Source organism: Acinonyx jubatus, chromosome E4 (assembly GCF_027475565.1).
Source record: "Acinonyx jubatus isolate Ajub_Pintada_27869175 chromosome E4, VMU_Ajub_asm_v1.0, whole genome shotgun sequence".
Taxonomy (NCBI): domain Eukaryota; kingdom Metazoa; phylum Chordata; class Mammalia; order Carnivora; family Felidae; genus Acinonyx; species Acinonyx jubatus.
Genome location: NC_069395.1, coordinates 7,222,019 through 7,366,197, shown reverse-complemented (window position 1 = coordinate 7,366,197; position 144,179 = coordinate 7,222,019). Strand labels below are relative to the sequence as shown.

Here is a 144,179-nt window from a genome sequence, read left to right as displayed (position 1 = left end):
AATTGGGTTGAGAAGACCGACATTCTCCCATTTCTTCATCACACACACACGTGCATGCACACACACACGGTCTTCTCTGGAAACTGTAAAGACAGTTGACAAAATATATTTGTCTAATGTAATCGCGTGGCCTAAGAAACTGATTTGCAATTTAAAAAAAAAAACAATTCTTGTAACCTTAAATCATCATGATGGCTCGTTTTTTTCTTCTATCTCCTTTCTTCTCTGTCTTCCCCCCTCCCTCGTTCTGTCTTTAATTCTTTTTTAAATATTTCTAAATGCTTATTTATTTATTTTGAGAGAGACCGAGTGTGAACAGGGGAGGGGCAGAGAGAGAGGGAGACACAGAATCTGAAGCAGGCTCCAGGCTGTGAACTGTCATGTCAGTTCAGATGCGGGGCTCAAACTCGCATCCCGCGAGATCATGACCTGAGCCGAAGTCGGAAACTCAACCGACTGAGCCACCCAGGTGCCCCTGTCTTTAATTCTCTAGGAAACCATTCTGTAAATGTGCATGTGCACACGTATGTATATTCTTAATTTAGCAGCGGGCTTTAATAAGAATTATTGAAGCATAATAAAAAATGTATGTTCTTGAATCAACTGGCATTTGGGGGTTTTGTTTTTCACACAATGTATTTAGTTAAAAATTTGAGCGAGAAAACTGTGTCGCAGTTGTTAAGATAAAGTCCCTAATATGAAGCATTCCGAGGTTACTATCCAAAGGCACTCCAGTAATCCAATGGATACGCATTCTTGGCATGACCTTTTTAAGAGCTACTGATCATGGAAGCAGACTGAATGTATGCAACTATTAAAACATAAAACACTGGAAATGAAGCCACTTCAATGATGCAATGTCCTTCTTTCTTATTTTTCAGACTTAACTAAGTGCTTCCAAAATTTTCACGGAAGCCGCTCTTGAAATCAATATTGTAGGATTCTAATCATAAGACTCAATTAATATGATGCAGGCAAAAGCTGGGTATTGATCTTGCTGACGTGAAATAAAAGTCAATGAGTGCACCTGTGGCCAAAACACACCTGAAGGAAAAATAACAAGGGTCCTATTTTTATTTGCATGCATGGGTTATGCTTCCCTATTTGTACCCCTGGCCCCAGGGATCCAGTCCAGCTTGGGGACAACAGATCCCGGTTCAAAAAGTTGTAGGAATTACTGTGCTGTTTTTTTCAATCATGGGCCATACTTTGGATTCAGTATGGTGGATATAGATCACGGGTTTGGAAATACAGTAAGATTCGCCAAAACTATGAAAAAGAATGAATTGTTCTTTTACAATGTTCCATAGTTGAAAACTATTCTGTGCTCCCTTTTCATTTGAAAGAAATCCTTCTGAGGGGAAGCTGAGTAAAAAAGATGACACACGTTTCTGTTGAAAACATATTTACAGGATGATTCCTATACACAGATATGAATATAAGAAGGTCTAGAAAGGAAGACGCCAAAATATTCACACTGATAGGTTATCTCCTATTAGAAAGATTATAGGTGACTGGTACCTTCTTTGTGTTTATAATATGTAATTTCTGCAATTGCTACGTATTGCTTATCGAAAAATGAAAACAGATACACAACTATCCAGAAATGTGGTTTTTTAATTATTTTATTATTTTTTTGGAGAAAGAGAGAATGCAGGAGAAGGGCAGAGGGACAGAGAGAGAGAGAGAGAGAGAGAGAGAGAGGGAGAGGGAGAAGGAGAATCTCAAGTAGGCTCCACACCCAGGCTCGATCCCACAAGTGTGGGATCGTGACCTGAGCCAAAGTCAAGAGGTGGTCACTCAACCGACAGAGCCAGCCAGGCATCCCCAGAAATGTTTTTAATACCACGAGACAGACCAAGAGGAAGAACCTGGGACAACACAAAGGAAGAGACCCAGGGGGACGCAGCAAAAAGTGCAAAGCTGAGGTCAAGAGACAGCAGCCACAAAAGGCGCCTGACCACCCTAGAATGGCTGAAACATCCTGGTCACTGAGGGGACGGGGTAGAGCAGCCGCTTTGGACACAACAGGAAAGCTGAAACCATTCAACCCTGAAGGCTTTGGTCGGTTGTCACCTCCTCCCTTCCTGTGGACTCTTGATCAGAACAGTCTCGCCCAAGAGCCAGAATACACGTTTGGGTGTATGAATTGCACACTGCACAAGAGCCTCCAGCCGAGTGTGTGGGAGCTGAAATCCTGTCCCGTCTCCATTTGCCACATCTCATGTCTGGTCATGGGTAGAACTTCCCCCAGGAAGAGGCACTTTTTCCCATTACCCAATAGCACTGCTCAGACCAGCACAATGTGAACGCGGGAATAGCTCTATTTTAAGATTAGATATTTTACAATGCAGACATGGCTTTCTATCACCATTCTTAATATTTAAATGCTGCTGAATGCAGGCATGAGAATATTTTCATGTGTGCATCTCAAAGCCCCATCTCTTCCTCTGCCAAATCCACCTTTGGGCAATTGAGCACAGTAGTTAAGCAGTCCCAGGGGGCAAATTTGCAGATTGTTAAAGGCAATTGAAATAAGAGTTTATAATGGGATACAATTGTGAAGCAACAATTCTATTATTTGCCACTAAGAACGTTCCCTCCTTTATATGAACTGAAGAAGGAATTATCACCTTAAAAGATGGTTTTTTAAAAAGAGCAGATTTGACATTAACTGGAGAACATGACAATTAAGAAAGAAAACCGGTTGAGTATATTTAACCATTTGGCAAATCTTATTGCATGAATACCTGTGATGAGTACATCTCATCTTGCTCTTAAAAGGGATTTACAGGGGCACCTGGGTGGCTCAGTTCGGTAAGTGTCCAACTCTTGATTGCAGCTCAGGTCATGATCTCATGGCTTGTGGGTTCAAGCCCCACTTAGGGCTCCATGCTGGCAGTGTGAAGTCTGCTTGGGATTCTTTCTCTCTCTCTCTCTCTGTCTCTCTCTGTCCTCCCCTGCTTGTGCTCTCTCTCTCTCTCTCTCTCTCTCTCAAAATAAATAAATAAACTTAAAAAAAAAAAAAAGGATTTACAGAGGTTATCATATGGGTTTAGCCAGCAGCTAAACATAGTCTTAAAATGGAGTCCAGCCACCCAACTCATTGACTGATATCCTATAGGCCCTATCTATGGTTATAGTTACCTTGGAGAGACCCAGAAAGAGGAAAAATGTGGAAAAGGAGGGAAAGAGAGCATTCCTGATTATCTACTATGGGAAAGTAGCATGCTAAGTCCTCCTCATATACTACATCACCTATTTGCAATCTCATTAATTGATCATTGATGATTCTTCAACATGTAATGCCAACATTAGATCTTGGCCAGGCCCAGCATTCAGGGATACAGGAAAGAAGTTATCACATTCCCCTGCTTCTGGAGCCTTGACCAATTGCCTACAGGAAGCAGGGTCTGGGTCACCTAGGAACTTCCAGGCTGTTCACCAAGGATGGGAAATCTAGAGTGGGAAGCAGAGTTTGAGTAGGGCAGTAAAGGAAGAAGAGTTTTGTCAATTTTGTCAAACTCAGAATAATGAATAGTGGCCTCAGAGAAGTCTGGGGTCACAAGTCCCATGCAGAGCTTTGAACATCAAAAGCAGAAATGGAATGAGAGAGGAGGGATGGGGTGCAGAAGGCTCTCGATTCAGGTACCCAGCGTCTTTCTTGTTCTCTTTTCTTCTGTTCACTAAGTCCATCCCCATGGGTATTTTTTCATATCCTTGAATAAAATACAAAAGGGGCACTAGATTTTGAAGTGTAGGGTAGGGACGTATTACCATCAGAATCATGGAATTTTATAGCTGGAAAGACACATGGGGAGTCCCTAGGCATTTTTACAGTATGTTCTGTGGAATTCTGTGTTCTGTGGCACCTTGGGGCTTAAGTGGGGCTTGGGGGTGGCCAGCGAGGGGTTTGGCTGTACAGAGGAGAGGGAGTAGGCAAAGGCTAATTTTACTGTCTTTTCTATACTAAGATTCTTTACAAGATTTCCTTTAGAGGAAAAATAAAAAAACAGAGGAATTCTATTACTTTTTTTTTAATTAATTTATTTATTTTGAAAGAGAGAAAGAGCAGAGAAGGGGCAGAGAGAAGGGGAGAGATAGAGAATCCCAAGCAGGCTCTATGCTCAGTGCAGAGCCCGATGCAGGGCTCGATCTCACCAACAGTGAGATCACGACCTGAGCCGAAATCAAGAGGCAGACGCTCAACCAACTGAGCCACGCAGGCGCCCCTATGTTATGCCTTTTTTTTGTTTTGTTTTTTTAAGTAGGAGAGGGTTGTCAACCACCTCTGTTTACTGATGAAGTCCTTGGTGTTGGTCTGTGGAGACAGTGACTTGCCCGAGGACCCACAGGTTGGTGGCAGTACCTCCAGTCCCATCCTGGAGTCTCACTGCTACCCCGATATGCCTCTCATCATGCAGCCTCATTCCCTGCCAGGTGGTTTAATTCAAACTGTGGCCATTGACTTCCATCTTAAGATTCTAATTATTTTCTGTTAAATATCTCAGCAGCTAATAAAAGTGAATTAAATGCATAAACACAACATTAAGTTTAAATAATATTTTTTTTCGTTTATTTATTTTTGAGACAGAGACAGACAGAGCATGAACGGGGGAGGGTCAGAGAGAAAGAGACACAGAATCCGAAACAGGCTCCAGGCTCCGAGCTGTCGGCACAGAGCCCGATGCGGGGCTCAAACTCACGGACCGCGAGATCATGACCTGAGCCGAAGTCGGCCGCTGAACCGACTGAGCCACCCAGGCGCCCCAAGTTTAAATAATATTTTAAACACTGGACCTTCTATCTCTCGATCCGAATGGCCTTTAGTACTTTAATCTGTTACCGCCTGTGAAGATAAAATTGGTCACCATTTCGGAGGGTAAACGTCTAGTAACTTCTTTCTTCAGGGCCGGGGTATTACCTTGTTATGAGGAAAATTGTTCTCTCAAACCAACCAAGTATAATTTCCAAGCATTTTTTATCTCACAAGAATTTACAGAGAAGTGATAAACGATAAGTGACAATAGAGTTCTCTAATATCTCCCCAACCAGCTCTGGCATGGCCATAAACCTCCAGGAAAAAAGTCTGAAACCACAGGAGGCCAACACTGCATTTATCACCTCAATTTTTATGATCTTCATCACAGACACAGGGACTAAGATCTGGAGCCATGAGACCCACAGGGTCCTAGCATCTCTCCTGGCTTACCAATATCTCCCACAGGGGCGATGAATGATAACAATGAGCAAGCGTGTTTGTGGCCACCATTGTTCAAGTGCTTCATGCATATTATCTCATTGAATCCTCGTGAGGACACTCTACAGTGGGTGCTATTATTCTATTTTAATTAAAGAAAATTTCTTTTTAGAGAGACAGCGTGTGAGCAGGGGAGAAGGACAGAATGAAAGAATCTTAAAGAATTCTTAAGAATCTGCAGCACTTAAGAATCAGTGCTCAATCCCATACCCCTGAGATCATGACGTGAGCCGAAAGCAAGTGTCAACGCTCAACCGACTGAGCCACCCAGGCGCCCCTCTATTTTAAAGAAGAAATCAGGGCACAAAGATAAAAGATCTTATCCCAAGTCATGCCGGATTCAACCCAGGCAGCCTGACTCCAGAGCCCAGAGGGAATGAGACCCCTAGAAAAGCAACGCAGATATAATTTAGTCGAGTGACTCAGGAATCAGATCTAAAAAAAACAAAAGTACCATTGTGAGAATTACCAGAGTTAGTAAGAGCACAAAAATGGAAGAATGTGGACCTCTCACCTGGGAAGGTTCGCCATTCTCAAAAGCAATCAAGAAGGAGAGATGGGGACAGAAGAGGTGGGGGCCGGATGCCATACGTTGAGACGCTCCAATCTGTAGATCCATACTCCAATCTAAAAACACAAGAGTAGGGAGGAACGAGTAGGGAGGGGCACAGCTGCAATGGGGAAAACCTGGGAAAGAGGAAAAGCCGAGGCACTGAGAACTGAAAGGAGCATCCTTGGGGGAGATGAGAGCCAGTGGAGCTGGCCAAGACAAAGCCCAGGGAGGCCAGACGAGAAGCAGAACAGGAGGCAGAGGAGACAGATGAGCCTGGGGTGGGTGGCGCTTCTAGTCACCTTCCTGTCCCACTCGGGCAGGCACCACCTCATTCACAACCTCTGCCCCTTGACAGACTTCTTAAAAGCAACAACTGTTTCTAGTTCATCTTGAATCCTTCACATATACCACATTTTTCAAGACCCAAACCGGGCAGAAAGGAAACTGCACCGTGTATGTAAAATTAGTGCCCCCTCAGCTGGATGCAAAATGGTCGATCCAACAATGCTTGGCACACCCACCACAGACACTCAGCATTTTGAATCAAAATGGGTTGAAGTGGAATGGATTGGCGATTCTCTTGCTGGAAGTTTCTAGTCGAAGGTAGAGAGACGTCGGTGAGTGAGCAGATTCTCTCCCTTCTAAAATCACCTTTGGTTTGGACAAAGACAGAGACACGTCTAAGAGGGCAGGTTTTAAAACTCATGTGACCTTCCCTCAACATTCTCGCATAGACAAAGCCATTCTCAAATAAAAGCAAGAAGAGCCTGGGCGGTGAGGAGGGAGAGACCTACAGTGGAGGAGAGCAGGCTCTCTGCTCATCATATGGGAGAATAACTGGGGGAAGGCTGGTCTCACAGAAAATTTGCAGAGAGTGAGGGAACCCCAGAAACTAAAACCACCATCCCCACTGTTCTACGTCTGGCTGGCTCTGCTCGTATGCATCTGTTTCCATTTGAAACAAATGAAAACCTTCCTTTTCTCTTGTTGACATCAAAGCCAGAGACCTGGCCTCGGTTCCTTGTCATAGCTGCTTTCATTAATAACACTTTTGACCGTGATTACAATGCCATCTACTCGGGGAGTTGTGGAGAGAGAAGGGTAGGCAACAGGCAGTAGGAACCCGTCCCCACGGGGTGCAGGGGATGATCCCAGCCTCACATCGATGTCAGGCCGAGCCCCGGTGAGGTGGTACCTCAGCCACAGTGGGAGGACTGGGGCACCAGCTGGGGCAGGACCAGCGGTTACCAACAGCTTCTGCTTCAGAGCTTCCTTTGGGTCTACGTTCAGTTCTTCCGGTGTGAATGCAATGCCAGGCCTATCTGTCTCCTTCCCTCTTCCCTTTTCCTATCACCCTGCCACAATCTGAGTGACAAACCATGGTCTTCACCAATTTGAACAATACCTAGATTTGCAGGGATTTAACTGACCCCAACACAACATACAAACCATACAAATTAGCACAGCCCTGGGAGGCCCCCAAAAGAAAAATCAGACCCAGAACTTAACTGAAAAGAGTCAACGCCACCTTCCCGTTCTTGATCTTTCTGGTGGTTCATAACAACTCATGGGGGTGGAGAGGATTTCTGATGGCAGAGAGCAGCCTCCATCCATTTTGGCTCTGCTTGAAACAGCCGGCAGAATGACACGGAGTTAAACTTAGCTCAGGGTGGAAAAAATGACAACGGCATTGCAAATGTGTAAAGCTTATAAAAATAGACGCAAGGCTAGAGTTGTTCCCTTGCCCCAGGCTTGACACACACTTGGCATTCAAATTTTTGTGGAATGAATAAAGACGATATGCAAAATGGCACTAGAGCACATCTCGTGTGTTTTTCTGGCCCTTGGAGGTCTATGCCCCCTTCTCTTTTCCACCCATCCCGGGCACTTCACGCTGCTGCCTGTTACCCCCCAAAGCCACCACGCATCACTCACTCAGTGCCTTCATCCACATGCCTTTCCTCATTGTCGATCTGCAAAACTGGGCTCGTCTTTGCCGACCCTGCCCTGGTACCGTGAGGTCCAGGTAGGTTGCTGGGGAGTTTACTTCTCTTTCTGCCTTGTCTCTGCTTCTCCACACTTCCATTACATTCCTCACAGGGTATTGCCACTCATCTGTTGACATTTCTGTTGTCTCTACTAACCGTTCTGAGTTCCAGGCTGGCAGGGACTGAGATGTCAGTGATTAGCAGAGTGAGGGGCGTGAAACCTGTTCTTGAAAAGTTGAGCGAATGAATAAATCAATTCGAACCAATTGATTCCAATCAAACTGGAGGCAAAAGGTCTTTCCAGGACCCAAAGTGCACCGAAACCCTACCAATTAGTTCCACAAATGCGCGCAGTTGATTGAAAAAAAAAAAAAAGCAAAGCAAAGCAAAGGAAAGACGATCATAAACCCATTCTCACCCGAAAAAAAATAATTGGAGACACAAGAACTACTCATGAAATATTAACAGGGAAGCAGTTCCAAAGGGGCAGGAAAGAGACCATGCTGATTTGTGGTTTAGTACTTTAAGGTGCACACACTTCCTGGGGGCTACACCTTCCACTGTTTTTCCCTGGCGTGCAGGCGTGGCTGAATTCTGGGAGGCTATTTGGCATAAAAATTATTTCACTGAACCATGACTCCATATAATAGCCTCGAAATCATCACGGCATCTTCCACAAAAACAACATTTATCTACTTTGCACTCAAGGCTCTTGGTATTAGAATCTATACAATAGATTCTATCCAGAATTCGGTGCTGTCCCTAAAAATGAATATTCATTGTCTCTAAAGACAGTGAGCTTACATTCCGCTCTTGCCTTGGATTTCCAGAAGCTCAAAATTATATGAAGTGTTCAGTTTATTAATATCTTACCCCTAGTTATCAATTTTAAATAGAATATCCTTTTTCCATACGTTTTTCTGACCATTTCCTATTATTTCTTTTAGCTACCATCTACACACACGTGTGGAAGTGTATGTATGCGTTTTATTGTAAGCTACCTGAAATCCATTCGGGGTTTGGACAGACTATAAATCAGACATTAGATAAAAAGAAATAAGGAAAAACAATTGGGCAGGACTGGGAACCAAGTGCCAGCTTTCAGGGACCTTGTTAGACTGAAGGGTCTCACAACATTTATCTATTGGTTTGAATCGTATGAGATTGCCCAAATCCTTCCATTTTAGACCTACAAAAATGGCAATGTGTTTTAGCCCAGTTTCCACTTCCCATGAATTAATTTCAAAGCCTTTGGGATTTCAAGGATGTCTTGATTCTGTTCACTCTGAGCTAATTTTGATCCTGCCAGTGTGGTTTTCAAGCTTGGCTGCATGTTGGAATCATCTCTGGGGGTTTAAACATCCGAACCCTGGGGCTTACCCCCAAACAATTAAGCCACTATCTTAAAAAACAAATATCCCTTAGGACTGAACACAATTATCAATATTTCTGAAAGCTTCCCACGTGACTCTAAACCCTACACGACGTAGCTGAGAACCACAGTTCTATGGGAACTACCAGCTACCCTCTATGTTTCAAATCTGCTTTCACCTAAAGATCTGCAAATAGATCCTGCTGAGTCCCACCACGATCGTTCAGTTATCGAGAAGGCTGGAGAGACACGCGTATAGACCCAGCTATCCTTCTAGACCAAGAGCTGGACCTGCAACCTGACCCTCCTGTTTAGACTCCCCCGCTTTGGTCATTTCCAGTCTGTAACCCTGTTGTCCCAAGGTTGCCTGAGGGCAAAGAACAGCGTTTCCTGTGTCTCCATCTCTTCGTCATTATCCAATGAGATCTTTTCCCTCTACTAATTGGCCAGACACAAAACTAGTCTAATACCGGGCACACGATGGCTAAGCGGTCCCATGTCCCCCTCTGGTTAGGAAACATATATTGGTATACTCATGAAGTCTCTTCCAGAAAACACCTGTTTTCCAAACACAGAAAGGCTAGTTGCTCAGGCTCTCTGTTCCCATTCTAAACATTCGGCGATGGCTTGCCTTGCCTTTGGAGGCCTCGACATCATCCACGTTGGCTCAGCACCCCGAAGAGCCAGTGATGTAAGCCAGATGCCGAGAGCTTCGGGCTGAGTCTGACATCACCCCCTCGTCAGGGACGCCGCCTTCTCCCGCCATTGGCCGCTGCTGTGTGTGCTGAAGTTAAAGGTGGGCACTTAGCACACTTATTACATACGGGGCTTATTAGCTAACTGGGCTCTGTTGTGATAAATTGGCTGTGTGCTTCATTGGGACTCTCAATGCTCTGCAGGTTTTTCTAATTTAGTTTTGCCATGGCTCAGCCAAAATGGGATTGAGAGGAAGAAGAAGAAGGGGAAGGGGAAGGGGGGGGTGGGGAAGGAAAGAGAAAAAAGCTTGTGTTGTATATCAAATCCTTGCTTCCCCTCTCGCTGGCTCTGAAATGAAGGGCCCTTTAAGCTGCCATCCTCAGCAGCATCCACAGAGTTGTCTTCCTCCGGGAGGTTTGTTTTTCTCAAAGTGCCCCGGCTCTTTCATGAGACCTCCTCCATTCGTTATGAATAGCTGCTGCTTTGGTCCAAAGCTGTCACTTTTTTTTTTTCTTTCTTTCTTGCTTTCTTCCCTTCCTTTTAAGTTTGGATTTAAATGTGCACACATGCACACTCGCACACACCTCCTCGGCACCACCACTGAACACGGGCGGTGGGGAGGGAGGGAGGGAGCCACAGAGAGGAGGGGGGGAGGGGGGAGGGCTGCCGGCTGTGTCCTGTGTGAATTGCTCTGTACCTGCAGCCTTTGAGGGGCTTCAGATCTCTCTCCCTCCGAGCGAACACCAGGGCATTGAAGGCTGCTTTGAAACGTGGCAGGCTTTGAGTGCATATGTGCGTGCTTGTGCAATGAAACACGAAAATCTATTTCCCTATCAGAGTGACTGACATTTCTTTCCTCCTTAATGCAGGCCTTGATCTTTCCCCGACTGAGTTTTCTGATTCCCTCCAGCTTGCCGTATCAGTAGGTGGACCCTCATCAAAGGACACGGAAATCATAGGGTCCTAGATGCCAGCCCTGCGTTAGCCTATTAAGGCCACTGACCACATCCCAAGGGCAACACCTGGGGAGCAGATGCCAGCTCGGTGGCCTTGAACGAGGAAACCTTAAGACGCCACCTGCCCCGCGCTTGGAAGGCTAAGAGGAGGGGCGTACCTGCTTCTTCTACCTTTCTATAATGTCACGGGGGTCATTTCCCTCCGAGAGAACTCAGCTCTGTTCACATCAGCTGCGTGATGTTAACTCCAGCTACTCTAAAGAAGAGAGTTTAGAGAGTAGCGGCATAGGTCAGTGAATTCACCCCGGACTTTGGATTCAGGTAGACATGGGGACTTCCAGCCCCACTTGTCAGCTGTATTTATGTAGGTTATTTCACCTTTCCAACTTCCCCATCAGGAGAGTGATAGCCCACCTCGTGGGACTGGAGTATTATGCACGTAAAGCTCCTGCCTCACGGGAGCTCAGTAACTGTGACCATGATCATTATGACGACTTCTTAGACATTTTGAAAGTATCAAAGCAGCGGCCTGCCCCTTTTGCATCGCTCAACTCCTTCTCTCTGAGAAGGGATTCCAGGCCCTACTGCAAAAACGAAGGGCAGAGACACGACAGGGGGGAAGGCGGGAGGGATAGGGCTGGGCAGGGAGGGAGGAGTGGAGCACCCCCACGCTTCCAGCACGACAAGAACCCAAGGACTCCGGATAAATGGCTCCTAGCACTCAACTCTCTTCATTCTAAGCTGCCCATCTTTTCTCCAGTCTACCGTTTCTGAAATCAAGATGCATTTTCCACAAAAGTCTATGTCTAATAGAGAAGCATTTTTTTTTCTCAAGAGGGAAATCCTCTATTGATGGTACACACATCCCAGAATTGATGAAACGTGTAGAATCCAGAAGATAAGGTATTGCGGTAGACAATATGGCTTTTCAGCCCCGCTCTGTGGACCGAGTGCCAGTCTGGTTTAGAAAAGCCAAGCCAACAGCTGGCCTTTTGTCAGGTAGGCCTGAGTATTTAGACATCGTGCTGTGAAGAAGTGGAGGGAAAGAGTGGAGACGTCCTGGAAAGCTCCCTAGCCACCTGATGGCCTCATGGGAATTTCCCATTTAGGTCTGACTCTGACCATAGTTCAAAACCACAATGTGGTGACGACTGGACTAATATCTAACCTTGCAGAGAGGGAACCGTATTCGTAAAGACCCATGCTCTGAACCTCGGAGACTTGAAGAGTAAGCTGCCCCTCAAGTATATTCCTTCCTCAGTATCTGATACTCGGTTGACTCAACGGTTGCTATTTGCTGAGGGTCCAGCCGGTGCCTGGTACTGTTAAGAGCTTGAGGCACAAAAGCAAATATGCCCTCAAGTGACTTATAGGCTGAGAGAGGAGACAGAGAAGCAAAATGTTTTTCTTAGTTGCATTATAAAGCCTGGTATTACATCCTCTGTAAGCCTCACCATTCTGCCGGTTGGGATTTTTTTATTCTCAGTTTACAGATGGGAAACTGATATTTTAAGTGGTTAAGAGGCTTGCTCAAGGACAAATAAAACCTTCAGGAGGTACAATTAATATTTAAATTGTCTTTAATCCTGCAACCCGCCCCCCACCTCGGCATTCCTGATCTTACCCTGCTCCGCTTTTTTGCTTTGTACTTCCTTTTTCCAAGGCTCTTACCACTTTCTAGCATATGGTTTACTTATTATTTTAGCTTTAAAAGAAAAAATGTTCTCTCTCAGTCCACTGGAATGTAAAGTCCACAATGATGCTGTTTTGATCACTGACTGCACATAGTTTCAAAAATAGTTGTTGAATAAACAAGTTAATAGACGGTTGTGAAGTCTTGATCCTTTCTTCTGATCCCTAACTTAAAGCCAAAGAGTCCAAAATAAGTCCTGTTTAGAGGCTTATATAAAACGCCATGGGAGCCCAGAGATAGACTTAAAAATACTGACTAAATGTGGGTGCAGAAATCTGGAAAAGGGTGAAAGCAGAGTTTATCAGAGTATAGCCCACGAATGACCTGTTTCAGAATTGTACCAGGACAGCTGCTAAAAGTGCGGGTTCCTGGATCCTACCCCACATGGGCTGCATTTCATTTTCTGAGTCCAAAAATGTGCATTTTAACACACCTCCCAGGTGATTGGTATGTACCTCCCAAAGTCTGAGGATCCCCGAAGGGTTATAGATGGGAGACAAGGCTTGGAGAGGGTGGAGGAGGAGGGAGAGTCACGTTGAATGCTTTTATAGATGAAGACTTGGCCACCAGATGAGTTAAGTCACCTGTCCCAAAGCCGGTAAGTCAGAAGTTGGTGTCAGCGCTCCTTCTGGGACATTTGATTGGCTTTAGGGCTCATCTTTTACTTCTTTGCATCCCTGCCACATGGTATATTAATAGTCCCCAACGGGGCGCCAGGGTGGCTCAGTCGGTTGAGCGTCCGACTTCAGCTCAGGTCATGATCTCACAGCTTGTGAGTTCGAGCCCCGCGTCAGGCTCTGTTTTGACAACTCGGAGCCTGGAGCCCGCTTCAGATTCTGTGCCTCCCTCTCTCTCTGCCCCAACCCACTCGCATTCTGTCTCTGTCTCTCTCAAAAGTAAATAAACATTAGAAATTTTTTTTTAAAAAGTCACTCAAAAAATATTTACTGAGCAAGCTAAAACCTTACACTATGGAACCAGATGGAGAAATTGTTCTTATTCCCCCAACGCCAGGCAGTGGAGACTCTCGTTTTTATGAACCTCCCAGCCAACCCCTCCAATCCCAGACTTGACGACCCAGGGCCCCGAGCGGGCCAGAGGCAGACTGGCCAGGACTGCTCTGCTCATGGCGGCCTCTATCCTCTGTCTTGCAAGGAGGGGGTCGGTGGCAGGCGGGCAGCCGGGGGTGCGGGAGGCAGGGAGGAAAACATGGAAGAGAGTACAGCATCCGAGTCTGGCTGGACTGCTTTGTGCTTTCAAAATGTGTCACTGTTCTCAGCCATCCCACGGTTGATGATACACACACAGACTCTAACAAAGGGTTTCCATGAGCAGAAGCCTCAAGGTTAGTTTGGCTTTCTGCCACATCCCTACACATCTTCTCCAAGGCTGGGGGGGTCCATCGGCCCTTCACTTTGCCAACCAAGGGCTTAATTCAAAAACAACAATAAAAACAGAAAGATTGTCATTAAGTCTTATTTTTACTACAAGTTTCCAGGAGAAAAAAAAAAAACGAGAAAAAGAAAAACACACCCTGACAACATCCCGTGTCCCGTCACATCCCATTTTTACAGGATAGCTGTGGGGTGTGTGATCCACAGCCAGAAATAAAACAGGACTGGAAGAGTCAGCCATCTGTCTGGAAGGCAACGGTCCCAGATGGCGCTTCCTTTCTGGCTTTCTGGTAACAATCTCCTCTGTCTAACGAAATGAGGCAGAAATTGCCCAGTGAGTTAGTGGGGGTGATGAACTCACCCTCTCAGCTCTGACATTAGGTTTTGAAATCCCCCAGCAATGCTCAATTTATCTCTACATATTCTCTTGCCCTTGCTATTGTGATACAGCAGACTTGCTTCTCTGTGTTTTCAAAAATAAGTGTGTGTACCTGTGTGTGTGTGTGTGTGTGTGTGTGTGTGTGTGTGTGTGTGAATTTTTCAAGGGCAGGAACTGTTTCCTCCTCATGCACTGGGCACGTGGACAGAGGGAGAGAGAGTGCACGTGGTAGTGACAAACGCTGCCGGACTGACTTCCCGACCGTCCAAGTGCCTTGGGAGAGGAAGGAAAGGATTCTTTACAAGTCCTTGGAACCACCAGGTGCCTTTGCTTCCTATGGGTTGCCCAGAGTCCGTTCTTTGAAGTCAATTCTACATCGACCCAGTAGAGACAAGTTTTTTTAAGTTAGGCGCTAGGGTAAAAAGAGGCCAAGAGATGGCTAATGATGTAGTGTTCTATAAAGACCCCTGGAAGGGCCTTCGGAAGACTGTCTTGACTCTCCTAATTACTGGTGACACCGTGGGCAAGTCAGATATTTCATCTACAGGAACTTGAGATTCCTCATTTCACATAATAAATTCTGAGCTCTGTGGACCCAAGATCTGTAGATTGTATCTCACTCATCACCGACTCTACTCCACAAGCCAGAGCTGCATCAGAATCACCGGGAAGGCTGGCGAAAACAGAAGGCTGGCCCCACCCCCAGGGGCTCTGATTCTGTAGGTCCAGGGTGAGGCCCCCAAATGTTCTTTCGAACAAGTTCCCAAGCGACGCGAACACTGCAGGGCAGGAAGCACGCTCTGAGCACCTTGGGTTAGCACACACCAGACACAAAGCAAGATGGCAGGAAACATTTGTTTACATGAATGAATGCATAAGGGAATCTAAAAGAATGACTTGAGAAATAAGTCATATTTGACATGAATCTAAGAACTGCAAACAGTATGACCACCTCCTTTGTTGAGTTCCATGGTGATGGATTAGTGACGGGATATAGGGCTCAACGTGGCCCCTCAGTACTCTGGCTCTGCTAATTCTCCTTCACCCCGGAAGCCTCTCCAGTTTGTGAAGTTTTAGCAAGCTGAGAAGACTACCTAAACGTTTGCATGGGAAGGTAACCCCAAAAGTGTTTGGAATGAAACCATTGTTTTTCTAGTAGCAAGGACAGTTTAACCCCAGGAAGACAGAAAATTGAGCAAAGAAAGACAAAGAAAGTCAAACGTATTATGAATCTAATCATTTATGGATCTGTGCATGTATATATATCATATATAATATAAATAACATATGTGTATATGTGTGTGTATACACACACTCACAGACACATCTTTTCTCTGGGGGAAAAAAAACGCCCTTAAAGATGAAAAACATTCACGTACAAACAGGAAAGCAAGAATCTTCAGTTTCATCCTCCAGCTTTATAAAACGTGTTTGGCAATCACGGGGGTCAACCTCATCTACCCCTAAAACACTAAATAAATAAATTGGTTTTACTTTTAACTATAGGTTGACGTTGCTAAACTGGTGACGAACTCATTAACCAAGCATAGCCTTTCTCTTGAGTGAGGAGACCCATAATTAGGTAAATCAGAAGTGGAGGGGCGCCTGGGTGGCTCAGTCAGTGAAGCATCTGACTTCGACTCAGGTCATGATCTTGTGGTTCACGAGTTCGAGCCCCGCTTCTGGCTCTCTGCTGTTAGGACAGAGCTCACTTCGGATCTTCTGTCCTCTCTCTCTCTCTCTCTCTCTGCCCCTCCCCGGCTTACACACACATGCTCTCTCTCAAATGTAAACAAACATTAAAGAAAGAAAATTGAGAAGGAGTGCCTGCCGCCTGGACTGAAGAACTTCCTGTGTCCTTTCCTGGACCCAAAATAAGGACGCGACACTAGCAGTGAAATAGCGATGGTCTCATGGTTTGCAAACCCCCGACCCAAACCTTTCTCATGAACAGGTCGCAGGAAGCCTGTTCTGTGTCTCCTTAGCAAAAACTAACTGCATGAACGAGGAGGAGGGACCCAAATCTCCAATTACAATAGACCCTTTGTAACGCTTCTTTCTCCGTAATCGATGGAAAAGCATAGACCAAAAACAAGGGCGTATATCCAAATTCTGTGACATCAAATAACATTTAGTAAAGAGCCCACATCATTGTTGTCTGGCCCCAGACAAGACCCCCCCCACCCCGCCCCATACACCCTGGGAATCTCAACTTTTTTTTAAGTTTTAATTTATTTATTTTTGAGAGACAGAGGAGGGGAGGGGCAGAGAGACTGGGACAGAGAGAGAGTCCCAAGCAGGCTCTGAACTGTCAGTGCAGAGCCCGATGTGGGGCTCGAACTCACTGTTCAATCTGTGAGATCGTGACCTGAGCCGAAACCAAGGGTCAGGCACTTGACCTACTGAGCTGCCCAGGTGTCCCCCCCCCCATTTTTTAAGTTTTTCTTTATTTATTTTTGAGAGAGAGACAGAGTGGGGGAGGGGCAGAGAGAGAGGGACAGACAGAATTTTTTTTAAAGGGGAATCTCATCTTTTTATGGACGCCCAAAGCTTGTTGGAATTAGAGCTCTAACTTATAAAAGATAGGACAGACCTAATAATGCCCCTCAGACTTGTATAAAGTGTGAATCACTTCTTCCGCCGTGAGGATTTAGGTGAGATTAATCTGGAGCCCAAGGAGAGGCAGTCCCATATGAAGGTGTGCTTTGCTGGTAACAACTGATGTGAAACATCACAACGGCGTCTCCTCAGGGCTCTGCCTCCAGTTCTGCAGATGCCCTTTCCCCTTCACTGAGAAGGTTCTGGTTGCAGATAACAATAACTGACCAGAATATCTGGACGGGTATAAAAATTATAGCCACTTAGGTCCCTCCTCCTCCTTCAGCTGATCCTGTGGCTAAAGAGGGTTTTGTCCAGATCTCCATACGTTCATCCTGGTGAGTGTAGAACGAAGGTCTTTTTCCTTTCCCTCCCTTCTTCCCTCCTACCTACTCCATCCATAGATTGGCACTTTCTTTTTATACCTATAAAAGTCTCTTATCGTTTGCTGAATAAAATCCAAGTTATTTTTGTGGTACATCCACAAACCCGTCCTACTGACGAAACTAACCTCATCTACCAACTCTGTACCCAACCAAACCATGCCCTGTGCAAACCAAAACTACCCTCAGCCTTCTGGGTCTTCACCTAACCAGCTTCTCCTCGTGCACTAGACCTTGGCTCATGTTACCTCCTCCATGAAGCGATCCGGGACTGCCTCTTGCAGAGGCAGCTGTAGAGTTGTGTACTTGTATATCAGTATCCCGAGGGCACAAACAGTATCTTATGGCGCAGGTTATGTGTGTTTTCAAGTTTCTCGAAGAACCACACTAACCCTGGTGGAAGAAAACCCTTAACTTACTAATGTAGGATCTCAGCTGGACTACCCCGTCCACTGAGTTATACCCCTGGCCCCCTGTGCTCTTCTGGTCACTATACATTCTGTGGCAGCTACGTGAAGGGAAGCAGAACGCAAGCTCTCAGGATCTTGGAATCCCAACCACGAGTGACTTTATCTTTGTCACTTTATGGCTCCTTGGGTGTCACTCAAACGGGGAAAATCTCCTGTCCCATTTACATGAGGTGCAAATGTGTTTTCACACTTCTGTCTGGTGACATTCTTTCTGTAACGATGCCGGTTAATTACCTGACAATGAATCCCCTCTCCTGAGGGAAAGCTGAGGAACAGGAGGAGAAGGACAGAGAGGATTATTTGGATCACACCCCCTCACAGAGCAAGCCAAGCAGACGTGGGCTATTACTTGGGAAATGTTTTCTCCAGAGCTACCCGTTCCAACCTCCCCCCTTTCCTACCTTCACCTCTAATTCGTTTTCTTCCTCTGTTTCCTCTGTCAAATCACAGAGAACACCAAGTAACCTTCTGGGTTTTTAGGAGATTTCATTGTACTTGGTAATGTATGATTTATAGACATAAATAAAATAAATAGGATTCTGAGGGAATAAATTCTAAGTGGAATATCAATAAATCTCCTCCCTCCGATCAGGTCTCTATGATTTTTCTCCTTCTTCCCTTCTCCCCACCTCCTTTCCCAGACTGGGAGGGCAGGTCCGTTCTTTCCATCAGAAGAAATTGGGGGAGGTGTGTGGACTATGCGAGAAATGGAGCACAAGACTGCATTGAAATGTAAATTCCTTCAAATTATTAAGCACCAGAGAGCAGCTCCTGCCAGTCCTTTGTTCCTCAGAGTCAGAATGTGTAATCTAGAAGAATAAATATCCACTCAGATATCAGCCACACAAAGAAATCTGGGCCATACATATTCGGGGCCCTACGTCCCACAGATACCCCTTTTCCTTTTCAAGAAGTTTCTGGTCACAGCCACCAACCACTGACCTGAACGCCTCTAAATTGGGGTCCGGGTCATAGCCATTTCTGCCCACCCCATCTCCCAGCCCTCACCCCTATCGGCTGTCTGCAAACCCACCTCCTTGTAGGGATCTCACCAGAAGACCATCTGGTTCATGCTTCCCGTCAGCCTCGCACTGGAGACGCGTTGGCCGGGGACTTCCTTTTCAATGGGACTTCTTTCTCCACGTTTTTGCCCAGAGTGGCACTCCCCACAGCTTGGGATGAATGGCTCTGTAGTCTAATGTGCATTTTTCATTCCCTCTTAGCTTCAGGAACCCACAGATCTTCCAAGTAGGAGAGCAGACTATTTACCAGTCCTCTCTCTTTGCCAAAGAGAGACGGGGGGCTGAAGATGGGGTTCAGTCGCCGCCGGCCAATGATTTAATCAATCACGCCTGTGTAAGGAGGCCTCCATAAAAACCCAAAAGGGCCGGGTTTGGAGAGCTTCCGGGTTAGGGAACCAGAACGCTCCCACGTGCCACCGTGTGAGGCCCCAAACTCCACAGGAACATAAGTTCTTTTGTTCTGGACTTCACCCTGTGTCTTTCTTCATCTGGCTGTTGGTTCCGATCCTTTTAATATCCTTTGGAATCACCTGGCACTCTGGTACATAATGGGGTTTCCTCAGTCCTGTGAGCCGCTCTAGCCAATCAGTCAAACCCAAGGAGGGAGCCATAGGAACCTCTGATTTATAGCTGGTCCACTAGAAATACAGGGTACAACTTGCACTTGTGATGCATCCCGGGCTAAAGGAGGTCGTTGGAATGAGCACTTTGGATGCAGAGCTTTGGGGAGCCCTGTCTGGGTGGCCGGCGAGGCCTACAGAACACTGGTAGGGACAGCTGGGAAGGCAAGGGGTGTGGCGATCAAGAATAAGGAGGGATGCGTGGGTGGCTCAGTCAGTCGACCATCAGACTCTTGATTTCAGCTAACGTCATGATCCCAGAGTCGTGGGATCGAGCCTCGCATCAGGCTCTGCACTGAGTGTGGAACCTGCTTGGAATTCTCTCTCTCCCTCTCTCTCTGCCCCTCCCCTGCTCACACGCTCTACACACATACACAAAGAATAATTGGGATGACGTTGCTACGAGCGGAAAGAGATGTAAACCCAGAAGTAAAGGTCTCAGAAAAGAAAAAGGAGAAAACCAAGAGAAAGAAAAACAGGAAAAAACAAAGAGTTAAAACCTAAAGTGCTAGCACCAGAGGGGCGTGGCTGGCTCAGTCGGTTAAGCTTCTGGATCTCGGTTTTGTCTCAGGTCGTGATCTCACTGTTTGTGAGTTCAAGCCCCATGTTGGTTTCTGTGCTGACAGCACGGAGCCTGCTTGGGATTTTCTCTCTCTGTGTCTCTTTCTCTCTCTGCACCTTTCCCTGCTCGTTCTCTCTCTCTCTCCCCCTCTCTCTCTCTCTCCCTGTCTCTCAAAATAAATAAACTTAAAAAAATAAAAAAATAATAAAGGGCTAATGCCAGAGAACAATTACCAGACAAGCCAATGAGGGGCTAAAGAAATTACAGCCAGAGTCAGATTTCAAATTAGCCAAAGAAACGTTTGGTGTTAATAACAGAGCTCATGGGCTCAACGCTCTGAATCCATTTTCAAGACATGACTTCATGGATTTTGAAAAGTTAGCAAAAGATACAATAGACACAATATGAAAAGTCACCCTATTGTGCAAGTTTGGGGAATCGCTGGATTGAGATGCATGCTTCTCTTTGGAAATCGATGTCTTGAAAAAGATTACCGCTTCATTGACTGTGCTTTGCGGCGAGAGAGGCAAGCAGAAGAAAGGTGAGGTTCCCGGGGCAGGACTAAAGGCCACCAGGACAGACAGCTGGGTCCCAGGGTGACGGTACGACGGAGAATACATGCAACACCTTGTGATGACCTCACATGATTTCTTTTCCTCTTCCTCTGGCCTCTCCCCTCTGTGTGGTGCACAGTCCCTTCAGTCCTCGTCCTGATTTCTTGCAGCCGTGCCAAATGCTGTGATCGGAAATGCTGGTTATTTAACCCCTTGCCAGTGGAGGAAGGGGGGAATTGGATCTAGCCGCCAAGGAGTTAGGATCTGGAAGCTCAGTTGCTACTAAATCATAGTACAAAAAAGAAATAAAATCCTAAGGATGCCATCCGAATCCATAACAGCAGGTGCCACTCCATTGGAAACAAAGGTTGCCATCTGACCAAAGATAGTGTAGTGCCTGCCGAGCCACCACTGGGCTTAACCACACCTCCTTGAACTGCTTTATAACTTGTCAAGAGAAGCAGTGTGTACATAATGTTAAAAGTGAGCTTGAGCATTTAAACACACACACACACACACACACACACACACACATGATAAAGAACAGTGCTTGTTCTAGAGCGGAGACACTGCTCTCGAAAAGCCACTAGTTTGATCCTTAAACACTAAATAACCCAAACCCGCCAACTTTGAGGTTGAACAAGGTCACCCGGGATTGCATTACAAATTGTAGATTCTTCCCGTCACTGGGTCTTGACTGTCTAGTTTTTTGTTAAAACAAAACAAAACAAAATTCAACTGAGTAAATTCGAAGATCTAACTGGCTTTATTATAGGATTCATGAAGCAAGCAGCAGGGAGAGGGGGGCTCCCAGGAGCTGTATATGATTGGAGGTTATTGTAGGAAGGGGGGGTGGGGCAAGGAAGTTATTAGCAAGGAAGAGAGAGGGGTGTCGGCACATCTTCCTTTGGGGGAAGGGACCTGGAGGGTTCTAATGATGTGGCTGCCCTCACCTGTGCTGATGGGACATTTCAGACGGCCTGATAGAGGGTCACACTTCTGGGAGACGTTGACACTGTCCTCGGGGGCAAATGACTCCATTTGGGGCCTTCTTGCTTCTTTTATCAGGAAAATGTTACTGATGGATGCTTTAAGACGGGGTAGAGAAAGTCTGTATCTCTTTCATTTGCCCGATTGAAGTTTCTGGAAAACAAAATCCCCTTTGTTCCCCGCGCTCTGATGGGATGACTTGACCAGGGTTTTGGCATTTCCTTTCCTTTAAAAGATGTGCTCAGCAAACTGGACCAGTTAACAATAGTTTGGTGAATTGTTATGTTAACAATTATGACATCTGCAATGTTTTATAAGGCAACTAATTTAATAAAATCGCTATTGTGAGGACTTAAAAAGAAGACTTTGAAACAAGGAGTTTGAAATATATATATTTGATTTTTTTCCTAGAAAAAAAATAGATACGTGGTAATGAAACCAGAGATTTGTGGTTTTGAACCGAGGGAAATGATTTATTTCAGTGCAGAAAACCAAATAAAGATCGCCACCTCCTACCAGTCCTAACACAGTGCCACGTAATGAGAGTAATGATAATATTATTAAAAGGACCTTGGGGTGCCCGGGTGCCTCAGTCGGCTGAGCATCCGACTTCGGCTCAGGTCATGACCTTGAGGTTTGTGGGTTCGAGCCCCGCGTCGGGCTCTGTGCTGACAGCTCGGAGCCTGGAGTCTGCTTCAGATTCTGTGTCTCCCTCTCTCTGCCCCTTCCCCGCTCATTCTCTGTCTCTCTCTGTCTCTCAAAGATGAATAAACGCTAAAAAAAAAAAAAAAATGTAAAAGGATCTTGAAAAGCCGTGATCTTAAGGCTCGTAAAGAAGCCCCAAAGGGACAGTTACACTGGACGCTTATCAACCAGCATCCTGAAGCTTCTCTTTGCTTATCTTTGTCCTTCCATGTTCCCAGCATGCTGTTCCAGCGCAACCTATTCTGCCATTATTACCCACCCTCTAATGTTTTTCTCTCAAATTTCTTCCAAAATATTCCAGCTCTCCCTTACTAATTCTATTTTCTTCGCTGCTTCCCCCCCCCACCCCAATTCAGTGTTTTATGAGGTAAAGAAATGTAACCTCCAGGCTTTAAAAAATTCTTCCTTTGACCCACTACCCAGATCAGCACAATCGACTGTAGCCCGTAACATTAGTCCACATGGAGTTCGTTATAAAAGACCGTGAATCCAGAGCGGCCCCGCATGTTACCCCACACCACGAGCTGGACTCGAACTTCTCACTGGAGTGTGTGAGTCGTTTCTTTTTTCGCTACAGGAACGCAGGCTCCCCCTCTTCCTCTGCCTCCTGACAATCCTCAAGCCTCTTGGTTTCCTCTGTATCTTTGTTTGGATCCTCTGGTCATCTCGCCTCGGAACTGACGCATCGCGCCTCTGCGTGGACGTCCGCTGTCCAAGTAGCTGGCCTACAAGTACCCAATCCACCCCGTATCCTTGTCATGGCAATTTCACTTAGTAGAGGCCATTTAAGAGGAAACATGGGAGGACAGGTGACGATATGGTCCCAATGAAAAGAAAACGATTGTTGCACATTTGCCCTTAGGCTCAAGGCTGTTTTATCTGGGGGTTCCAACGTCCTCTCCAAATTGCCCTACAATTCTCCTCGGTTTAGAGAGTGGCAAGGCACAGGCAGGCCACCTCCTGCGGGTCATATTGTGGGGTGGGGGGCGGTGTGCTGGGGCAGGAGAAGAGTGGAATGGCTCTCCTTGCCCAGAAGCTTGGAGTCCCTCCTCGATGGCCACCCCAGGGCAGAGAGATTTCGGAGGAGGGGAAGGGCAGAGTCAGGGAGGGAGTCAAGGTGGGGGTGAGAAGGTTACTACCACAGTGACAGGCGCCCAGCCATCCCAAGAGCAAAGAAGGGGACACAGCGTGGCGCTGCATATCAGGAACCGGAAGGTGAGGTCTCTGCTTGGAAAACCCAACCACGTTCTCAGTTTCTAGGTCTCGGTTTTCCTTCCAGAGCGACCGGTGGCTCCCAGGGCTGTAAGGGTTCTCCCAGCCACACACGAGCTGCCCGTCCCCTCCCCTGACATCCACACAGCAATAACTTGGGCATCTGGGACTTGCAGAGACACTGGTAGTAAAAGGGTCAGAGCCGGTCCGCGTAGACAGAATGTTTAAAAGACTTATGAATTGAAAACTAAACAGAGAAGCCACATGGCATACGATCTCTGAAACTTTAAGTCCAAGTTGCAAACCTCATTTCCCCCCACTTCCCAGTTGGGCCACCGGTGCAACTAGTCGGAGGCTTAGTTTCTTCATTCGTAACATGAAGAAACTAATGTGCTCGAGGCAAGGCGTATCATCCCACCCCCTTCATACCTTCTCCCCTCTCCCCTCGAGTAGCGAGTAATGCCATCAGAGGTTCCAACACGGGTCCTTCTTTCCAAAGGGAGAACCTTCCTAGGAAGACTTTTGGAGGCCGAAATAGCATAAAGCAAAGAGGCAATTGGCATTAATTTAGATGTTAAAAAATTTTTGAGCGTTCCAAAACCCTTAAGCTTTTCCGACACCTCAGGATACACCTCGCTAAGGGATGCACAAAATAAATGGAGACCAAGCACAGGTGGTCACAGACACACTTGGAAACTCTGGCTGAGCTGCTGGGCTGGAGTCCCAGGGAAGGAGGCGGGCGGTCCCGCTCACTGCTGGGGGTGAAGGCCTTGTGGCCAAACCCTGTTTTCACTTCCGGCATAAAAAGCTAAAGGCCTCTTCCTATATCTCTCAGTTACTGACCACAGCTACTCACATAGGTCTTCTGTAAAAACAAAGTGGAGTGACGCAAACTTTTGAAAAGGAGCGGGAGGAACACAATTTCTGTTTTGGTGTTTGTTTTGGCCTCTTGGTTCGGGTTTTGCAAGCGCTCCATTCTGAGGACTGTGAAGTCCCAACCTCCATCCTCCAGAGAAGAATCCAACGGTTACAAGTCCCTAAGTGCCACCCTTCGGGAAGAGGTCGGAAACGATGGCCCCCTAGATCTGACCTCGAGAGCTCAGAAGTGATGACCTTGTAGGATGGGTGCTTAAAATAGCTGAAGGGCCACGGCGTCTCGGCGGCTCAGTCCGTTGGGGGGCTGACTCGTGATTTCAGTTCAGGGCGGGATCTCACGGTTCGTGGGTTCGAGCCCCACGTCAGGCTCTGCGCTGACATTGCGGAGCCTGCTTGGGATTCTCTCTGCTCCTCCCCCGCTGCTCATGTGCTCTCTCTCTCTCTCTCTCTCAAAAGAAATAAATAAACATTAAAAAATAAGATAAAATATCTGAAGAGGGAAAAAAGAAGGAAGGGGAACTGAGAGAGGAAACCAGGAATGCTGCAGGGAAAATGGAGGTGTCACTGACAGCTGTCTCGTAGGCTCTGAAAAAATTATCAACGTGTACTTGGGAGTATACGCTATATGCCTGATAGAGCGCCTAACAAGGAGGAGCTCTAAATAAATGGTTATTATTATCCTGTCAGTAGTATCACAAGGGCAGTTCATATTTACAAGTGACAGGGGTTCTTGGAGATGGTCCGGTCCGTAGTCCCACACAGGTAGCCATCATTGTCTTACCCCTCCGTCCTGCCTGTCCTCCTTCCCTCATGGTTCAGTCTGCAATAGGGAAAATGTGGTCTTTATCTCATATCCTCTGAACCCGAAGCAAGACAGGCAGCCAAGCAACAGGGCTTTATGCATCTGCCTCTGGGACCTTTCGTACATGAAGCCTTTTTTCTCGGGATGTCTTACCTGAGGTGCCAATATGACATTTTTCAGTCGAGACAGATAGTTAACGCTTATCAATGCTCTATTTACCTTTTAGTTTGGGGTTTTCGTGATTGAAACACAATCAAGCCCACAGTGAGTCCTTCGTCCATCAAACTGTCAACAATGCCTCCACAAGAGCTGGGAACGTAGAGAATATTGCGCCAACGCTCGTATGTAAAAAGAAGGGCTCTCGTTTATTGGTTACATCTGGCAGAGTTTGTTAGAACATTCTAGCCATGTGGCCATGCGAGTATTCACTCTGATAAATGAGAACCAGCACGGATGTGGGTACACGGCGGCTCCCCACTCCCCACAAAAATCATTCCAGCCTTCCACCCAGTAGCCTTCCTCACAGTTCTGTCTTTTTTCTCTAATTTCAACCACATGTCTCTCTAGGTTTGAAGCTGCCTACCTCCCTACGAAACCAAATTTTGGCAAAACCCCGTAGGCCCTGGAAGGTAAGGGATTTCTGTAAGCTTCTCTCTTACAAGCGTTGTTCTCCGCACCCTTGTGCGTGTTTTTACCTCAGCCACAACCCAAAGCCCATGAACCTGAGGCTACCTCCTTCCACTGCCCTTCACTCCGATTAGCCCAGGCCGAGAGAGAAACAGGACAGGATCTGTATTTTCTGTGCCCAACACACCATAAACTGGAGTGCCAAGCAAGATACCCCCATAAAAGCTCAAGATTTGTTAACATAACGTACAAATAAATAATACTTGTTTTATTTTTTTTATTTATTTTTTTTTAATTTTTTTTTTCAACGTTTATTTATTTTTGGGACAGAGAGAGACAGAGGATGAACGGGGGAGGGGCAGAGAGAGAGGGAGACACAGAATCGGAAACAGGCTCCAGACTCTGAGCCATCAGCCCAGAGCCCGACGCGGGGCTCAAACTCACGGACTGCGAGATCGTGACCTGGCTGAAGTCGGACGCTTAACCGACTGCGCCACCCAGGCACCCCAATAGTACTTGTTTTAATGTCTAATTGTACGTATCGTCTTCTCTTAAGAAAACAAGTTGGTCCCCACTCATTCCCAAATCCCATACGCTGGCTGAACTGTATCATTTTGAGGGCAAAGACGGGTCCCCAGTATGAGGAATATTGAGCGTACAGGGAACCCATGAGCAGCGAGATACCAAGTCGAGAAAAAAGAACACTTTATATTACTTGAATACCATGCCTGCTGGTTCTTTTTTGGAATTTTACTTATCTCATCTTTGTCCCAGGTCATTTTCGACTTTTAAAAACCACTTTCCCTTCATCACCACTGCCACCCACACCCCTAAAGCAGATCAGAGTCTTAAAGGTTACAGCCATCACTTAATGTTGTTGTTTTATTTATTGAACAACAATAACTATTTACTGAGTGCCGTCCTTGTGGCAGATGCTGAACCTAGGCACTAAGGATTCAGCAGTGAAAAAAAAGCACACAACAATTTCACCCTTATGAGTTTTAAATTCTAGGGATAGGCAAACACACAATAAACACTGGATGTATCAAATATATAGTATGTCGGATGGCGACGTATGTTGGTGGAGAAAAAGAAACAGGAGGTGGGGAAGAGGAAATGCTTTTAAATAAGAATAGCATTCTTAATAAAATGACATTTGAAGAGAGAATTTTCCACATGGAAAGCCAGAGGAAGGACATTCCAGGCAGAGGGAACAGCACGTACAAAGGTCCTGAGGCAAGACCACACTGGCCTTCTGGAGAAACCATAAGAAGGGCCAGTGTGGCTGGCCACATGCTACACTATTTTAAGAACTTTGACTTTGATTCTGAGATGAAAGCCATTGACAAAGGAGTCACGTGATCTGATTGGTACTATTAAAAGGATTTTTGTGGGGCGCCTGGGTGGCTCAGTCAGTTGAGCATCTGATTCTTGATTTCAGCTTAGGCCACGATCCCAGGGTCGTGGGATGGAGCCCCACGTTGGGTTCTGGGCTGAGCGTGGAGCTTTGCCTGGGATTCTCTCTCTCTCTCCCGCTGCCCCTCTCCCAACTCACACTCTTTCTCTAAAATTAAAAATTAAAATGGGGCGCTCGGGTGGCTCAGTCAGTTAAGCGTTCAACTTCAGCTCAGGTCATGATCTCGCGGTTCGTGCATTCGAGCTCCGCGTCGGGCTCTGTGCTGACAGCTCGGAGCCTGGAGCCTGCTTCGATATCTGTGTCTCCCTCTCTCTCTCTGTTCTTCCCCTGCTCATGCTCTGTCTCTCAAAAATAAATAAAAGATTAAAAAAAATGTTTTTAAATAAATGAAATAAAATGAATTTTTTTAAATAAATGAAATAAAATAAAATAAAATGTTCTGGTGGACAGCTTGAGTCTAGAGTATGGGAGACAAAGCGAGAACAGGGAAGCCATAGGTGATGGCCATCTCAGACTGGAAGAGATGGTAAGCACAGGTTGGCAGGTGGGTGTGCTTTACCAGTAGAGCAGATAGGATGGGAAGGTGAGTTGGTTATGGATTATGAAAAAAAAAAAAAAAGAAGAAGAAACACCAAGGTTCTTGTCTGAGGAAATGTAAGAGTGGAATTGCTGTTTGCCAAGGTGAGAAGAAGTGAAGTCGGGGAACAAGTGTAAAGGGATGACCAGGCATGAGGTTTGAAACATGTCAAGTTTGGGATGCGCTGCCGATGTCCCCGATTAAGTGCTGGATGGGGAGCCAGACATGGTCGCAAGGTCAGGACTACAGTTATACAGTTGGTAATCCATAGTTACGGAGTGTGTTGAAAGCGATGAGGCTGGATGGCTTCATGTGACAAGTGAACAGAGATAGAAAAGAGGAGAGGTTTGAGCATTATGCTGTGGGTTACCCTAGAGTTTAGAGGACCGTGGGGCGCCTGGGTGGCTCAGTCGGTTGAGCGTCCAGCTTCGGCTCAGGTCATGATCTCGCGGTCTGTGAGTTCGAGCCCCGCGTCGGGCTCTGTGCTGACAGCTCGGCGCCTGCAGCCTGGTTCAGATTCTGTGTCTCTCCTTCTCTCTGCCCCTCCCTTGCTCACACTCTGTCTCTCAATAATAAATAAACATTAAAAATTAAAAAAAATATATATATATATATATTTAGAATTTAGAGGACCATGAGGAAGAAGCAGCAAATGGGATGAGACAAGGAAACGCCAATGAATCAGGAAGTGAACCAGGAGCGTGTGGCATCTGGAAGCCGAGTCAACTCAGGAGTGCTCACTGATGTCACATGCTGCTGGCAGGAAAGACAGAGAAGGACCTCAGAGCAGGGGGCCATGAGCGATCTCAGAGCAGCCTGGTAGAGAAGCGGAGGGGAAGGCTGACCGGAGTAGGTCCCCAAGGAACGTGGATATTGGTGATGGGGGGGGACACGAATTCCAAGAAGTTTTATTATAATGGGCAACAGAGATGTGAGACCATAACTGGACAAGGATGTGGGATCTGGAGACATTTTTGGTTTTCTTTAAAAAAAAAAAAAAACATGGGGAAATTACAGCATGTAGACACATGAATGAGACTCCTCCGATGGTAAACAGGAAGGTTTGATGATGTGGCAGAGAAAGGGGAGAGCGGATGGAGCGATGTCCTCCAGTAGCAAGCTGGGTACCGTCCACGTGGAAATTCCACCTCTTCTACTAAGTAGCTGGAGATAGCATCCAGCTTCCACTCTGCCTGGGGCTCAGCTAAGCGTGCAATCTTGACTTCACTGATCAGAAAGAAGACTGTTCGTGTGTATACGCCACCTGATTTCGCATCCTTACTCTTTTGCTGATTTATTTACTCAACAGGGGTTATTTGAGCAGCTCCAGCGTGTGAAGTACAAAATGAGGGTAGAGAAAAACAAAATGTTTTCTATTTGGGGCAGTGTGTTTAGTTCCCCCCAAGAAAATTACAATCTGCCAGGAGACCACAAACACTAAACTTCATTGAAAAAGGCACAACTGAATGCAGCAAGAGTTTATGGAGAAGAAAAGCTGTAGAGTGCAGTCAATTACTTGCCAAAGGTAACGTACAAGACGATTTCACTTAACAAAGAACGAGGGAATCCCTGGCAGGTGAGCAAAAGCGTTTAAGTGAGGAAACGTAGGGAGTCTATGGCTGTCCTCTGTGGAATCTTCAGTCCTCCATCGCGTGCATCATTTTTTTGCTTTGTTTTGCTTTTTCATCCTTATAAGGATCAAGAGAGACAGGTTTGTTGGAGCACCTGGGTGGCTCAGTCGGTTAAGCGTCCAACTTCAGCTCAGGTCATGATCTCACGGTTCATGAGTTGGAGCCCCGCATCAGGCTGTGTGCTGACAGCCCAGAGCCTGGAGCCTGCTTCAGATTCTGGGTCTCCCTCTTTCTCCCCTTCCCCTGCTTGTGCTCTGTCTCTCTCTCTCTCTCTCAAAAATAAATAAACATTTAAAATTTTTTTAAAAAAGAGACAGATTTGCTAAGGAAAGATCTGAGACTAAATCTAACTAGTCATGATAAGAGGTACTCATATTCAATGTCCCTCTTCAAATTCAAGTCTAGTTAATAAAAAAAAAAAAAATCAAGAGATGTGATCTCTGTTCTTTCTAAAGATGGAAACACCTTTAAGTGTTGCCAAAGACATAGCACAAATCCAAGATAGAGATTGGCTTAGGGCCAGGGAATATGTCTGCCTTATCTACACACACACACACACACACACACACACGGAATGTGTAATGGCTGAGTGAAACCACTTTTCTTAGTTATTATTTCCTGATGTCACCGTAAATGGTACAGGGAAGAGAAGGCTCCTTTTTCTGTGTTGTATTTAAGAAAAAGGTGAGAAGAAACTTTCCAAGAGTACATGCGTTTTGCAAACTTTAATAGCCTCCTAGATAATGGACACCATGCTGGGCTCCACAATGTGGTGGCCATGGATAGGGACACAGGGCACCAAAACATCCCTGGATGGAACAGACTCACAGTTAGGCAAAGGTTTGGGTCTACCAGCCTTACCCCAAATCCAGTAGTTTCTGGGTTTTAATAGCAGTATTAGGGATTTACAATTTTCAGAGCACGTCCACACATATCCCTGTATTTGCCCCCGTATGTATTCAGCTTAGTTCCAGCTTCATTACCTGGCCCACTCCACACAGGTGTATCATGAGCGAGCACTTGCCAGCGGGATACCCCCTCCAGGGGTGTGTTAGAGACCCTTCCACAAGCAAGCAACGAGCTTTATGAAAAATTTCAGGTTAACATTTTTCAGCGGGTTATTCATTTACAAATAATACAGCAGTGCGGCAATGACCCAATGAGCGTATCTTCATCCGCTGAATTGCAATGAAGAGATTTTTGTTGGTTTTACTTATAGCTTGATTGGAAAAAAATGTACTTTTTGGACCCTTACAGAATAAAAATTGCTACTTGGGTGTTACAATACATAGAGCAACCTTGATACATCTCCTCTCTGAGGAATATGTTCTGTTTTTGAGAAGGTGGAGGGCGTCCCAACCAAAGTCTTCTATCATCACCCTAAATGGGCCATTTTCTCCTCATTCGTCCTTGTCCAGAGACAAAATGGACTTCAAAGCAACAATCCCTGCCCCTTCTGTCCTGAATCAAGAGGGGTGTGGTTTGGGGTCCCTGGGGGGCTCAGTCCGGACTCTTGACTTTGGTTCAGGTCATGATCTCACAGTTTGTGAGTTCAAACCCCGCACTGGGCTCTGAGCTGACAGTGCAGAGCCTACTTGGGATTCTCTCTCTCCTTCTCTCTCTGCCCCTCCCCTGCTCATGCTCTCTCTCTCTCTCTCTCTCTCTCTCTCTCAAATAAATAAATAAATAAACTTAAAAAAAAAAAGAGGGGTGTGATTGCATGGCAGTAGGTGTTCATATCAACTAGCTCACCTGTAAAGACTGAGCCCATTGAGTCCCCATGGGGGTCTACAAAGGGTTCTCCCCACTCCCCTCACTCTCACCCTGGCCACCACGTCAGGTCGAGAGAGTACTACCCTCTTATGGGATATGGGGCTCAACCCCCAAATCACAAGAAATAACGATAAACAACGTGTATTCGTTCTGTGATTTACACCATGTGGGGGGGGAGGAGGTGTAGGGGGATAGCTGGTCCTGTCCTGTCCGTGTTACAGTCGAGGAGGCTCAGGATGGCAGGGGTTACTAAGTGACTCACACAGTGGCCCACAACCAGCAGGCGAGGAGCCCCGTCTTGAACCGGGCTTCTCTGCTTCTTCGTCTCAGGTGCTCTCCAATACTCTGTGCTGCCTTCACGAAGCAGAGCTGAGGGACACTTGTCTGAGGAGAAGGTCGAATGTTTTACAGAGGACTGGACGGGTCGTGTTCCCTTACCCCTCTCTGGCTGATCTCTGCAACTCCCCCAACCAAGCGTGAGTTTCTGGTTAAGTGCAGTCTTTTGCTCCTGGCTTGCTTCGAAGAGGCAAATCCCCCTGGGGTAGAGTTACTGGAAGTCACTTGAGGGGATCAAGTAACAAATGGAACCGTCCCCAGCTTTGGAACCTGACACACCCAGTTCAAATCCCAGCGTGACCACGTTTGTACGGGCTCGGTGGCTCATGGCGTCATTTTATCGTTCTGGGAATTAAACTCCTTACCTATATAATAGGAGGGTCATATATACAGCACAGTTAAGGCAGAGATTTTAGACAATGCATAGTACACAGTCGGCAAACAGTGGTCAAGTCTAGAGTCCGACAGCTTAGGCTGGACCCTGCCACTCACTCCCTGTGTTATCTCAGAGAAGGTAGCTTGGTTTCACGTTTATAAAACGGTACCATAATATTACCAAGGTTACTTAATATTACCAATATTACTTAAGGATCAAATGCATTGACGTGTTTATAAAATGGTGCCCAGTGCATAAAAAAACCATAGATAAATGGTAACTGTAATTATTGCCATTGCACCCTCAGGGAGGAGGAACCCCGGTTCCTCCGCTACAAAGTGGGGATAGTAAAACAAAGCCATCTCTCAGTTCTTCAGATCACTGGCATCCTGTGATCACAGGGTGTCCTCTTGGCAAAATGGGCTGGAGGAACAGAGAGGAGAGGGTGTGGAGGAAAGGAAGAACCAGGGGAACACAGAGAAGAGCCACAGAGACCAAGTCTGCCCCTTCCACAAAGCTGTGGTCCCAAGATGCCCCCTCGGAGGGCGAGCATCAGGAAAGGTTAACCCCCAGCCCCTCCTCAAGACGCCGCACAGGTGCCCTCTGCCTCCCCCACAGAATGGCCAGTCCTGTTACCCAGAACCCCCTCACCCATCTAGCTCCGTAGTTCCTGTGTCCCTCCCTTCCCAAGATGCACAGACATTAATTTCCCTGCCTGAGACCCAGGCTTCCTCCCTCGTGCGTGTGTGTGTGTGTGTGTGTGTGTGTATCTTAGGCAGAGGCAAGGGGAAGCAGTATTTATCCACCTACCTTCTCAACATGAAGGGGGCACCCAGGTGCCCTTCGTGTCCACAGAACAGAGGTCAACACAAGAGTGAGGGAGGTCACAGTCGAAATGGGCTCGGGGGCCAAATTACCGTCCCTTGCAGACGTTGGTTTGCAGTGCAGAACCAATTTGAAAATGTGGCGTGATCAGCAGTCTCGCCCGAGGAGAGACCAGGCCGGAGTAAAAGGATGCAATAAATCAAGGCTCAGTCGCCCTGAGTGGGGAGCCCTGGCTGCATCAGCCCGGCAGCTGTGAGGCAGGATTGAGACGCATTGGCAGAGCTGTGACGGTGACCCCCAGACTGAAATCATTGGGGTTGGGGGGAGGTGCACGGGGGGTCAGACTGAGGGGCACTGGAAGAATACAGAGCCGGGGTGGGGGGCGGTGGGATGGTGGAGAGCTTTCAAAAGACCTGCCTAGACAATGACAGGCTTTGGTCAGAGCAATTATCTGCCACGTTCGCACGTGCTAAATTCACGGTTAAAGGAGAAACACGCGCTCACACAAACGCGCAGGCACAAAAGGCAAAGAAAACCCGCTCTGGAGGAAAACCAAGTGCTGTCTGGCAAAAACAATAGACCCCAGAGGGAAAGGGGAATGGAAACTTAACCCAACTTCATTTCCAGGCGAACAGTGCCCTCTAGAGGTGGGAGTGCGCCATGCCCGCGAACTTGAACAAAAGAAGTTCGCAGGAAACCCGCGCTGGAGGTGGGGGGCCCTTCGGCCTCGGATTTCGCGTCTAGGTGAAGCGAGTGGTGAGGCCAGTCCCAGCCATTGCCCGCTGCCGGACGGGCGCCCGAGCGCCTGCAGTCCTCGCTCTTTCCTCGGAAGCCCGACGTGTGGCCAGGCACTGCCGCAAGGAGACGCTCTGACAGTCACACGGGGCGTGTTGTTGGAGCCCATGTCAGGGTCCGCGTGTGGCAGGAGAAATCTCACGAAGGATGGCAGGAAGAGCAACAGTCCCTGCGTCTGGCGGTGGGTGGGAGGGGGCAACGGTCATAAAATACGTATTTGGCAGCCCGTGTCCTGGGGAATTAGACCTTGCCTCTCTCAATCAACCTCTTCCAGAAGACCTTGTCTTCAAAATTGACAGCGTGCCCCCCCCAACCCGCGCTGGGTCCCCTCATGAACCCACGAGCCACCCTACGCCCTTTTGTGAGCCCTGGTGACAGCCCCTGATTCCCTGGGCGCTGTCTTCGCGGCCCTCCTTCCCCTCGCCTCTCCCTTGCCGTCTTCGTTCCCCGCAGATCCCCTTGCCGGAAGCAGCTACCAAGCAAATCGGATGTGGATTCGGAGTCCCGAACCATGCACGGCCTTCGGACCACGTGTGTAGTGATCCGAGCCTCGCCGTGTAGCTCATCACAGCCTGTGTGGGTGGGAAGAGCAGGTGACAGAGCGCAGGTGGCGTCCCTAGCAGTGTAGGGGGCAGAGACGGTGCTCAACAAACATTAATCGCCTGCTCCTTCCCCTCCCACTCCCCACTGGTAACACTTCCCTGTCTCTACTCTCGTCTTCTCTAGTCCACACCGCACACCGAATGCCACCAGACGACATCCTGGATCACGATTCCTCCCCTGTCTTCTGCGGGGTCCATCCAGGGCCTCCGCAGGCATTCTGCGCCCTCCCCCGCCTCTAATGTCTCATTGATGCCCAGCACCAAGGAACACAGCCCGCCTCTCTCTTTGCAACCCTCAGAGACACTACCTACGCCTTTCCCTCGTTGTGGTCATTAGGCAAACCAGGGCGCCCACACCCTCCCTGCTCCCCTCTACTATCCAAATCTTGCCCATCCTTCGGGGCCAAACGGGAGTCGGCTTCCTTTACTGAGCCTTCTTCTTCTCCACCCATGGTGACCTCTGGCTCTTTAAGCACAGTGTATCTACCCTTTGACCCTTACTGATATTAAAATAAATACTATAAACCTAGTAAGAATGACGCACAGCTATAAATATGGACACGGAAGGATGTCCCTGATATACTGATGACTTAAGCAGATAAAAATAGTATGCATTTTCTGAGCCCTTCTATAACCAGCAACAACAAATATTGGCGTGCCTGTATATACCCCTCCTTACATATACGTGCACCTACGTAAATGCATGGGGATCACGGGAAACTTTTTACTTTTTAGTTTGTACATTCTGTGTTTGAATTTTCCCCACTAGGCAGTGCATGCATTTTTTAAAAAATTTGAAGACAAAACAAAAAAACATTTTTTAATAATTCAACAAACATTCCGGGAGCACCCACTGTGTGCCAAGTACTGGGAATTCTCAAAGGTGGCCTTTGCTTCCTTTAGAGTTCAGCGTCCACGGGGGAGAGAGAGCAGCAGGATCCCGGGGGTAGGGGGGATGCGCTGAGTGTGGTCGAATCGAGAGAAGCAGAGTCCCCAGGGGACTGATAGCGGCGGGATGCCATCAGGGAGACCAGTGGCGGTTGGGCCTGGGCGCCATGATGGGAAGGATGAGTGGGCGTCTACCAAGTAGGGAAGAAAGATTGGACGTTCTCAATGGAGGGTGAGGCACGCACAACAGTCCTAGTCGAACGCTTGCCTTCTGTGGGCGTGGCCAGAGACTAGCACACCGTGTGCAGAAGCAGAAGAGAAGACTACAAAGGAGGCCTGGGGTCTCGCCGTGACCATCTCCGTGTGGTGAGGTTGGAAATTCAGTCTTTAGGCAACAGGGAGCCACAGGCAGTCTTAGGTGTGGGCAGAGTCTGATCCTACACTTCCTGCTAGCTCGTGGTCTCATTACCTCGGTCATCATTTCTGTATCTATTACGCATCTGTTGCCCCCCCCCACCACCACCCCCTTACGGAGTTCAGGGTTCTCCAGGGGAACAACGGAGGCAGCTGGGACCTTGTTCCCAGACGGAGCAGCATCACTGACTCGAACACGTTATCCGTAATTCTTGTGAGCGGAAACCGTGTCCATCCAGGGTCCGGGGTTCTGGGCTCAGTCCCGGCCCAAGAACAGAGCCTCTCATTTCTTGGAATGGCTGTGTGAGTGATCACAGAACAGACTTCGCTGTGTCCACTCTTCCCCCCCACCCCGCATCCCCCCACCCCACCCACCCCGTCCCAGCCTTCACATCCAGCTTCCCACTGGGCCTCTCTGGCCCGCCGGCCGCAGCTGCTTTTGTGCCTGTGCCGGAGAGATGGCGGCTTGGCCCCGACAGCATCCGCGTGGCTCCCGGTGATAACACCTCAAGCAGGAGAAAAGAAAGACGGTTTTCCGCGGATGGCAGTGCGTGCAGCCAGCTGAGCTGTCTGGCACAGGCCCGGTAGCTGTGTATTCATGATGCTACACGTAAGCCAAAAAAAGAAAGAAAAAAAAAAACCAACAAAAACAAAGAAACAACCTCTGAACGATGCAACCCATACAGGCTGAGGCTTGGTGGCCCGTGTGGGTGTCTGCGTGCCTCTCCCCGCCAGGCGCAGCTCTGTGAGCGAGGAAGCTGGGCTACGGGCAGGAGCCCCCCCCCCCCCCCAAAAGAGTTCAAACCCCCGCCGTGCAGAAGAAACAGGGACAGATTCTGTCACATGTGGTACCGCTTGGCTGAGCTTCCCGGCAGCTCAGATGAATTCCACGGCAGATCTTCTCGGTGGATGGAAGGGAGACAGAGGCGCTGTCTCCCGGTCCAGGCGGGGAGCAGGTGTCGGGGCAGGCGGCTGGGGTGAGGAGGCTGGACGGGTGGAGCTAGTCCAGGCAAGACAGATTTCAACGCAAAATAGAACCGCCAGGCTGACGCGGCCAGAGGAAGACACCTGCCCGACCCAGAGCACCTCCTGCTCCTCCAAAGGCAGGGGCCTCTAATAGCTTCGTTCTGAGCCACGCAGCAAGTGTGGCTGCCTTCCCCCCCCCTCTTCCGTGGGGCCCCGGCTCTCCACGGATGACACACTTACGGCCCAAGCCTTCAGACTGTCCAGCACAGGGGGAGGGACACTGACTAGGCTCTCTTCCTTGCTGAGTTTTTATTCTACTTTAAGAAATCAGTTAATTTTTTTTTAAAGGTTTGCTTATTTCTTTTGAGAGAGGCAGAGCAGCCTGGGGGGGGGGGGGGGGAGGCAGAGAGAGAGGGAGACACAGAATCCCAAGCAGGCTCCGAGCTGCCAGCACAGAGCCCGATGCGGGGCTCGAACTCAGGAAGCCGTGCGATGGTGACCTGAGCGGAAACCGAGAGCCGGAGGCTTAACCGACTGAGCCAGTGGGCACCCCTCCGTGCTTAGGTTTTAGAGAAACTAGAGATGGAACCCCCAGCTCGCAGAGATTGTCAGTCTGGCTGCTTATATATATTATTCACTCTGAAAAGGTCAGGGCAAGGCCGCGGAGAAATAAGACGGTTCTAGGTCAGAAAACCCAAGAAGGTGTCACGGCTCTCCAGAACCAGACGCGCCACAGCCCGAGGTCCCGAGTGAGAGAGACGGCGCGATGAAGCAGGAGGCTGGCCTCCCCACACCAAGGCTGTGATTGCTGGAGAGCCGAACAGCCCTCCTCCCTGATTCCAACTGCCGCCAGGAGCTTTGGGTGGAAACAGGCTGTGAGGGCTGATGTTTCTTTGACTCCTAATTGCCAAGTCCCGGTGTCTGATTTCCCCACCCTCTGGGCCCCGAAAGAAGAATGCAACGAGCAGCAGAGCCAGCCATAGGAGCCGCTCTTGTCCGTGTGAAAGGAGTGAGCGAGCGAGACAGGGAGAAACGGGAGTGTGGCACCCGCAGGGTGACTCCGCGTGCACTAGTCAGGGCCCCGGGTGCTGACCCGGCAGATCAGGCCCCCGGCCTCTCCGCAAATACATCGTTGCTTTGTCTTGTCGTTAAGCTTTCCAGAAAACTTCAGAGGCTGGGGTGAGAAAAGACCCCCCCAAGATCACTTGGTGGGACCAATCACTTTTACAAATGGAAAGACAATCTCGGGGCGCCTGGGTGGCTCGGCCAGTTAAGCGTCTGACGCCTGATCTCAGCTCAGGTCGTGATCTCACGGTTGGTGGGATCGAGCCCCGCATCAGGCTCTGTGCTGACAGCACCGGGCCTGCTTGGCATTCTTCTCTCCTCTCTCTGCCCCTTCCCTGCTCGTGCTCTCTGTGTCTCTGTCGCTCTCTCAAAATAAAGAAAGAGAGAAACATTAACAAAAAAAAAGCAAAGACAATCCCAAATACTGTGGGACTTGCCCAGGGTGGCACAAAGGCAGCTTCCGTCTGGGCGTTCTCCCCGTGTCTCGTGCTTTTCACAACATGGTCCCGCCACCTGTGAGGTCGTGTGGCAGTTCTTTGGTGAATTTGGTTGCTTTCATTTCTCCCTAATCATAAGGCATCTACTTCCTATCTTAGGAAGAAAGCATCTTAAATATCCATGAGTGTCAAGCAGCTTTACACAGCTCTGAAACTGGGGGGCCACTCTGGACGGATTCTGGAATAAATTATTAAATTTTCGTTAAATGACTTGTCTCCAGACTAAATATACAAATCCTCTGCTGGGGCTCAAATTGGGACATGTGTTAATTAGAGAATGATGCAGTTTTTATCATGGATGTGCTCCCAGGCTCCCCGAACACTTCTGCAAACAATAATTCATGTTGCTATGATTATACTATGCTTTGAAGTTTAAAAAAAAAAATTAGGCCACTGATTCCAAATAGACCTTATGGGGGGTCTGATCTCTCAGCAGGTGTGTGTGTTAGCAGCACTTAGCAGGAAGGGCGGAGGGGGCAGAGCCTGATGGGAAACATGGGTCCCCCAAGCCTAGAGTTCTAGAATGTTTCACTCAGCCTGTTAATTGTAAAACAAACAAATCCTCATCTTGTTCCAATTGAGGGGCTAAGTGGGTAAATTTTACATGTAAGGACAGAACAAAAGGGGGCCGCCCAGCGGGGAGTCCCTTCCCCTGCTCTGGAGCAAGATCACAGTTTGTGATTTTATGCCATTTCCGGTACAAATCAAAGCCTCACAGAATCCAGCCGCTGCAAGCGTATTTGGTATCACACAAATCTTTGAGACTCAGAGATTTGGATGCAGTTGGGGGAGCGGCTAGGCAAATAAAATGGTGCAGAGAGGTGCGAAGTTCCTCTGGGGAAAAAACCTTTGAACTTACAGCCTTTCTTATTGTTAATTTTTTAATTGCTAATTGAAGTGTAGCTGACATACAATATCATATCAGTTTCACGTGCACAACATAGTGATTCGACGTTTCTATATACTATGGCGTGCTCACCATGATAAACGTGGTTACCACCTGTCACCATGTTATTGACTCTAGTCCCTATGCTGTACTTCCCATCCCTGTGGCTTATTTGTTTTATAACCGGAAGTTTGGACCTCTTGATTCTCTTCACCTATTTCGCCCACTCCCCCACTCTCTTCCCCTCTTGCAGCCGCCCATTTGTTCTCTATATTGAAGAGTTTGTTCGTCTGTTTTATTGTTTTCAATTCAACATATAAGGGAAATCACACGGCATCTGTCTTTCTCTGCGTGACTTATTTCACTTAGCATAATGCCCTCTAGGTCCATCCTGTTTTCGTGAATGGCAAGATTTCATTTCCTATGGCTTTCTTCTTTTTTTTTTTTTTTTGTGGCTGAGCAGCATTCCATTGTGTGTGTGTGTGCGTGCGTGTGTGTGTATACACATATAAATACCACATCTCTTTACCCATTCATCTCTGGATGGACACTCAGGTCGCTTCCATGTATATTGTGGTTGGAAATAATGCTGCAATATAGATAGGGGTACATATATCTTTTCAAAGTAGTGTTTTCATTTTCTTTGGGTAAATACCCAGAACAGGAATTACTAGATGGTATCGTACTTCTGTTTCTGATTTTTTGAGAAACCTCCGCACCATTTTCCATAGCAGCTGCACCATCTGCATTCCCGCCAACAGAGCACCAGGGTCCCCTGTTCTCCACATCCTTGTAAACACTTGTTATTTCTTATCTTTTTGATACTAGCCAATGTGACAGGTGTGAGGTGCTGTCTAATTGTGGTTTTGACTTGCAACCCCCTGGTGACTCGTGAACTTGCAGTCTTTAAATGGATAAGGGGCAGTACCAGTGTAGGCTCCACTGTGACTTTTCGGTTGACTTGTTTGGTTCTTTCGGCAGGGATGTCCCCAGGGGAGGATAGACCCCAGGATGATCGCCCAGAGGGAAAAGGGCAAAGAGAAAATAACTAACGCTTTCCACTCTTTTCCCAACCTTCTCAAACATTCATGTAACTCCAGGAAAAACTGAGATCAAGACAACCTCGAAGAATCCAAAAACACTATGCTTTTGAAGAGTGGAAAACTAAGATGAACATATCATGCCAGCTTGATCTCAGTGATTGATATAATGATTCATTTATTCATTCAGCAAATATTTATGAGTACCTACTGTGTATTAAACAATCATTGGGAATATACTGGTAAACAAACCTAGTGGGGGAAACAAACAGTACAGAATCAACACAAAGATAAATGTATTAGGGTAAGCTATACCTGGCTATGATAACCAACAAACACCAAACTTCCAGTAGCTCAGCATGAATGGTTGTGTCACCCATTAGATAGCTCTCCTCCATCTGGCAGCTATACCTTCTGGACATGTGGCTTCCAAATCATTGAAGGAGGACAAGAGAGTTGAGGGAGGTACGGGATGCTTGTAAGGGCCAGGCCCAGAAGTAAGGATGCCTTACATCCTTTCTGCCTGCATCCCATTGGACAAAACGCTAGCCCGGGCCACCTCCCAGCTCCCAGAGGAGCTAGGAAATGGGGGCGAGCACACGGATGTTTGTTGAGCACCTGTAGTCTCTGGCGCATATAAATATGACTTCGGAAACATCTCAGGTGGTAGAACTGTACCTCATCCAAGAAGATACCTAGGAAGTCATTGGTTTCTAGAACTCTTACCATCTTAGCAGTGTGGGAGCAGAAGGTGACTTTTATTGACCTACCTCCCAGTCTGCCCACTCTCCTGGGCATAGACACAACTATTGGGCACTGCCCCCTGACTTACACACACCTGCTTTCAGGCTGCACCCCGTTGGCCCATTGGATCATGGTCTTTCTCTAGTTGTTTAGACTCTCTTCAAGTTTCCCTCTGACCCTTTGCAACCTCTCCCCTACCCCCTGCCAGGTCTGCAGATTCCCTGCAGGTGTGTGAACTCAGTGTGCGTTCACTCAGCCTGGGGTGAGAGCAGACTGTTCACTTTTGCCTCCTGCACCCCAACAGGTGCATTCCCGCCTGTGCTCATGCTGTAGCCCCGGCCTACAATCACCCCCTATGCCCTTGCCCTTCTGAAGCCTCTCTTGTACAGCCCCTGCTAAAATCCTACCACTTCCATAAAGTTCCTGAACATCAAACACTCTAAATGATATACTCACTTTTTTTTTTAATTTCCAGCTTCTTTCCCTCAAAAAAAATGATGAGGTCCTTGAAGAAACGGAGCAAGCAGGGCCCGTTTCTCTCTCGGTTGCTCGTTCTTGTTCTTCATGCGAACAGGCATGAGGAAGAGGCTCTCCTGAGCCTCTTTGCAGAAAGCAAGGCTTTCTCTTTACTTGGCTCTGGAGGGTGTGCATAACTTTGTCCTTGAAATAAGGTGGCCCCAGAAGAACCCAGGGAAGGACTGGGACAAAAGCACAGGCAGTAAGCTCAAGGAAGATAACATGAAAAGACTGGCACACCTGGGCTTGAAGCCCATTAGAACCGGCTTCAAATTCTGACTTTACTAGCCTATAGTGGGGTGAGCACACGTATACCGCTCCCTTTTGCTAAACCCTAGATTGCTCTGTATGCAAAAATACAGTGGGGCGCCTGCATGGCTCAGTACGTGAAATGTCTGACTCTTGACTTCAGCTTAGGTCATGATCTCATGGTTCATGAGTTTGTGCCCCACATCGGGCTCCATGCTGACAGTGGAGAGCCTGCTTGGGATTTGCTCTCCCCCTTTCTCTCTGCCCCTCCCTGGCTCCTGTGCACACACACTCTCTCTCTCAAAATAAGTAAACTTTAAAAAACAAAAATAAATAAAAATACAGCAACAACTTTTGCCTTTCTGTGGTGCACTAAGGGTGAGAGGTAATATATGTGAAGGTTCCAAGACTTTTCTAAGTAAACCCTTAAAAATGGTGGCATCGCCCTGTACTTTTCTCGCCTATTCTGTATCTACACAATGATTTCCGCTTGCTTATTTCTGTGTGTCTCTCCAGTTCTACCTTTCGTAAACATCAGTTCTATCTAGTTTTTTTTTTTTTAAGTTTATTTATTGTATTTTGAGAGAGAGAGAAAAAGTGCAAGGAAGGGAGAGGCAGAGAGCAAGGGAGAGAGAGAGAATCCCAAGCAGGCTCTTTGCTCTCAGCACAGAACCCAAAGTGGGGCACGAGCTCACCAACTGTGAGATCGTGACCTGAGCCCAAGAGTCAAATACTTAACCAACTGAGCCACCCAGGCGCCCCAGTTCTATCTAGTTTTTTAGTTCACTACGGAAATGGCCCTGACCGGGTTAGCTATCCAGTATAACGCAACCCTTTTGCAGAGACTTTCCTTGCCTGGATATGGCAAAGTTTACTGGCTGGTCAACAACCGTTTTTGATCCTTATGCAACGAGTGGTGACCTTCATGTCAGAGTGACAAAGCCCAAAACTCCGTGGCTTACGTGTAAGGAACTGCCTACACCTCCTTTTTGTATCAAGTGACGATGTAACTAGCGGGTAGTGAGTTGGTGCTCAGTAGATGTTTCTTAACAGAATAAATGCGGTGATCCCTCATTGAGCCCACTCTCACGGTTGAGATACCCGAGGGACAAATAAGTAGCAAAGCCGTGCTTCTCAAACTTTCATGGACACATGATTTTAATCTTATTAAAGCTGCAGATTTGAATCCATCAATTCTACAGTAGGACTTGCATTTCCAACGACCTCCAGGAGATGCTATCACTGCTGGTTCGTGGCCCACCCTTTGAGTAGCGAGGTGTAAGAGAACCAAATCATTGCTTCTTCCCTACATGCTTCCCTAATGATCTCCTTCCGTGATAGCAGCCCCCAGAGGTGATGTATTACTTCTATTGCCAACCTCTCTTTTGGGGAGATCGAGAGGATAGCGTACCAAGTGAAATTTTGTTTATGGTTCGAGTAGTAAAAACGAGAGAGGGTGACACCGAGCACTGGGTCACCTTGCCTCTCACGTCAACAACTCACTGGGCAACTGGACTGTTCACCTCTCTACAAGAGCTCTACTATGAGCTCTTTAAAGGCAAGCACCTCACCTTAGCGATTTTATATGCCCATGATCTGCATAGTGTTTGGTACACGCATAGTACATTCTCAACGAATATTTGTTGAACAGAAAGGGATGTCCCTAAAATGTCTAGTGCACACAGCAGGCACTCAATAAAAGCTTGTTGGGTGAATTAATAAGGATGAGGAGAAGTAATGACTGTGGTCCCGTGTAGAGGAAAGTATTATCTCTCATCAAAAGCATCTCAGCAAGACCACCTCTTAGGGCTAGATGGGTACTAAGGGAAATAACACTGAATGTTAGACCAGATCCTTGGAAATGAGGAGGTCTCAGCTGACGATCCAAATTGGTTTGGGTACCATCTGGTGCTATGACTGAAGCATTTTTCATGCTCACTAATAAAGAACTCAGGCTGGCTTTCAGGAGGACTGGGTCAGCCCCGTGACTTCTCGGGGTTGAGCGCTAAACCAACCTGCAGGGGTTGCAGAGGGAGCCTATGTGGGTTGCCGTGGCCTCCTCCCACCCCACCCCCCTACCAAGGAAACCAGCACACACTCCAGGGAAGAGCCGGAGGGTCTATGCTTTGCGAGGAACCACCAGGGAGTACCTGACCATGAGGCTGGAGCTATGAAAGGCTCCTTTCTCTGCACTTGGCTCACGAAAGGAGCCCTGTGGCTTGAATCCACCAGCTCCACGCAATCTCCAAGAGCAGAGCAGCTCTGAGACCTGCAAATGGGCAAGGGGACAAACGAAACAGAACAAAAGCTCACTCACATTGTTGGAGTTGCAGGGGACGTAGCCTGGGAGTTTTGCTTTCACGGAAAAAAAAGGGTGGGGGGGGGGCAGCATTTGGAGTCTGCGATGGAGAGGCCAGGAAAGAATTCTTATTCCTCATGAGGAAACTCAGGGAGCCTGAAGGGATGACACCAGAAATGTATTCATGGAGCCCGCGAATTTCATCTGACAAGATGGTCAACATGCACATTCCCTGTTCTTCGAGCTACCTTCACGTGCCCTTCTCTATGGTTAGATCCCGAAATAAATTCTCAGAAAAGGGCTGTGGGAGTGTCTTTTAGTCCTTGCTGCTTCTCTTGGCTTTGTTTCCTCTCTTTTCTACTCTTCGGCTGTCTGTCTGGAATGAGCCAAGGCAGGGCAGTGCCTGGTGACAGAGCTTGGTAAAGAATATATTTGAAAATTATTCTCCAACTTTTCTTGGTATTTCAAACTATATGTAGAGAGGTGGCCTACATAGGTATTCCTACATTCTAGGAATACCTAAGAGTAACTAACATTTTTGTATCACTTGCCATGTGACAGGAAGCACTCTTAGTACTTTATCTATGTTAATCCAATCAATCATGCAATAGATTCCTCAGGTGGGTACCATAATCATCATTGACACTTTCAAGACGAGGCAATTGTAAAACGGGAAGATCAAGGAACTGTCAGGAGGTCACTCAGAATAAGTCATGAAGCCAGGATTCAAAGCCAGTAAGTCTGGCTCCAGAGCCCAGCTTAAACACAGAGAAGGGACATCACCACTGGCCCATCACCATTGATGACTCCTTCCGTACAACCCTCTCTAACTGCTTGCCTTCTGACTTTGGTCTCGTCTCCAGATACCACCTCTTGATCATTCACCTCTGTTTCATGCGTGGAAGACAGTTCTCAGGTAAATTTCCACTGAGACTCCAGGGACACCCCACAAGACAGCCCTGGTTCTGGTGCCCAAGTTCCTGTGCTCTGGGAGAGCAGACTCCATTTTCAGTTCTTCTCTGTACTCTTACAGTTCCCCCCTTTGCCTCTCATTTGGCCCCTGTCCTCTTCCCTTCCTGATAATCCCCAACACCTATTTTCTGCACTGTATTTAGATGCTTCATCACGTTGAGCCCACAGCCTTAAACCTGCACTCTTATTGCCTAATTTCAGGTCAGCATCTCCTACAAACCCAAAAGCAGAGACCACGCCTAAGCTTCATCTGTGTTCCCCTTGCTCCCGCAGTGTAGTAGAGCTGTTGAATGAGTAAATGAGCAACCTACCTTTTCCTTTCCTTTCCTCTTACTTCTCTGACTCCTGAAAGTCAAAAGGACATAAGTTAAACTTCTGGCAGCTGAGTGCTGAGACTGGTGGTGGCAAATACATTAGGAAAACATCATAACCCAAGGGATGGGGGCCCAGTGCTGACTCCACTCCTTATTTTCTCCTTAGATGTCTCCCCATCACCTCTTTGTCTGAAAACACTGACCTCAGTGGCCCATGTAGGGTGGATGGGCCACTTTAGATTTTCTGAAGTGAAAATGTCATGTTTAGTGGGAAGGGCGGGGAGGAAAAAGGAGAGCACTTTGAAACAACACTTTTGGAACAAGATACCTACTTAGATGCTCATGAAAGCCAAAGAAAATGGAAACAGAGAAGCCTATCATTTTTTGTTTTTGTTTTTGTTTTTTGTTTTGTTAGAGAGAGAGAAAGAGAGGGGTGGAGAGAGAGCGAGAGAGAGAGGGAGAGAGAGAGAGAGAGAGGGAGAGAGAATCTTAAGCAGCCTCCACACTCAGTGTGGGGACCGACATGGGGCTCAAACTCACAAACCTTGAGATCGTGACCTGAGCAAAAATCAAGAGTCGGACACAACAGACTGAGCCACCCAGGTGCCCCACAGCCTATCATCTTAAATTGAATTCTTTAAAGACTCACAGGTTGTCTGTCTCCAGGTGTCCAGCACAGAAGCTGGACTTTGGAAGATGCCATAACGTTCTTCCAGCTCAGCTGCTCTGTTTTAACTCCAAGAACCGGGATACAGACCTGTCTCTCTCCCCCTGCCTTCCAACCAGCCCCTACGTGATCCATATCCAGCATTTCTTTGTACCACCCACCATTCCCCCCAGCAATGTGTGGTACAAAGGACATAGGTTCTGAAGTCAAACTGTGTTTGATCCAAAGCCTGTTTCCATAATTTATTAACTGTGGGATCTTGGGCACATTGTTTACTTTTTCTGAGTTGTCATGACAATGAAGTGAGGCACCATGGAGGAGTACTTAGTAGGGCTTCTGGCCTCTGCAATTTTGAGAAGCATTGACTGTGGTCTCCACCTTTCTTCTAGCTCCTTCCATTTTCTTCTTCCCTCGGGTTTTTGCCTTTTTAGACCTTCAGTTTGTTAAGTCTTCACAATTTCTCCTCAACTACTTACAGCTATTTTTTACAGCTTCTTTTTTCTAACTTCTAGATCTAAGTTGAAAAAGAAAAAAAAAACAGAGAAGTTATAACAGTATTCAACTTGGAAATGATAAATAGGAAAGCACTACAAATGAGCCATGGCCTGAGAAGGAATAACATGTCATTGAGATTCTGTAAGTCTGGAGGCACCAGCTGGGAGTGACACTTATGAAGAAACAAACCAGTGTCTCCTTCATTCAGAAGATACTTTAGCCTCAGGGATCAGAGCAGAGCCCTGAGCAGTGTTCGGGACTGGACCATGAAGCAGTGCCCTGTATCAGAGAAGAAGGGAAAACAACCTCCTGAGCTATAAGTCAAGAGACAGGACTTGGAGTCTCTAACTGGGTGTGTGTGTGTGTGTCACTGAGCCTTTGTTTCTTAGGACAACCATCCAGGCTCCTGTATTACCCCTTTTGTTACCTGAAACTGGGTTCGCTGCTTGGTGGGTATTGAGCCAAAGGCACAAAGCCAAAGAATGGGGAAAGGGAGAGTTTTGCTTTCAATAAGTAAGGAGAACACTGAGGATCTTTCCCAAAGCAGTGTCTCCCCGAATGAGAAAACTGGGCAAGTTTTAAGCGCAGGGTGCACACATATTCATGAAGGGGCTTGAGCAATGGGGAGTATAGCATGGAATTGGGGAAAAGTCATCTTAAAGTGACAGAGTCCAGGTGAAAGTCATGAGGCCCGGCAAGGGTCAACATCACCAATTCTCTGGCTTCAATTGGTCTGGTGTCTGAGTTGCTCAGAGGGATTTAGATCCTGCAAAGATAACTCAAGAGTGAACATCAGGTCAGTCTTCCTGTTGACTCAGCACTGGGAGTTTTATCACAGACTTATTGTCTCTGATATGATTAGGCCATCTCCTGGCCTGATAGTGGATGTTTGTTCTCACATTCTTTCACAAGATGGTCAGGGGCCTGAAATGACTTTTCTTATGTCAAGAAAGCTATGTTTTGCTTTCTTTTTCTGGGGACCCCTCACTCTGCTTACACTATGAAGGTTCATGGCTACGTTCATAGCTTCGGCTCTCTGGAATCTTATAACCATGAACATTCTTCAGGAAGACCTCCTGAGAATGTACTTAAGCTACCAGAAACTACATTTTTACTTTTGCTGCATTGTAGCAACAGGAAAAAGACTTACAAGAAGACCAGGTGGTATTAGGCCAAGAAGCTAATATGAGTTGTCCTTCAGGCCTGGATTCAGGAGCCACTCAGTTCAATTTTCTACATCTCTCTGTTTGCAGCCTGAAGAATGGAAAATGCACACATAACATACAAGGTAGAGGAAGATCTGTCCTCACAGAAGGCTAGCTCAGAAGGCAGTTTCCAAAGAGGAACAGGTCGGTCCCATCTGGGTGGAGAAAAGAACCAGCACGGAGAAGGTAGTCTTTGACTTAGACCCTAAAAGATGACCAGGACTTGCCAGATGAACATGGAAAGTAGAGTGAGCCGGATATGACTATCACAGAAGCCAAGCACAGGTGAGTAAGTGTAGGATAAATTTGTAAGAGTGGACGGTTCAACGTGGAAGGGGTGTAGAGAATATTTAAGGACATAATGAATGTGACATTGGAAAAAGCCAGAGGAAGGGGACAGAGGGGGATGCATTTCAGTTTAAGGAATTTCAACAGTGGCAAGCCAAAGCCCTGCCAATGTGCTGAAGACAAGCCAGTGTCTGCTTTCACGTGGGAACTGGTCATCCGAGTATATATAGATCCTACTAGTATATATAATTACTACCGTCCTTACATGGACATTCAGCATTCAGCCTTCCCCACTGAGCTCTCTCACTTCCCCCTTCCATGTATCCTTGACTGCGTGAACCCTCGATAGCAAAATGGCAAGGGAACTCAGAGACCATCTGGCTCTTGCTCCCATTTTATTGATAAGAAAGCTGACTCCGTTCCCAAGGCCAAGCCATCAGAGGAGGTCACATATCTCAACCCGCCTCCAGGGCCTTTTCCACCTCAAGAGGCTGCTTCCTGTGGTGAAATGACTCCCTCATTTTCTCTCTCTGCACTCCAGGGCTAGCTTCCTCATTAGCATTGTTAATGTACTTTGGAAACAAGCCTGTTCTGCAGTAGAGTAATGGCTTTGCTAAGCAGCAGCTTCCTTTAAACCACTTTCCTCTTAAAGAGCAAAGACTGCTTGGCTCTCCTCCAAAAAGTCTTGGAATATTTAACCCAGTGGGCTACCCAGAGAAAATGTTAAGTCAGCACAATATGGACACTAAAGCAAGGAAGAGTGGAGAAGGAGTGACCTCCTAATAAAACACCAATAAGTGGGTGGAGCCGTTCTCTGTAGAAGTCTTTGAAAACAGACTTGGTGATGTCAACCTTCGCTTCCTTGAGGAAGGTCAGTTGTTAATTGGCTCAAGGGAAGGAAAATGCAAGTCATGGCATTGGTGACCACAAATACTTTTGTTCGATGGGGGATTTTATATTGTGATTAATCCAAATCTTAAAAATAGAATGTATAGAATCTCAAAATCATTAAGCTCATATATACAACTGTATTTCACAGTAACTAAATAACATAATGTAGGAAATGTGAGTATTAATTTTCAGTTGCTGTGTAACAAATTACCACAAACTTCGTGGCCTAAAACAACACATATTTATTATCTTATGGTTCCCGTGGGTCAGACCTGGGTCTGGCACAATTGGGTTCTCTGCTCAGCATTTCATAGGCTAAAATCAAGGTGTCAGCAGAGTTCCATTCTTATCTGGAGTTCAGGATTTTGTTCCAAGCACATTGAGATGGTTAGCTGAATTCAGTTACTTATAGTTGTTGGACTGAGGTCCCCACTTGCCTGTTGACTGTCAGCTGGGGACCTCTCTCTGCTCTTAGACACTGACCTCAGGTCAGAGCCATGTGGCCCCCTCCACAGCTCGTTTACAATGAGGTTCTTCCTGTATCTTTTAAGGACTCACCTGACTAGGTCAGGACCATGCAGATAATCTTCAATTTGATTAACTCAAAGTCACCTAATTAGGGACTTTTAATTAGATCCATACAATTCTTTTGCCATGTAATATAAAATAATTATGGAAGTGGTATGCCATCATATTTACAGATCCCACTGACACTCACAGGGAGGGGATTACAGAGACAGCATGTACATGGGGTGGGAGTGAGGGCGGGGGTCAGGAGTCTTGGGGGTCATTTTAGAATTCTGCCTCCCACAACGTGTATGTATTTTCTCTTCCCTTCTAGTCTATGAGCTTCTTGGGTACAGGGATCAGAATTTAAATTGTTCATTGAATTGATGAAGGAAAGAATTAATTGAAATTAGTGTTCCCAATCTTCTAAATGTCTTTAGTTTATATCTGGTTATGTTGAGACTTTGTCACCAATTGCAATTAAGCATAGATTTCCATAAATAGCCGGCAGTTTGTAACAAAGATTTGCCAATACAAGTGGCACTTTTAGGGATCCAAATTTCAATAAAATCATTATAATGACTAATTCCCTCTCAGGGTTAGCTACTCATCAACAAGTATTTATTGGAAGCCAATCTTGTACGTACTGAGCAACACGCTGGACTACACGGGAGACAAAATGGAAGTGTACCGGACATCCTCTTTTTTTCTCAAGAAGCTTACAGCGTCGTAGGGAAGACAGCTCAATAATATTCAACAACTCAAAACAGCACAGCTTATGCTGCTAAATCGAGTGGTACAGAAGTACACTGCAGAAAGTTACAGAAGTAGGTGATCAAGATGGACTGATGCAGGTAGAGAAGTTTCTAAATTATATCAGTTCTCAAAAGCCAGGCAGAGGGATGGGCTAGACAAGCCAGCTGTTGAAGATTTTGAGTGAGGACAGAAAGCAACGAAAGCTGTACGGAAGGAGCACGAGGATGAAAAGTGTTGGCAGTGTGGATTGAGGGGAACAGAGCAGCTGTGGAGATCACCTCAGAGTCTAAGGTAGTGATCCAGAGGTAAGGCGGTAAGAGCCTGGACGGTGTGGCAGAGCGAGGAGTAGAAGGATGAGGTAATGAGGTAGCCTTTAAATGAGAACATAGCAGAATTTGGTTTGACCTGGTTTAGTAGATAAAATAGAGACTTCCGGCTGCACCTCAAAACCCATTTCCTTTTTTCTTCCTCTGCAAATAGCTGGACTACACTTCCCAGCTTCCCTGGCAGAAGGGTGTGGCCATGATGCTGAGCCCTGGCCAAACCAGAGGGCAGAGGTTATACAGTACTCCCCCATCCTCAACTCCCCCAGCAGACAATCTTCCATTCCCTTTTTCCTTTGTGCCTGGCTGGACTGGAGACAACCCTGGGGTCCCCAAAATGACAATGTGGAGAAGGACCACACTGCAAACCCGTTCTCCCACCCTGTGCTGTTATGTAATGAGAAAATTTCAACAGAACTTGAATCATTTTACACTTTTTTTGTCTATTTATTTCAGAAATCAGACTATCTAACCATCGTCCTAGGAATAGTGACACTACCAACGGAAGTAGTGAGTTGGGCAGGGGATGTTCATTTGGGGGCTTGAGAAAACACCAGAACAAAGAAGAAAGTCTATTAGGCAGTTGGTGGTCCCGCAGAATCAAAGCTTAAGAGCAAGGACTCAGTAGGAAATGGATTTGTCATTTGAAAACAAAGTTTGATGACACCACAGAACAGAAGAATTCTTAGATGCAGGGAGTGTAAGGAAACAAGAGTGGGGACTGAGAACTATTAAATATATGCTCATAGTTAAGCAGTGGAAGGAGGAGGAAGAGCCAGTGGAGACCTGGGAAGGGAGGGTTAGGGATATAGGAAAATAATAAAGACAGCTCAAATTTGAAATCTAATTTTGCCCCAAGTTTGTTCCTGATGCACCTTCTGACCAGGAGCCGAGCAAGCCCAGATAACATCACCATCCTCCTCCTGGGGCCATGTTGCCATGTAATTAGCCACCACTGGCGTCTTGACTGACTCCTTCATAGCCATAGAATGCCCCTTAACTCTCAAATGAAGTTGTTGAGAACAATGAACTGGCCAGAAAAAAAGGCAGCCTTGGGGATGAAGAAGAAGCACAAAATCAGACTTATGAAAACATTATTATGTCTGTCTTTGCAAACCAAAAACTGGTTTATGCATATTTGGATCTCAACTTTTAACTGCAAAATATTCATTAACTGTTGTCGATGTGAAATCAAATAGTCTCTGATTTCTTTCCATGAAAGTGTTTGAATTCTCTGGTTCTTTTTGGTATTGTGTGGGCACAGCCTCAGAGGCAGCCCCACAAACCAAAAGAAATATCTAAAGTCTAATTTTGAACTTGAGGTTTGTTCTATAGCTATCATTCTATGAAAGGAATAGTACATTTTGATGTATTCAATTTTTCAAAGTACATTTGATTTATTTCCTTAGCTCGGAACCAAACCATCCCCATTTTTAGGGTTTACTATAGTTTAATAGTTTTATAGTTTTAATAGTAACACCCTAAAAGTAGGGATGGTTTGGTTCCAAGCTAAGGAAATAAATACAAGTTATTTTGTGTTGTTGTTGTTGTTGTTGCTGTTAACAATAAGTACATTTGGGGCTAGTCCTTACAGGAAAAAAATGAGTTTAAAGTAACAAAACTATCTTTAAATTAAATGTCAATTGTACGAAATTTCAAAACAGGGATAATTTTGGGTGGAGGGTAAACATATGATTATTTCTATGTCTAACTAGCAGGAAGATCTTTTGTTAATAATTCTCACAAGTACTTAAAGGAGTAAAGCCTCAGGCAGAAAGGGAAAATATGCCCATCAGTCAGCCAGCTCACAAAAAAATTGAACACATCTTGCAGACACTAAACAAATACACCTTGACCTTGCCCATCAGATCTTCTTGTTCATTCCCCATTGAGACCGTGCGTTCCAGACCAGGGGGTCAGCACTACATTTAACTCAACTGTGTAGGGAATGAAACTGTCTAATGAAACTGGGATCTACCTAAGGTCACATGTACATGATCCCAAAGCAATAGATCACTGCAATCAATCCAGTCAAAACAATCGGTCAAGTTGGAAAAAACAAGTAAGCCAGATTTATTATTTAACAATGTTAACAACTCTAGGGAATTATCTGAGCTATTCAGTCTCCTTTGGTGATTTTTCCACACCGTATAAAGGCAGAGGTCCTTGACACAAGATGACTTCACTTATTCTTTCTATCATGCAAAGCACCACTGTTCTGTCCTCCTTTTTTTATACAGTGTGACTTTTCCCAACTTCCAGGTAGACAAAATAACTGTGATGGAAATGACTCAATGATCTTCTTAATTTCTCAGGCTCTTTCAACCTCTATAGACCGACTTTAATGCAAATCAAACTTGGGTGGATTATACATTACCTACTGAAAAATAGTTTCAATTAGAAATTTAATTACACTGTCTTGAGGAAATGGAAACGACAGTTTCTTTGAATTTTATACATTATGGAAACCTCCAAAGTGCTATAAATCTGCTAATTGATTTCTGTACCTGTAATGTTTGATTAGGTGTATTTTATTGTCTTCTTGGTTTTAATTAACCCTGGGCTTGTCAAAATGCTTCCAGCGACAAAGGATATATGATGAAGTGTGATAAACTCTATTAACAGAGGCTGACTTTTGTCAGTAATTGCTCTCATGCACAAGAGTTATTAGAAATTAGCACACAGGAAAAAAGAAACTGTACTTTTGGTAACAACTTTTATTGGCAGCCATAAATCCGGGGATGGCCCCCTATGTGCTAGTGATAAGCAAATGTGAGTGACCATAGGGTCTTATAGAAGATCAATCACTCACTAGATGTCATATAAATATTAAGAGTGACAAAATAGAAAGAATTATGAAGTCTGAGTGATAAGAGCCAAAATTATACCAACATCCCTAACTGCTCAGATTAAGGAACTGGATCCAGAAGGTGGACATAAATGTTAAGTCTAAGCTATTACACAGCAGCAGGCCCAAAGCACGTATTCACTAGGTGCTCATGCAGCTGAAGACGGAATAAAGTAATCAATCGGTCAATGAATTTTCCCAGGTAACTAGGACTGCGTCACATTTCCAAATCATTCTAACCATAACTTCTATCAAGGTGGTCAATACAGACCTGTCTGTTGAAAATAGAAAGAGGAACTTTTATGTTCCACCAGCTACTATTTCAGAAACAGAAAAGAGGGGAACAAGTTGATTTGTTTGCCCAAATATTACAATTGACTCGTGTTTTCCTTACAGTATGGCATGGCAGTCTCATACCAACAAAGGTTTTTGACTGTAATGTCTAAGATACTGAGAGAAGCACTCCTCCATAAGAGTATCTCGTGAAAACTCTTGCTTTACACAGATATATTGTCAGAACCCTGAACACCTGGGTGTGTAATATACTTTAATGTAACCAGACAACTTTCCCAATCAGATTAGACAATTGCCCATGATGCCTGGGTCTTGGAAGCAATCTCTGGGTTGGTGATCATTGTAGTGAGTCCGCTGGTGTTGGTGATACTCTGGAGGTGAAAGATCATAGCAGCATGGCAGCCAGATTATTCTCTTTATTGAATCAAACTTTAATCTGGTGAAATGTGCAATAAGACTTCAAAATTTTCAACTAGTGGAAATATTAGTATAGACTTAATCAACATTATTGTTGTTGTTATTCATTCTTTCAAAGTATGTTTATGAGTGTATTCACTGTGGGCAGAGCACCATGCTAGGCAATCAAGAAGTCCCAAAGATGAATTAAAACATGAATTACACTCATGAACATTATGGATCGTTTTTACTAGAAGGGATAAAACGGACTAGGCAAGAGATAAGTGAATTAATATGCGTGAAGTTTTTAGAATAGTGTCTGATAGATTAAAATTCAGTAGAAGTACTAACAAGTGTCAAGTATTAGGTATTATTAGGAAGTGATACAAATGAGGGATTATTTTCATATGAAGATATAAGGAAAGTTTTGTGGGGAAAATGGCATTGCAGTAAGGCTTTGAAGTATGTTTTCAGTTTTAATAAATAGACATGGTCAGAAAGTGTAATCCAGGGAGAAACCCAAAACCTTCTCTTTGGGATGTGCAGAAAAGAGTAAATTTCCTGGGTGCTTGTGAGAAAATGGAGGGGAGGAGCTCATATTAGAAAGGAAAGAGGAGAAAGCCCTTTAATGCCAGGCTGAATGAAGGGTCTGGACTTTCTCAGAAGTGACACACCTGGCAAGTTCCTATTTGTTATGCATCCACAATGTACTCTGCATCAAATTCAAGGTGGCTCTACCCCAAGAAGCCTCCTAGACAAAGCTTGGTCTTCATGTAGAATGAACCCACAAGAGAAAGAGGAGAACAAACATTAGAAAATGGTGTTGGGAGGACCAATTGGTCTTCCCAGGTTCTGAAAAGCTGCAGAAGCATCTGGCATCTAAGTTTAAAGAGTTGAGAGATGGGGAGGGGATGACATGTTGGCCATTGTGCCACTGGCCCATAACTATAGACATCCCTAATTCAGATTCATCATGGACACTGAAGCCACAGAGAGCACATGGCAGTTGAGCCTGAGCCCTTAGAGCTAATGGAGCAGTGTCCTGAGGAAGGAACAACGCAAACAGCCAAAGAGAGGAATAACAAGGCAAGCACCAAGCACAAAGTCCCTCCTAGTGAAGAAGTCTTGGAGAAAATGGCAATGTGAACAAAATAATGATGACAATATTATTATGAGCACTTAAGGAAAGTGAATTAAAGCACAGACGCATTCATGAACTTGAAATGTAAGTTTCAAATTGTGAACTTCAGTAGATGCAACCCAAGAATTCTATATCCAGCCAAGATAGCACTCATCTATCTATTAAGAGAATGATATACAACTACTTAGAAAATATGCCATTCATGTACTCTGAGAAAAAAAAATTAATGGGAAGGACCTTAAACAGAAAACTAATCCCAAGGAAGATTTAAGTTAGGGGAATGTGCAAAGGAGAGGAAAAAGAAGCAAGGGATAAACCTGGCAATATGTATAACTGAGTCTAAAAGAATAATGACAGAATGATGGATAAGGAGAAACATTGCTGTGAGACTAGAATTCCTAGAATAGAAAACACATCCTGTGAGGGAAAGCCTAAATACAGTTTAACATTTAAGGTATAAAACTACTTCAGTAATACCCAGAGGTTGACAATCTCGGGAATGGGTGAATGAATTATGAAGATACTATCTCATCAGGAAAGAGAGGAAAGGAAAAAATAGTCCAGAGATCTCAATTTTCTGGGGTGAGGGAATCAGCAGATGAACAGTGCCTTGTAAGGAGGAAATGCTGGCATTTTGTTTTCAAAGAATAGCAAAGAAATGCACTCAACAAATAATTGTAGGCACTTATTAGATATTTGTTGAAGCAATAAATTGTAGGTGTTGAGAAAGAGAAAAGCACCATGAGTTGAATGGAAAATGATTTAAGATCTTCCACATAAGAGGAAAAGTGAATAGTAATTTGATTCAGTTATCATAGAAAATGAAATGCCAAATTAAATATAAAGTAGAATGGAAAGATTAAAGTCAAGTATACACACTTTTCATTAAATGTGAATATGCTGAATTCTCTTATTAAATTACAGAGACTAAGACTTTCTTGGTGAAAAAAATAAAGCTAAAAACAAACAAACAAAGCTCAGCTATTTATTTATTTATTTATTTATTTATGTATGTATGTATTTATTTTAACATTTAGAGAGACAGAGCAGAGCAGGGGAGGGGCAGAGACAGAGGGAGACACAGAATCCAAAGCAGGCTCCATGCTCTGAGCCGTCAGCACAGAGCCCGACACGGGGCTCAAACCCACGAACCGTGAGATCATGACCTGAGCCAAAGTCGGACGCTCAACCAACTGAGCCACCCAGGCGCCCCTCAGCTATCTGCTATTCATGACCTTGTTACTCAAAGGGCATGCAGACAACAGCAACAGCCTCACCTAGACCCTGTTAGAAATGCAGAATCCAAGGTTCCACACTAGACCCACTGAACAAAAACTGTGGCCTCATAAAATCCGCCCATAATTCATCTGCACATTAAAGGTGGAGGAACATCCTTTTACAAGACTCATATTTAAAACAAACTTTAAAAAGAACACTGAAAATAAAGAGGTGGCAGGCAAATACAAACAAATAAAACAAAATCAGTGTCAATATTAATATCAAACAAGGTGATGTTTAAAGTTAATTAGCAAATAGATCCAAGAGAGACATTGTATGTTGATCATGTGTGGATTAAAGCCCAATTATTAAATTGTTGATGTAATACTATTATTAAAATTATTTTTGTTTGACCTCGGGCTCACAAGAGTGATTCGTAAGACCTAGTTTTCATCATTGTTCCATTCATAGCCTACTTTTTTTTGGCTAGTTGGATATTTTATTCATTATTTTTAATTCTATTACAAACACTTGAGAAAATTATTAGGAATACACCAGAACTAGGAAGAGATAACATTTATGTACCAATTCCAAAAATACTTTAATGCATGTGCTTTTAATTGAGGAATGAATTAACATAAAATGATAAAGAAGGAAATGCTGTATTACTGATCCAAATGATTATTGAAAACACATTTTAAAAAAGGAACAAGAAGAGAAAACTTTCTCACAAAATAAAAAAAAAAGTCTAGGAGACATGGAAGAAAGCTTTTCATGTCAATTCCATTTTCTTATACAGTAAAACCTTGGTTTGCGAGCATAATTCATTCCAGAAACATGCTTGGAATCCAAAGCAAATTTCCTCATAAGAAATACTGGAAACTCACATGATTTGCCCTACAACCCAAATATATTCATATAAAAATGATTACAATACTGTAATATAATACAAAATACTAAAGAAAATACAAAGAAAATACAAAATATAAAGAAAAATAAACAAATTAACCTGCACTTACCTTTGAAAACCTTCATGGCTGGTGGGAGGGAGACAACAGAGAGGAGGGTTACTGTGCAGGACGACTTTCACTGTCACTAACGGATGTTGACTACACTACAGTATTAATAAACTCTTGTCATAGACCGTATTGAATGTAACTGGCAATAAGGCAGCAGAGGAAAGGGTCTATATCTACAGGCTGACCTGGAATGAAGCAAAGCATTCCTAAACTTACTCTTGGACGGAAAAGCAAAGGACTGTCCAGAGGTGCTTTGAAGTGACAAAAATTACATTAGGGCCAGTTGTGGGCACCTTCCAACGTTCTGAAAAATCACTGATTTCTGCCAAACACCACAGCCTGAGACCGAGCATCTGAGCATGGGAGATGATTACCCACAATCCCGCAGAAAGAGAGAGAGAAGAGCCATTGGCTCAGTTGTGATCATGTGATATTCGGCATCACGTACTACTCCGATTGCAAGACATCGCTCGTTTATCAAGTTAAAATGTATTAGAAATGTTTGCTCTTCTGGCAGAACATTTGCAGAACACGTGACTCATGATCCAAGGTTTTATTGTATAGCGATCTTGTTAATTTGAACTACTGTGGGCGAGATAACATTAAAGGACCAAAGATTTAGTCTTTAAGTTTTTTTAATTTTCATTTTCTTTTTAGAGAGAGAGAGAGCACGTGCGATTGGAGGCGAGGGGCAGAGAGAGAGAGAGAGAGAGAGAGAGAGAATCTTCAGCAGACTCCAGGCTCAGTGTGGAGCCCGACCCGGGCCCGATCCCACAACCCTGGGACCATGACCTGAGCTGAAATCAAGAGTCAGACGCTTACTCTACTGAGCCACCGAGACTTACCCGGGAAGGTTTAGTCTTTAGACTCATTTTTTGATCTATGCTTACTTACTTCTTTGATAATCTCATCCAGTCCAGTAGTTTTAACAGCAATACACTGTTGACCTCCAAATTTGGGCCCCTCGCCCTGACCTCCCTCCTGAGTAGCATGACCTGATCTCCACGTCCACGTGCATCTCTAACAGGGATCTCAGACTCAGCGAAATCAACACAAACTCAGCTTCCCTCATCCAGTCTACATTCTCCATCTTCCTCCCCCTCAGCAAGTGACACCACGGATGCTGCAGCTCAAGCCAAAACCCCCCCAAAGCGATGCTTGACTCCTCTCTTCCTCTGACCCCCCACACCTAGTCCCTCAGCCAATCCCGGTGTCTCTGCATCGCAGGTCTAGAGAATCCTGCCCTCTCCCGCCGCGTCCTGTGCCCTTACCACCCTGGCTGCCTCCTTCATCTATCTCTTTCAAGAGGCTCCTAACCATTTTCCTTCCTCCTACTGATATTTTCGACAGAAGAGCCAGCGACCTTTCTCGAATATGTCACATCACATCCCTGCTCTGCTCCATACGGTTGCCTCTCCCCCAGAGTTATCAGCAGCGCCTTCATGGTCCTGCACCACCTCATCCCCCGCCCCCTTCTGTGACCCCATATCCACCACTCCTCCGCGGTCACAGCCCTTTTGTTAGAGCTGTACTCAACTCCTTGCCAAAGGAGTCCCCAGCTCAAGCACTTAGCCCTCGCTGTTCCCTCTGTCGGGAATGCTTTTCCCCGGAGAGCAGCACACTTACTCGCCTTTGGGTCTTCTTTCAAATGTCACCTTCTGAACGTGTCTTTTCTGACCACGTATAGAAATCAAAGCACAATCCCCACTTCCTGTGTTTGTATCCTGCTCTGTTCTTTTTCTTCAACAGCATTCGTTATCACTGGACATACTTACTTGCAGACATTTGTTGGCTGACCATCTGCACTACATGGGCACAAAAACACGGTGCTTCTAAGCACCGAGGTGCCTAGCACATAAGAGCACTCAATAAATACTTGTTAAGTCAGTGAATAAGATGATTACTAGCAACACACACACACACACACACACACACACACACACACCACAGAATCGCATTCCTAATAGCATTATTGACCGAATATGAACTCTACAGAATATTAGCAAGACATATATCAAATAAGCTTAGGGAATGTAGGGTTAAGTAAAGTTACTTGGATTCTTGATCCACCCAATACATATGTACGGAGTGCCTGCTATTTGTATGTAACAGGCCAATGGTGAGGCTCTGTTAATGAATAAGACAGACAACTTCCTGCTTTTACAGAGTTTATAATTCATCTAGGAAAACAGCCATTAATCAAATTATTATACAAATAACTATTTAATTATTTGTTGTTGTAAGCAGTGGTACAGAGGAAAAGCACAAGATGCTTTAAGAATATATAATGTGGGAGTGTCCGGGTGACTCAGTCCGTTAAGCCTCCGACTTCTGCTCAGGTCATGATCTCATGCCTGGTGGGTTTGAGCCCCACATCAGGCTCTGTGCTGACAGCTCAGAGCCTGGAGCCTACTTCGGATTCTATGTCTCCCTCTCTCTCTCTCTCTCTCTGCCCCTTCCCCACTCACACTCTGTCTCTGTCTCTCTTAAAAATAAACATTAAACAAATTTTTTTAAAAAAGAATAGATAATGTGGACTGATCCCTAGTCTAGAAGCTTTCCCCAGTAACATGGTATTTGACTTGCAAACTGGAAGAATGAGTTATCTAGGTGCAGAAATAAGGAAAAGAACCCTGGGCAGAAGGAACAGTTTGTGTGAAGGTCTGAGGCAGGAAGGAACTTGGCATATTCACAGAACTAGTCAAATCAGACAGTGGCATTGAAGCTGGTAGGGACCAGATTGTAGGAGCTCACAGGCTGTGCAAAGGGTCTGGGATTTGATCTAAAAGCAATGGGAAACCATTAGAGAGCTCTCAGTGGAACTTCTCACAGCCCTTAAAATATTACTACAAATTGTAATTCTCTAAGAAGAAGCATCTCTTCAATTTATTTGACTATGAAAACTACTTTTTGTACAGCCTCTCAATAGGGCCATTATTCTATAGAACACAGTCTGGGAAATGCTACAACAGGGGGAAAAGCTATTAAGGAAAACATCTAAGTTGAAAAATAAGAGGAAAGTGTATAAAAATAAAATGAGGCTTTATAGATCAATTGGGTCCATAAATATTATATGGATTAAATTGTATCGTTAAAGGGAAAAATTCATATATTGGTTCCAAACCCCAAATCCAACTTTGTGCTGTGTATAAAGGTTAATTTAGTATAGCTACCACAGGACTCAGCCTTTTCACTCCTAATTCTTTCCCCAGAAGGGATGAGAACATAGGTCCACATAACCACCCGTACACAAAAGTTCATAGCAACTTTCTTTGTAACGGCAAAAGCTGGAAGTAATGCAAATGTCCACTAAGAGGTGAATCAATAAGCAAATGATGATGCAGTCATACACATCACAATATCAATGGCAATAAATAGGAATGAACTCCTGACATATGCAGGAATTTGGATGAATCTCAAAAATCATTGTGCTGAATGAAAGAAGCCAAACACAAAACAGCCTATACTATATGGTTTCAGAAAACTCTAGAAGATGCAAAATAATTTATAGTGTCAAAATAGAGATCAGTGGTTGCCTGAGGCCAGGGCAGAGAAAGAGATGAATTGCAAAGAGGCACAGAGAGCTCTAGGGAAGGATAAAGTGTCCTGTATTGTGACCCGGAGGGTGGTTTCGTGAATACACGCATCTGTCAAAACTCGTCTAATCGTGTGCTTTGAGCGGGAGCAGTTTATTTAAAATTTACCTCATTAAAATTATTAAAAATTGAAGAGAAAAATAAGGTAATTCTAAAGCAGGGAGCATACCTGGTTGCCACTGTGAGCCTGGCACTTCGTATATGCCCAGCACATGGTAGATGTTCAATAAATAAGGAAATAATTTGGTTAATGCAAACAATGCATCTGTTTTAATGGATATATAGAAATTTTTATCTTGCTAAAAGAGAACACATATTTGTGCGGTTGGCCACAGAGAAAGTAGGCTCCAAAACTCTTAAGAACAATGTAATAAAACTAGGAAATAACAAAAAGACAATGGCAAAGGTGTAATAATTTGAAAAAAAAATGTAAAAACTTACTTCAAAGAGGAAATAAATGAGACGAAGGAAGGGAACAAAAATATATAAAGTCAGAAGTGATAAAGGTGTTATAATTACAGTTAAAATGAAAATATTTTGGGGGTGTTGGGTGGCTCAGTCGGTTTAGCGTCAAGACTTCAGCTTAGATTATGATCTCATGGTCCATGACATCAAGCCCCGCGTCAGGCTGTCTGCTGTCACCACAGAGCCCTCTTCGGATCCTCCGTCACTCTCTCTCTGCCTCCCTCCCCTCCTCCGCCCCTCAGAAATAAATAAACATTTTAAAAGGTAACATATTTTTTAAATATATAAATTATGTAATATAGCAATTTAGAAAATGTACCTGAATTGGACATATTTCTAGAAAAACTAAATTGTCAAAACTTAGTCCAAATCAGACAGAAAATTTGAATAGACCAATATTAAGAGAGGATATTGTATATGTTGTCAAAGATCAGAAAAGGTACAAGCAAGCACGCAACAGAAATTATAGCCCAAAATCATTTGTGAATTTAGATACAAAAATTCCAAATAAAACACTAACAAAAAGTCATAGAATGCATCAAAAATTATTCATGATCGAGTTGACTTTATTCTAAGAAGGTTAAGTTGGAGAAAAAGCAGCAATAAATGATATTGGTTGTGCCATTTTTGTTAAGTGCCTTATTTATTTATTTTTTTAAGTTTATTTATTTATTTTTGAGAGAGAGAAAGAGAGAGAGAGAGAGAGAGAGAGAGAGAGAGAGAGAGAATCCAAAGCAGGCTCCAGGCTCTGAGCTGTCAGTCCGATGAGGGGCTCGAACCCACGAACAGTGAGATCCTGACCTGAGCTACAGTCTGACACAACTGACTGAGCCACCCAGGTGCCTCATTTAAGTACATTTAAAGAGAAGCTATTGTTCACTGGTTTTTCACCTTAAATATGGCCATGTCATTTAAAAGGGAGAAAAAAAAACATTGCAAAATGATTGTAGAAAAAGGATCCAGTAAAAGTAAGCATCAATTCAAGTCAAAAATTCTAATTAAAGTAGGAATAGAACAAAAATTTCTAAAAACAATAAAAGTCATGAAATAGATATCAATAACAAACGTAAAAATCATGTGATGAGACAATGGATGTATTTCCCTAAAGCCAGAAATGGCAACAATGGCTGCAGCCATCAGCGGTTAAACCATGTTCTGGAATTAATAGCTAATGAAATAAAAGAAACAAAAAGACGTACATATATTCCAAGAGACTGGACCAAAATAAAAACAACTATTAGAACTACTAAGAGAATTCAGGAAGTGGCTGGATACAAGATTAATATTAAAGAGCTTTCCTTGATAGTAACGAATCAGACGGAAACCGTTAATTAAAAAAGGTAACCCATTCTTACACATCATCAGAGAAAGTATAAAGGGTCCAGAAGCAGGTAAGGAAATGTGTAGGTTTGATGAAGACCAGAACACAAGACTGTGTAATATTTTTGTAATTCTGACATCTACGCTTAGTTCTTTTGCCATTTACTTTTACCCAAGGTACAAGGTAGGAATTTAGCTTCTGTCTCCTCAAAATAGGAAAGTAGCCTCTCGTAGCCACCCTGTCCATTCCCCATCATTTTGAAATATCACATTGATCTTCTAATAAATTCATACATATTTGACCTTTTCCTCCAGGCTACTTACGCTACACCACTGTGTTGATTTTTTTTTTTTTTTTTGCATATTTCTGAGCTGATAGTATAATCATTTTTTTTAATTTTTTTTCAACGTTTTTTATTTATTTTGGGGACAGAGAGAGACAGAGCATGAACGGGGGAGGGGCAGAGAGAGAGGGAGACACAGAATCGGAAACAGGCTCCAGGCTCTGAGCCATCAGCCCAGAGCCCGACGCGGGGCTCGAACTCACGGACCGCGAGATCGCGACCTGGCTGAAGTCGGACGCTTAACCGACTGAGCCACCCAGGCGCCCCATCATTTTTAAGAGAAAATAATAGTTGCTAGTTGATTCCAATCTACTGGTTACTGACCTGTCCTGTAAAGCATAAAAGAAAAAATACTGGCGTATCATTAAGCAGACTTCACAACTTGGGAGTCAGGTGGTCTTTTCCATGGGAGCAATCCTGTGTGCATTAGCCTGAGAGTGTCGATTTCTTCACTGTCAGCATGCCCCCCCCCAACCTTATTTTTGAAACTGTTATTAAATACAGTGAGAAGTTGATCTTAACAGAAAGTTCCCACCTTCCACGTTCACTGACCTAGTTTGGAGCACAGCAAGTTGTTGCTCAGCTTTTAAAAAACTGGTGACTCTCTCCAGGGGGTTTTAAAAAACTAATGCCAGGTGCTGCACATTCATACAAAGGCACAGCTCAGCATTTCCAGGCTCTTTCAACTCTTCCCTAGGCTGAAGCTAGCAGTTCAGTCGGTCTGTCCCCAAGGTAGCTAAGGGTCCCACCAGGAAAGAAAAGAGTCTTGCTTATTTAATTTTGATTTGCTTTGGAAAGCAAATACACACAAATTTTCGTAAGCGCCTGTGAGGACTCATTTGTTCACCTAGTAACTATTCAAATTTTCGTAAGCGCCTGTGAGGACTCATTTGTTCACCTAGTAACTATTTCATTGCGTAAATATATGTGGGCATCATCCTTCCTGTTTCCAAGGAGATTTAACTGTAGCCACAGGAAAAAAAAAAAAAAGTATGCAGATCAGAGAGCTCTCTTTTATGCATCTGATCACAACTTTTTCTATTTTGACCAAGGATTTCAAAAACCTTTTCATAGAAATAACAGGTGTTAATAATCTGGCATTCTGAAAAGTTACAAAGGTCAAAACTGGACCAGTTTGGGGTGAATTTAAAAACCGGGGAATCACGCACAGTTTTTAAATGGGTACTGTAACCAGTTCAGTGTATCATTGTGTTAGCTTAACGTTCTCTTAAACATAGCTTTCGACCTTATTTTCAAGGTGACCAATAGATTAAGAAACTCGTGCACAGGTCTTGTCTTCAGTAATTAAATTTAGTTTTTTTCCAGAACAGTTTTTCAAGCCATGGTTGGATCGATCATTAACAGTTTAAAAAAAATTTTTTTAATGTTTATTTATTTTTGAGAGAGAGAGAAAGAGTGAGAGAAAGAGCATGGGACAGGGGTAGAGAGAGAGGGAGACACAGAATCCAAAGCAGGCTCCAGGCTCTGAGCTGTCAGCACAGAGCCCGACGCGGGGCTCAAACCTAGGAACCATGAGATCACGATCTGAGCCAAAGTTTGAGGGAAGGGGGGGGAAGAACCATCAATGTACTTTTGACCAAATTCCTGTCATATGGAAGAAGGTTCAAGGGTATTGTGAATGACTTTCTACTTCAGGTGGTTCAAGATCATAGGCTTTTGGGGAGGATGAAACCCAGTGACATTGGTTTTTCAATCATGATTACAGACCGTGGATCTGGCATCAGTTGCTTACCTCATACTGGGAAAACAAATTGACAAAGTAACATAACTAGTATAATTAGCCTGCTTATTTTATAACATCTGGTTAGGGAAGGGGGGATTCTGACATATGTACTAATCTATCAGGCAAAAACTTTGACCATCAAGATACCAGTGTTAATGTGAGAGCAAAGAATTCAGTTTGACAAGTATTTACAGGATGCATATCATGTCCAGGAACCATGTTAGGGTCTCCTAGGTATAACCTTGAATTTCTCCCGGCCTCGGTTTTCCCATCTGTAAAAAGGGGAGTACTACAATTTGCCTTGCAAAATTTTTTTGTAAGGACTTAGATGAAGTACTTTATGATGTTAGCTTCCTAGCAGTCACTAAATAAATAATAGCTACTGGCAATATATGTTATTCACACAGGGAACATGGAAATCGATGCACAGTTAACGAAAAAAGGAAAAATGAACAATGTGTATGAAAAGCCTATTCACAAAAGAATAAACTCAAACAGCTACTAAAAAAAGAACATCAGCCCAACTTCACATACAAAAATATTAAAAAAAAAAAAAGAGTGAGATGCATTTCTTGACCATCAAATTGACAACTTATTTGAAAGTAATACTTACCTGTGGCAAGATTGTGGTAAAATGAGCTGTTTGGGGCCACACTAGTGACTTTGCAGAGTTGTAATCTTTCTGAAAAGGAATTAATCAATATGTACCCAAGGCCTTCAAAATGTTCATGTGGCCTTCAGCCTGATAGCTCTCCTTCTACTTAAAGATGTCTATTACACTGCTTTCTATTACAAAGATTTTTAAAAACAATCTAGATATAAAAAATAGAATGGTAAGATTTCATTCTACATCCACATAGTAGACTGTCATGTAGTGATAAACATAATGTTTGGCCAGAAATTTTTTACTATGATTATGATTAAAATGTTACGGGCAAAGAAAGATACAAATCTGTTGTACTTGGTGTTGTCTCTAGCATGTAAAAATATGTATGTATCAGTAAGTTGTTGCTGTATAACAAACCGCCCCTCAAAATTCAGTGACTTAAAATAGCCATTTATTTAGTTTATAATTCTGCAGTCCGTTCAGGCTAGGATCACCTGACCAATTCTTGTCATCTATGTATACCCCTCCTGGGTTTGTTTGGGTGTCTTTGATTAGCTGGTCAGTTGGAAGCTGGCTGATACAGGACAACTTCAGCTGGAATATTAACACTGTATTTCTAGAGTGGCGGAATTACCAGTGATTTTCAGTGTTTTACGTTTTCCCACTTTTAATTTTTATTTATTTTTTAGAGAGAAAGAGTGTGCGAGCAGGGGAGAGGAGCAGAGGGAGAGAGAGAGAGAATCTTGAGCAGGTTCCCTGCTCAGTGTGGAGCCTAATGTGGGGCTCAATCCCCCGCCCCCGAGATCATGACCTGAGCCCAAGTCAAAAGCCGGATGCTCAACCAACTGAGCCACTGAGGCGGCCTCGATTGTCCATTTTCTAAAAGCAAACCTTACCTTTAGAAGCAGATAGAAATTAAGATTCAAGGTGTATATCTGCTGTGTGTGCATCGAATGCCAAGGACATGTGGAAGCAGGGGTCGGATCACAGAGGAAGAGCACGGGGCACAGCCTGGGATGGAAGTCGGAGCTTCTCGAGCGGGTGGCACTTGGGCTGGAGGTTGACGGATGAGTAAAGAGGATTTGGCAAAGCAGTGGAGGGCGGGACTTTGAAGGCAGGCGAATGGGTCAGCCAGAAAGCCCTGTGCAGGTGGGGGGAAGGGTGCTGAGGCGAGGAGGGGAGTCAAGTGGGAAGGCGGTGCTGGGAGGGGAGGGCTTGTGTTTTACTGACTGGAAGCGAGCTAGGAGCGTTTAAACCCAGCCCTTACAAACTCAGAGCTGGGTCACCTTGAAAGGCAGTTCTCTTTTAAGGTTTTAAAAATACTAGTGGGGGGGGGGGGGGCCTGGGCGGCTCAGTCAGGTAAGCGTCCACTCTTGGTTTTGGCTCAGGTCATGATCTCATGGTTCGTGAGTTCAAGGCCCACATTGGGCTCTGTGCTGACAGCATGGAGCTTGTTTGGGATTCTCCCTCCCCACCCCCCACCCCCACCTCTCTCTCTCTCTCTCTGCCCCTTCCCTGCTCTCTCATTCTCTCTCAAAATAAATAAATACACTTAAAAGAATTTTAAAATATTAAATGATAGTCATGTGGACACTGGTACTAAAGAGGAGAATTCGCCTTCAGCTGAGATCAAAACTCCCAAAGAACAAGGGCACAAGTAAACGTACCACCGTCTATTTTCGGCCGACGTCCCTTTCCCCTTTGGAAGTGCAGAAAATCCGGCAACTGCCTGCTAAGGAAGCGGTTTAGGACAGGATTAATCAGTACCTGCTGATTAAATTTTGGGCTATAAAATGATAATCTAGCTGTCATGGTTCTACTGACAGTAGTCTATGTTACGTGTCTTCCAATGAAGTGCTTAATTAAAGTGAATGCCTAGATATTTAAATTCCGAGAGCCCACCAATCAGCTAGTTGTTTATGACTTTTCAGAGGACCCCTCCTGGTCCCAGTGGATGGTGGTCTGAGGTCCCTCTATGAAGAGCGTTCTCCTGTTCTGAGGGGCACTTGGGCGGCTCAGTCAGTTGAGCGTCCTACTTCAGCTCAGGTCACGATCTCACGGTTCACAGGTTCAAGCCCCGTGTCGGGCTCTGTGCTGACAGCTCAGAGCCTGGAGCCTGCTTTGGATTCTGTGTCTCCCTCTCTCTCTGTTCCTCCCCTGCTCATGCTCTGTCTCTCCCTGTCTCTCAAAAATGAATAAACGTTAAAAAAAATTTTTTTAATTAAAAAAAGAGCATTCACCTGTTCTGAAAATCAAGTTCAAGACCTCATCAGTGCCCGACTTAACTGCCGTAAGAAGATACAACAGAACACAGCAAACTGCTCCCCCCCACCCCCCCACCCCGGTTGACTAATGAATGGAAGTTCGCCTGTGGAATCCAGTCACCAGAGCCACAAATGCCACCTCACTCAGCAGGCTGTCAGCTCTTGTCCCTTCTTAGAAAGTCCAAGTAAATATAACATCAGTCTGTTGTCTGTGACAGCGGTAGGCACTTAGGAAAAGCTCAGGGAATCTTCTTTTACTCCCTTCTCTGTCTTTCCATGGCTTTCTGTGATCCCGAGCGGAGACCACGGAGACAAGGGCACTCTTTCCGTAATGATGAATGCCAGTTAATGAGGATTGCGACACTTAGCAAATAAAAATTAAGGGGTGCCCAATTCAGTTTGAATTTCAGATACACAACAGGTATAAATGGCAGACATACTTATCCTACAAGATTATTCGTCATGTATCTGACATTCAGAATGAACTGGGCATCCTATGTTTTATGTGCCAATCCCCACTTTAGGGGTTTGCCAGGATGGCACAGGTCCTTTGGCAGAAAAAGGGCAGGGCTGTGAACGGGGGTCGGAGAAGCCAGAGGGGGTGTCTGAGTCAGCATCGCTATGAGGAGCTCCTGTTTTCCGGACCCCCCGCCGGATTCTCTTTCATCATGACATCCCGGTGTGATTTTGTTGGGCAAGTCATTTCATGGGTTTCACTATCCTCCCAATGATTCCGTCGAATTTTATGTAGCTTACCCGGAGAGAAACGAGCTTGTTTAAGCAAGACTAGCTAATTTGCTCATTTGAGAGCCAAAAGTTTGTTAGATCACAGTAGCAGCTACCCAGCCCAAATGTGCAAGGATATTGGAGTTTAAAAAAAAGAAAAAATGAAGACTTTATGAAAACCCTAAAGTATGAACTGCAAATGAGAATATTCACTTTCAGGAACCTGCCTGAGAACTCCATGGACATCAGCTAGAGCAACTATACAATACAACTTGGACACTGCTCTTGGATTAGAAATTAGAAACTAGAAAAAAATATCCTTCAGCTTCAAGTGGCCAAGAGGGGAAAAAAAAGATAGAAAAAAAAAAAAAAAAACCACAAAACGGCTCTGTTCTAGAGACAGCCAGATTCCTCTTCTATCTAGTCCTAACTTTGAAGCTTCCACCTTATATTACGCTCTGTCCTCACTGCACACTGGTCCCTCTGGCGCGAGGCTTCCAAATGGCAAGGTCCTCATTAATCTGCGAAGAGTATGCTTAGAATCTGTCTGTGGTTGGGCATTGTTTGTTCTCAGCTTTACGTCCTGAATGTTTTCCAGGAGTCCCGCAAAGGATGTTTGCTCCTTCCAATACACTCTGCCAAATGTGTGCTAATTACTTCCCGCCCCAGGAATCGCTTCTCGGTCTGTTTGGTGCTGCAGCTCCACGTTCTGGCGCCTTGGGTTGTCTGCATGCCGCGGCGACAGAGGATGTCTGTCCCCACTCTTGGGACAAAGTGCCGTTTCCTATTTGGGGTCTGATCTGAAAATCAATTCCCCACAGAGCAGAAACACTGATTTCACTCATGCATTCTTCCACGAATTATTACTGAGCACCTATTATGTGCCAGGCACTGTATGAGGCTGTGGAAACTGACGTGAAAAAAGCAATATGCCCCCTATAGCCTAATGCAGGAGGCAGATATTTATCTAAGAGCTTCCACAGCGTTGAGTGTTTTTGATAGGAAAAGCGTAATATACGTGAGGATGCCACAGGGGGCTTAACCTGGGTTGGGAAAGGCTTCCTGGAGGAAGTGGTGTTTAAGCTGAATAGCAGTTAGTAAATGTAAAAGAAAAATGCGTGTGTGTTGGGGGAGGGTGGGCAGTGAAACAGAAACAACATATGTCAACGCCCCTCAGGAGAAGCAAGGAGTATGATGGGTCATAAAGACAACCAGAATATGAAGGAGGCTTCAGGAGGTCCACAAATATTTAGGAAGTGTCTACTGTGTACCAGGCACTGTTCTAGAATCTGGAGGTACAGTTTGGAGCCCGACAGACATGGAGGAGGTCCTTAAATCCTAGCAGAGGAAGACGGACGACAAACAAGAAGCCAGTGAAGAGATGACCTCACGCATGGATAAGTTCACGGAAACAATAAAATAATGACTTTGGGTTTGAGTGGGCTAGGAGTAGAGCTGCCTCAGCCAAGGGGGTCCGGGAGAGGGTCTTTGAGGAGATGACACTTGCAATGAGGGCTGCATGTGGGGAGGAAGCAGCCATTTTAAGGGCCAGGGTAGGCAAGAATGCCATGAGACAAAGACCCGCAGGGACCCTTAGAGCCACGTTTAGGAATTTCAGCTTTATCCCAAGGGTAACGAGAAAACAGCTGAGTCTGTTCCAGAGATAAGTAGTGTGATTTGAAATAATGATTATTTTGGCTTTGCTGTAGAGTCTAGATTGGAGAGGAACAAGACGGAATGTAGCAGGTGGTCCAAGGGATGGGAAAAGGGATTGTGTCCAGAAACATTTAGAAATGAGAGTTGGTTATCTTGTTGACTGGCTTGTACTGAGGATAAGGGAGGGAGAGGAGGGGAGAAGGCCTTTTTTTATTTTTTTGTCTTGTGCAACTGGATAGCTTGTAGTAGCATTTGCTAAGAAGGGGAGATGAAAATAATGGGTTATATCTTGGATGTGTTGGAAGGGGGTCCCCGTGGTACATCTAAGTGGGGGTGCTCGAAAGAAAGGCACATGCCTGGGTCTAGGCTCAGAAGAAAGGTCTGGGTTGGACATGTAGAACTGGGAGCTATTAGAAGAGGAGATAACAAAGCCGAGGGGAAGCGTGGACCAAGAAAAGAGAGCCTCAGGCACAGCTCAGGATGACTTTCATTTTGCAAAATTTATTATATATCTAGCATGAAAACGTTCTTCGGTAGGCACTGTGTAACACGTGTAACGTGTCTCTTGATAAGAATTGTGTATAAGGAGGCCAAGGGCATGAAGAGGATGCCACCAAGGCCAAGGATATGGGTGACCCCCAACCATATTGGTAATAAGCACAGTAACGAGTGATGCAGTGTCTCTATGCCAGGCACTGTGCTGGTTGTTGGAGATCAGCGAATGAGCCCAAAAGCTCACAGATGGAAGGGAAGTTACGCATGTAGGGAAATAACAACGGACCATCGTGGGACAAAGGACATTGTGGGACACAGAAGAGGGAGGTGGTTGTAATGGTCTGGACCACTAAGGAGAGGAAGTGATGCGCTTGACCTGTGGGTGCAGCCAAATGACCAACGCTAGGGCAGAGACAGATTGTACCAAGCCTCATTGGGGCTTGCAAAGATAAAGCCCTTAAAACTCTTTACAGTTCATAAAATACTTGTGGGCTGGTGGGTATTTTGAAGCTATTTTCAAACATTACAAAAATGAAAGCCTTCTATGGCAAAGTAACTTGATGAAACATCAGCTCACTCTTCCCTGGTCCACATCAGGTAACTGAATGGGGTCTGAAGTAGGAAAGCCAGAGACCGCCATCAGGAACTGCTGGGAATTTGCTTCTTGTACTTGGGCTACCCATGGGCTGTTCAACTTCTCTGACCCTAAGTTCCTTCATCTGTAATCTAGGTGGGCAGCCTATGAAACACTCTCCACATGATGAGGATGAACGTCATGATGTCCCCAAATCAGACCAATGCACTCAGGAGATGGCCCAGGATATCCCAAGTATTCTAGTTACATTCGGTAACACTGATAAATACTTGCAGATGTATCTTCAGGACAGGCATCACATTTGATGGGCCTGGGACCGGGTGTCGCATCTTGGGATACCCCTCGGTATACTCGAGTTAATTAGCAACATTATCTGTGCCACCCATGAGTAAACTTACTGAACAGAAAGTATACCTACTGAATAGAAAATAGAATGACCAAAGCCACAGTATTGGGGGAGCAAGTCAGAATCTCCATCCGATTGATGTGGATTAAGAAAACCAAAATGTACAACAGGATCCAAGTTGCCTAAAGTTGGGATTAACTAGCAGAGACTATCCAGCATCAGGTAATAAGGTTGAAACCACCCAAGGGTAAGAGTTGTTTCTAATCCTAACAATGTAATGTCCTTTCGAGTCCATAGCAATTTTGGCTGAAGCCACGATTTTAACACTAAATATGTCCTCCACCATTAATTTTTCAGTCTAGACTTTGCAAATAAAGGAGACCATCTGTTGGTTAACCTCACATTACTTTTTAGTTACTTTTGCTGCATTAACGGCCTGCTCAAGTCACCGGTTTTAGACACAAAGACTAGGCATACGGAAGGAGGTGACGCCAGCTTTGAATACACTGAAAGGGTGACAAGGGACCGGCCAGTTGGTCATGATGCCAAGCAGTGAGCAAAGAGAGGGAATTTGACACTGAAAGTTGTGGCATTAGGTGAAAGGTCTAGCAGGCATTTGGGAATCTAAGGGCTGGACCCTGTTCTAGCAGCTGGATCCAGATGTCCCTCATAGCAACCACCTTGGTGGAGATGGGAACCTTCTGTGACTTTTTAAGCAGAAGGAGCTCAGATCCACCTGTTCTGTCCTGGGGAGAGAACAGGAGAGTGTGGAAGTGTCTAGATGGTCTTTCTAACTGTCCAGCTCCTCCGGAAGATCTTCAGGGAGCAGTGGAAATCATGCAGGAAGATCTCATTTCTCCTGAGCACTGGGCTAATTTTCTCCTCTGGCTGCCTTCACGAGCCAGGAATTCAAATAAATGGTGGTGCACTTCTTGTTCTAACAGGTCAATAATGTCAACTTCCAACAGCCACACCAACCATGTTATCCAGCATAAAAATGAATCTGAGCATTTTACAACATTCTGTTTTCCTTTAAGAAAAGTATTTAACTGGGTGGCTGGGAGGGCTCAGTCGGGTAAGCAACCAACTCTTGACGTCGGCTCGGGTCATAATCTCACAGTTCCTGGGACTGAGTCCTGCATCGGGCTCTGTGCTAACAGCGTGGAGCCTGCTTGGGATTCTCTCTCTCTCCTCTCTCTCTGCCTCTCTCTACCTCTCAAAAATGGATAAATAAAACTTTTGTAAAAAAGTATTTATCTTTCAGGAATATGTAAGTTTACCACATTGTGAATAATAACAAACATCCCTGTACCATCATCACCTAACTTAAAAAAGAAAACATTAGGAATACAGTCGAAGCCTTTATTACAGCCCTCCATGAGGACAAGGCATGTCACCGATCTCTAGGAACCCCTAACCTGAAATTGATTGCAGTTTCAAAGGGAAAGATGGCCACCTGCGGCGAGGCGGGGACCTGGTCCGAGAACTTTCCAGGCAGTCATAGCACCGGGGCATGCTTTTCCCAGAGCCCAGGCCCTCTGAAGCCTGGTGAGATTCCCTCCCACCACAGCCCAAATCCATGCTGCCAAGTAATGCCAACGAACTTTAAAACTCTGCAGCAAGTAAGTACAGTTTAGTACGTTTTTTAAAAATTCAAGTTCATTACCATGAAAATGAGCCTCTTCTCTGTCACAGCTTGCAAATTCTCTCTGACATTCAATTGACTGATCAGCAGACCTGTGCTTTATAGTAGGAGACTTTTTGCCTTTCTCTTTGATCTGATTTCCCCCTATTTAATAGACAATTTTATAGGCTCTTTAAATCCCACAGGTTCGGAGACAGCAAATAATTACCAGTAGCAATTTTAGAATAAAGCCAACCTGAATGAGTTCAGTTAAATTATGCAATACTTAGTAGTGGCGTTTTTTATTTTAAATAAGGACAGCAAACCAAAACCCCAAACAATCATTATATTGCCTCCAATTCCTCCCGACAGCTGTCTGTTCAACTTCTGACCTGTTTGTAAAAATCTGCACACCATCTACCAAAGGGATACACACATGATTGCAAACTTCTGTTCTAAGGACATTAAATAAATTATTTCTTTAAGATCATATGGCAGATCTATAATTAATTAAACCCACCATGATATTACGGGCAAAATAATTTAGCTTTTCTAAAAAGGTAAATGTAATTTGCCGATCCGGTATTTGGAAGAATGCTTTGCCCAAAATCAATTCCTTTAGTTTCTAGAGAATAGAAACTAGAGGTAATCTCATTTTAATTATATCTCTTTATTGCTAACAAAGGAATGATTTATGCAATTAAATTAACTGGCTAGGAAATTATTCTCAGCTGGGCTGTCCTAATTCTTTGCTTTCTGAATTGCAGGCTCTTACACTTTCCTATGTAGATTAATTTTCCTGATATGCAAACAATGCCTCCGTGTTCGTCTTTTCCTTTTTTTTTTTTTTTAATTCAGAAGTCCCCTTTTCTTCTTGCCAACGACATGAGTAATATTTGTGGAGCTGCTGGGCTTTGACTAGTATTTTTTTTAATGTTAAAAAGATGAAAAAGATCTTTTCTTTCCAATCTCATTATTACAGAACAGAGCAAGGTTTGAGGGTTTTCTTATCTGTGGTACTGGAACAGCAGCAAAGACACGGAAAAAATTGCAGAAATGTCAAAGGCTGCAAAATTTGAAAGTGGCTTCAGCAGCCCCAGAAGTGGTAAATTAGCGAATGCTTCTAGGACCGTCTTTCTTCAGAGCTTCCCCCTGTCCCTCCGGCCCCCACCCCCCCATCCTAGAGCCCCTCTGTCGGCCCCAATTATTTCCTACAAAGTTCAAGCAGGTAAATAGCACGCGATAAAAACCACCTGCCGAAAGTCCACATTCATGGAGTGGCCTCCGTGAACAGCACTGATCATGGTGCAGGGGGTCGTAGGCAGGCAAGCGTGGGTTACAAAGGAATTCAGACACTTTCTCCGTCCCTAAATAGTTGATGACCCTGGAGGCAATTTTTGGTAGAAATGTTTATGAAATAAAATCTATTCCTGTATGGGTAGATTGAAGATAGAATGATGGCATTATTTGGGACCTACATTAAACCAGACTACTTTTTTTTTGTTTTTAAACATTTATTTTTGAGAGACAGAAAGAGGCAGAGCACAAGCAGGGGAGGCGCAGAAAGAGAGAGGGAGACACAGACTCCGAAGCAGGCTCCAGGCTCCGAGCTGCCAGCACAGAGCCCGACGTGGGGCTCGAACCCACGAACCGCGAGATCAAGACCTGAGCTGAAGTTGGCCACTTAACCGACTGAGCCACCCAGGCGCCCCTAAATCAGACTATTTTTAAATATTCTGTATATTTTGTTATTGGCTCTTTTAAAATAGGAAGAGGTAAGGAGTTGCAACATATATAGGCTGGTGATGTTAAGAAAATGACAGAAGAGACTAGGTGCACTTTTTCTTTTGAAGCCATATGTGACAGTGGCATGCTTTCCAGTGCATTCACCTTTATCTACTGGACCAGGGCTCACAACCTTCCTCTGTAAAGATAACGGAGTCCAAGCTTGTCCTGCCGGCCACATGACAGGCGAGTAGGTTGAAAGGCAAGATGTTGGCATAAAGAAAGCAACTTTATTGGGAAAGCCATCAAAGCAGAAGATGGCAGACGATCGTTTTATTGTCCCAAAGAACAACAAGACTGGAGCCAAAGTCAGACACTTAACCGACTGAGCCACCCAGGGGGCCCTCTCTGACCCTGGGTTTTCAAGGGGGGTACAGAGTGTTAGTTCCGTGACTTTTCTGCTTACTGTTTACCAATAGAGATCCCTTGGCTACTTTAGTTCATAAACACTGCCTCAGTTCATGAAGACCTTATTAAAATCCAAAATACATTTCCTGACAAGTCTCTCCACCATAGGTCCCCATATACTGTCTGTTTACAGAGCTAGATCGTTGTGTTGGTCCTTTTTCTTTCCTTGTTTAGCATTTCCCCTCCTGCTCCAGCTTGATAACCACTTTTAAAAAAAACAATCTTTTTTAATGTTTATTTTTGAGAGAGAGAGACAGAGTGCAAGCAGGGGAGGGACAGAGAGAGAGAGAGAGAGAGAGAGAGAGAGAATCCGAAGCAGGCTCCAAGCTCCGAGCTGTCAGCACAGAGCCTGATGTGGCGCTCGAACTCACGAACGGTGAGATCGTGACCTGAGCCGAAGTTGGACACTCAACCAACTGAGCCACCCAGGTATCCCTATGTGTTCTCTTTTAAATTAGGTGACAGTAGGGGCGCCTGGGTGGCTTGGTCGGTTAAGCGTCCGACTTCAGCCCAGGTCATGATCTCACAGTCCCTGAGTTTGAGCCCCTGTGCGTCGGGCTCTGTGCTGACCGCTCAGAGCCTGGAGCCTGTTTCGGATTCTGTGTCTCCCTCTCTCTCTGCCCCTCCCATGTTCATCCTCTGTCTCTCTCTGTCTCAAAAATAAATAAACCTTAAAAAATAAATAAATAAATAAATTAGGTGACAGTATAGGGATGCTGTTATTATATTTCACAATGTAGTAGCCTTGTAGATTTCTGAAATATAATACCTTTCTTTTGGAACAACAGAAATGTCTTCACGTTCAATCCCTATGTAAAGATTTTGATCATTTAAGTGTTACAACCAAATATTTAACAAACTAAAGAGTCTGCTTGATATTCTGAATACGCAGAGTAGATTCAACTAGCTCTTGAGAAATGAAGCACATTATAGAGTTTTCATTATATTGAAACTAATGCTCACTACTGTGATTTGTATCAATTAAAACATAGCCTATTGTTTCAGGGTTTCTGGGCTGGGACCCCATGTCAGATGTTTATAATTCCTTAGGAAAAATTCTCTTATAACCAGAAAAAAAAAAAAAATGGTCGCCTTCAGGAAAATAGAAAATGAGAAATATTTTTATCCGTAAGAGTTAGGGAAAACTTCTCAGTGGGTACTCTAAGTCTGACCTGGATTCCTAACCCCCTTCCAATTAGAACAGGGCTGCCTCACCACACATGCCAATGATCTATTTAAAAGACTTCGAGGGGACATTTCTCGTGGGGTTGATGGAGGCAGAAAAGACTTAGTGGGCCTGCTAAGGAAAGTCAGCCATTCGGGGCATGCTATATAACTGCCAAATCGCGGGGACTAGGGTAGGATAGGCGGGTCTTGAGTTTCAAAGAAAAAAAATATATGGGGCAAAAGGCTGGTGGTAATCCCAGAGAGCCACAGAAGAAACAAAGGTGGGAAAAGAACCGTATTTGTATTTCCTATAAGGGAACCCAGAAACCGTGCTCGCCAGAATCTGCAGATCTAAGTCGCTGGCATTGCCCCTGGCTTGTAGAGTTCATGCTTTGGGCTCCAAAATTCTGGAAACATGGCTAATAAATATCTGACTGCTTTTGTTAAAAGTGACCAAAAAAGTCAGATCCTATTTGGAGGATTTTTTTTTTCCAAATAACTAAGATCTCGAATATTTTTATAGTTTATTTTTTAATTAATTAATTTTTTGGTGTTTATTTATTTTTGAGAGAGAGACAGAGCCCGAGCAGGGAAGGGGCAAAGAGAGAGAGAGAGAGAGACACAGAATTCAAAGCAGTCTCTGGGCTCTGAGCCGTCAGCACAGAGCCTGACACGGGGCTCGAACTCACAAACTGAGAGATGATGACCTGAGCTGAAGTCAGTTGCTTAACCAACTGAGCCACCCAGGCGCCCCTTTTTAAAAATTTTTTAATGTTTATTTATTTTTGAGAGAGAGAGGGAGACACAGAGTCCGAGGCAGGCTCCAGGCTCCGAGCCATCAGCACAGAGCCCCACATGGGGCTCGAACTCACAAACCTCGAGATCATGCCCTGAGCCAAAGTCAGACGCTTAACTGCCTAAGCCACCCACGCGCTCATATTTTTAGATTTCAAATTGCAGATATAGAGAAGTTACACAGAGTTCTAGAATACCACCAACCTTTTTGCTGTGTCATTACATAGTTAAAAGTCACAGCCAGGGGGAGTAGCTCCAGCCAAAGTCCAAGGTTTGTATTTTTTCCCTTTCCAGGTACTGCACTTACAAAAGGGGGGCCCTGGGATGTGGTACAGGGGCTGAGGGGCTCTATGGCTGAGTGCATAGATGAGACGGGTTTTTTTCCTCGAATGCCTAGATCCCACAGAGGGACAGGTGTGAGGGGCGAGGTGTACCCCTGGGCAGATGCTCTGTAGGGTATGAGAGCATGCGCTCTGGCCTTGCCCCCCTGCCCACCTTTCTGGGCAGTTGGGGAAAGAATCTTCACTCACAGGAACCTTGGTAGTTTCCCTTCACCCTGGACATAAAAAAGTGAAGCAAAACAGTCATCCTTCTCTTTGCTGGCAGGGGCGGGACTAGCTGTGCCACAAGAGTCGGCCCGGGTGACCTAACTGGTGACACAGCCACGGAGTACTAACGCCCGGATTGGAGCAAACGGGACAACTAACAACACGTGGACGGAGAGAAAGTCTAAGAGTTGACAAACATCCAGGGATCCTTCTTGAGAGCAGGAATCACGCATTCACTTCTTTCAAGGCACTCGTATTGGACCCGGTATAACGTGGACCCTTAGTAAATGTGGTTTGAGTTATCGAGTGAAGAAGAGGGGGAGGGGGGCGCCTGGGTGGCTCAGTCGGTTGGGCATCCGACTTCGGCTCAGGTCACGATCTCGGGGTCGGTGAGTTCGAGCCCCGCGTCAGGCTCTGGGCTGATGGCTCAGAGCCTGGAGCCTGCTTCCGATTCTGTGTCTCCCTCTCTCTCTGCCCCTCACCCGTTCATGCTCTGTCTCTCGGTCTCAAAAATAAATAAAACTTTAAAAAAAAAAAATTAAAAAAAAAAAAAAAGAAGAGGGGGAGGGGGCCTAGGCTTTGTAAAAATGAAGAAAGCCCAGCCAGGGGTAGGAGCGTGGGGTGAACAGGGCTTCATGTATAAGACATGTCTAGGGAGGCCACCCATCCTGGTTTGCCCAGAACGGAGTGGTTTCCGGAATGTGGGATGTGTGGCTCTAAAACTACGACAATGGGGAGCCATTGGAAGGAGGAGAATTCATGGAAGACACCAATGAGGGGCAACCCTATTATACCTTTGAATACAGTGAAGTTTCTTCACTCAGTTGTTTACCAAATATGACTTCGCTTCCATTATGTGCGAAGTTCTAAAGATTAAAAAACACAGTCTCTGGCTTCCAAAGAACTGATATATAAAGTTGCTTTGGTGACGTTGGACAACTTCGCCCTCCCGGAAAAATGCAATTGAGTTGGGAGAACTTTTTAAGAGGGATTAACGTTCCCATGACATTTTTTTTTCTTCGAATCTGGTCGAAAGGAAGGTTTTAAGCATCTCAGTCTTCTCTGAATCCTCTCTCCTTTGCCTGCTGATAGAGCTGAAGCAGTACGTCAACACTGGTAGTGGGTGGCTGGAATCACGAGTACAGTAGGACTTGTTTTTCTGGTTAGATTCTATTTCTTTCGAACTGTAAAATCTCACCTCGCACGTGCCACAGCCATTTCTGTTGCCTCTATTTCTTGGACTTTACTAGTAATGACAGCTGTTTACGAAGAGTGCTAAGTAGTTCGCATTTATCATCTGATTTTAACCCTCACGGCAACCTTGCGAGGTAAAGACACTACAGTCCTTGATTCGCAAATGAGGAACCTTAGGCTGGGTGTCCCAGTTCACACGGCTGGTCAGCTGTAAACACGGGGTTTGAAGGTCTTTCCAAAAGACCTTTTAAAAAAAAAAATTTTTTTTTTCATTTGTTTATTTTTGAGAGACAGAGTGAGACAAAGCGTGAGCGGGGAAGGGGCAGAGAGAGAAGGAGACACAGAATCCGAAGCAGGCTCCAGGCTCTGAGCTGTCAGCAGAGCCCGACGCAGGGCTTGAACCCACAAACCCGGAGATCATGACCTGAGCTGAAGTTGGACGCTTAACCGACTGAGCCGCCCAGGTGCCCCAGGATCACCTCCTTTTTAGAAATGCAAGGTATCAGGTCCCACCCAGACCCACTAAATGACTATTTTAACAAGAGAAGAGCTCTAGCTGACTTGCACGCATAAGGAGACCTGTAAAAAAACCTCACCCCGCTGTGGGTGGATGCCCCTTAAAGTAGTGATTCTGCAACTGGGACCCCGAGCCAGCAGCACCAGCTTCACCTGGGAACTTGACTGAAGTGCACGTTCTAGAGCCCCACCCGGCCCTTCGGAATCAGAAAGGCTGGGGCAATAAGCTGGTTGAGCCCTCCAGGTGATTCTGATCGACTTGGAGGTCTGAGAACCCTCCTGATATCATTCTTACACCTTCGCTTAACCTGGAAAGAAGAGCCAGCAGCGACACCTTGTGGAGCCAAGGGAAGTCTGCACCTTTTCTACGCGTGCACCTGCTCCTCCCTGGTAAGATAAGACTGTCATGACCTTTGTTCCCTGCACTGAAAATACAAGGCTGATTTCTTTCCCTATGAACTATTTGCTTTAGGGTCTTGCGCCCGTTGTGGTCAAGCAGACCAGATTCTTTAATTCGGCAAACATTTACTCATTCGGCACCAAGCAGGTGTAAAGGATTGCAGTAGAGGTGGGGCAGAAGATAGAAAGCATATCAGATTGGTCCCCGGAGCGATCTACCAACAGTTATATCTATAGCAGCACCCGCTGCCATTTGAATATCTGCTATGTGGCAGGCACCGTGCTAATTGCTTTCCCAAACTCCCTCGGTCCTTATGTGCTAGAGATGTAGTCATTACTCCCATTTTGTGATAAAGTAATATGAGGGCTAATTCTAACGCCGATGCTCTTAATCACATAGCAACAGAACGCCATGGGGGAAGGGAAGGGGAAAAAAAAGTTTCAAACAGAAGAGGGAGGCAAACCTTAAGAGGCTTTTAAATACAGAGAACAAACTGAAGGTTGATGGGGGGTGGCGGGGGGAGAGGGGAAAACGGGTGATGGGCAGTGAGGAGGGCACTCGTGGGGATGAGCACTGGGTGTTGTATGTAAGCAATGAATCGCGGGAAATCTACTCCCGAAACCAAGAGCACACTGGATACACTGTATGTTAGCCAACCTGACAATAAGTTCTATTTAGAGAAAAAGTAAAAAATAAAAATAAATAAATAATTTTAACATAATAAAAAAAATTAAGAAGGAAACAAGAAATCGCAGAGCAAAGCTTCATAAAGCGATCCCCAAGGCTCCCTGTTATTAGAGTCGCTTAGTCACTTGTTTCAAGAGTAGATTCCCAGAGACGCACCAAATCAAGGCATGTTTCACAAACGTGACGCTCAGTCTGGGAACTACTGTGCTACACCATACTGCCTCCGTTGCGGCATTGACCTTCGAAGGGCCCTGGAGTTATCCTGAAATGGCGAGCGGCAAAGATTCCTAAGCAGTGGGGGAAGCGATGACCAAGTTTGTATTTCAGGAAGATCTATGGGGAGGCAGTGTGAATGGATTAGAGGATGGTGACGATGTGAGGGACTGATGTGACCAGTAATCTTCTCGGAAAAAAAGAATGTCCCTGAGTTATCGATGCCAGTGGCGATCCGGATTTGTTTCCTAAGTGACTCGCTCATCGTCGTATGGGTATCTCAAATTCTTGTCTCAGGAAAAGTCGGTTTTAAGAGTTGCATGGAATCTGAGCTAGAATTCCAGAACCAAGCAGTAGGAGGATAACTCAGATAAAATAATCTTAAGGGGCCCCTGGGTGGCTCAGTCAGTGGAGTGTCTGACTCTTGATTTAGGCTCAGTCCGTGATCCCAGGGGCCGTGGGATTGGGCCCCGAGTCAGGCTCTGCCCTGAACGTGGAGCCTGCCTGAGATTCGCTCTCTCTTCCTCTGTCCCTCTCCCCAGCTCACACACTCTAATAAAAAAATATAAAATAATCTTAAAAAGATAATAAAACCGGGTCAGAAATTGGAGCTTTGGGATGAATTATCCATGTAGCGAAATTTTAAATAATTTTAAGTTACTGTTTAGAATCTATTTTGACTCTAAATAGATTGTCTCTCAGTTCTTTCTGACACTGGTTTTTGTTTTTGTTTGTTTTTTTCCAGTCGTTGCTATCACTTTAAATTTGTCAGCTTTCAAATCTGAAAACCAAGTTATTCTAGCATTGGTTATGCAAGTTGCGTTATGCCCCCTGGTGGCAATATGGGTAGGCAGAACAGAGTCCTGTTTTCAATCAAAGGGACAGAGCCAACTTAATTGAAGTAGGTGGCGGGCCCTGAATTTGAAATGGAATTTCATATAAAACTTTTCTGGTCTTACTAAAAATAGGAAACATCCCGCGAAGCTAAAATCAGATGTATTAAGTTTAGCCTGCAAGGTGCATATTTCAATTTCCCTTGATTTGTCATAAAATGGATTAGCTCCTTGAAATGTCAGTTGAATTTGAAATTAAATATTTGCTCTACATACAGCTGAGTGGCTGGATTCCTACAAGAGGGCTAGAGTCTAAATACGTGCAGAATGTCCTTCAAGATCAGGCCGCAGTGAGTGTCACACACAATGCCATTTATTTCCTTCAGAGCACTAGTTTCCCCGCGAATAAACTTGAAAACGTTACGCCGCTCACCTAAGTCATATATGTTCAAGAAAGCTTTGGGAAAAAAACTTCGAATTTTGTACTGTATTCTTCAATGTTAACAGCCAAATACAGGTTATCATTTGGATTACACTGAGGGCTTCTTGAATGTGTGTGTTTGTTTTCTTACCCGTTTGGGGGGAGAGAGTAAAGCTCTCAAACTAGCGGAACATATGTTGGTGTTTGGTGCGAGAAAAGACCAAAGATATGGGGGCGTCTGGGTGGCTCAGTCAGTCAAGTGTCCAACTTCGGCTCAGGTCATGATCTCGTGGTTCATGGGTTCGGGCCCCGTGTCAGGCTCTGTGCTGACAGTTCAGAGCCTGGAACCTGCTTTGGATTCTGTGTCTCCCTCTCTCTCTGCCTCTCCCCTGTTCCTGCCTTCTCTCTCTCTCTCTCTCTCTCTAAATTAACAAAAAAATAAAAAATAAATCAAATAAAGGATGAGAGAAATAAGTTTCTTGCTGGATTTAGATAAACCTGGCCTCGATGGATACATTATTTGGTCACGGGAGGAAAAAATGGCAGTGCCTTAACTAAACATAAGTGACTACCAGGTGCTTAGCATGATGCTGCCCTAGAAAGTACTAGAGAGAACTGGGGGAGACACGGCCTCAAGAAACATTAAGTCTAGCAAGTGAAGATGTGTAAAAACTCACAATGATATAAATTAATGAAAATAATAACAGATATAAAGGAAAACCTGATATAAAGTTTAAAAGGGTGTATCAGCTGTAGTTTGGAATGAGACTTGAAAAAGGAGTACTTTCCAGATGAACATACAAAGGAAAAACATAAGCTAAGGGAGAAAACACGTGCAAACAGAAAGTTCGCGGAAGTGAGATGCGCCAAAAGGACACTCAACCAGTTAAAGTTGTGATGAGAAATGGCGAGAGACAAGGCCAGAGTCTGGATTAAGAAGGGTCTTAATAGAACTCATCACATTTACTTTATCCTGTAAGTGAGGGGTCCCATGACTTTCTCATTCATGAAGCCCTTCGTCTTTCAGAGATTCTTTCAGTGTGCCCCTTGGCCAAACAAAACAAACCAAACCAAAACAAACCAAAACAAAACAAAAACAGGTCCATTAAGAAGTAGTTAGATTAGAACAACTTAAGGGGCATTTATGTCCTAACAATGTGTGCTTAGGAAAAATAACACAAAAACGGAAAGACTATTTTTATTGTGCTCTTAAATAACCAGTTACTAAGTGGATATGCATGCCTGTTGGGCATTGTACACATTCTCGAAACTTGCTCTGGAAACTTGCAGTCAGATTACACCTCACTACCCTCATTTCTTACTCCATAATGATTTCCATGTGATACTTAATATCACAGCAAATGCCAGAAACCCACTTCATAAAGATGTATCATGGAAAGGAATGCAGGGTGATCTAACTTTGAAACTTTGGACTACCTTGGGCTAGTAGTTTCCATGGTGTCCAATAGGGAGCAACTATCGCTGTTTTCCTTTGCAAATCTCAACTATCCTGTGGTCCCCCGTGGGGTCACCACGGCACCCTGGCACAGCTGGAAAATCCAAAAAGACTTTGCACAAATCGCTGACATAATCTAACTTGCATGTTTAAAATGCCCTGATGCCTTTGTGAGGGTGGTGAGACCAGGATCCTGGTAAGATCATGGCAAACATCGGGTAGGAAATGAGGATGCGAATTGCACCACGGGTGAAGACGTGACAAGAGGCAGAGAGGGGTCCATCGAGCCACAGCTCTTGCAACTAAATGATATGAAGGAGTGAGGCGAGTGTCACAAGAGGGAAAGCAGAGGAGTTACTTTTCCAACACGGGCAGAGTGTAGTTAGTGATACTGTTTAGCAGAACGTGTGTTGAGTATTTCGATAATCGTGCTTGAATCTAATTGGTTGCCCTTGCAATCCTGCATTTTATTTCATGCATGGAAAACATCATTTTGAGAGGGCCCATTAGGCTCCACCAGAATGCCACAAGGTTAAAACCATCTACTGACTATCGGATATACAAGTGCGAAATTCAGGAGAAACGGGAAAAATGTAATTAAACGTACATAGTGCATGTAAAAGTTGCATAGATGTTTTTAGCTTGTGGTGGAAGCTATGGGTGTAGATACAAGTTTTCAAGGAAAAGTAAGGGGTTGAAGATCAAGGGCAGAAGCCTAGAACACAAACACTTCAGAGGTTCAGAGGTTCAGAACGTTGAAAGTGGTCCCCGGGGGAAAAACATTTAAAGGGACAGGGAGTGAAGAGAACCAAGAAAGTGGTACTACGGAGACAAAGAGAAAAAAGTATCGGGCAGGTGGAATGTAAGAAAGATAGAGACTTGAACAAGTATCCAGGGAACTTTGATATTAGTAATGTTTTGGTGATCTTAGAAAGTCCAATAAATTAGCATGGATAGAAGGAACAATGTCATGAAGGGCAGAGAATGAAGCAGATTCACATGGATAGGATTACGGTTTCCTAGAAATCCGGTTCTTTTTGAAGATTAATTAACCAGTTACGATAACTGTTACTAGTTTCAGGTGGACCATATCATGCTTTAGCAATTCTATCCATGACTCAGTGTTCATCATGGTAAGTGTGCCCTTGATCCCCCTCCCCTCACCCTCTCCCCGTTGGTGACAAGCAGTTTGCTCTCTGTAGTCCAGGGTCTGTTTTTTATTTTTCCCTTTTTTTTGTTTCTGAAATTCCGCCTGAGTGAAATCATATAATGTGTCTAATTTCACTTAGCATTATACTCTCTAGGTCCATCCATGTTGTTGCAAATGGCAAGATCTCATTCTTTTTTATGGCTGAGTAATATTCTGAAACACATATACACACACACACACACCTTATGTCCATTCATCTATCGATGGACACTTGGGTTGCTTCCCTATCTTGGCCTTTCTAAATGATGCTGCCATAGACATAGGGGTCCATGTGGCTCCCTGAATTAGTGTTTCCAATACCCAGTAGTGGAATTACTGCGACATATTCTATTTTATTTTTAATTTTGTGAGGAACCTCCATACCGTTTTCCACAGTGGCTGCACCAATTTACATTCCCGCCAACAGTGCATGAGTGTTCCTTTTTCTCAATACCCTTGCCAACGCTTCTTCCCTCTCTTTTTTATTTTAGCCATTCTGACAAGTGTAAGGTGGTATCTTGGTTGGGGGTAGGGGTGGGGGACAACAGCTTAAAGGTGGAGATAGGTCCAGGGGGTTAAACTTTTAAATATAAAAAGAAAGAGAGGGGCGCCTGGGTAGCTCAGTGGGTTGAGTGTCCGACTTCGGCTCAGGTCATGATCTCACAGCTCATGGGTTCTAGTGCCACATCGGGCTCTGTGCTGACAGCTCAGAGCCTGGAGCCTGCTTCGGACTCTGTGTCTCCCTCTCTCTCTGCTCTTCCCCCACTTGTGCTCTCTCTCAATAATAAATAAACATTAAAAAAAAAAATTGTTTAGGGGTGCCTGGGTGGCCCAGTCAGTTAAGCGTCCGACTTCAGCTCAGGCCATGATCTCACAGTTCCTGAGTTCAAACCCCATGTCAGGCTCTGGGCTGACAACTCAGAGCCTGGAACCTGCTTCGGATTCTGTGTCTCCCTCTCTGCACCTCCCCTGCTCCCACGCTGTCTCTCTCTCTCTCAAAAATAAATAAATGTTAAAAAAAAAAATTTTTTTTAATAAAATAAAATAAAAAGAGACATGGTCATGTTTACACCTGTTACCTAGCCTCATAAACAGACCTTTTAAAGGCTTAAAATTCTAACTATTTAAAAAGAAGCAAGAAAGGAACAGTGCAATAGTTCAGCCTTAGCCCAACTATCCCCCACTGGACACCTAGATTTTTCCAGGGCCTCCATTCCAGGGCTTTTCCTCTCACTGAAAGGCTGGTCTCTACCTGCACTAATATTTTATTATCTCTGACAGAGACAGAAATACCCAGACTTCCCATGACTCCAGATGCTAACATGGAATACATATTGATATCTACCATGGCACGCTTCTAGGCGCTTGGCGCATTTTACCTCATTTTCCTCATAAAGATGTCGTGACGCCGTGAACATGAATAAAAGGAAACCTCACCACAGTGGGGTCTGGAGGCTAGAAGGAGGAGCCCTACCTCTCAACATCGATCACTGGAAGAACGCCAGCTGCAGATCCCAACAAAAGAATCGTCCACAGTAAGGAATCGTCATCCAACAGGGAGCGATGAGCTCTGCATCTCCTACCAGGAAGAGACCACGCTGGCAACTCAGCGGACGAGAAACCATCATCGCCTTCAACTCTCACTTTTCTCCAACGGACCTGGGATCAAACGACCCCTCCCGACATCCATCTTTTCCGGAGACAGTGTTCCTCTCGTTTGCCGTTCCCTCCTGTGGTCCCGCCGTTGCCCGCACGTCCTGAACTGCAATTCTCTGCTATTACTGAATAATCCCATTTTTGCTGGTGGAAAAACTGACAGTTTATTTTTAAGTGAAGCATCAGTGAAGAACTGGACCGCCACACTCAAACCTTCTCTCACAAGTAATCACGCTAGAAAGTGGTACAGCACACACGTTCGGCACTCCAGTACCAAACAGAGCCCAGTTCAAATCTTGGCTCACCCGTTCCGTCTCTCGGGACCCACGGAGCAGTAACAGAAATATGTACGCGCGTTGCCCAAATGAGCAGCGAACAAGACCCGGACCACGCTGCTCAGGGATACCACACCTCCTGATGTCCACAAACAAAGCAAAGGCAGCAGAAGGCAACAGGAAGATTTTGCATTCCAGTGCACCCATTTTTGTCTTATTCCAACTACTGACAACCAGGGGCAGAGGAGACACATGAACAGCTGCACAGGTTATTTTAATTGTAAGTTAATGAAAGTCTACATTACACGTATTCTCTTACAAAATAACAACCTATAAGAGCCCGTGAAAACGGCTGAGCCAACATTACGTGCTGCTTCCGATACTTCCAAGAACTTCAACCGAACTGTCCTCTTTCCCAGTGTAAAAGGCAGGCAGCTAGCTGCTTGCGGAAAGACAAGTGCCTGCATTAATCAAGCCGACGTTCTGAACATGTTCTTCTTCAGTTCAGCCGTTTTCTCCTCGATTTTAGCACCACAGTCCTCTGCTGCCTTTTCAATGCCTTCATGGTACTTCTCCAAAGCAGCTTTCAAACTCAGAAAGATTTCCTAGGCGGAAAATGAGCTGGAGTGAGGATTATCCCATGCATCAAGCTAACCTGAGAATGAGTGGCAAGAACTCTCACCATCTCGTTAATATGCATTAGTCATATCTTAAAGCCCCAACGATCGTACGTGCACACACACGCACGCATGTACCGACTCGTTTTAAAAATTCCTTCTGCAAGCCGGGCAGACACATCGAAAAAGTCCGCTACTCAGAAGAAAGCAGAGATGTGCACAACAATGCCTTGGATTCCACGATGTCAAGAACGTATTTCTAATTGTCAAGGAAGAGTTCCTACTTTGGAGCTTTTCATCTGTACCAGGCAAGTACCTGGGTTACTAACTGTATATACCACTACACCCTGTGCATCTGGCCCCGATCACCACTAAAAAGCTGTGTACGCAGGTCTAAGAAGTAATCGGGAGGACTGGAAAATACATGGTAGAGCCGCTTTAATAAAGCCATCAGGTAATTCTAATAAGCAATAATGAGTTCTCATAGAAACATATGGGGATGGGCTAAGAATTTAGAAAACCACGAGACAACAATTTTTATAGATGGAATAAAATAAAAGAAGCCAGTTGGCCTCCATGCATTCTCTTCTCTCTCGTACTTTACATAGTATGATTTTGACCTTCATATTATTCCTTCTTCTTGAACAAAACAATTCTCAAACCTCGGTACAAGAAAAAGTGGCATTCTGAAAGTTTACAGTTTCATCACTGAAATAAAATAGCAGACAGCAGTCCTTTTCCGATGGGAAGAAAAAGCAGTAAATGGGTGTGACGGGGATAATGTTCTTAATTTTAATCGTCCCTCCCATTAACTTTTTCTTAAACCTATACTTTGTCTACTACTGACCTTAGGGGTTTTTTGTTTGTTTTAAAACGTTTATTTGTTTTAAGAGAAACAGAGAGAGTGCACGTGCGAGCGATGGAGGAGCAGAGACAGAGGGAGAGAGAGAATCCCAAGCAGGCTCTGCACTAAGCAAGGACCGTGGACCGTGGAGCTCGACACGGGGCTCAATCCCAGGACCCTGAGATCACCACCTGAGCCGCTATGGAGAGTCACATGCTTAGCCAACTGAGCCACCCAGGTGCCCCACTACTTACCTAAGCTTAAATTTTAGTGTAGATACTACCTGTTTTTGAACAAACTATATAGGTTATAATTTAATATATTGCAGTTCACAGTGTTTCCAAAAAGAACAAAACTATTTCCAGACTCTGACATCTATGCAAGTGTGAGCACTCCTGCTCAAGATTCCGTGAATATAAACAGATGCTTAAGGCTAAACACTTCCCCAAATCCAAACACAGATAGTTATTAAATCCTAATACAAAAATAGAAGAGTCTTATTTAGATTTCTAAGATCTGATTGGGCATCAAATTACTACAACTATGGGATGTGAATCATTAAGAAAATAAATCAAACATTTTTGAAAGCTTTATTTCTTAAGTCTTAAAGGAAAAACAAGGTGAATTAGTTGCTAGCTTGTGTAAACACCATTCTAAAAAACTCAGCACATTCAGCAGCCATAGATCAATTTACCTTCCCAGTTCCATAGGAATGTACATTTATTCTTACTAAAAAGGAAGCTGAATAAATTTGGTAGTAAGGCAGTACTCGTGAGAAACTATTAAAACTAAGTGTTTAAATAAAGACACACAATCTAACTATCTGAACCCACCGCTTCAACACCCCCAAACCCCTTCCTTCTGAGAACAGACAGACTCTCACGGAGGAACCAAAGCCCACAGATGGAGCCACCATAAATGAGTGATGCATCAAAGCCCCTTCCAGGGCACAGCAACAGAAGCAAGCCGACCCTCATGGCCCTCACAGGACGTTAATGACAAGAAATCACAGCCCAAACAAATGCAGTTTTAGTTTCCAATTAAATTCTGTATCCAGGGGCACCTGGGTGGCTCAGTTGGGCAAGTATCCAACTTCGGCTCAGGTCACGATCTCGCAGTTTGCGAGCTGGGGCCCCGCGTCAGGCTCTGTGCTGTCAGTGCAGGGCCCACTTTGGATCCCCCGTCTCCATCTCTCTGCCTCTCCTCTGCTCGTGCACGCACGCACGCACGCTTGCTCTCTCTCTCTCTCAAAAATACACAGACATTTAAAATAAAAGTCCTAGAAGGCAGGGATCATGCCTTCCTTAGTCACAACTTATTCCAAGACAGGTGTAGCACCTGGCACCCAGCAGGTGCACAGGCCATTTGGAGAACAAGTGCCTGGATGAATAAAGTACAGAAAAAACAGGGAGCTCCTGTTTTCACCAGGGAAGTGTAACAACAGTGATATTCAGCAGGATGAATCTGGCAGCACTTAGGGCAGATCTGACGTAGAGAATCATAAGTCAAGGAAGAAACTTAGCAAGTTTTTGGTACAATCCACGAGCATCACAGAATTTCGGGACAGAAAAGGGTGGTTATGAACAGTGCTACTGACTTTTAAAAAATCCTAACATTAACTTGGTGACTGGACACCAGGATTATCTAAACAAAGTCCAAAGTTTCAACTCTTTGTGATAGCAAGTGATGATGCCATCATATGAAGACATTGGGAAGAAATGGAGTAAAAGGGAAAGAGAGAAAGGGCAGAGGGGAAAGAAAAAGTGAGGAGGAGGAAGGCTGCTGGAAGATGCTGGGTGTCATCTGGATGTCACTCTGAAAATGTTATTTTTGTCGAGGTGGGCAAGCCCACGGAAAATATCCAGCAGGCAGTTACGAAAAAGAGCACAGTTGAGGTCACTGGACAGAACAGGAAGCCTGTGAGAAAACCCGTCCAAATAAAGGTGGTAACTGGAAGCAGAAGAGGTAGGTATCTCTGGGAAAGGATACTGAAGGAAAAAAGGAATGTGAAGATCATCAGGGTCCCAGAGAATCGCACACAGCATAACTGGGCAACCGCAGTGCATCTTTTCCTTTCCACGGAGGGTGCTTATGAAAGAAGCTAAAAGGAGCTCTTTGGCAAAATGCATCGTGATTCACCAAGGATTTAGACGACCCATCCTGTTCAGAACCAACGGTTATCACAGTGCAGACTGGGTAAAGGTTAGAACCACCAGGCACCTTCAACAACCATCTCCGAAGTTTTGATCAGAGGTTCTCTGCCAGTCTGAAGGAAGAAAAACTTAACGCAGCAAAGGGCCCAATTCTAGTCAACATTCTCATTCTGGAGAAAAAGGCATGTTGGTCAAGTGTGCGGGTGACAGCTAAGCCACGAGAAACAGTTAATGTGAGTGATACAAAGATTTCAAACGACCCTGATCCTTTGAAATCCACATTGAAGGAAATAAATGAAGCCTTGAAAAAATAGTAATAAAATTCTAAATTAAAAGTTCCAAGAAATGGCTGCATTAAAGTACGGGGAGACATTTTAACTAGGCAGAACTACATGTGGAAACGATAGGGGTCATTCAATTGATCAGCAGCTCAATATGAGCCAAGGGCAAGCTGTTGCTCTAAAAATCCAAGCCAGGATCACACTTCATTAACAGGAGCGCTGTGCTCGTGCTCGGGGGCTGGCCACACCATTATTTGGAAGGCTATGTTTAGAACCAGGTCCTACATTTTAAACAGAATAAGGACAAGCAGGAAACGGGGCGGAGTGGGGGGGAGAGACAGCAAACAGGATAGTAACGAATCTGAAAATTAAGCTACATAAAGAGTGGCTGGAGAACTGGGACTCATTAACCCAGACGAGAAGGCTGAAGGAACCCATGACCATTATCCTCAAATGTCTGCAGCGATATTAAGCAGAGGAGGATACAGATTTGTTCCAGAGAGATCTTGGTTCACTAGACTACAGAAATTATATTCTACACTAAAAACGACAAGTAACATTTTAACAACCAAAGCTGTCCTGGTAAAACAGCTTGGGTGGTTATGGGCTCTGTGATACTGAAAACAATGAAGCGGAACCTATCAGTGGTTCTCAAAAGCCACAATAAAAAATTCCAGCCTGTGGACCCCGTTGCTGAGGATTCTAATTCAGGACATCTGGGCGAGGGGTTGTGTTTATTTTGCAATTCCTCTTTGAATTCTAATGCAGAGCCAGTTTTAGCAATTTCATGCTAGAGGACCATCCAAGTTTACAAATATTTATGAAAAGCACACTACATAGAAGGCACCCGCCTAGGCACGGTTTCATGTACAATGATAAAAAATACATGATTGCTGCTGTCGAGAAACTTGAAATGTTACTGGCCAGACATCTCTGCGTTGCACACAGTAACATAAGGCAAGCAGGGCTGAGGGGCAGGAAGTCCTCCCACAGTAACTGCTTCACTAACTGTGCTTGACCCTGTGATAACAAGTAAATATGAATTGATTGAGTCATTTGGTTAAGAAGGAGGATTAAGGATCTCCTCTAAGATCTTTGTTAGCCACATTTTAGAGATAAACAGAGGGACAAAGGCTGAGTCTTGGTGCATATCCAGGTAAGAGGCAGGAAAAAGAGAAGCCGTTGAAATGTAGAAAGAAAAGGGAAGGGCAGAAAAAGTCAGGGCAGCGCACTGGGCAGACAGGCACAGGGAAACACAGCCCTTTTCCTTTCCTTTCTTGCTTCCTTCCCTCCGCAGTGGCCTCAAGACAGCCTTCAGTGTATGCACATGCACACCTACAAGTGGCCGTGCAACAACCTCTTTCAAGGACAGAACAGTCCCGAGAACAGGTGAGGGGCGTGTCTGCAGTGGCTTTTAGCATTCTGTGTCCTTGCAAACTGGATGTGGATGGTGGAAGGTAGTGACAGCAAGTATTTAAACATTTTTCAGGTATCAGGTTTTAGGAAACCTTGATCCAATATGGCAATATAAGGTGAAGGTAAGGTGAAGAAGGTAAGGTGAAGAAGAGTAAGAAAAAAAAAAAAAAAAAAAAAAGAGGTCATGGGATTTTACAAAGGGCTGTTTTCAGTGATTTCTGGTAGCAGTTTGGGCCAGTCTTGAGCATATAGGTCAAACTTCAAAAGTGAAGAGAAGATGAGGGGCTCCTGGGTGGCTCAGTCGGTTGAGCATCCGACTTCAGCTCAGGTCATGATCTCGCGGTTCACGAGTTGAAGCCCCACGTCGGGGTCTCTGCTGACAGCTCGGAGCCTGGAGCCTGCCTCGGATTCTGTGTCTCCTTCTCTCTCTGCCCCTCCCCTGCTTGTGCTCTTTCTCTCTCAAAAATAAAAAAAAAAAAAAAAACATTAAAAAAAAAAAGATTAAGAGATAATGAGCTCTAATAAACACATCAGAATAGATTACTTCTTTGAGACATCAGCAGTTAAGAAAAGGACAGAAGGTAAACACTTTATGTTTGGCACCACACCGACGTTTTGGAAGACACAAACGTGGAAGTCAAGATGTCTGTCCTCATTAAACTTGGAACTATGTACGAAATAAAATAAATACACTGAAACAAGCAAAGAATAAAACCAGTAACTTACTTTCAGGAATTGTGATAAAGATACCATTAAAAGTCTCCTCACACAGGGACTAACCTAAGCTATTTCATTTCACGTAACAACTCAAACACACTGAACACTGATGATAAATCATTTGGAGAGAAACTTTTTAGAGGACATTACTTACAATCATTATGCAAGTTTACTTATCAAAAAACGGTCAGAGCCTTTCGGGAGCACCTGCTCTTACTGCAGTCAGGCCAGGGGGAAAGACCAGTGAAGAAAAGGTATGAAGGAGACAGAAAAACACACACAGGTAAATGGAGACAGAACCCAAGGACGTAGGAGGTCAAGTTCTGCTTCAGCGAACGGACAGACCCTGACGATGAGGGTGACGGAACCGCCACTGTGAGCTGGTAGACGATGTGAAATTCACTTGTGAACACACACTCACCTGGGACTTCAGTCTCTCCCTTTCGGTGGCATCTTTCAGTTGCTGAATTCCCAATTTAATCTTCTGGATTTCTTGGTTAATTGTGGTTACTCGCTCATAGACAGCTCCTCTTTTTTCTTGAACTTTATTGCAATCTCTAAAGGAAAACAGAGACAGCTAAATTTTAATTCCACTCAAGCATCAGAAAAGGAAAACATTAACTCTAATACTGACTCCGAAGTGATCGCATCGATTTGTTTGACAAACCTAAACCCCTTCTCAAGACATAAAAGCAAATGGATGCAAACTCCGTGTGGTGCAGCCCCCGACGGCTATTATTCAAAGCGGAGACTTGAAGTTACACTCCCCCAGGTGTCTTCACTCCTGTACTACGGGTGGGGATGTGAATCAGTACAACTTTTCTGCAAGGCGGATTGGCCACAAATACAAAATCCACCGGTTCTGCCCTTTTTCTTCATCCGCATGAGGAAGAACAAAGGAAATCTTCACCATATACAGGCTGAAACATGGATCTTATGGGCATACGTGCGGTGCGTACTCTAAAAATACAGTCTCTGGGCACCTGGGTGGCTGAGTCAGTTAAGTGTCTGCCTTGGGCTCAGGTCATGATCTCGTGGTTCATGGGTTGGGGCCCCGTGTCGGGCTCTATGCTGGCAGCTCGGAGCCTGGAGCCTGCTTCGGATTCTGCGTCTCCGTCTCTCTCTGCCCCTCCCTGGCTCACACTCTGTCTCTCTTGCTCTCAAAAATAAATAAATATTAAATAAACAAACAAACAAACAAAAGGGAACTGACTGGAAGCACACTGGCTAACAACAATAACATGCTTACTGAAGTATTAATTCTTACTAGATTAAAAAACGGGGGCAACCTTTTCTCAAAACAAAACATGGATGCTATAATGCCATAGCCCAGCTGGACTGTAAGACGGGCCAGGCGGTTCATCTTCCGAGAGGGCACGGAAATGAGCAGAGATACCAGAGGCCCTTCTGGAGAACCAGGCAAAGCAAACACTAGTGTGATGTACGGAAAAGGAAAAACCGAGGACCTACAACATCTCTCCATCCACACACAGCATTAGGAGATTCATAATGAATTCATCTCTGGTCACCCAAAGGCGGGACCCCTTTTTGAGATTACAGGAGCTTTGGAATCTTAGGGAGGTGACAGCATGCTAGCTTTCCCCGCTTATTTTCTCTAACACATTGAAGTGACAATGACTCCATACTCAATCACCGTGCGTTTGTACTGCTTGACGTCCTCGTGCTTCTTATTTATTTTGAATTGTGCTGTGGCAAGTTTTTCCTTCTTCCCAATCATCAGTCTTTTGAAGGAATTTTCTTCAGTCTTCAGTTTCTTCAGTTCTGACTCATCACTCTCAATTTGGTCCTCCAAGTTCAGGCTCTGCGTTTTACCACAAGGACGTAAAGTCAATACAACCCATTAGGATTTACAAACAAGAGGAATGTCTATTTCTTGGATGAGCTCTACGAAGATACAGTTGGAAGATGAGAAAAACCCGGACCGTCCGGAGGGCACGGGAAGGCGCCGGGGACCCTGGGAAAGGACGGGACACCCGGCGAGGGGTCCGTACGGGGTCGCTCGTCAGTGAGGATGAGGACAGAGCCGTGTGCTAGGAGGACCGGCCGAGAGGCTGTGCCGAGGGCGCTGGGCCTGAGCTAAGGCAGGAGGAACAAGGAGAAAGGGGAAGTGCAAGGAACTGTTACAGCAGGTGCACCTCAATCTTTTCTTGCTGACTCCAGACGGCAGATAAGGGAGTACGTGCTTGGCAAAGATTACCCCAGGCAACCTCACCTTCTACCCCTCTCTTCCCTCAAAGAAGAAGTCCTTTGTCAAATGCAAAGTCAGTGATCCTGGGGACAGTCTGGATTACTATGATAGAGTGAAGACGTGAAAAAGGATTTTCAAGCTTCCAGCCCGAGAAACTTAAGTAACATTAGTATACCTCTGGAGCCCCAGAGCAGGGCCTACATTGTAAACCTAAATCTCCTTATAGACCCCAGGGATGGCGCATTTGCAACTGTTAGTACAGGTTTAAAATTCCATCACTTTTTTCCCCAAAATACACATGGCGATATGCCATGTTACTTAATTTATTATTCATCTCATCTGAGAGTTTAACATAGGCCTTCCCACTACTGTGTGCAACAAGAAAACTTTTGGGGCGCCTGGGTGGCTCCGTCGGGTAAGCATCCAACTCAATCTCGGCTCAGATCATGATCTCACGGTGCGGGAGATCGAGCCCCATGTTAGGCTCTGTGCTGACAGCTCAGAATCTGCTTGGGATTCTCTGTCTCCCTCTCTCTGCCCCTCCCCGACTCGTTCTCTCTTTCTCTCTCTCTCTCAAAAATAAAATAAGGTAAGTATTTAAAAACAAAACAAGAAGAAGAATGTTTCGTTGCCCAGCATACACTGCCACATCTATTATTCTCTAGAATGACCTTGCTTTTCTTTAGGAAAATAGTAACAAAAAGTAAAAGCAAATCCAAGCAGCTATAGTAAACCATTACATAATAAAAGCATTAAAATGCTACATAATACAAACCTCCTTTAAGATGTTGGTTAACTTTTCCCTATTATCCGCAAGGTCCTGTATTTTCTTCTGATATAACTGTACCTCCAGCTGACATGAAGGCAAGCACTCCACTGAGTCTCTGTAGATTTCGTATCTTTCCATCACTTCTTGCTTTGAGAGAGAAAACAAAACACATAAAAGCCAGCGTGATAGTCTCCTTTATGAAACTGCAGCACTGTGTTTGCTCTTAAATAATTTCTGCACTTAACACTGAAAGCTTAAGAGCAGAGAACAATTAAGTTTCTGGGTCAGGGAGAAAGCACCATTACCGACACGTGTCTAAGCACATACAATTATGCTTCCTAATTGCCAGATATCCTTGCACAACAGAGAACTGCCACAATTGTACTGAATCACTCGCCCAAGTACCTTCCAAAGGTTATTCATGGTGAGTTTAAAAGAGTTCGTGTCTGCTAATATTCAGACTACTCCTAACTACTCCTGGGCAATCGTATTACCAATGATAATCTTCCTGTTCATCTTTCTAATAACCGTTGCTACAGCAGATTCTTTTTAAAAGATTAATTCGTCTCCTGAAATTAGAAAATGAGCATGTTTACTACAACCCCTGGAACAACAGGCTTCCTTTCCTTCTCCCAGGGGCCCGTCCCCGTCCCCGCCCACCTAATTGGCCAACTGGACTTTGTCCTCAGTGAACCGCTTCATCAGATGACTGCTCACTTTTCTGCTGTCTTTTTCTTCCCAATTTGTAAATACTTTTGCATCTCTGAGTGTCATAGATATAACCTCTTTACCTCTCATGCACTATAAACATGTTCCATAGGTCTTCTTTTCTCTACAGATTTGGATTTCCTATCTTAATTTAAAAAAAAAAAAAAAATCTAGCCCAGTTCAAGATTATACAAATGTTCTCCTAAAATTTCTAAAATTAAGTTTTAATCCACATAGAATTTACTTTTGTAAGTGGCACAAGGTGTAGACCCAGCTCCCTCTTCTTGTAAATGAATGGCCAACTGAGCCAGAACTGTTTACTAAATAAACTACACTTTTCTCTTAAATACTCAGATCTATTTGTTGGCTTTCATTTCCGTTCTGCTGTCTACTCCTGTAACAGGATCTTAATGATCAGGAATGGCTGGAATAACGAATTCAGAGATAAACCAGAAATGTTCCTTTAATGGAGTTTAAAAACCCTGCCTCACAAAGGATGCTAAATTGTCCACCCACTTCTACTTCTGTCCCTGTCCACCTCCATCCATCTCCCACAGTGACCCATCATCTTTTTAAACATAAATTATATCATGTTCCAACATCCCCCTTTTAAACTAGTCAGTGGTATGCCCCACTCCCACAGTAAAATCCAGCACCCTGAAAAATCTGCCTGGTGCCAGTTTTTCTATCATCACCTCATGCCATTCCCCTTCTTACATTTAAGGTGTTATTCTTTGAGTATACCTTGCTCCCTTCTACCTCAAAGAATTTGCAAATGCTGTTCCCACTCCTCAGATGCTCTTCCATGCATTTAGTAGGATAAACATTGTTTATCCTTCAGACGTCAACATCAAATTTCTACTTCCTTCCCCCTCTGCTCCCAGAGTTCCAAAATATTAAATTAGACCACCATCATTGCATTATTTCAAAGAACCCCATATTATTTTGTTTGTTTCTCTTTTTGGCACTTTTTAAAAAGTATTTTTAGAACACTTTTAGGTTCACAGTAAAACTGAGCAGCAGGTACAGGGATTTCCCATGTACTTCCTACCCCAACACACGCACACCCTACGCATTTTCATAATACATATTATAATCTGTAATTATGTAATTGATTATAAACTTAATACCTTTCTCCATCATACAAAGTAAGCAGGTCTCACAAGGACAAAGAATTTCTATTTTGATCATCCAGGACAAGGTCTCAAAACTTTGTTGTATAATTGAACAAATGTCTTAAAAGTGTACTTCCTTTCCCTACACCTGCTTTAGAGAAGAGCTGTATCTTAGAGACAAGGGCAAGAAGCTTAAGAAAAAAAGAAGTGTAGATAAACTGGATACCACAAACTAACACACCATTAAGCAAGAGTTGCTAAAAAGAAAAAATACATATAGAGAAAAGCATTAAAATTTTTTAAATAAAAAGGAAATTCACCCTGGAATTTTTAAGTTTCTGGACGGTATCTTTCATTTTTTCTTTATAATTCTTTAGTTTCTCTGGAGAATCCACAATTTTTGTTTTCAAACTCTCTTGCACTTCTTTCAAAGAAACTACGGACAATTTTAGTTCATTCTGTTGAGAAAACATATCTATATTAGATACAGTAATAAAACTGGTAACTTACCATTATGACAACGGAAAAGGACAAAGGAACGGGGTCTCTGCTCGCCGTGGCGGGGGCGGCTGTACAACTACGACCCTGTCACTCGCCTGCATATTTGCTCCCATTCATTTGTGGGCCGACGACCAAGCCCCTGAGCAGGACATTCAAGGCCCTTCGCCGTGTACCCCTCCCGTCCTCGCCAGGGTCCTCTTCCGCCAGGGCCCCGCTCTACCTACGACCTGCTAACGCCAGGCCTAGGCTCGGAAGGTGCCAGCGATGTCTCTCTGATCAGCACGGTCCTTCTGAAAACCGTCAGCCCTGTGCCGCCTGTGAGCTCCATTAATCCTTGGAAATCCTGCCCCCACTGCCTTTACGTCCTTCTATAAACAACACCATCACTGTTCAGGGGACGCTATCCGTATGTACTTCATATGTGTTGCTGACTTTGGCTGGGTGACCTGGAGTTGTGTAAAGTTCTTTTGTGTTCCCAGAGCACACACCAAGCACTAGCACTGAGGGGGTGATCGACACATGCTTGCTGAATTAAAACAAATTTCCTTAGTCTCCCGAATTTCAAACCACCCAGGGAACTGAGGTGAAGGGCATCAGAAAACGCTATGAAAACTTCTCTGTAAGTGTAAGGGCGCCTGGGTGGCTCAGCCAGTTGAACCTCTGACTCTTGATTTCGGCTCAGGTCGTGATCTCACGGTTCGTAGGTTCAAGCGCGGAGCCTGCTTGGGATTCTCCCTCTCTCCCTCTCTTTCTGCCCTTCCCCTGTTCATGCTCTTTCTTGCTCTCTCTCAAAATAAATAAATATTTAAAAAAAAAAAAAATCTCTGCAAGTCTAAAATTATATAAAAAGAAAAATATTCACATGAACTTCCTCCCAAAGTATTAGCTGATAAATTACATTTACATTGTTTTGAGACACTCTATGACTCAATGAATCGATATAGAAAGGTTTCCAAGAAATATTAAGTGCAAGAACCAATTACAGATCAACATACAACACAAAACAGAACAGTTTCTACGAAAGCAGAATAATGAAAAAGCAAGACAACCATATGCCTCTACACAGGTGCACACCATGTCAGGGAAAAGGACGGGAGGGTGTGGCCTGCAGGGTAAGCGGGCCCAGAGAAGAGGGGCTTTGTGTCTCACTCGATGTCCCTGGTCTCTCCCTGCATATATAAAGATACACACATTATGCCATTTGAGTATTTCACAACAGGAATGTACTACTATATGGCTCGTGTAACTTGTCTACAAGTTTTCTTTTTTTTAACTAAAAAGGACCACAAATGATCTCACCTTTTTTCCAACTAACTCGGGGAGGCCAAAGTTGAATGTTTGAAACAATGTGTCTGTTATTTTAGCAAACCGCCCCACTGTCTGCTCCTTCATGCTCCACAAAACTAGTGATCACTTTCCTTACAATTGACACTGACTTTCATCACATTTTTTCCCTTTATAAAAAGCTTAGATTGGATACTATAAGTACAAAATGATTTCATTTTAATGTAGCTTTAAATGGGACAGAAAGAAATGGATAATAAAACTGAACCACAGCCAATACTACTCAGATAAAAGCCTTTGCTAATAAAAAGAGTGACAGAAAAACAAGGAACATGTTCTACCAAAGTAAATTTCAGGTGGATCTAAAGTGTCAGTGTTAACAGGGAAGCCATAAAAGTACAAGGAGACAATGTGGGATTAAACAAATGAGAAGTGGGACAGTATTTTCTACGTAAAGAATTCAAGCCACAAACCATGAAGCCCATGTCTGTATGTTTTACCACATTGAAAACATAAGCCTTCTCATGGGGAAAAAAATGATGAATTTAAAAGACAAATAGTTAATACCCCAAACTCATAAATCTTCTTTAAAAAAAATGAAATAAGCAGGGTGCCCACGTGGCTCAGTTGGTTGAGCGTCTGGCTTTGGCTCAGGTCATGATCTTACGGTTTATGAGTTCAAGCCCCATGCTGGGCTCTCCACAGACAGCTCGGAGCCTGGAGCCTGCTTCGGATCCTGGGTCTCCCTCTCTCTCTGCCCCTCCCCCTCTCGAGTTCTGTCTCTCTCAAAAATAAGTGAACATTAAAAAAATAAATTAAAAAAAAATGAAATGAAATGAAAGGAACACAGCTTACAAAATAAGAAACAACAGTAAACGATTGAATCAAGATGTCGAAATCACTAAGCATCAAAAAAAATCAAAATTAAAATGAGGTGTTTTTTTTCCTACAAAAGTGACAAAGAGCAAACTAAAAACATCCATTTTTGGCAAGACTGTAGGGAAAAGAACACTCATATTGTATCAGTAGGAATGCAAGTTGATATCTTTTTAGAAGTCAGTTTAGCAAGGTGGATCAATTTTAAATACTTTTTCAAGTTTATTTATTTATGTTTGAGAGACAGACAGAGAGAGTGAGCAGGGGAAGGGGAAGGAGAGAGGGAGAGACAGAATCCCAAGCAAGCTACGCACGGTCAGCACAGAGCCCGACGCAGAGCTCAAACTCACAAACCGTGAGATCACGACCTGAGCCAAAACCAAGAGTCAGAGGCTCAAGCGACTGAGCCACCCAGGGGCCCCTCGGTGGGTCGATTTTACACGTGTGTTCCCCTTCACCCAGAAATCCTACATGTGGGAATTTATTCTAAGATGAAGGGCAGCAGGTGCACAAATATCGACGCCCGTACGTGTGTAGCACGTACACGCTGCTGTCCAATCGCAGAAAAATTAGAAGCCAGAGGACGTCTATCAACAGGACACTAGAAGTATCTACGTTAGCCCAACGCACAACCATGGGTAGCCATTAAGATGATGAGGATCGACGGTGACGTGCTAACTCTCTACACTCTTTTGTTACGTGAAAGCAGGCAGGTGTGAGGCGTGAAGGGTCTAGCATTCCCCATGAACATCCCCCGTGTACAATCACACGTGCTTGTCCGCAGAGACAAGCGTCATCTGGGACACATCTCAGACTGTGCGGGAGCTTTCAGGTGATTTTCGCTTTCCTCACACATTTCTGTGTTTCCGTTTTTTGACAGTAGTCAGCTATTGAATTTAAATTGAGAAAAGTTCAATTAGTTTCAGTTTAAGGAAAAAGGGAGAAACACGTGACCGTAACAACACACACAGTTCAAACATTCCTCACACAACACAGGCAAACCTTCAGGGCTAGTTATATGAAAAGGAGCTTACCAAACGCTTGGTTTTCTCTGAAATCTCTGACTTCTTTTGGGAATTTCCGTCTTGTAGCACTATCTAGGGAAAAAAGCAAACAACTCTTCTCTAATGATTCAAAATAGATTTAAATTTGCCACTAACGTAAAGGTAAGAAAGGAGTTAAATGGATGAGACCATAATATATATCCTCAAACTTATCTATTTGTGATACCAGTGCTCCAAAACAAATATCTAACAGCTCCTCTGCTAAGCAGTCAAGTCCAAATAAGTGCATAAGTACTTATGTCCTAACAACTCAGTAGCCCTTTGAAAAAGCAATATATACAAATTGAAAGAAAAAGATGTTTATTTTATTCTCAAATAACCACAACTACTCCCAAATGGGATGTGTGTACCTGTCGCACACCGCACAAATGCACACATCTTGGAATCAGATTGGACTCGGACATTCTCATTTCCTGTTCTGAGATTTTTTCACGTAGTCCTGGTTTTTTAGCACAGCCAATGTCAAAACCCAGGTTCACAAAGATACGAAAGGAAGGTAATGTGAGTTGTTGGAACTGTGGACTATCTTGAACTGGTGGTTCAAGCAGGGTATGGCAGATGCAGATTATCACTGTTTCCCTTGAAATTTTAAAATATCCTGAAGCACCCCTGCGGGTTTGCTGTGGTGTCCAGGGTGCCATGGGACAGTTTGGGAACAGCGGGAGTAGAAAGGGAAATCCTAAAAAACCCTAGTCAACGAGACAGCGTATAACCCTGACAACACGAATAAATAACTCATGGTCAACAGAAGCATACATCCATTCTAAGGGGCACAAGTGGGCACAGCAATGTACCCTGTGTCTTTAGCAACTGGAAGTAACATGCCCTTACCCCTCCACACCCACCAAAAAAAAAAAAAAAAAAAAAAAAAAAAAAAAGCGGTGTTTTTAAATTTTAAGCTAACAACCGTGAAAATAAAACGAGACCTCGCTCACATGGAGTCGGGAGGCCAGGAGGGGGAGCCCTCACCCCGCACCATTCCATGTCAATTACGGGAAGCCTCGGCAACCGCAGGCCCAATGCTGGCAGGAGGTTCATGGCATCTCCACTGGGAATCAACTCCCCCAACCACCTCGCCACTCAGCCAAGGAGAAGCCACCAGCAGCCTCAACTTCTGCTTTTCCTCCGTGGACTTTCTTTCAAAGTCGCCCCTCCCAACCCCCTCCTTCTCCATAAAGTAACATCGCTCTCCTTGTCGGACTAGCCCTCAGCTCGTGCTCAGCTGATGTGTACCGTGTACCAAGTTGCAACTCTCTGCTCTTCCCACATAAACCCATTTTTGCTGATAAGATTAAGGGATTGTTTCATTTTTACGGTCAACACAGCTGATACCGTTTTCTGGCGAAACTCTTGATTCAGCGATTGCTGCAGCTCCTGAATATCATCTGAAAGCTGCTTGAACTCTGCTTGTTCTTCGACTGGAACAGAACTAAACATAGCAAAATAGATTAAAATGACACATACCAAGTTCTTAACTGTGCAAGGCCAAAACCGTCCCTGTCCTCAAATAACTCAGATGGAAAAACAAGAAACAAAAAACTATCTGTTTTCATGTTTCTGAATTCTCATCCTTTCATGTGACAGGGGTTTGAAATAGATGAGCTGACCTCTACGACACGGAAAGTAAAAATCAGATGGGCTCCTTCGGCCGCCCACCACCCAATCTATGGATGGACTCCTCTGCACTCATACCCGCCCCTTCTAACTCGGCTCCTGATACGAGGGGCGGGACATCCCTTTCTGTTCGGGCCGGTGCCTGCCTGGCTGCTCTCCTCCCCTCTCTCTCCTGGATCCCGCACTCCTTTACTCTGCCCGTCCTTCCTAACAGCACTTGCCCACGTAAAGGTCTCTGCCCTGCGCGTGGCTCTCAACTTCGGTTTTGAGACGCGGTCTAGAACTGTGCTTTTTGCTATCACTTCCCTGGCTGCTAGCGCGCTGAATAATCTTGACATATTTTTAACTGGCTATTTGCACGTATTCCTCCGTAAATCCCGTTTTCAACCTTCGCCCATTTTTCTCTCATCCTTTGGCTCCTGGTTTGTACATCTGTGTATCAGGCTTCGTTAGGGACAGGGCCGTTCTGCTGCACATGCTGGAAACACCTGCTCCTGGTTTGTTACCCATCTTTTCCCTTGGCTCACGCCAAATTTACCTGTTAAATTTTACTACCTGCCTCCTACCCCTAGACTTCACAGCTTCCGGCTGTCTCTAAATCTACACACGGACAGGTGAGGAATGTTCTCCCCGAAGCAGGTCAACTCAAAACTGTCAAGAAATCAGAAGGGATAAAAAAAAAATCCCTCTGCTCAAAGTCTATGTACCTGGCCAAGAAATCACAACTCCTGAATGACTCTCCCACTGACCAACAAAGCAAAACAAAGCTCTGTTGAAGGAGTAAAACTTGCCCAGAATTAACAGACCTTAAGGAACAGAGTCCAGTTAGTCCCCTACACGAGTAACTCCGGACACAATTTAGGAGGTAAGTTCACGGCTTTACACATCTCAGGCTAATTTCACTAACCACAAGGATAAAGTTAAAGAATATATTAGGTACGAAGAGTTAGAAAGAAGGAAAGCTAGTTTTTCTTTTTAGAACAGGTAAACTTAGACCGGCTGCTATTTAGTGAGGGCAGTGGGGGAGACCTGAAGGGGACCGCAGGACTGCAAAGTCCTACCCGCGATTCACTCTGCGTCCCGAAACCGTACTTATTCGTAAATCTCCAACTTACTCAAGTCTCTCCAGTTTCATCAATGCCTCCTGGTGTGCAGTATTCAACTGGTGCATTTTGTCCACAGAAGATTTCTGTTAAAGCAAATTTTGTATTAGTGCTTTTCAATATAAACAGCGATGTGTTTAAAAAAACATCTACCGGTTCACACCACAGAATGCTTACCCCTCATCTTTCACCATCAGAAATAAGAAATTTAAGAGAGAACAGGCATTCGTGATGAGTGAACTAGAAACTTTCTTGTTCACACATAAATGCCAAGTTCCTACCACAGGCAGGCACTGTGCTAAGTGCCAGGAACAATACCCAAGAAGACGAAGTTACACTTCGGACTTAACTAGCTCCTTGAAGAGTCAGACACATGCACGGAAGACCGCAGAGCAACCTGCTACAGGACTAGATACAATGACACCCAAACCCGACGTGGGTAACGGCTGGGGAGGAGTGTCCCCGGGGCTTCGTAAAACCAACAGATGTTTGAGCTGTGGCTTAAAAAATGAGAAATCAGCCAAGCAAAACTGTATGTTTCTGTGTGTGTTAGCAAATACGTGTGTAAGCTCTGGAGAGTGTGTGATGTTGAGGAAGTATAAGCTTAACGTGATTTGTGCAAGGAAGCACTTACATATACACTCAGTGTAGCTGGAGCTTAAGTTCTAATTGTCTGGTGGTCCTCTGGCACTCTTCTAAGAATATGATAACCCCACACTGAGGACAGATGGAAACAAATCACACAGATGACCCATAATCTTTCCAAATTCTCTAAATTGTTGACGAAATGAGTTTCCATCTGTTAGAGTGATTCACTCGGCTTGAATCTTGTAACACAATGTTGGGCAAGCTTGATAAACAGAACATCCTTTTAGACTATTTTTTAGAAAGCAAATACAAACCTCAAATATCTAATTAAATAAAAACAGACAGATTCGTTACTATTTCTCTTCTCTTACAATTCCTAATATAGGAAAAGGAGCCTCAGCTACAAGAAGAAAACAAAAGGGAACAAAAGTTCCCTAACATGATCAAATAGGAAAGAAAATCTCCTTTTGATAGATGCTTTCCAGTCATTAAAATCTTCAACCTCACATAAATATAAAATAAATTGGGCTCTAACAGCCATACGACAATTAGATACCCATGACAACTATTTCAAAACAGGTTAGTAACTCAGAAATGATGTTACTGATCTGCTATGTGACCCCAAAATATATTTAAATCTTACGTATTGCCAAAGAAATTCCATGTATGTCTCACGGCACGCTTCTCTGAAGTGAATAAAGTTGATAATGCCACTTAAAAACCGACTTGTTCGTTTTGCCTCTAAAACAGAAAGCAAGACTCCTTAAATAAATCTTGGAGACAATGTGAAAATAAAAATTCATCCTCTCCCACTATATACGTGGCTCAGTTTATAGAATGAAACTGAGAATGTGCTATAATTAGCCAAAGTGCAAAAAAAAATGTGCTCTAATATAAAGATCAGAATGATCTTTGTATTAATAACTAAAAAAGAAAAAAAAATGCAAATCATTTCTGGCTGAGAGAGAATGATAGGGAGCAGATTTACTCTCCCATCTTAAACAACTAGGAAACCAGACAAAATATATGAAGCAACAGATTTTAGACACCGGACAACAGGCACCACAGGACAGCAGTCCCCAAGACAAACGCATGAGTGAAGCCTGTTCATGCACCAGCCTGCTACTTGGGACTTTTCAGGCGGGGAGGGAAGGACACCATCAGAACTCACAGGTCCTGCTCAGTCACAGAGATAGAGTGTGGAGTTTGGAGAGCCCAAGGCAACTAGAATTTACCAGTTCGAGAGGCCTTGGCCTCTCCAAACTAGTATCTTCCTGACAGCCTTTACTCTATACAGGTATCGTTTGTTCAGGAACACAGAGAAACACATCAGCATTATAAAGGGATGATTTTTAATTTTTTTTAATGTTTATTTATTTTTGAGAGAGAAGACAGAGTGTGAGCAGGGTTGGTGGGGGGGGGGGAAGTTGCAGAGAGACAGAGAGAGAGAGAGAGAGAGACAGACAGACAGACAGACAGACAGAATCGGAAGCAGGCTCCAGGCTCCAAGCTGTCAGCACAGAACCTGATGTGGGGCTCAAACTCATGAACCGTGAGATCATGACCTGAGCAGAAATGTGAAGCTTAACTGAGACTGAGCCACCCAGGTGCCTCGGGGAAGAATTTCTTTTTAAAGGCCTGAATCAAACTTTTATACTTAAAAAATAAAATATCTGAAATGAAAAATACACCGGATGGGATGAACAGCAGAACAGCCTGAGAGATGGATATATTAGTGAAAATGAAGACAGGACAATCAAACCTATCTACAAGGCCAGAGAGAAAAAATGAATAGAGTATCTATGAGCCGAGAGACATCAAGTAGCATAACAAATGTGTCATCGGAGCCCCACCAAAAGGAGGACTGGCAGAAAAAACTTCTAACAGATATCTGAATATTTTCCAAATTTGATAGACACTATAGACATAGGCAAGGAAGTGAGCAAATCTAAGTTGGGTCAGGGGGAACACGACAAAGAGAAATGCCCCAAAAGGCACATCATAATCGAACTGCTAAAAACTTACAATAAGGAGAAGGTCTTATAAGCAACCAGACGGAGGAGAACCAAAAGAGCTAAGTCCAGACTAAATAAGCAAGTGGTTTGGATTATGAACTTTCATGTAGGAAGAGTTGCAAATGCCTTGGGAATTGGAGCGGAGAGGCCCCAGAAGACGTGGGATGCTAGAAGGCGACGTGTCTAGTGGAAAGGTAGACTAGGGAAAGAAAATCTCTCACGCCAGTGAGGAAAATGTCAGGTAACACTGTCTCTTAGCCTTATCTCTGGCAAGAAGACAAACACTGAGAATTCTAAACCCGGAGCCGACTACCATAGGGATTTCCGGTTTGAATTCAACTATATATGTGGTCTGAAAACTACCGAAATTAGGAATTAAAAAGTGATCTTTGTCCAATGATAACCCCGGAACAACTGCCAAAGGCAAAAAAGTATCTCAGGAGGGATGTGGCCTCAACCCCAGAAGCAGAAGACCGCAGGACTACTCTGTTAAAGACAGACTGTTGAAGACAAGCTTAAATTTACACTCCTAAGGCACACGTGCATGTGTACATGAGTGCACACACACACGCGCGCACAACACACACAGAAGAAACAACCTGTCATCAGTGTGTAGGATGCAGCTAAAGCAGGACGAAAGGGAAATTTATAGCACTAAACACCTGTATTAGGAAAGAAGAAAGCTGTCACATACATGTCCTCAGCTTCTACTTAAAAAAAACAAAACAAAACAAAACAAAAAACAGTGGGAAAATAAAGAGCAAATCCAAAGAAAGCATGAGAAGAGAAGGAATAACACTAAGCCCAGAAACCAATAAAATAGAGAACAGAAATAAAATACAGAAAAATCAATGAAATCAAAGGCTGGTTCTTCAAAAAGATAAAATTGATAAGCCTCTAGCCAGACGGGTCCGGGAAAAACAAGAGTGAAAAAGAAATGATAAATATTAGAATGAGACAGGGGACTTCACTACTGAGCCCAGAGACTGTTAAAAATGATACAGGAAAATTACGAACAACTTTATGTTAACAAATTGCCAACTTAAATGAAGTGTATAAGTTCCCTAAAAAGGGGAAACACCAAAGCTCGCTCAGGAGGTTGGCAATAAACCACCATCATTTGATATTATCAGTGTTCCAGATTTTTCCTATTCTAATAGGTGTGCAGTGTTTGGTCAACTGATTTTTTTACAAAAAGTGTTAAGGTTAATTCCATGGGAAAAGAATAATCTTTTCAGGGGCGCCTGGGTGGCTCAGTCGGTTAAGCGTCCAACTCAGCATTTCGACTCAGGTCATGATCTCACAGTTCGCGGGTTTGAGCCCCGCATCGGGCTCCACGCTGGCGGTGCAGAGCCTGCTTGGAGTCTCTCTTTTTTTCTTATTCTCTCTGCCCCTCCTGTGTACTCTAAGTAAATACAGAAACTTTAAAAAAAAAAAAAAAGAATACTCTTTTAAACAAGTGGTGCTGGAATAATTTGATGAGTATATGCAAAAAAGGAAAAAATATGAACCTTGACCTTACACAATATATAAAAATTCAAGCATTAAATAGTAAAAGCTAAAACTATAATATGCTTAAAGCAAAATATCTGAGTAAATCTTAGCAACCAAGATTTTTTAATAGTACACACAAAAAACTGGTTTTATGAATCATAAAAGAAAAAATTGATCAATTAGAATCATAAAATTAAAAAGGCAAGTAATAGACGGACAGAAAATATTTGCATAATACATATCTGGTAAGTTATGTATTTTCATATCTGAAGAAGCCTTACAATTCAGTAAGAAAATTCAAAACATAATTAATTAGTTAATTAATTAAACAAACAAACCCAAGCAAATGATTCAAAAAGACACTACACCAGAGAAGATACGTGGATAGTAAATAAGTATATGAAAACATGTTGCTATTAGTCATCAGGGAAATGAGAATTAAAACCATGAGATAAAACTACGTAGCCACTAAAATGGCCAAAATTAAACTTTTCTGATACCAAGCAAGTCAGGAGAGGATATGGAACAACTGAAATGACCAGATGTTGCCGATGGTGCGATGCCGCCACTTTGGCGAACGCTTTGGCAGTTTCCTAAAACAGTATGTATTTGCCCCATGAACCAGCATTTCTACTGCAAGGTATTTACCCAGAGAAATGAAAACACATGTTCTTACAAAGACTTGTAACCTAACGTTCCGAGCAGCTTTGTTCAAAACGGCCGAAAATTGGAAACAATTCGAATGTCTCTGAACTGGTCCCTGAGTAAATCATTGGGTAAATAAGTTGTGGTTTATACTTTCAAGAGAATATTATTCCAAAATAAAAAGAAACAAAGTACTAATAAATACAATTAACATGGACGAATCTCAAAAGCATTCTAAGTTGAGGAAGCCAAATGCAAAAGGCTACGGATTATTTCATTTACATCAAATGTTAGGAAAGTCAAGAAACTACAGTGACAGAAAGCAGCCCAGCAGGCGCAAGGGAAGGGGCGTCGGTCAGAAGTAACCAACTGCAAAGGACCTGAGAGAACTCTCGCAGGGTCATCGAAATCTCTATACGTGACTGTGGCAGTGGCTATACAACTATATACGCCTGTTAAGATTCACTTAATTATACATTTAAAATTGGTGAATTTGTATTTTGTGTAAATTATACATTGATAAACAAAACAAGAAATTACATCAGAAAGAGGAAAAAAACACAGTTTTAAATGGCACACTGAATCTCTTGCAACATAAAATAACTTGACATAGAAATATCAAAGAGTCAGGGATGCCTGGGTGGATTGGCCGGGTAAGCGTCTGACTACAGCTCAGGTCATGATCTCCCAGTTCTTGGGTTCAAGCCCCACACCAGCTTCGCACTGACACTGCAGAGCCTGCTTGGGATTCTCTCTCTCTCTCTCTCTCTCTCTCTCTCTCTCTCTCTGTCTCTCTCTCTCTCAAAATAAATAAACTTTAAAAAGTAAATAAACATATATCAAAGAGTCAAACGAATTAAGGACATTTAAATAGTTAAGAGAAATTGACATTTTAATCTAATATCAAGGCTATTCTTAGAAGTGCCAAAAGATATTTTCTTCATGGTAAAAAGTAATTGTAACATTTGATAAAATTGGTATGAAGAATCCGCTATGCAATATCACAGCTTGTATATTACTCATAAGCTTATTTTCAATTTACAGAGTGTTTTTTAAATGTAAGGAGTTAAGAAAAACAGATCAAGAAAAGAGCTTTTCTGCAGATCTACAAAAGAAAAAATTCCAGTCATAGGATATGAAAAAATTCATCCTTAAGAATGGGATACACTTTCTACAGCCAATTTCCTACAGTTTTTTTTTTACATTTATTAATGGAAAGATAATATATGAGATTGAAGTCAGATATTAAAAACTGTTTCAAATTCCCACTTACTTGGATATAGGATATCAGCAATCTCAAAGTCATTCACCCGACAGATGGGCAGAAAGGAGTCCCTTGAAGACGAAGGAGAGAAAGAATATCGTAAATTATATACAAACCATAGGACATAAACATTTCATTTTCAGAGAGCTCTCTGGAGATGTTTCCCAACGTCAAAAGACCAAGTCAGAAGCCCACTACCGTGCATAATCCTGCAGTACAGAAACCTATGTTTTCTGCACACTATACGGGTATTCATGCCATACCAAGGTATAAAATACCAAGGTATAAATTCTAATAAACAACACACACTTAGAGGTACTAGGACTCTTTAAGAACTCAAAACACTCCCAACAATTTTAGATTCACAACATCTCAAAACTTCCATCGCAAGCAGGATTCAAAGTGCCACAGAGGGAGGCAGTTAGTTCTATCCAGGGGAAAGTCTGCAATTTTGAATGTACTGGTGGAGTGGAGAGGGAGATGATAGAAATTCTTTCTCCAAGAAACCCTGTCATTAAGAAAGCTTAATGTAATGCACATGTGAATGTAGGTAGTCTAAGAAAATAAAAGCACTTTACTCACAGATGAATAAACAAATTGCTAACTGGCAAGAAGCCTTCCATGATATGTGGATACATGACTTCTGAGTTCACGGGCATCTAGATGTGACACATCACAAAATCTAAGTTATACACTCATTAGACAAAACGAGAAAAATCTTCAACCTCAAGATAATTTTAATCATAAGTTAAGATTAAAATAATCCTATTATCATTAAAAAAATTTTTAAATTCAGCCAACAATATAGATCCTAGCACAAAACTAGAGTTGTTGCTAATATTATAATGCTAGGTTCACAGCAGGTGCTCAGTAAAGATGTTTCAAATGAATGAAACAATGGAGGGGTAAGGCTAGCACTTATTAGATATCAGGAACTAGGCTAAGCATTTTATACATATTCTTTTTTAATTTTCACAAGAACCCTAGGACAGGCTAGGACATATTCTTTTTTAATTTTTACAAGACCCTATTTTATAAACAAAGGAACTAAGCCTTAGCAAGATTTCATAGCAAATAAGCAGCAAAGCCTTTGATTTTTAAACAACTTGTAATCATACTGGTGAGATTCTAAAGATACTACATTTTTAGTTAAAACTTCAGATAATGCCCTGAAGATGTAACAACGACAAAATTAAGAAAAATGACCTTTCCTACTAGAAATACCTAATTTGCTAAAAGCTCAGTTGCCTCATTTCATTTTTTCCCAATCTTAGTGCATATCTTCTCCCCTATTTTGGGAGTCCTGCCCCGGAAGAGAACAGAATCTGTGAAGAGTCTGCTGTCGTTCATTATTGTCTCTGCAGACCAGTCCGTACGTCTGTGAATACCTGCACAGCATCGAGGAGTCGTGCCATTTAAGTCTTTTACTTCTGTTCTTGTCTTACTAAGGCTATCAATATAAGCCACTATTATGCCTAAGATCTTCTGTGGGTGACATTAATTTTACATAAGCCTTTGACTTTGTTAAAAACAAAGTCAAGAACTTCTTATTCTGAAACCAGCATGCGATGCGAACGAGAGAAATACAGCAAAAGAACGTAATTTTGCCTCATCTTAAACCCACCATGTAAAAATGCTCCAGTCGAATCCCATACACTATTTGCAAGGCTCGCATGTAGATCATGTTCAAGACTTCGGGCTACAAGAGAAAAACAACTGTTCACACTCGGATGCGTGACTGTAACACTGTGTCACTATCATCGTCACCATCCAATATTGTCACCACTGGATGCAGAGAAGAAAAGAGAAACAAAATGGCTCTACTGCCCTTGAAATATTCAATTTTTCCAAATTTTAACAGACTTCTACACTTATCAGTCTGTTCAGATGTAGTAGGTGGTGAATAAGATTATTTGTCTAAGCTTCGGAACAGAATGAGAGCAAGTATATTCAATCCAACCCAATCCAATCCAAGCAATCCATCCACATTGGGGAAGAGAAGAAGGGTTAGTCTTTCAAAACAGATTGCAGACATGTGGCAAAAATTAAAGCACACTGAGGGTGGGGTGTTCTTTTTGTTTTTTAAACAAAGACCATGGGCAAACTCAGTTCATGCTCTAGATGTTAAGGTTTCCCGAGATGTTAACAGTTTAAGTGAACACCATGACCTTGGGGATATAAACTTAACAGGGTAGCCTGGGATTTTTTAAATGTTTTCTAATACAGTAGTTGCCAAACGCTGGCCTGTAGAACCTGTTCCATATACAAGTTCATTTATTGGGAGATTATTCATTCCCTTTTAAAGAATTAAAAAGGCACTGAGGTCACCAAGTTTGAGTTCTACATCATTAAACCAGGTTTTATTATGTTATCACTTCAAGACCAACACAGGAAAATGGAAGGAGACTCTGGGATTTTCGGTGACACATAAATAGTTCATTTTTGCATTTAATAACTAAAGAAATAAGAACGATGCCTGTCAAAACAACTCAATCCCCCCTTGGGGCACAATGCAAGAAAATTAATCTGCAAGCTTCCAAAGAGAATTGTTTCTAAACAATTTTTTTGTGGTTGGAAACCACCTGGAATAGGTTCCTTCAAGCCCTACCAATAAATAATGCACTCAGACCACCACTCCAATAATAATAAAAAATTTAATATACTTCAATACACTTATGATTTAGAAGGTTTGTTGTTTTGTTTTTTTTTTAAGAAAACTACCATATTAAAGAATTGAATTCCTAATGGAAATGTAGAAGTCACCCCAGATACAGACTTAACATTATTTTAAAATTACAAGAAGTGAGAGATTGCTTCTGGATTAAAATGACTGGCTTACATCAAAAGGTAGCATACACGCCCTTCTCCATAAACACTGCAGACCTAAGTAGTTTCATTTGTATTTAAATGCCATCACCCACATGCAAATCACATATTACCTTTGGATTTGGATAAAGATCATTCTTGGAGAGGTTTTTACCATCAGCTCCTGTTAAGATTTTGTTGCGAATATGAATCACAATCTCCGCTACATTGTATCTGGGGAAAGACAGAGTTTCCATCCTGGGAATGTCCTGCTAGCCTGAGTCTGAAGGAAGAAAAACAAAGATCAGTAACCTGGCAAGAGCAGCTGATCTCTTGATCCAGAAGCTGATAAACAGGAGTAAAATTAACAAGCCGAGGTTGAATATTCATAGTAGTGATAACTATCATCAAACATCCCAGTAAGAGAACACAAATGACATATATATTAATATCCTACATCATACATCTGAATTATAAATGTGGATATACGGATACTAAAATGTCTTTTATTCTGAAATGGCACCATCGTTCTCTAAGTTTCCTAACGCTGTTCTCTTTCATATGGGAAAGAGGACTTTGCATGAATATACCTGAAAAAGCATGTTTTTTTTCTTTTTTAAATTTGGGGGGCATGGAGTTTAACAAGTTTGGTCCTGAGAATTATTCTTCAAACCAAGATACAGAGGCAACCCTATCAGCAGAAGCTGTATATAAACAGTAGCAACAGAGGGCACATAATAAAACCGAACTCTGACCTTACATTCTATGCAATGTACACATAGTGAGATGGGTAATAAGATTTAAGATGCACATAGGAAGAGAGAGGGGAAACAATAAAGGAGGAATAGAATGCTGTAACTGGTAGGGATTCCAATCACCAGAGAAGAGAACTTTAAAAACAACAACAAAAACCACTTTCCCCTCAGGGCCCTCAGAGGTACTCCCGCCTGTGCCCCTAGATCAGTAGTTCCCACAATGTCGCCCCCCCCCCCCCCCCCGCCCCACTGGGGGGACATCTGTCAATGTCTGAAAACATCTTTGGTTGTACAGACTGGAGTGGGGGCGCTACTGGGACCTATGGGCAGAGGACCAGCACGATGCTGAACAACCTAGTGCACAGGGCAGCCCCCACAGCAAAGAATTATTCCGTCGGATTGTCAATACTGCTGAGGTTAAGAAACTCTGCCCTAGAGCCTTTAACTGTTCTAACGCCTGCCACAGTGTATTGGGATTGTGTTTACAGAACTGACACTACACTTGGAGCCCCGGTAAGCCAACGCTTTTTCACTTTCTTCGTATTTCTAGCTGCGCCCAGGAGAACAGCAGTAGTGGTAACACAGCAGGAGGAGCACCCAAGAGCAGCCCCTGCCTCGGCCACTCAGTTAACAACACCCGGTTTATTACATACGGACCCACCCCCCCCCACCCCCCCGCTGCTCTGTAAGGCAGTAGCGTAACTCAAGAGATCCTGTGTGGCTATGTTCAATTTTGCAAACAAACTGAAATGACCCACAACTCTGGACACCCAATTCTTTAGGTTCCTAATGTTTCTTAGAACACTACAGTTAAAAAGCAGCTTCGGTAATTTGCCTCAACTCTGATAAACGTAGAAAGCCAATCTGAAAGACCATTGGCAAGTAACTTCCCACTTCTGCTTGAACACGTGCAAACATCACAAACTTCACTAACTCTCAAGGCAACTTCTTCCCGCTTCACTATGGCTCTAATGATTAGATAACTCTTGGGCAGACTGTGCAGAAATCTGTGCGTTGTAACCTTCACCCACCGGTCCTCTTTGCAGTCAGTGCAGCTACAAAGAGCATGTTCATCTCTGTTTACATGACCAGAGATGGTGGTCCCTGTTCAGCCACCTCTTCTCTAAGGTTAAGCATGATGTAAGTATAGTCGCTCCTCACACAACATTACTTTGGAGACTTTACCGTTCTACTCACTTTCCTCTAAAACCAACTATTTTGTGGTCAATGTCTTCTTAAAATCTGATGCTTAAACTGAACACGAGACTCCAGAGATGGTTTGCTGAGGGCAGCATATCAATACAGTGACCCTGGCCACTGCTGCTCTGGTCTACCGCTGTAGCACTTACTGTCTGTCTGTCTGTCTGTCTCTCTCTCTCTCTCTCTCTCTCTCACACACACACACACACACACACACACACACACAATCAACTAACAACTCCCAGAACTTCTCCAATGTGACCCACTTTTATGAAGCCAGGACTTCTCCATGTTTTTCTTAGAGAAACCTTAGGCGAGGATTTGCACTTCGCATCACTGACCTTCGTAAATTCAAGCTTTCATTCCATAGCCTGCATCTTTCTGACTCCAAATCCTGACACACCTCACATATTAGGTGTCCTTTTCAGCATAAATACACATTCCACATTTTCCTCTAAATCACAGATTTAAACACCAACAAGCTACATCTGGATCAAAGATCGTCACGATAGAGAAAGAGTAGGTGTAAAATACCTTCATAATCATTGTCGCACATCCTTCTCCTCTCTGCCTTGCACACTCTGTTATCAGATTAACCCTTATAAACATCACATGCCTCAGGTAACATCGTTACAAAAATACTTCAATTACCCTACCCACGGCATAAATTCAAATTTTAGCGTTGGTTTCTGAAACCTTCCAATATGTAGTAACTCAATGACTTTTCTGTTTCACGTTGGTCTCCTCCAAGATGTTTCCCAAACTCCCAGTGCTTCTTTTTGGAATCATCTGCCATTTCCAATTTCAATTTCAGTTCCAATTCTTTTTTGGCCGGTGGGGGGAAAGGCTTCCCACCTACACCGTCTGAGCTCTCTCCTGGGATAAAGCATACAAATGACCTAATAATATACGTAGAGTGACCCTCAGAGAGCTTAGCAAGGAAGCAGAGATTATCTGCTAATGCTCCCTCCGGTTTCTTATGTATTTGCAACACCAAAGACGCTGGGCCGAGTAGACGTTGGCAGAATACCTCTTAAATTATACACACTTCGTTTTGCTAACACAAACTAGTTCATGGAAGTCAAAATTCCGGGAGGCAAAGGCGATAAACAAAAACAAACAGAAATGACTCTCAACCTCAATAAATTAAGTACTGTAAAAAGTTTCCCGAAGTCGTTCAGAGAAAAGGATCGTCCCACGCAGGCACAGTGCCATACATGTACGACTCTTTCCCTTCGACGTTTGGGTTTAGTATGTACGTTTGCCTTTCTTGATTTTGTGGGTAAGCGATGTGTGAGCAACGGAGATCTGCAGGAAGTTGATGAGCATCTCAACCCTACCGCCTTCTAAATAAGTGGATTAACAGTACATATAAATACAAGCTGCACATGGCCAGCTTCAGCTCAAGTGTCTTCTCACACAGTCTACGCGGCACCAGACAATACTCGTTCGTTTCGTAGGAACGGAGCCTAGGTTGTTTCTGGGACCAACGCCAAATCCAAAGAGCCCCCACCTCCCGGGGGCTGGCTTCTCCGGCCTCCTCCCCAGCGCTGCGCGCAACGAAAACACTGCCAGGCCCGGCGTCCGGGCTCCAGTCCTCCCGTTCTCCCGTGTCCGTTCGCGTTCACTTACCGCGCCAGCCGCCCGCGGGAGAGCAGCGAGCCCCGGGAGGTGCTGCAGGCGAAGGCAGAAGTCGGCCGACAACAACCGTCGACGCTTTTCAAACTTGCCGCCTCCTCCTGGAGGTCCCGCCCCCTCCGCCCAGCCCACTTCCTGCGCGGCGGCCGCGCCGGGTGCCCGTAAGGCTCAACAAACTCCAGGCGGGCGGGGCTTGTGCTGCGAAGCGAGCGCGCCCGACTCCAAGCGGAACCCTTTTTCGCGGCGTCGGCGTCCAGTCGGACCTGGAGTCCGCAGGACGTGGGGCGTCGCGGTTCGCCGGAAGGGTCGGGCGTTAAGGGGGTGGGGTGCTGCGGCCTTCCCCCGGACGTTTGAGAGCGTCTGGGGCCCAAGGTGAAGAGCAGAAGCCAGCGAACACGTCCTAGAGTCTTGAGCCAAGCTCAGAGTGAGAAGGGAGAGGATGTAGGGCTCCTCGTGGGGCAGGCTCAGTCCCAGGGTGATGATAATACCGATGATCTGATATTGACCGTGAGCGCACGCGTTCTGTTAGGCCACATTAAAAGGGGGGAAGGAAGAAGGGGCGAATAGATGCTGTCATCAGATGAGGGATCTGAATCAGAGACGTTATGGAGCTGGCCCAAGGACGCGCACGGTAGTCTGTGAGTAGCACGGCCGGTATCCTGACACAGGCCCCCTGATCCGGCGTTGGTGAGCACGACTTCGAGAGGTGGATGGAACCCACGGATACATCTGGTCAAAGCCGTTCACCTTTGCCGACAGGCGAACGGGGGTTAGCAGTGATTTGTACCAAGACAGTAAGCGGCACTGTCTGGAGCAGAACCCAAGTCTCCCGATTTTAGCTCCTCCCTCCCTCCGTGCATCTCTCCATAGAAGCCAGGCGCTGCAGGTGCTTCCCAGCACCAACTGTTCCCCAAACGTGCCGGTCCCCCAGTGAAGGGCACTTCATACATGATCACAAGCCAAGAGTGTTGCAGACTGGACTAGTTGTCATTGGAGAGGTCCTTAAGTTTTATGGTGGTTTGGGACACGGAGAGGCCATAAGACCCGCGTCTGACTGCAGGCAGGGTAGAGTATTAGCTGGTGAGGGTCGTATGTTGGATGGGGAGTCTGGACTGAATAAAGTGAAAACGCTGAAAATCTTGTGTTGGAAGTAGACGTTCTGGTGCTTGGTTGTGCGTATTCATAGAGAAGTCTATACCGTTTCGAACAAATACATTCCATATTAAGTAGTTGAGGGCTAATTTTCCCCTATCTAAGCCCATGTACTTAGGTAAATCTCAAAGTCAGACTTTAGTAAAACTCAAAAGTAGGTTAGGAAAATAGAATATTAGAGATCTGAGAGAGTCAGTGAGGAAAGGAGAGGAAAACGACCTTTCGTTGGCACTTGCCAAATCAAATTCATTACTTGTGCATACACTTCCTCTACAGGAGCACATCTCCTTAGAGGCAGGGGAAGTGGGGACACTGAAGGACAGAGAGCACAGGTCTGGAATCAGAAGTAGCTGGGTTTCAATTCCCAATCACACTACTTACTACTACCTATGTGAACTCAGGCTAGTTGTTTAACCTAAGCTGGTCTCCACCTGTTCAAAAATGGAGATAACCTTCCTATTCAACGTACAGGGTGTCATGAAGATTAAATGAATTAGTTCATATAAAGTACCTGGCAGAACTGTGGGCCCTTGGGGCACCTGGGTAGCACAGTGGGTTAAGCATCCAACTTCTGCTCAGGTCATGATCTCATGGTTCATGGGTTCGAGCCCTGCGTCGGGCTCTGTGCTGACAGCTTGGAGCCTGGGTCCTGCTTCAGATTCTGTGTCTCCCTCTCTCTTTGTGCCCTCCCCCCTCCTCTCTCAAAAATGAATAAACATTAAAAAAAAAAAAAGAAAGAATTGTGGGCAATCAAAAAGTGTTAGCTGTTCTTTTGACTGATAGTATTTATACCGGTCCCTGGTAAAATATCTTGTAAATGGTAAGAGCTTAACAAAATGTATAAACTGTTGAGAGTCCAAATGAGAAAAGAGTCACCTCTGTGTAGGCCAAGAATAGAATGGACCCAATGGGGGAGGAAAAACTGCGGTGAAGGACGAGCAAGAGAACTCTACAGCATAACTGTTCAGTTGGGGGATAATTTTGTCAGAGCCGTGGCAATTTGATAGTTCTATTAGAATGAAAAGTGTGAAAAAGCAAATGGGTATTTATTAAAATCAACTCAGTTACAAGGGTAAGTGTGATTTTTTAGAAATTTGGTTGCCCAGGGGTGCCTGGGTGGCTCAGTCGGTTAAGCGTCCGACTTTGGCTCAGGTCATGATCTCACGGTTCATGAGTTGGAGCCCCGCATCAGGCTCTGTGTTGACAGCTCAGAGCCTGGAGCCTGCTTCTGATCCTGTGGCTCCTTCTCTCTCTGCCCCTCCCCCGCTCATGTTCTGTCTCTGTTTCTCAATAATAAACATTTTTTAAAAAGAAAAATTCAGTTGCCTGCCACTGAGCAGTGTAAGGTAGAGACTGGAAGGGTAGAAATCTCAGACTTTCTAGAGTTTTCATCATCCTCCAGAAAGACACTAACTACAGCAGACAATTAAACCTATAGCATTCTTTACAACTGTGGCATCTTGTTTTTCGGTACCTGTGTACCCTCACATGCTCTAATATCTGTTCTTTTATTTCATTATCCTTGTTAGCCCTCAGGCCATTGCCTCCCTTCCCAGCCTAAACTGCAGGGTTTATCAGCATCCAGACTCCCTGTGTCCGGTGCCTCTGACCCAGGTGCTGTCAAAACTACCCCTGAATGGATCCCACAAATCCCTACCCTGGCACCCTCGAGGAAATAATACACGGGGACAGATGACAGAGTCTTGGTCTCCAGCTTCAGCTCACCTCTTGATTCTTGACACGCCTTTAATTTATCATTCCTCAGTTCCCCATCTTAACAGCTTTCAGGAAACTTTGTAACAAACTACCACTTCCCTCAACCCCTTCCCAGCCCCTACTTCTCTCTAGGAGGAGGGGGCCAGTGTGGCCAAAGAGGTATTTTTCAAGCAGTTCACACACATGCACGTTCACCTGCAGTTTTTATGCCTGTACCTTTTCTCATTTCCATTTCATGTTCCCTCCCTAGAGCGCAGAGAGATTGTGTGACAGACCTGTAAGGACTGAACAGACCTTTGAGTCACGTGATGGGGATGCTCAGCGAGACGATGGCATCCTGTAACGCAGGAGACTCTCTGTGGTAGCTCGTACTTTGGGTTAAAGTAAACCCCTTTTTTAAGTGCTGGGTTCCAAATTGTCACTCTGCTTTGTTTGGGGGAGATAAGTAAGGATGAGAAGGCGCTTCACTTGGTCTAGGGTGGTAGAAAATAAGTGAAATCCTAAGACTGGATTCGACTCCCTACTTGCCATCAGGCACCCATTCATGTGAACAGAGATCGTCTACGGGCCACACACATTTCCTGTAGTCTTGTTAACAGGGAAGTGAGAAAACTCAAGCCATCAGGCAACACATTCCTGCCTCTCCCTTTCCCTCCCCGCCATATGTACCTCCTTGCTTATTTCAGAAAATGAAATATACCACCTCCGCCAATGCTATATATCGGTGCTTCTCTTTCTAGACCTCTGGGCTACATGTGTTACCATAGAGCAGACAGACCCTCCTTGAAACTTAATTCCCTTTGCTTCCCTCCCTGTTTCTTGTACCTGCCTCCCACTTCTTAGCTGGCTCTTTCTCTGTCTTAACCAGTGTAAGTTCCAACTTGTTGTTATTGTTTTGTCTGTATCTTCTCCTTGGGATTATCATCCACTCTCACTTTTTTAATCCGTTTGCTCATGGAGCCTAAATCTATTGCTATTCCTGACTTCTCCCTTGAGATTCAGGCTTTTATTTCTGTTGGTTCACAAACGCCTTGGCTGGGTGTAACCTGGGTGTAACCAGACCCATACTTGGAGGCCTGGGGGAGATGGAAAAAAGAGGTGGGCCACTCCAGGTTGGTATGTAGCAGGTTGAATCGGCAAGGGAATTTACACACAAGGCTTGTCTTGGGTGGCCACAAGAGGAGTGGACCTCCACACTTGCCTGCCAAATCTTAACAGTTTATATAGAATCCTTCAGTCACATATACAATCCAGATGGCTCTCCACACCACATCACTGTCACAAGGCTGCGTCCTTGGAACCCCCTCTGGGAGGGGGGAAGGCAAGCTGGATGCACGTTCCAAGGACGGGCAGGGTGGGCGGTGGGGGGAGCCTCCAGTTGCCAGCGTCCAACTCGTAGGTCAACCAGCGGTCATGTCCTCCTGGTGACTCCTTCAATAATTTCTTTGCCTTCTAGATAGTTATATCGGGAGGGCACATGAGCCATTCCAAATTTAACTTGACCCTTTCATTTCAACTATCTCAGTGCTGTCTCTAGCCTTACCACCCCTGCCCACATCCCCAACTTCATCTTATAAGTAGCAGCCAGAATGATCAGTTTCAAATGTAAACCTGACCATTTCACTTGTCTGCTTAGATTTCTTCTGCCCATCCTTCTTCTCACCTCCAACATCAAGTCTTAACTCCGTAGCCTGGCTTGCTGGGACCTCCATGATCTTGTCACTATCTATGTTTCCAACCTCACCTCCCCATCACACCTACTTCCCGTTCATGAGGCTGTTTTATACTTTGAGACTTATTTTTGTTGACTCTCTGAACTATCCTGATTTCTTTGCCTGACTCTTACTTATCCTTACTTATTTTTCAGATGTCTTTCAAGAAGTTTTTACCTATTCCACAGTCTGAATTAGTTGCCTTGCCCCCAGCAATCATTTATTCATGCAAAAATCTTAAGCCCCTAATTTTATGCCAGATACTGAGCTAGATACTAGAAATAGAATAGTGAACAAACAAATGTGGTAAAAACCAATCTAATAATTGACCTGACCAATCTTATATTCTCATAGGGAAAGGAGGCAAGTAATAAAAAAAAATTTTTTTTAGTGCAGTTCAGTCTCACTGGCTTCATGCTTGCGAATATCTAGAAATTGGCCAGGTTAAATGTAGAGGTGGAGGGGAGGCAAGCATTGAAGATATAAGTAGCAACTCGTGTGAAGGCCCACGCATGAGAGGAGAGCACAGTCTGTCAACACAGATTGTAGACTCAGGGCTGAGGAGGTAAACAGGGACCAGATCATGAAGAGTATTCTAGTCATAAGGAGTTAGGACTAGTTAAGGAGTTTGGACTTCTTCCTAAAGGTGATGGAAAGTTTGAAGGTTTAGGTTTAATATAAACATGATTAGGTCTGTATTTTAGATGATGATTCTGAAATTTGTGAGAAAAATGGAATTCCAGATTGGCAAGGAAACCAGTCCAAGAGGGAGGGAAACCAACTGGGACATCAGTGTAGTAATCCAGAGAAAAGAAGAGGGCAGCCTGTCCTAGGGTATTGCCAGTGTAATGGAAATAGGTCTCAGAGGAATTTAAGAAGTAGAAGAGGCAGAACTTGATGACTGGTTGGACAAGGAGGGCAGAAGTATGAGAAAGCAAGGACAGAGTCTCATAAACAGGTTTTGGTGAAGACAAGAACTACCCTATTTACCGTCATATATTCATAGCCTAGCACAAGTCCATAGTTGTTGTAGATGCTTGATAAATGTCTGTTTAGCGAGAGTTTTCTGGCTCAAGCACCTGGATAAATGGGGTGTCATTCTCTGATTTACAGAGGGAAACTCATTTTGGGTGGTGAGTGGTGGTTGAGTTTTGGACCCGTCAAGCTCGAGATGCCTGTGGGAGATCCACATGAAAATGTCCAGATACATGGCAATTGGAAGAGATCAGTGGATTCTTTGCATACTTAAAAAAAAATGAAAGTTTATGTTACATGGAAATGATCTGTTTTGTGTCTGTCTCAACCACTTCACGGGGCTGGTTCTTAATGACTTGATTCCCTAGCACCTAACGCTACCTCCGGCACAATCTGAACACCCCGTTAACGTCTGTTGTTGAAATTAACTATTCCTTTTTAAACATGGTTCATCTGGGGCGCCTGGGTGGCTCAGCCAGTTAAGCCCCAACTTCAGCTCAGGTCATGATCTCATGTTTTGTGGGTTCGAGCCCTACGTTGGGCTCTGTGCTGACAGATTAGAGTCTGGAGCCTGTGTCTCCCTCTCCCTCTGCCCCTTCCCCGCTTGTACTGTTTCTCTCTCTCTCTCTCTCTCTCTCTCTCTCTCAATAAGCAAATAAACATTTAAAAAATAAATAAATGAACGTGATTCATCTAACAAAAGACAGTAGTAGTAACAGTAGTAGCCTCTGAGCAGGGAAACTGGGGGTCAGAGTGAAAGGTGGCTTTTATTGTACTTTGTTTGGTTCTTCATACGTCCCCCTCTTAAGAGGGCTTATATTTCTAAGCAAAATAAAAGGATGACCAAAAAAGTTGTCTATTCAATTTTTGTGAACTTTAAACTGAAAACAATATCTATGGCCTGATTGGTAGAAGGTAGGATAGTAATCCTACCTGAAATCATGACAGCATTTTTGACCAGATCACGTTGCCTAATTCACAAATTATTTGGCTGTATCATTGATGCCATTATTCAACCCACTTCTATGAATTATTAATAATATTCATTCATTTCTTAAAAACGATGACTCACCACAAATAGCAAGCTGAAGTGAAATTATGAACTCATGTTGCTTGAATGGCATCAGACAAAATCTTTGAAACTTCTTATTGTGAGGTGTAGACAGCACTTCCTACTGCAAAGGCATGTCATTGTTTTGTGCCTGCCTAACATTTCATAAGACAGAAAACAATGGGCCTCCTTCACCTGTCATCTAACCTCTATTGCTTGCCAACATTAGAGGTTACATCGAATATGCAAAACCCTTTATTTACAAGGGTTGGACTAGCCTTTGAACATTTTAACTGTAATTCTGCATGAGTAGGTAGAAATGTATAATGCTCTTATATTGTTTTGAACTACCATTTTAGTGCATGATTTTATAGGAAAAGTTGGGGCTGTAGGTCTACTGAAAAGGCACTAATATTTAAAGAAAATGCTAAATTCTAGGAACATTTTTGTATGCACGGCATATTCACTGGGTGGCGTGGTTGCATTAACGTTAACCTTACGCCCTTTGAAAGTTTTATTTCATTTTCTTTTACATGAGTCAACAGAATTAGAGTGATAAGCATCGCACACAATGTTCTGGGGGGGATAATTAGATTCTAAATTTATTGGCTTTAAAATACACGTTTAGAGTTCAGGCTAAAGAAGACAGAGGATCGAAGTCAAAGTAGCTGCTGCTTTTACTGCCTTTTTTTTTTTTAATTTTTTTTTCAACGTTTATTTATTTTTGGGACAGAGAGAGATGGAGCATGAACGGGGGAGGGGCAGAGAGAGAGGGAGACACAGAATCGGAAACAGGCTCCAGGCTCTGAGCCATCAGCCCAGAGCCTGACGCGAGGCTCGGACTCACGGACCGCGAGATCGTGACCTGGCTGAAGTCGGACGCTTAACCGACTGCGCCACCCAGGCGCCCCCTTTTACTGCCTTTTAATCGTTCCAGACCTATTGATCTCCTTCATTCCTTGGCTGTGTTCACTTTTGTTGGTGGATTTGGGAACTGAGCTGTGCATTTGCTATAGTGTAAACCTTATTTTTGTTATGGACTCAAATGGAATGTTTAGGTCGGAACCATAAAAGACATGTCCTTGGCTCATTTTTGATGAGCTCTAAACCAGATCCAAGGGAGCAAACACATAGTGTGCTACATTCTAACCCCTCTCGTGTCCTCTCCCCAACTTTCACACCAACATCTTGTTTTAACTTAGGTAATGTAGACTACCTTAGGGATTAATAGCCCAAACTAATTGGATACTGATAAAAATCTTTGTCCAATGTGACATTTTTTTTCAAATACAAATTTTATACCCTGGTATTTCCAATGTTGCTATTTTAACATCCTGTAGTAATTCCAGTTTTTTCAAGGGTGTTTATGAGAGTCGCAAGAAAAAACATTAGTATTAATGAATTTAAGAAACAAAACAGGTGAACGTAAGGGGAAAAAGAAGAGAGGAACACCAGAAAACAGACTCTCAACTGTAGAGCAAATGGAGGGTTACTGGAGGGGAGGCGGGTTGTGGGATGTGTTAAATGGGTGATGGGTACCAAGGAGGGCACTTGTGATGAGCACTGGGTGTCATATGTCAGTGATGAATTGCTAAATTCTACACCTGAAATTAATATTACACCGTATGTTAGCTAACTGGAATTAAAAAAAAAAAAAAACTTGAAAAACTATTAATAAATAATAATGTTAAAATGTAGCATTCATAACAAATTTTGGAAAAGAAAGTTACAGTGAGACCAATAGTAACAGTGTCACAAATCAGAAAACTCCGGAAAAATAGCTCTTGTGAAGAGCTTGTCAAGAACAATAGTTCTTGTATCGTGTTGTCATTCCTATGCTAGTTCCTTTATGCTAGTGACTTCTCTTATCTAGAGTAAGTCTAAGGGTGCCCGGGTGGCTCAGTCTTGATGTTGGCTCAGGTCATGATCTCATGGTCATGGAATTGAGCCCCGTATCAGGCTCCGTGCTGAACGTGGAGCCTACTTGGTCTCTCTCCTTCTCTCTCTCTCTGCCCACCCTCTAAACAAACAAATAAGTAAACCTTTAGGGTAAGTCTAATACACATTCTAGTTAGTGAACCCTTACAGGAAATCACTTCTCAATTGCAAACATCTTTTCATAGACCCTAATTCTGCTTTCTCTCAAGAAAGAGACTCCACGTTTTATCAACAACTTCTATGTAAGTACTAAGTAACAGTATTCTAAAAATACTGTTATCAAGCAGATTCGACCTGGTCAATAGAGTTTGGCCATATAAATTCAAAATTAATACTGAATAGTGTTCCCAGGATAACCCATTAAGACATTTCCCTTTCATACATCTTTTACTTGTGGTGTTCTAATATCAATAATTACTCAGATTCATAGAAGCTCTCCCAGGTTCTAGTCCCTCTCCGTGCACTACCTCATGAATGCTCACAGCTGCATGAAGTCGTTTCTAGGCCCATTTTCCGATGAAAAGCCAACAGTGTAAATCACGTAAGAAAACGTTAACAGTTTACGCATAGTCACGTATCTGAGAAAGCTGGGAACCAAAACTGGGCCCCGAGTAACCTAATAATAAAAGATCTGTCCATAGCTACTGCAACCCACTCACCCACCCACACACACACACACACACACACACACACACACACACACGCATCCAATGAGAGAGTTCCCCGGGGGGCGTTAAGCAGTTCCTTTGGGAAGGGTTTAGCCCATGGAACGTTTGACCTAACTAATTTGCCTCCTTGTGTTGTTAGAGGCCTTATGACCCTCTGGAGGCTTTTGGGTGGGCTGGCAGTCTCACAAGGGTATTCTAGGCCTTCAGAGGTGTCCTGTGTAGATATGTCTCATACCCAACCCTGTTCTTCCACAATTTGACACCTTCCAGGTCTCTCCCAGCCCCCGTTTCTCCAGGACCTACCATCTCTCCAAAGGGAGGAAAGTCCCAAGACCTCCCAGTCTCTTCCTTTGTCTTAAAAGGAAATCTCACTGCTTTAGCTGTTTGTTGATTGTCTCTTGCTTCTGGTTCTGTTCATTGACCTGCTGTCCTCCGAGGGTGGGTTTGTTTTCTTTTTTTTCCTGCAGTTAATATGAACTAAAAAAAAACACATTTAATAATTTATCCCCACCCTAAGAATTAATTTCCTTAAGAAAACCACTATTTTCTCTACATGAAAACTTCATGGTCATAGTATTTACATAATTTTGACCTTATTTCTTAGAAATAAAACAGCTATATTATGCTCAGAGATCACTCCTACCCGGAGTGACAATGAATTATTTATCTCAAAATCACTTTATTTCTCCCCTAACCAACCGCGGCAAGGGTGTAGTTGTGTGGGGGAATGAGGACATTTTATTTCACCCCTCTTATGTTTTCATTTTCGGCTTGGAGACAGAAAGCACAGTGCCAAACCACCTGCATGGTTAGAACTAAGACTCTAACCCCAGGATAAATCACACTTGGCAAGGACTGCAAAGATTTTGTATAGATTATAAATATAGTGATAATCACTGTCTGTCAACAGGAATTCATCGAACACTTCGATGTGTCAGACACTGTATTTTCAGAACCCCAAACTGGGGCAGATTACTGGCCAGTGCAAAATAATGTCTTAACTTTTTATTCTTCTCTAGGTGAGTGACAAGGGAAGACTGTTTCTCCTGTCAACGTTCCATTTCACTGCTGGTCACCAAATGTGTGCGTTTTTTTCCACACCACCTAATTCTCCAGTGCCAGCTGGGTGTCCTTCAATTCAATTCAGTTCTGACACCATCTGCCCGGGGGGGTTAGTGTCAGTCCCTAAGGGGCGCCTGGGTGACTCAGTCAGTTGAGCGTCTGACTTCGGCTCAGGTCATGATTTCACGGTTTGTGGGTTCCAGCCCCGCATCCAGCTCTGTGCTGACCGCTCGGAGCCTGGAGCCTGCTTCAGATTCTGTGTCTCCCTCTCGCTCTGCCCTTCCCCCTCTCACACTTTGTCTCTCTCTCTCTCTCTCAAAAATAAATAAACATTAAAAAATTAAAAAGCAAACAAAAAGAATTTTAAAAACTCAGCCCAAAGACTGCCCTACTTCAGATACCAGTCTCCAGCCCCAGGCTGTCACCCATGCTTCTGACCAACCAGCTATAAATTGGAGGTTCCATGACCCTTTCCTCAGGCTCAATAATTTGCTAAAATGGCTCAAAGAACTCAAGGAAAAACGTTTATTGGTTTATTATATAACAAAGGACATGATAAAAGATACAGGTGAACAGCCAGATGAAGAGACACACAGAACGAGGTCTGGGAATTTCTGTCCCCATGGAATTGGGGTACTATCTTCTGATATGTGGATGTGTTCACCTACCAGAAGCTCTCGGAACCCTGTAGTATTGGAATGTTTATGGAGACTTCACCACATAGGCATGATTGATCATTAACTCAATCTTTATCCCTCTTCTTGCCCTGAGAATGGGGGAAGGTCTATAAATTCTAAGCTTCTAATCGTGGCTTCGTCTTCCTGGTGACCAGCCCCCATCCTGAAGCTATCCAGAAGCCCACCACGAGTCATCTCATTAGAACAAAAGATTCTTCTATCACCCGAGAAATTCCAAAGGATTTAGGAGACCTGTGTCAGGAACTAGGCTCAAAAACCAAATATTAGAACAAAAGATCTTCCTAGTGTCCTTTTCACTGAGGTTATTATGACGGTTTCAGAAGCTCTGTGCCAGGAATGGGAGTGGGGGTGGAGAGAATATGCAGAGGAGGACAGACATCGTATATTTTTTCTATTATTTCAGTTTCCTTCTTAGTAAAACAGAGACTTTTTCTTTTTTTTTTTCAACGTTTATTTATTTTGGGGACAGAGAGAGACAGAGCATGAATGGGGGAGGGGCAGAGAGAGAGGGAGACACAGAATCGGAAACAGGCTCCAGGCTCTGAGCCATCAGCCCAGAGCCCGATGCGGGGCTCGAACTCACGGACCGCGAGATCGTGACCTGGCTGAAGTCGGACGCTTAACCGACTGCACCACCCAGGCGCCCCAACAGAGGCTTTTTCTAGATGGGTGCTTCCCCTCCACCAAAAAAAGACACAAAGTTCTCATTTCTGTTTCACAAATATGTTACGTTCCCCAACTATTTGCCACTTTGCCGATGTAGAATTCTACATTTATGTTGCAGAAAACAATTTCATTTCAGGGAAAAGAACAAAGAATGCACTAGAGTTAATTTTTCCTGGGTGATGACGTCTCTTGGCTCAGAAAGGGGGTGAGGTAAAGAGGCTGGAGGGGGAAGGGCAGGAAAACCACACTTTGGGCAGCACGGCCACAGAATCCCAGGAGCTCTGCCCTCTGTTTTAGCCTCGTTTCCTATAGGTGCTTCTCCCACATGGGAGGTGAGTGCCCTTGGTACATGAGTTTAGAAGTTAAGAGATGAAGAGAAAGGCTTTATGGATTAGGGCCGCCGTAACAAGTGCCACAAACAGGCTGCCTTTAACAACAGAAATTCATGGTCTCACAGTCTGGAGACCAGAAGTCCAAGATCAAGGCGTCAGCAGGATTGATTCCTTTGGAGGCTGTGAGGAAGAACCCGTTCCCTGCTTCCCCCGGCTCCCGGTAGTTTGCTGGCTGTCTCTGGTTTTCTTTGGCTTGTAGAAGTATCACCCCGGTCTCTGCTTTTCTCTTCACATGACATTCTTTGTCTGTGTGCGTCTGTGTCCAAATTTCCCATTCTTTTAAGGATACGGGTAATATTGGAATCAGGGCCACTTTAATGACCTCATTCAACTCGATTATGCCCATAAAGACCCTGTTTCCAAATAAGGTCACATTCTGAGGTTTTGTAGATGTGGACTTCAATATACCTCTCTTGGAGAACACCATTTAACCCCAAAAAACATGGTTCACAACATCATGAACCCAAAGCCTTCCTGCACAGGGTCCATAAATAGCCTGAGGGCTTGAGCCCGGACAAATGCGCCAGCTCCCCTCTGAGCAGAATACAATTACTGGATTTGTACTTTTAAAATTGAGTACTAATCACTTACTATGTTTGCATTACTAATGCCCTTTGAGAGCAACATGCTGAATATATGTGATTCATTTTATTTTTCTTAGAAACCATCCTCTTAAAAAGCACTGCTTGGATAACTTCAGAAGGAACAAACAGAAAGTTGATAGAATTGGTGACACTTTGGATCTCTTTCATGGAGAAAAAAATGCTCTGTTGTATCCAACAGAGCAGAGAGGATTGTCTTAATTTTCGCAGGACTGACAGCGTCTGTGAATTCTAAACTAGGCACTTAGTGACTATGTGGAGATTAAAATTGAAAGAAGCATAACTGGGGGACCTGGGTGGGTCAGTCAGGGGAGCGTCCGACTTTGGCTCAGGTCATGATCTTATGGTCCGTGAGTTCAAGCCCCACGTTGGGCTCTGTGCTGACAACTCGGAGCCTGGAACCTGCTTCGGATTCTGTGTCTCCGTCTCTCTCTGCCCCTCCCCTGTTTGTTCTCTCTCTCTCTCTCTCTCTCTCTCTCTCTCTCTCTCTCTCTAACTTAAATAAACATTAAAAAAATTTAAAAAGAAGAATAACAAAGTATCAGTGTAAAAACAACTTTAAAAATATGCCCAAGCCCCAGACTGCTGCTAACAGGCTGGTTTGCTAACAGTGGGTTCTGCAAGGAGTTCTAGACCAGCATGGGGAGGTGCAACTCTGGTGATGTAGTTTTAGAGCATCGCTCATGGCTGACCAGCGGAGGACCGGTGACCCTACTTAAGAAAAGCTGCCTAAGAGCATGGTCAAGGGGCATATGCTGCAAGAGAATCCTGGGTAGAGTTGGAGATGCCAACAGAAGGGAGAGTCTGTCTCCTTGTCCCTTGCTGACCTGTACAGCCTGCAGCTCACTGTAGAGCTCCCACTGGAAAACGGTGGAGTGTGGGGAGGGAGTCCTTAGGGAAACCTGACAAGGGATTCAGAGGAAGAGCATGTTTGTAAACATGGCAAAAGTGCCTATTTCTTATTCTTATATTTGTATTCTTATTCTTATATTAATGAATACAGAAAGTATGCTGGTGTAGCCTGTAACTGCAGGGCTCAAAGGCGCCAACGTAAGTATTTAGGAAGAGAACCCATCATATCTGTCATTCCAAATGACAGGATACAGGGGTTCGGTGGGTGCAGGGTCTCTAGAGCAGCTCAGGCGGCCATAGGACCAAGGGACGGAGCCCTTACCCCCCAAAAAATATGGCAGCAGGGCTGGACTTAGACTAGCCTTGGGACAAATGAACACCTCTCCAAGAAACGAAGGACACTTTCCTTACAGAGAGACCACCGCTGGTTCAACAGAAGCCACCAGCGAAGGACAGAGCCATTCCAAACCAGGGGGATTCCAGAAATGCCTTATACCTTGGTCCAGGATAGGGATGGTTTTATAAGCTGACCCTTAATTCTCCTGTCCCTCCTCCCTGCCTTCAACTTCAAAGAAAATGGGCCCAGAAGGAAGGAATGAGAGTAGGGTAAGAACCTCACCCTCTCCCCTCCTGTTTTGAACTGACAAGTCTGTGTTTTAATGATTAAAAGTGGCCAGAAAGTTATGGAATCTGCCCAAGATGCTATTAAAGAAACAGAAGAGAGAGATTCAAAACAGCTTTGTTGGAGGCAACACTTAGAAGAAAAAAAACAGTTTAAGATTTATAATGCTTAGCATTGTAAACACTCCTGAACGAGTCATAATCCTATTCTTAGAAGGAATCTCCAGGCCTGACTTCTAGACCTAACTGAAGATGACTTGTTAGAACATGAGACAAGAAGAAAGCTTCTTTCCTGGCTATTTTCGGTGCTCGACCCTCTACTCATTTGAGAGTCACTGTATTGGCTGTTATACACCTAGGAATCCCAATTCAATAAACTTATCAAAATAGGAGAAATAGATATTGATTGCCTATTATTAGATGGACATTATATTAGATGTTAGCAGCACACATATAAAGAAGGTATTGTCCCTGTTCTTGAAGAGGTCATTGTGTGTGTGTGTGTGTGTGTCTGTGTGTGTGTGTCTGTGTGTGTGTGCGTGTTTATAAACAGCTAATTGTACTTCAGCCCGTGAAGAATGATACCACGGAGTTGATTGAAGTGTGGTGATAGACCCCCAAGAGGAAGCAGTTAATCTCCGGGGGAAATCAATAGAGTCCTCACACAAAGTATGGCGTTTGAGCTGGTTCTTGGAGGAGGTGCACACAAAACCCACTAAATCCATGTCGGCATTTAACGTTCAGCTTAGTTTGTCAGGTTGTTTTTCCACTTGGCAGTCGGATGACAGGAGGAAGCCTCCGAAGGGAGGAAGGAGGGCCAGAGACCGGGGGCCCTATAAGGACAGAAGCTCAGTGGGCTGGGCTGAGTTTCCAAAGGGCAAGGAGACAGAGAGGTGGGGCCTCCATCACTTTCCTGAGGTCCGTCCTGGTTCTATTGACATATAGCAGGGGTCTTTTTGTAATTGTATTCTATTTAGTGTGCAGGATTCACCAGTGACCCAACAGGACAGTCCCTGATTCTTAAGACTTCATAGCTTGAAACAATGTGCAGATGTGTAAAGAGACATAAGGGCAGCAAAACAGAGGCTGAAATAGTTATACATGGAAACCCCAGAACGAGCCACTGAGTACGTCCAGAAGGTTCAAGTTCTCTCCAACCTTAGAGCTCTCTAAAGCTTCAGGGATCTATGTTATATTTTTAAAACAATACCAGCTAGGCGTGTGATTTGCAGCAAGTCTCAGAGAGAGCCTGCTTTGAAAAATAATCCTAAAACTAGAAGGTTGGGCTTAATTGCCATTATGACCCTTTCCAAAGCTATCTGTAATTTATGACTGTTTGAGCTTATAATGATACAGCAGTCAGATTTGGAGACTTGCATGAAATTCATTCATTCAAAAACCACGTGGTGAGGGGAGACCTGGGTGGCTCAGTCGGTTAAGCATCCGGCTTCAGCCCAGGCCATGATATTATGGTTCATGAGTTCAAGCTCCACCTCAGGCTCTCTGCTGTCAACACAGACCCCGCTTTGGGTCCTCTGTCCCCCTCTCCCTCTGCTCCTTCCCTGTTCACGCTCTCAAAAATAATAAATAAAAAGTTTTTAAATAATTTGAATATCTACTTTTAAAGTTTCCAGGTAAAATACAGGATACCTACTTACATTTGAATTTCAGATAAGGAATAGGTACTTTTTAAAAATATAAGTATGTTCTGTGTAATAGCTTACATATTCAAATATTTTTAATGTTTATTTATTTATTTTGAGAGACAGAGCAAGCACGAGCAAGGAAGGGGCAGAGAGGGAGAGAGAGAGGATCCCAAGCAGAATCCACACTGCCAGCACAGAGCCCATTGTGGGGCTCCAACCCACAAACCACAAGATCATGACCTGAGCCAAAACCCAAGAGTCCAGTGCTTAACCAACTGAGCTACCCAGACACCCCATATATTCAATTATACTTAAAAATTACACTTTATTTGAAATTCAATTTTAAGTAGATGTCCTTTTTAAATATATAGTTTTTTTCTAAATCTAGCGTCCTTACAATTATAAGCTAGGCTCTGTGGAAAACAGTGAATTGGGTATAGACCCTCCCTTGGCTCTAAAGTGTGAAATAAGACTCAAATATAAATACCGTATTACAGTGTGAAAAGGGATAAGTTTACACAAAATATACAGAGAATGCTCTAAAAGTGCACGAGGAGAAATTGCTTCCAGCCACGAGAAGTAAGGGAAGCCTTGAGGAGGGCTGGGAAAGTGGCAGGAGTGAGCCTCATGAAAGCAGAAGGGGCAGGGAGAAGGGCCTTCATGGCTGAGTTGGTGGCCCTAGAAAAGTCTTGGACGTTGCCTTTTAGTTTTGGTGATTGTTTCCGTTGCTGTGCAAAGGGCAACCAATGGAATGGGAAAAGATATTTGCAAATGACATACCAGACAAAGGGCTAGTATCCAAAATCTATAAAGAGCTCACCAAACTCCACACCCGAAAAACAAAGAACCCAGTGAAGAAATGGGCAGAAAACATGAACAGACACTTCTCCAAAGAACACATCCGGATGGCCAACAGGCACATGAAAAGATGCTCAACGTCGCTCCTCATTAGGGAAATACAAATCAAAACCACACTCAGATATCACCTCACGCCAGTCAGAGTGGCCAAAATGAACAAATCAGGAGACTATAGACGCTGGAGAGGATGTGGAGAAACGGGAACCCTCTTGCACTGCTGGTGGGAAAGCAAACTGGTGCGGCCGCTCTGGAAAACAGTGTGGAAGTTCCTCAAAAAATTAAAAATAGACCTACCCTAGGACCAGCAATAGCACTGCTAGGAATTTACCCAAGGGATGCAGGAGTGCTGATGCATACAGGCACTTGTACCCCAATGTTTATAGCAGCACTTTCAACAATAGTCAAATTATGGAAAGAGCCTAAATGTCCATCAACTGACGCATGGATAAAGAAATTGTGGTTTATATACACAATGGAATACTCTGTGGCAATGACAAAGAATGAAATATGGCCTTTTGTAGCAACGTGGATGGAACTGGAGAGTGTTATGCTAAGTGAAATAAGTCATACAGAGAAAGACAGATACCATATGTTTTCCTCTTATGTGGATCCTGAGAAACTTAACAGAAGTCCATGGGGGAGGGGAAGAAAAAAAAACAGAGGTTAGAGAGGGAGAGAGCCAAAGCATAAGAGACTCTTAAAAACTGAGAACAAACTGAGGGTAGATGGGCAGAGGGAGGGAGGGGAGGGTAGGTGATGGGTATTGAGGAGGGCACCTTTTGGGATGAGTGTTGTATGGAAACCAGTTTGACAATAAATTTCATATTAAAAAAAAAAAAAAAGAAAGAAAAGTCTTGGAGGTAGGAAAGTACAGAATAAGAGAAGGCACTAGTCACTTCATGGGCCTGTGGTCTGCCTGTGAGAAGGGAAATCATGGCAGAAGGGATTGGAGAGGTAGGGTTGGGCCACACCACAGGAGCCTGGCCAGAGACAGGATGGATGGAGCCTGGAAATCTGAAGAGGCTCAGGCGTCGTCCTGGGTGCTTGAAGGTTTTTGATCCGAGGTGACACCACACACCAAGAAGGGAGAGTGTGAAGGAATCGTCCCCAACCAATCATCTCCAAGAAAAAATGGTCTGTTAACGTCATCTCTGTTCACTAAAGAAAACGCCCATCTTAACAAATGTAGTAAAGGAGCCCCTAAGTGGCTCCGTTGGTTAAGCGTCTGACTCTTGGTTTCAGCTCAGGTCATGATTTCATGGTTAGTAAGTTCAAGCCCCAAGTTGGGCCCTCTGCTGACAGCACAGAGCCTGCTTGGGATTCTGTCTCTCTTCCCCCCTCTCTCTGCCCCTACCCACCCCCTCTCAAAATAAGTAAAATTTAAAAATTAAAAAAAAACACACAAATATAGTAAGTGGAGAGGAAATAGGATAAAATGAGAAGATCACAAGCTTTGCTGTGAGTTCAAATCCACATGTCCCCTCTGTATGATCTTATTTCTGGTTTCTGAAGCACAGTTTCCTTATCTATAATTGGGACTGACAACGCTCTAGTTATGCGTTGGATGTTATGAGTAAGTCCAACATATACCTGGAACACAGGAGGAGCTCACTAAATACTAACTGCTAAGTGAATTATTATTTTACTTACTACTTATTCCCCTCTAGCCTCAAGTGTCTTATCTTGTGGTAACAGGTGAAGATGCTGTTAGGAGATAGAAAACTTCCTTTCAAAATATTCATTTTTTTCTCTTTATGAAGAAATAAATCTTTTAAAATAAGGAACAACATACCCACTTGAGCTGAAAAAAAAAAAAAAGAAAGAAAGAAAAAGAAAAGCCAAGAAGCTAGTATTTGGAACGTTTGGGTGAAACATTTGCTCTCAAATTATTTTCTCAATACCAAAGGAAAACTAAATTTCTGTCCTGAAATATCATATCATTTTTTAAAATATTTATTTATTGAAAGAGAGAGAGAGAGAGAGAGAATGAGCAGGGGAGAGAGCAAGAGAGAGAGAGAGAGAGAGAGAGAGAGAGAATGCCAAGCAGGCTCCACACTTCAGCACAGAGCCCAATGCGGGGCTCAATTCCAAGAACCATGAGATCATGACCTGAGCTGAAATCAAGAGTTGGATGCTCAACTGACTGAGCCACCCAGGCGCCCCCCCACCCCCAAAACATCATCTAGTTTGAATGGGTATCCTGGGAAGAGCTTGAGTGTCTTTGGGTAATTATTAAATGAAAGTAGGCATTTCTACTTAATTATCTCTGGTCTGTCCAGATGGTGTGAAAGTTTTAGCTCAGCTGGTGAACCAGGGAATCTCAGGGATGTTCTGTGCTTGATGGGGTAACAGAGTCTGGTGTTCATGGCCTGTGAAAGCCCGAGAGAAGGGGGACTGGAGCAGGAATAGAAGAGTTTACTCATTGTAGAGACTCATTCTGGATAATTCTTCTTGTTTCTGGTTTTGTCCGCTAGAATTCTGTCTCAGTTGTTGACATAGAATGGGCCACAAAGATTGATGATATATTTCTAAGATCTCTGAGAAAAGCACCAAGAGGAACAGTCACCCAAAGCATCCTGTCAAAGTCTGATATAGCCAGTACTGCTGAAATTGTGTTTACAGATAATGCCTCCCCATTTGGGCGTATTTCTTTTACAAATGAATTATTGCCAGTAGCTACCTTTATTCATATCTTTTCTCCTCAACCTCATTCCTGTCCCCATGACCGAGCATCTAAAATAGATTTGCAGTGGAAGAAAAACTACCCAGTCCTTTGCCTTTCGTGCCAGGCCTGCAGCTTGCTTTGAGCTCATTCCTATGCACAGCACAGCGTGAGTTGTGTCTTAGCTTTATTCTCATACTTGGTATTTGGGGTCAATAAACTCGGTAAGTGCACAGCTGTGACACAGGAGGACTCCTACAGGCTTTAAGCAAACGTACGTGATTTTACCAGTCCCAGAAGACCTGCCCTTGAGTGATTTGCTTGGGTAACATTCTTGGCCCTGCTTCCTTCTTTGTTTTTAATAATGTTCTGGGTTCGTGTTTGTGAGACTCTCAGATTTATTTCCAATTAGATAAAGGTGACCTTCCCCTTCTCCAAGCTGCGTCTCCCGTGAGACTCATGAATCCTGCTGAGGTCTGTCAGAGCCGCCAGGAGCTAACTGTGAGAGCACCTTCAGCCTTAAAACAGTTGGCGTAAAAATAAGACCGCAACACGAAGGAAGAACGGAATGGTCAGGCGACGCACACGACAATTTTATCAAATTATTTGGAGGTGGCGCTTGAAAACCTCGTTAGTGCTTGAGCGCTGATGGACATTTTGAAGTCAAGGTGGAGACAGTGAAGGACGCTCCGTCACAGAGCATGGAATTAGGATCAGTCACATTCAGGATGGAAGCATCTTAGGCTCGATGTCTGGGGACGCTGAGAATAGGCTGCTTTAGAACGCAGCTCTCGTTTGTCTGGGTGGCCCCCACGTACAAGCCATCACTCTCTGTTCCAGGTGACGCTGAGGTGACGATGATGAGACCATCGGCCTCCATCCCATCTGCTTGACAAGCCTTACTCCCCACAGGAGTCGTTAGTGTCAGTCACCCTCTGGGAATCAGATATCAGAGTGACCCCCTTCTTCCTCCTTGTCTTTCTGCCTCTCTAGAAGAGGGACAAGTTTACTGTTTACCTTGAAAAACGTACAAGTTAAACACGATGGGGTGCCTGGGTGGCTCAGTTGTTAAGCGTCTCACTCTTGGTTTCCATTCAGGTCATGATCTCGTGGTTTCGTTCTGTGTCTCCCTCTCTCTCTGCCCCTCCCCTGTTCATGCGCTGTCTCTCTCTGTCTCAAAAATAAATAATAAAAACGTTAAAAAAAAAAAAGTGGGACTTGATATTCTGAAGTAATCTGTGCTCCTCGTAAGTGTGTGCTTTTCTTTTCTTTTCTTTTTTTTTAAGAAAACACGGATGAGTCATCTTACAAGGTTAATTTCTGCCCCTTCTCCCAAATATTCCCCAAGCAATGACCGACTAAAGTTGTAACCTGAAACACTGGAGACACCATTGGTAGGAGAAAACTCTTGGCTTGCCTTTCAGGTAGGAAAGAATAACACCCAGATCAAAATCATAGACGAGTGACATTTTCTCAGAAGATAGCACAGGCCTCTGGGAACCAGAATCCAAACCATTATTTCTCAAAAACGTTCATCCCGGTGCCACAGATGGTTTCCCTACATGAGAAGGCATCTCGGTTTTCCTTGCAGAGTCTCCATCAGCAAAGAACAATACCTCGTGTGTATTTTTCAAGGTATTTCCGTACGTGCTCCTTTATTGTGTATTACAATAATAACCCCGTGCTGATGTTACCACCTTCATTCTACAAATGAAGCAGAGAGGGAGAAGCGAAGGGACCCATGTGCTGTACCTAAACTGTGGAGGCAGAGCAGAGACAAACTGGAAAGTCTCTGCCATGGTGCTCCTCCGCCCAGGGTCAAAGGAGGTGCTCCTCCGCCCAGGGTCAAAGACCGCTGAGTTCTTTGCTGTCGCTCTCCTATGGTGTGGCAAAGCCCTGCAAGATTGGGAAAGATACCAAAAGGAACGGAGGCCGTTCCGCAACTGGCTTCCCCACAGGTCTTTCCTACCAGATGCAAAATCTGTAAAGGAAAGAAGACTGGCACTGTAAACACTGAGCGCTTGCCCAAAGATAGAAAAGGATCGAAAAGGAACATGCGTTCTTGTACAACCACCCTGTCCACTTTGATCATCTGGTTTCCAGGGGCTGCACTATACAGCTCCTTTTCCATCCCTTCAGTGCCTACCCCGAGAAAACAGAGAACATACTACTGGCTTCACCATCTTGGGAAACACGTGTTTGACTTTCCGAGTAGGGACAAGGTTAACACACAACAGGCCATCTTGTCAGTTGTATGCTTCCATCACAGAAACGTGAGTGTTCTTTTACAGGGAAGTATGAATTTGTTTCTTCCTGCCAGAAGCCACAAGGTAAGTAATGATCTACTTTGCCTGCATAGTAGCAATCATAACAGTAATTTGGAATGTAACTAGTTGTGATATACACACAGGTATGTACTTGACCTATCACCCCAAATGAGATGATGTACAGGTACATTCTACAGTTCCTATTTCTCTGCCCTGGGTCCCCTTCCATTCCTTGCATTAGGATATTATTAGTGCTCAGTAAATATTTGTCAAATCAATCAGAAATGAAATGAAAGAAATTAAAATTCCCATCTACAAATGGATAATGATAAACAGTTATGGCAGTGTTTTTCTTTCCCCTTCCCAAGCAAAACCGACCTTTGATATGTTCCTTAATGACTTGGCGATCAATGGTTCCCAGCTCAAAAAATAAAATAGGGTAAAACAAAAAATTATGTGTGCTGTTACAGATGCTATCAGAATAATTTGTTCATCTTAAACTCAATTATGATTCAATTGTCTTTTTACAAAACAATTGTGGATCTATTTCATTTTGCTCCCTGTTCTCAATTACATGTGTGGTAAGAGGGAATTCTCTTTCTTTCTCATTCCTTCTTCTCTACTCTGGCCATTTCCGTGAAATGGAGAACTGATTAAAAAAAAAAAAAAAAGACTGAGACTTGGTGAGGGTAATAACAAGAGGCAGTCAATTGTCAAGAGAAAGAACTCTTGTTTTGTCTTCTAAATACCATACTCTGAGGAATTTAAGAACCAAAATGCCTGCTCTGAAGATGCACAGTATCTATGTGATGTCATCCATCGAGGATGGAACCCGGATATTTGCTTTAAACCTTGATGCCTAGAGGGTTTCCAAAATGGATTCAGGTATGTGGGGATGGGCAGAAAAAGAAGAAAAAAAGGGGAGGAAGACCAGAGGGAGAGAGAAAGGATCTTGTATGTCTCGATCTGGGAGGCAGGATAATCTGGTGATTAGTGTTGAGATTCTCTGGAATCAAATGGCTCAAGTTGAATCTGCTACCTTGTTAAATGAGGAAGATAATAGTCCTGACTTCAAAGAGTTATTTTAAGAATTAAATGAGTTAGTCCATGTCAATTACTTAGAACAGTGGCTGACAAGTAAGCATTTATAAATGTTAGCCATTAATATCTAAGTTTGGGGATACCTGGGTGGCTCAGTCGGTTAAGCATCTGACTCTTGATTTTGGCTCAGGCCATGATCTCACAGTTCATGAGTTCGAGCCCTGCATCTGGCTCTGTGCTAATAGCTAGAAGCCTGCTTGGGATTCTCTGTCTCTGTCTCTGTCTCTCTGTCTCTCTTTCTCTGCCCTCCCCCATGTGCTCTCTCTCTCTCTCTCAAAAATAAATAAATATTTTTATAAAATATCTAAGTTGGTCTCTGTCGAATCAGTGGGGGATTCTGATGAGGAAAGTGTGCAAGTATTTTGGCCCCTTTTCTGGACCACATATGTATGTTGAAGCACCTGACAAAAATTTTGGTTATTACGGTCCTAAATGATGATCCATTTCATTTGGTTTCCAAATTCCCTACATAGCACAGTAATGCCTTTGGTTTTCCAGCTAACATAATACCATCACTGTTTCTGCTGATTCTATAACTCTTTTTGAGGAAATAGCTCAAGCTCCCTGCTTTTTTTCAAATTTACATGATTTGTTTGTTTCTTGAGCTAAGTCCACTAAGGGAACAGGTTATTTTCCTATTTTTAGTTTTCAGTCATATTTTTTTTTTTTACAGAAAATCTTGTGCTTCCCTTTTTATTCAAAGTGCTAAGAAAGGAAGTGCTCACAATATCCTTTTTTTTTTAAGGCAGGACAAAACTCTGTGGGCACAGTTAGCCCTAATTATTTATTATCGGTGCCTCCAGAGATCAGCTGATGGGCCAGTTTCGTGTACGTCTTTATATTCTTGCATATTTTCTGAACGACCTTAATATGCTCAAATCACTTGGACAAATAATGACATTATTTAAAATGTTTGGGTCCTCTCCAAAATGTTATTTGAGACAAAGGACAATTATCCAGGCTAAATTATAAATCGAGAAACCAAACCAAAAAGAAGTGCCTGATTTCCCTTGGAACATATTCTCCCAGATTCCAACGGCCAGTGATTTTACTGCCAACCTAGGATTAAACGGCAAAAATATATGATACCAATACTTTTAAGGTTCTTTATCAGAATAATGTGCCTGATGGCACCTGAACACACGGTACTTTCCTTAATACCATTTAGTCTGCACCACAAAGAATCGATGTATCAGTCCCACAAATAAGATGGCTATTAGACCTATTGACAATTCCAGATTTTTAGAAAAATGAGGAAGGAAGTAGAAAAGATTTTGTCTAACCCTAAATGTTGTCCAACCTTAAAATCATTTCCATTTGGGTTTTAAAAAGTAATTGTTTTGGAGCTCCTGGGTGGCTCAGTCAGTTAAGTGTCTGACTTCGGCTCAGGTCATATAGTCTCACAGCTCGAGAGTTTGAGTCCCGCATCGGGCTCTGTGCTGACAGCTCAGAACCTGGAGCCTGCTTCCGATTCTGTGTCTCCCTCTCTCTCCGACCCTCCCCTGCTCGCACTCTGTCTTTCTCTCTCAAAAATAAATAAACATTAAATGAAAAAAAATTTTTAAAGTGATTGTGTTGGCATATCTATGCCTTTTATCTTGGGAATTCACAACACATTAAATGAAACAATGAAGCTGTACCTAGAGATTTGACATGAGGTAGCTGAATCTTTTGATTCAACAGAGGACCCTACTTTTTTTAAAATGGCCTGGTTTCTCTTTCTCAAAATACAGTCTGCAGCACTGGGATCCATATGGTTCCAAAAGAAATGTTTTGATTCTTTTGGTTAAGTCAATATAGTCCAGGGGGTGAACAACAGAGTGTGACTCAACTCTTCTGTTATTTGAAATCATTAAATTCTGGTGGTTGCCACTTATAAACATAATTTGGGCCTTTTTCTCCCTACTACTAAGCCCAAAGAATTCTATTCAAGTGACATTTCTTATTTTAGCAGCCATGACTAAGACTGTATTTAATGGTTTTGTAAGTAAAAAAATTCAAATTGGGTTGATCTCACAGTATATCCTTCATCTGGTGAAGTTATGGAAAGAAGAATTGAATGGAAACACTTTTTATGATATTTAAAGGCTTACCTTTTTCTCTTCCAGCTATGGAGGCCCTAAAGTCTTGATCTATAAAAGCTCATGTATTTTTTTCTGTATGAGCTGCCGTATCTTCTGAACAAGATACTTGAATGTGGATTTTTTGCCATGAGAGAGATGAATATAATATTAAATATGGTAATATTAAATATGGTATTGATTACAAGAGAATCCATAAACTTCTGTTAGCAACAAAGACATAATTAGATTATCCTAAAGAGACAAATATATTCGGATGGCTTAGTAAATGATGAAGAAATTTTGCACAATAGCTCTGGCAAGGATTATATAGGAGGAGAGAACAGTCAAATATTGTTTGTGAGATCAAATATGAATTGGGGCATAGCTTCACTGAACCAGAAGGTAATAGAATTATATAATTAGAATTTTAGGTCAGGAAGAGACCAACTAACCAACTAATCCAACCTTAGAACTTTAAAGTATAAAAAATAATGTTTATAAAGGTGGACTTTTCCAAGGTCACAGTCACTATCACCATTAAGTTTAATGCAACGTAATTATATTAGGTACTTACTATGCATTGGTATTTGGATGCTCAGAGAACAAAGATTTCTTAAAAGATTAAAAAAAAAATCTTCCCATTTATCTGATTACCCTACTGATCGGAGAGCCATGCATTTCCTAGATTTAAAATTTGAGTATGGTAACATAAGTACTATGATAGAGGTGTACGAATTGCCTGACTTGAGTTTCTGAAAAGCTTTTCTGGGAAAGATGATACATGAGTTAGCCGAGCCAAGAACACGAGGAAAGGTATCCTAGGGAAATGCAAAGAAGGAGCAGAGGCATAGGGGTATTGTGCATACAGGAACTAACAAGAAGAAAAATGTGGAGGCCGAAGGTGGTGATAGTTTTCTGAGGTAGGAACAGGTCTTGCAGGGAATCATTGACAGACACTTGGACTTTATCCTTTAAAACAGAAATATGGGGCGTGCAAAGGGTTTTAAGCCTGGAAATATTATGCATTTGAATTTACTCGAACTTCTATTTGCATCATGGAGAAAAGGTGATCAGTTAGGAAGGGATCAGAGCAGCCCAGGCAAGACGTGATGGAGCCACAACCTAGAACAGTGATCAAACTGGAATATGCAACAACAATAAACAAAAAATGCTAAAAAGGAGCAGGTTCAAAACATATGAGGAGGCAGAACTTCATTCCTTTTTAATTATTTAATTTTTTCCCAGCCCGATTGAGGGAAAAAATGACAAAATTGTCTATCTTTAAAGGGTCCAACATGATGATCTGACCACACATACGTTATGAAATGATTACCAGAATCAAGGTAATTCACACACCCATCACCCCACATAGTTTTTTGCTGTCATGGTGAGAAAGCTTAAGATCTACTCTCTGGAAATACCGAGTATACAATACGGTATTATTCGCTACAGTCACCATGGTGCACATTAGATTTTGAAACGTATTCATCTTACAACAGGAAGTTTGTCCCCTTTGACCTACATCTCCGCATTTTCCCACCTCCCCCCCAAATCCCTGGCACCCACCGTTCTACTCTCTGTTTCTATAAAAGTCTGTTATATTCTACAATATGGATGGATCTTGAAAATCCTATGCCAAGGAAGAAGTAAGGTACAAAAGGCCACATATTATATGATTATACTTATATCGAATGTCCAGAATAGGAAAATCCAATCAATTGGATTCGGAATTGGAAAGTGACAGGTATCAACCTTCTGGCTCAGTGCGACTCGACCCTAATCCAAATCAAAAGTAGACTTAATCATTGAAAGAGACTGAGGGGAAGGGGAAGTAGGAAGTGACTGCCAGTGGGCAAGGAGGGTTTTGTCGGTGTGATGTAAATGTGCTGGGATTAGATTGTGGTGATCGATATATAACCTTGTCAGCAGACTAAAAACTACCATGCTGTGCCATTCAACATGGTGAACTTTGTGGAAAGTTAGCTATCTTCCAACAAAGCTGTAATTAGGAAGAAACCCATTAAAATAAAAAAGAAACACGAAAAGGTAGAATTGCCAGGGATGCGAAGACGATGCTTGCTTTCAGGTTTCTGCACAGATGATGGTGCCCAAGTACTGGCACGGGAGATGTTGTGTTTGGGATGAAAAATGAATTCAGATTTGAACACAGTGAGTTGGGGGTGCCTGTGGGACAACCAAGCTGACATGTCCAAAAGGTTATGAGTTTCTGGTTCAGGAGAAGTCAGACTGGGGTAGTATCTGAGAGTCATCACTCTATGAGTCTTAGTCAAAATGATGAACATGGATGAGATAACTGAAGAGATTACAGAAATAACCAAGACTATTGACCGAAAACCTGTAAACCACACGCGAACATAACTATCAAGAAATGATCAGAGAAGAAAAGGGGACAGTTGATACTGTTGTTGTTATAGATGCCAGAGGAGAGGGATGAATCTCAAGAAGTGAATGGTCAACAATGTCAAATGCAGCAGTGAGGTCTAGAAAGATAAGGCTTGAGAAGCATTACTAAAGTTGGGTCATGTTTGGTAAATCTTTGACAACCATGGTGTTGGGAATCATGTTGCACAATGGAACAACAAATGGCTGAAATGACTCCCATTCCAGGGCTCTTCCTACTATGCAATACCATTACAAAACTTAATGTCCTCTCTCACCTCCACTCTCTCCCAAGTACTCAAAAGCCATGGGCAGATTACTATTATTCATGCGTTGTTTAAATACAGTAGAGGACTGTGGAGTATAACTTCAGAGCCATTGGTTTGGTCAGACTTTTATTGGATCCAAATTTATAGGCTCTGATGTGTCTGTTACTAGAAAAGAAAGTGATAAGGATTAGTTAGGGTCAGAGACGGGTTTCTGGAAACTGTGTGCTTTTAAATGTATCCAGTTTCTAAAGGAAACACTTAATTTAGTTGCTGGCTTTATGGCTTAAAAGATGCTCAATTAGCAGGATGGTCAGAAAGGATTAAAAGTAGGTTTGGGACTTCAAGTTACAATGACAGGCCAGAGGTCTCCCTTCGAGGAAATGCCTTGAATATGACAAAAAATTTAGAATAAAACTTACACCTCAAAAAAGCTATATTTTAAAAAAAGGTCTTAAAAAATCAAGAGGAAGGGCAAAGACCAAGGTCTCTGGCCAAGTCTGGCTTTGTATATTTAGACAAAAACTGAGTTACACAATGATTATTTTTCTTTCTCATCGTCTGACTTGATTAACTCCGCTTTCAGTAGTAAAAGTTTATGGGAAATTTAAATGCTTAATTCCCTAGAGGACGTTTGGCTTTTTCTGTTGTCCTCAGAGGAAAAACATCCAAATAACAGATGCATGAATTTCATTAATGATGAAAACGGTAGAATTTTTTAAATTGTTTTTCAAGAAATATTGCCAGTAGCTCTGTTTATTTGCCTAATAATCTCCTTTCTAGACCAGTAAATTCCCTTTCTGAAGCCCCCGCAGATGAGACTAACTACAGAGCCATGTCTTAACCAGTTCAGGCTGCTTTCACACACC

The 144,179-nt window shown here is 44.0% G+C and overlaps 1 protein-coding gene across 4 annotated transcripts; it reads right to left on the bottom strand.

Annotated features, from left to right (window-relative positions):
- Window positions 1–86,522: 86,522 nt before the first annotated feature.
- Window positions 86,523–116,079, bottom strand: NUF2 (NUF2 component of NDC80 kinetochore complex). Of its 4 annotated transcripts, XM_053209176.1 has the most exons (15): window positions 115,937–116,076; window positions 115,262–115,371; window positions 112,484–112,635; window positions 111,169–111,243; window positions 110,127–110,203; window positions 109,554–109,615; window positions 104,770–104,867; window positions 103,551–103,624; window positions 102,154–102,250; window positions 100,792–100,854; window positions 97,417–97,554; window positions 95,280–95,420; window positions 93,942–94,117; window positions 92,717–92,852; window positions 86,523–86,872 (listed from the first exon to the last, which is right to left on the bottom strand). In XM_053209176.1, the coding sequence occupies exons 3-15, from the start codon at window positions 112,604–112,606 to the stop codon at window positions 86,738–86,740; spliced, it is 1,395 nt and encodes a 464-aa protein (XP_053065151.1). In that variant the 5' UTR covers window positions 112,607–112,635; window positions 115,262–115,371; window positions 115,937–116,076; the 3' UTR covers window positions 86,523–86,737. The 4 variants fall into 4 exon arrangements, 3 of the variants coding, with proteins under 3 accessions (XP_053065151.1, XP_014917114.3, XP_053065152.1); XM_015061628.3 differs by lacking the exon at window positions 115,262–115,371 and having other exon boundaries at window positions 112,484–112,632; window positions 115,937–116,079; XM_053209177.1 differs by lacking the exons at window positions 115,262–115,371; window positions 115,937–116,076 and adding an exon at window positions 114,965–115,119 and having other exon boundaries at window positions 112,484–112,632.
- Window positions 116,080–144,179: the final 28,100 nt, after the last annotated feature.

What these genes read in the sequence shown, in the direction of transcription:
- NUF2 (XM_015061628.3), bottom strand. Translation starts at nt 112,606, where the DNA reads ATGGAAACTCTGTCTTTCCCCAGATACAATGTAGCGGAGATTGTGATT. An exon ending in AGCAATTTGTTTATTCATCT is followed by an intron (nt 109,616 to 110,126) that starts GTGAGTAAAGTG and finishes TTCGTCTTCAAG; the next exon opens with GGACTCCTTTCTGCCCATCT. An exon ending in ATGAAACTGGAGAGACTTGA is followed by an intron (nt 102,251 to 103,550) that starts GTAAGTTGGAGA and finishes TGCTATGTTTAG; the next exon opens with TTCTGTTCCAGTCGAAGAAC.